The sequence below is a fragment of the Diuraphis noxia genome, unplaced genomic scaffold (genome assembly GCF_037042655.1).
Source record: "Diuraphis noxia isolate RWA-SAM2 unplaced genomic scaffold, SU_Dnox_SAM2 contig0003, whole genome shotgun sequence".
NCBI classification, from domain to species: Eukaryota; Metazoa; Arthropoda; class Insecta; order Hemiptera; family Aphididae; genus Diuraphis; species Diuraphis noxia.
The window spans coordinates 16617714-16761892 of NW_028301713.1; the positions used below are offsets into that span (position 1 = coordinate 16617714).

Below are 144179 nucleotides of genomic sequence, written 5' to 3' on the forward strand. Positions count from 1 at the left end.
CGTTCGGGATATACCGATTCCGTTCTCGTACCCCATTATATTTATCTCAATATTGTCAAGTTTCATTGCCATACGAATAAATAAATAATTGCCAAAAATATAATTTATTTTAATAAAATAATATAATATTAAATTATATGACTACAAAGAAATTATAATAAAATATGAATACCAATAAAGTATAATAAAACATCAATACAAAAAAAAATTATAATAAAGTATTAATACCAATATAATATGAATACCAAAATAATTATTGTAAATAAAAAATATTTTTGTGATGGAAGCATTGAGATAAATATAATGGGGTACGATGGTGGAATCGGTATCTCCCGACCGCCGCCGCAGTTGGCCGGTCGACCGTTGGGGGTACGATAACCGAAAAGTACCAATACAATTTAAAATATATTTAGAATCTGAGCGGAGCGATGAATGTATTGATTTTATTTTTAATTTTAACACATGATGTGTGTTTTTATTTTATTTTATTTTTTGTGTCTGTCATCACGTTTTGACCCACACTACAAAATTAGATTTTTAAAATATTGTGTAAATATTTTTTGCGAACATAAAAAATTTTATTTAGATTGTCAGAATGTTTTAAAATATTTTAAAAACATTTAAAAAATATTTTTGGCAGGACATAAAATGTTTCCACAATATTGAATACATATATATATTTTCAAAACATTATAATATTTACACAATATTGTAGATGTATATTAACACAATATTGTTGCTACCTATATACTGTCAGTCACAATACTGTTGTTATATTATGTATCTACAATGTTTGATTTGTGTATTTTTTTTTTAAATATTTGGTTATAACTTATAATATCTATGAAAAAAAATATAAAGAATCTGTTATTATAATATAATTTGATACATAAAAAAAGGCGGGTAAGTGGGTATCGCTCGGCATTTAGTGGTGGGGTGGACCTCTGACAAGGGTAGGTTAAATTTGTATGCAATGATAGGTACGAAAAACGATTCTGAACGGAGATGGTATATCTGTCTAGGGTATATTATAGATTATTAAAAATTTTCAAATCTTAGATTTAAAAAGAAAATTTTTTATGAATTTCTAGCTTAAAATAATTTGTGAATTTTCGTGATTTTTACGTATTTCGTCAAAATTCAAACTTTGAATGCTTTTAAAAAAAAATCATGCCTATAAATTTATTTTATTTTTCAACTGCTATTGTAAAAATATGATAGGAGCCTTGTATTCAATTTTCAAATCTTAGATCTAAAAACAAAAACTTTTATGAATTTCTATCAAAGATAATTTTAAAATTGCCGTAATTTTTACGTATTAAGTTAATATTTGAACTTTAAATGCTAATAAAAAAAAATTGTGCCTATGTATTCTTATAATTTTTTAATCACTATAAGAATAATTTATGAGGAACTTTGTATTAAATTTTCAAGTATTTGATAGGGCCAAAAAATTTTATCGACACTTCAAAAAAAATTTTCAGAAAAATTTAAAATTTCAGTTGTCTATAAATTCCTCAAAAAAAGTCAAAATATTTTGAAAATTAAATCATGTGAAGAAAATGCCAATCTCAATAACTGGTAAATTTTTCAAGTATCTACGACTTATACTTTTTGAATAATAACAAATGTTTAAAATCGTTTGAGGATAAATCGTTATCGTAACGTTAACTATTTCGTAAAAATTTAAAATTCAAATGCACTTAAATTTTTCCTATAATGATGCTTCGAATCTTCTCTGTAGCTACTTGAAGGAAAACTTAGTGTCGTATTTTTAATCCTTAGTTATAAACGCAAAAATTTTTATGATTTTTCAACTTCAAAATTACTTGCAAATTTTTGCGTTTTCGATAGATTTCGTAAAATTTTGAACTATAAACGCTTATTAAAAAAAATTGTGACTTACGATTTTTAATTTTTTTAAGCTACAATAAGAACAACTCATAAGAAACCTTGTATTAAATTTTCATGTTTTTTTGGTTGTCCAACATTTTTTTACCGACACTTAAAAAAATTTCAGTGGTCTATAAATAACTCAAAAAAAGTCAAAAATTTTTGAAAATTAAACTGTATATAGAGAACACTAACATAAACATTTGGTGAAAATTTCAAGTATTTAAAGTGATTATTTTTTGAATTACAACCATATAAAAAAATCGATTTGGTCGAAAACTGATTTTGCGTAAAAATTCCCGTTTTTCTATCATTTTTTTTTTGTTTTTCTCGATTTTTTTGAAAAATGTTGGAAAATGTTTACTTTTGACCTCTATAATGCGCCAAGGATCTTCAATTTTACATCGGAAACCACCCCCAAAGTTTGAAATCGAAGCATTATTTCGACTAGTTATGCTGTACACAGACACAAAAAAAAAAAAAAAACACACACATCATTGTAAAATCAATACATTCATCACTTCGTTCAGAATCTAATATAACAGACGATATTACCACAAATATTTTTTAATCAATAAAATATTATAAACTCGATGCATTTTATTTCATTTATCATTATTTGTTAAATTAATTTAATTTATATTTAATTTTAAATGTATTATTTTAGTATGTTTTACAAGAAGGGTTATTTAAATACATTATACCCTATTAACATAATATAGAAAGGAAAAATTAAGTAGTCAGGTTAAAAAAAAATATCATGATATTAATCATTAGAGTATTGATATATTTATGGTAGTAATAAATAACAATGACTGAATAATAATAATGTATTTATGATTATTCGGTTGAAATTTTGTTTTTTTGTCGTTTTGTGGCTTGGGCCATCCAATTTTTAATGGGTTTTTCTATTTCTGAATTGGCGACATAGCTGTATTTTTTTATTGAACGTAATGCTTCTAAAAATTATAAATTTTAAAAATTAAAAATCATAAAATGGCTTTTATCTATAATATATACAATAAAAAATGTATATAAAAATGTATGATTGTAAATTTGATTTTCATAACAGTATTTTCAAACTTAATAAATACATTTTTATAAAATATAAATTTAGGTAATATTAATTTTAACTTAACAAATAATATAACAGAGCAACATTGTAATGTAGAAAACTGATTTTTCCCTTTGAAACCAATGAAGGAATAATTCATTAAAAAGGAATCATTGAACATCATTTGCATCATTTTCCTGATGGTGTCTGCTAAAGTGTTACTTGAAAAACAAGACAATGTTCTGATCTTTAAAAATATACATACATAAATTCATAAATATTTCTCATTTGAATGGATATTGATTATCATTATTGTGACAAGGGCTCCAGTTATAGAATGGAATATTAATATAAAAAACAAAGTTTAATACATTTTCTTTAGACATAACCTCAATACTTAATACCTTAAGTATTATTAATACATAGCTATTGGGGCTATTATCTATCATAATAAATGTATTAAGGTTAGTCCATACATAAAATATTAGTCATCTTAAACGTCATTATCATTATTAATTGAGATAAGTGATACATTTATTATCTGTGTAATATCAAAAATGTTTTTTATTAATTAGAAATAGGAAAAATCTTTTACTTTCATTATGGTATTAATTATACTTAGAGATGTTAAAATAAGGTATTTATTTATTTTTGTTGTGTATAATACCATTAATACCGTATTATACCGGTATTATACCAGTATTATACCATATAGAACCTTGCAGTGCCTTAAATTATAGGAAATTTAACAAAGGTTATAACCCCATTGTAAATTATGAAATATGAACTATTTTAAAATGGATTAATTGAAAAAATGACTAGAAGGTCAGAAAACATTTACAAAAACACATAACACAAGAATTATTTTAGACCTAATTCACCAAATTAATATTTAGTCATGCTACCATGATGGTACCATATTACGAGATAATATCTCCATTATAATATTTGAGTTACTAAAAGTGGTTAAGATATGTTCAGAAAGATTACCCAACGGGTAAACATGTTACAATAATAAATGATAATAGTTTTTAATTTAAATCCACAGATTAATAATAATAAATCTTAAATATAATTGTGGTAATAACTAAAAATAACACCTTAATTTTTATTTATTTTTATACCGTATGTTAGAATAATTTTTTATACCTTGCGTATAATACCTTATAATATAATACAGTTTTATACCACTGCATAATAAAAACTTACATCTGTAATTATACTAGATTAAATGTTGTTAATATGATTTTAGAAAATTTCTCATAGATCTGATACTGTTCGATCTTTTCGTTCATTTAAACCAGCCACTGTTTGGCGGCAAGTGGTGACCACGCTCGCCCACTCGCAATGTTGGCATGCCTGATGCACTCGTCACCTTGGTTCGGGTAACGATGCGTCGGCCGACGCCGCCGTGCTGCGGTGTGTGTGTGCGTGCTCTGGGCTCTGGGGGATCTATCCCCCTAATCCTCCCTTGATTACACCCCTGTGATATACGCGTCTATACAGTACTACCCACACAGCAATTTGAAAATATAAATATTTTCACAATATTTGAATTAGGTTATACTTCAAATTTATATACAGAATTCTGCAGTATACACAATATACAATAATTATAATTTATTATCCATTGCAAAGGGTCTGGTGCACGAAACTAGTAAATAGGTACGAACAACATATTATAATATAATATGACACAATTTTGGTTTAACCTTACAATATTGTTACTAGTTATAGTATATTATTAATGCACTATTAAACCATCATATTATTATGAACCCTCTGCCCAAACCGCTTCGCCCTTGATGTTTAATGAAAATGCGTATTTTTAATTTTTGATACACTACGTTTTGAAAACGTTACAATTATATTTAATTTCAAATATATGGTCTTCAAATATTTTACTGATGTTTGATGAAAAATGTATTTCTAATGTTTGATAAGTAACGTTTTGTAAATATTTAAATTATATTTAATTTCAAATATAAGGTCTCCAAATATTTTGGAGATAATTCAACAATATTCTCAACCAAATATTTAACCAGGAAACCTTCTTCAAATATTTTGAAAATATTAATGTTTTCAATTTGCTGTATGTGGGGGGGGGGGGGGGGGCAGTGAAAGTGCTTTGATTTATGACTTCAGTACCTCGTTCGATCAGAAAGTGAATCTAGTTGGAACTTTGGGGGTCAAAAGTAAAAAATTCTTAATACTGTTCTAAATAATCGAGAAAAACAAACTAAAAATTAAGAGAAAAATGGGAAATTTTACGCACACTCATTTTTCGACAAAATCGATTTTGGTTTTTGATGTAATTTTAAAACAAATGACCATAGACACATGAAATTTTCACCGAATGTTTATATAAGTATATTCTATCCACCATGCAATTTTCGACTTAAGTTGAACTATTCATAGGTATATGCAATTTTCGATCATTATTAGTTTTTTTTTAAATTAATATTGATTAAAATTTATTTGTTAGGTAGAAAAGCTTGAAAATTTAATAAATGGCTTCTAACACATTGTAACAATAGTAGTTAAAAAATATTAAAAATACGTAGGCACGAATTTTTTTTATAAGCATTTAAAGTTCAAATTTTGACTAAATGCATACAAATTACGGCAATGTTCAAATTATCTTAGATAGAAATCCATAAAAGTTTTTCTTTTTAATTCTAAGATTTGAAAATTTAATACAAGGCTCCTGACATATTTTTGCAATAGCAGTTGAAAAATAAAAGAAATACATACTCACAATTTTTTGTTTATAAGCATTCAAAGTTTGAATTTTGACAACATATTATGTAAAAATCACGAAAATTCGTAAATTATTTTATGCTAGAAATTCATAAAAAATTTTCCTTTTATTTCTAAGATTTGAAAATTTAATACAATATTCTTTACAAGTTTTTAAATCTTTATCTTTATCTCTAAATTATAGATTGACAATGATGTTACTATAATTTATTTTAATGCATTTTTCTTGAAGATATCGAGAATATATAGATAGCGGTTTGAACCAAGTTCGATTTATATCAAGTGTCATATGCAATCCGCCAAAAACAAGTGGCAAGAAATCTTTTATAAATAACTAAACCATTATAGTTATGCCCGTAACTTGTATAAGAATAATTAAACTATCATCAATTTTCGTTTTAGTACTGTTTTATTTCTCATGTTTTCATTATCGTAGGCTATACTTTATATAAATATATCCACCTTGCTTAAACCCATTGATATTAAACATATAGATACGGCATTCCTTTATACATTCTCCTAATTGAAATAGAAAATATTTGTTTCAAAATAGAATTTGTGACAATATTTAAATATAATATATCCTAGACTGACAAATAATCTCCGTTCAGAATCGTTTTTTGTATACAATATTACCTATCATTGCATTCAAATTTAATCCCATCCATTACAGTAACCTAATGTACAGCAGAGCGACATCCACGACTTACCCGATTTTTTATCTTGTTAGCGTTAAGAACAATATTCAAAATTCATTTTATTATACTACTAATGACCTATACAATAATAAAATTGTAAAATGTATTCGCTGTGTCTATATCCCCGATAACTATGATTGCGTTCGGGAGAAATGCTCGTGATAACAATATAACAATGATAATGCGATAATTATTTTACATCATTCTTAATTATATTATATTAAAATCATAGAATCATAATATTACAAAATTCATTCAAATATATACGTTTTATTTAGAAATCATATCATAATTATTATTTATATTATATAAGTAGTATATATTTGTATGTTTACAGCCAGCTTTTCCACGGTAAAAATTTTTTTTCAAGGGGAAAATTCTTCCTTGGAGCACACTGATTTACCGCGTAACACAATACGGTGATTAAACAAGATTGTCCACCTCTACTATTTTTTCCCTTTTTTTTTAAATTTTTTCAATCAAATATCGGTAATTTTTATAAAAATTATATTTCAAGTAAAGAACACAAATTATTTAATAAACTTTTTTATTTTGTTCAATAAAATTACACAAGTTTTCTTACTTCTCTAGTAAAAGGTACATATTCTACAATACGATCATGAATTAATAAACAATAAGCAGTTACACCTGTAAGGGATTCCGATGCTTCAATTTCCTATTGAACATCCACTGCTGAGGCTGTTGCCGAATCACTCTGTTTTGAAGTATCAATAACTATGATGGGTGCGTTCGATATAAAAGTAGATGGACTCAATATAGGGTTCCGTATACTTTTTTCATAGTACGATTCTTGAAATGATGTATACATATCATATAATAATGTAAAATTATTTTTTGAAAAATCTAAATTCAAATTATCATACGGATATGCAATCGAGTTTAGAAACACTTTAACGTTCGTTAGATTACAATGGTCGAATATACTACAATCTTTTGTTATTGTATTTTTACGACCTTTTTGTAATCCAATTATAATAAATCGTGGTTTTTTTAATTTTGAAGCGGTTTTCAAGTTCCATACTACTTTTTTAGTAGTTCCGAGTTCAGGATATTCAAAAGTTTCGAAAGATCTAAAAGGAATAAACAAACTTTTTTCTTTTTCTACAAGTTTCAATAACTTTAACCTTTCTTCATCATCAACAGTAATATGCGGATCCTTCCAGACTATTTTATTTAATACAACTTTACCTAAAGCAGCAACTACATCACTTTTAAGGCTTAACGCATTTAAATCAGTATAAATTCGAGTTAATATTAATTCCAATCTTGAATTTACTAATATTTTTTTATAATCTTCAAACAGACCTAACCAATATTTCAATGGGATGCAATCACTGAATTCACCTTAATCGTTTGTTGATTGTGTTCCATTTTTTAAATTCTTATTTTTTTATTTTTCAACGTCAATTTTTTTACTTTATTTGATGTTACCGGTACCACTTTAGTCTTATGACTAGTTGAACTGATCCGAAGTAGCGGATTTATATTGAATTTTAATCCCATATCAAGATCCGTAATGTTTAATATGTAACACGATTGTCAATGCCTCACCAAAATTATCAATCGGATTATGATCTTGATCAACTAGCTGAACGGTTATCGAATAAATATTTGTTTTATTCAATTTGTAATTTACTAAATTTAGCGGTGACTGAATTACTTTAGATCCTGTCCTTCCACTCGGGAAAAACTCGTAAATCGAATGACTTTGAAGATGGTTGCTGAATGATCCTTGAGCTATATTACACAATACTTTTATAGAATTAATTGTGTTTAAATTTACTGCTTTTTCCGATCGATGAATTGCATACACTGGTTTATATTGTCTTTTTTCAAAATCGAATACAGGTGCCATACTATATGGAATCTCAAAGTGTAGTATCCCATTACATTTTATATACGATCTGAAATCATTAGGATCAACCGAAATGTTGAATGTTAATTTGGTTAAGTTTTCACTATTATAGGCATCTATTTGCTTCTTAATTCGTTGATTAATATCTTCAATTTCATAACATCCCTCTTCCAATTTAATATGACACATCATAGGCATCATATCATTATTGTTTTCATCGTCAACTATTTCTATAGAAAATGTATTATTATTTTCATTAATATTTGGAAATGAATTAAATAACTGTAAACATAACAAAGCTATTTCTGAGTCCTCGTAAAGGTTTATAGACGGAAAATAATTTACAGATAATATGGTAGCATTCCCAGTTAAACTTAAAGTAACTGACTCATACATTACAAAATCTAAGATATAAATTTAATAATGAGATCCGTGACGTTTAATATGTAGAACAACTATCAATGTCTCGTTAAAATCGTCAATTGGGTTATTGTTTTGGTCAACTAACTGAACAGTTATTGAATTAATATCTGTTTTGTTTAATCTGTAATATATAAGGTTTGGCGGAGATTGAACAACCTTTGTTCCTGTTCTCCCAATCGGGAAAAACTCATATATCGAATGACTTTGAAGTTGGTTATTGAATGACCCATGTGCTATATTACACAATACTTTTATAGAATTAATCGTGTTTAAATTGGCCGCTTTATCCGATCGACGATCTTCATGAAACGGTCCATATTGTATCTTTTTAAACCCAAAAACAGGTGCTATACTAAATGGAATATCGAACCTAAGTAGTCCATTGCATTTTATATACGTTCTAAAATCAACAGGATCAATACGTACACTGAATGTTATCTGTGTTCCATAGTCTTTATTAACTCGTAGTAACTCTTTTGCAATATAATTGTTAATATCTTCTATTTCATAGCATCCATCTTTGAAACTAAATTCAAAACTGCAATATTTTATGTTATGTTTCTTTGAAGGAATAACTTCTATTTTCGGTCGGTTATTAATTGGATTTATAATATTTGGAAACGAATTGAACGTTTGCAAAGATAACAAAGCTATTTCTGAATCCTCGTAAACGTTTTTATTTATTTATTTTTTTTTTGGGGGGTTTTTTCCGGCCTTCAAGACCATCCCGCAAAACAAATTTCCCTCCAATTTATTCTATCCTCCGCCATTTCTCACCAGTTTTCTCCTGGATCAACCTCTTTAAGATCTTTCCTCACGCAATCTTCCTATCTTAGGCGTGGTCTACCTAGTGGTCTCTTTCCTTTCGGTTCTTCCCTGATTACTGTGTTAATCATAGCGTCTTTTTTCCTCCAGGCGTGGCCTGCCCACAACAGTCTTCTTTTTTTGATTTCGTTTGAAATACATGGTCTCTAAAACAAGTTCTGTAGTTCTTCATTGGTTTGAATTCTCCACTCTTGAGTTCTTGAGTCGAAACAAGGTCCGTATATACGTCTTAAAATTTTTCTTTCAAATGTGTCTAGTTTCTTAATTCCTCTATTTTTCTTGGTGCCCATGTTTCTGACCCATATAGGACGACAGGGCGTATAATGTCATGTATATCTTTATTTTTAAGTTCAAAGATACTGATCTCGATTTTAACAGGGTTCCCACACCAAAATAGCAGTTATTGACCAGTTGCATTCTTTTGGAAATATCTACTTTTAACTCATTGTCCTGAGTTAAGAGGACACCTAAGTATTTAAATTGTGGAACTCTTTCGAATATATGTCAGTAGTATAGGGGGCACTTGAGCACACTTTTCCTAAAAATATCAGTAAAAGATCACAAGATTGATTTTAATCAGAAAATCATCACAAACAGTAAACTTTATCAGAAACGCTCGCTTAATCAGAAATAGAACACAAAATGAAATAAAACATAAAAAGATCAGTAAACTGTAATTAATCAGAAATAGAAACAAAAAATGAAATAAAACATAAAAAAGATCAGTAAACTGTAATTAAACATAAAAAGATCAGTAAACTGTAATTAAACATAAAAAGATCAGTAAACTGTAATTAAACATAAAAAGATCAGTAAAATTGATTAAATCACAAATAGATCACAAAATGAAATAAAATCCTCAAATGCAAAATCTTTCAAAAGAAAATTGAATATGTTATTTAAAAAAAAAAATAAAAATAAAAATTATAATAAACAATGGCAAACATAAATTCTATAAGAATATTAGAAAATATGAAAGTCTCTGAGCTTAAGTCAATAGCAAAAGAGAATAAACTTAAGGGATATAGTACCCTTAAAAAAATTGATCTTAAATCAAAAATTAGGATAGGTCATACAATTCGTGATTTAAAAATCTCTGAGCTTAAGTCATTAGCAAGAGATTATGATATAAGATCAATTTACAAACTTAATAAAGAAAATTTAATAACAAGTATCATAAATAAAAGAAAGCAACAACCTTTTCGTAAATTTAAAGGAGATATTTTCAAGACTGATAATAGTTCATTAAACAATAATCCGTTTCAGAAGTTAGAAAAAACATTTTTCACCGAAGAAAATTATTTTAATAGTTCATTAGAAAAAACACCAGAGGTTTTTGAGTTGATAGATGTAATTCAATTGAATAAACAAGTGCAAAAGAAATTTAAGATACATGAAGCTGAATAGAGAAACTTTAATAAAAGATCTTAAACTAAGTAATACAAAATACAAAATTGATTATACACATAAAGCTCTAGAGGAGATGTTAAACCTTGTCCAAAAAAATTCAAATTACGAAAAAGGTGATCAAATAAATATTATAGTAATGAATCCAAATTTAAATAACACTATATCTACTGGAATGAAATCTGACAATTTTTTATCAAACTTAAAAAAAAAAAATTGGTAACATATTAACTTCAGCTGAAACAATTGATATCACAGAAACTACTTTTCAAGTTCAATTAGTAAAAATACCAAGGGGTTCAAATCGAACTAAAATAATAAATTTATCAGAAAATATAAAAACGAAAAATAGTATTATTCAGATTAAGAACAATGATAATTCATGTTGTCCCAGAGCTATTGTTGTTGCATTATCTACTCAAACAAATAATATTTTAGGATATGAATTTGATTCCAATAAAATTAAACAATTAAATATGGATAGAAAAATTCAAAAAGATTTAGCATTAGAATTATGTAATATGTTAACAGAATATAACGAAGAAGGTTTTACATTGAATGATATTAAGAATGTGGAACTTGCACTAGATATACAAATAAATGTTATTTGTGCTGAAAATTTAAATACTTTAATTTATAAGGGCGATGATAAAGAAACTAAAATGTATTTCTATAAAAATGGTAATCATTTTGATGTTATTACATCAGCTAAAGGATTCTACGGATCGTCTTATTATTGTGAAAAGTGTGATAAACCATATAAAAATAAAGATAAACATAAATGTGTTAAAGAATACAATGTATGTAAATTATGTACAGATTTTGGTAAGAGATTTGAACATTTATGTAGTACGAAAAATAGAATATATTGTGAAAAATGTAATAGATATTGTTTTAATCAAGAATGTTTAGATAATCATAATTAAATATGTGAATATGTTTACAAATGTATTGAATGTAATAAAATAGAATTAAGAAATAAGGAACATTTATGTGGATATAGTGAATGTAGAAATTGTAAACAAGAAGTGAAAATAAATGAACACCAATGTTATATGCAACCTAGAATATCAAAAGGAGGTAAATGTATTGATCGTGATGATTGTTATAAATGTTATAAAGGTAGTAAAAAATATCAAGATTGTACTTACACAGAAAAATATATGTTTTTTGATTATGAAGCTCAACAAGAAACAGGAACTCATATCGCAAATAAAATTCAGTAGATATAAAAACAATAAGAAATAATTTGACTGTTATAATTGTTTTTAATCAGTCAAATTATTATATTGAAAAAATATGGTCCGATTTTATTAGCAAAATTATACCATTAGACAAATTTAAACACATTTTTAGAACTTATTGTAAAACATATGATAAAAAAAATAAAATAAAAACATATGGTTTCATAACAATAGACATAATAAAAAATTTTATTTATGACAATAAAGGTAATGATATTTTAAGTATTGATGAACCATGAAAATTATTTTTTATGTAATAAATGGATATCAAACAAATTCAAAATGAATTAAAAAATAAAATTAAAAAAAATATAACATTTGAAGACCAAAACAATTCCAAGGTCGGAAATAACTTAGAAAACGAAACAGAAAAAATGAAACAATTAATTCATCTTCGACAAAATTTACAAAAAACTTTTAAAAAATCAGATTTAGAACAATCCAAAAAAAATTTAAATTTTATAAAAAAAGATGAAGATGAAGGTGACAACAATAACGCGTCCCCTATTCGGGGACACGTTGAATATACACAAAAAGAAATCCAAAAAATAATTAATCTTAAAAAAAATTTACAAAATAACTATAGAAAAACAGTTTTAAACGATAAATATACATCAGAAGAAAAAGTAAAACATTATGAACCAATATTAAAAGCCTTATCAAATGTTGAATCATCTGTTAATGATGTTAAAGAGGTTGCTATTAAAACCGATAATGATATTCAAAAGATGATAATACCTACTCCTTATAAACCTCGTAATCCAGAATTATTACGACTAACAGAAGATCAAGATAATATGAAAACACCTAAAAGTTCTCCACGAATAACAACAAATAAATCTCCTATGCCTAAAAATATAATAATATTAGGTGAAAATGCGCAAAAATATTTACCAACTTTACTAAATGAAGCTAAAGGTGTTAATCCATTTGGAATATATCATATAAGTAAAATTGATGTATTCATGATCGGAAAATACCCTATAATATTTGACTTTGATGATATAATTTTCAATGGAAAAAAACATATACTAACCCCAGGTATGTGGAGATTGTTAACTCATACAGATGTTACAAAACCAGAATTTTATACAAAAGAAGATTTTGAAAATTATGAAAAAATATTAATTGAAACAGATTCAATATACCAAAATAATGATATTAACACAGGAAAACCTAAATCAAGTGGAAGTGCTAAATATAATGAAATGATTAAACCTATTTGGGAAAAAATTAAACTAACATCAATAAAAACTAAAGAAAGTAAACCAAAAACATCAAAAAAAGATAAATCACCAACACTGAAAGAATCACAAAGTTTACCCAAAGGTGAAGGTTTAATAAAATATACAAATAATCCTATTGAATTTATTTATATCGATAATATAATAAAAATAATTGACAGACTATATTTTATATTAGCTGAAGAAATAGCGGGAAATTATGGTTTTCATAATGAAAAACTTGGTATTGTTCATTTGTTTAAACGAAACATGGAAACACTGATTGATACTCCCAAAAAAGGTGTTGAATATTTACTACAATCTTTGTTAAATTTACCAAAAGAAACAACAAATAAGTTAGAATATAATATTAAACAATTAATTGACAGACTGCATGTTATATCATCTGCAGAAAGATCGGGAAAAAACACTTATCACGATGAAAAACTTGAAATTCTTAATTTTTGTATTAAAAAAATAGAAAAGATAATTGATATTCCCGTTAAAGGTGTAGAATACTTAATGTCGTATATTTCACATTTACCAAAGGATATTATAAAAGGTTCAGGGTTTTTTAATGATTTTTTAAATTGTTCAAAATTACCTCCGATACATTGGCCTGGATATAATTATCTAGAACCATTTACAAATTTAGATGAAAATATTCCCCCGATTAACAAGTTAGACGAATATGCAAGAGAACATGATTATTTTTATAAAGATCATAAAGATACTAAAACAAGACATATCGCTTAAAAAAATTTACAACAAAAAGCAATGGAAAGATTTTATGCTTCTGATAGTTCTTTGAATGAAAAAATTGCTGCTTTGACAACTGCAAATGTAATGAAAACAAAAAGATATTTAGGAATGAATTTAATATTTGAATAAAATTTAACATTTTTTTAAATAAATATTTTGTATAATAAAATGCATTTTAAATTAACTGAAAACCATAAAAAAAAGTTGGCTGAAGCTCATAAAAAAAATTCTAATGCAACAATTCATATTGCTAGTGATAAAATATATAAAGGAGAAAATAAATATTATTTAGATCAAAATCAAATAGATAAATTAAAAAATGCCAAGAAAAAAAATTCTGGAGTAAGGTTGGAGATTACACCGAAGCAAATTAAAGGTGGATTTTTACCATTAATTTTACCTTTTCTAGAAGCTGCAGCAGTAGCTACTCCAGCTTTAATTACAATGTATGATAGTTATAAAGATAGAAAACATAAGAAAAAAATAGAAAAGGAAATAATTCGACACAATAAAGAAATGGAAAAAAATAAAGGTTCTGGATTGAAGACAAATAAAAAAAAAAAATCGAAGAAATGATTAATTTCGATATATCAACATTTAGAAAAAACATTAAAAATTATCCAGATTGTTATACAACTTTTTGGAGTAAAGTTAAAAATATAAATATCGAACCGTTAATTAATTTTGATATAATAAAATTTGGAAATAATATAAAAAATTTTAGAGGTTGTTTCATGATAAATGAATTACCTAAAAAACCTTGGTTAAATGAATGTGGGATATTTAATTTAAATAATTCTACTCAAAATGGTTCTCATTGGGTTGCATGGAAAAAAAAAAATATATATATTTTGATTCATTTTCGAGTACTCCTCCTCCTGAAATTTTAAATTATTTAGGTGTTGATAATCTGTGGTATAACAAAGACCAGTTTCAAAACTATGATGATCCTCCTATATGTGGACATTTATGTTTAGAATTTATTGACAATTATAAAAAATTTATTTAAATATAATATATTAAGATATTTTTAATAGAAATATTTCTATTAAAAAAATGATGATTATTAAAATGTTACACATACTTAAAGTAATTGTATTTCACGTTCTTTGATTTGATTTTCTAACAGTTTAAAAAATGCACAATCGTTATATTTTCCATTTCTATTATTTATATCACATTTCAATATTTTCTAATATTGAAATGTTGCATTTAAATTTTCAATTATTAATATCATAAGTTCTATGAAAAATATTTTAATAATTATTGCATTTCAATTGTCTGATCTTTTTGCACATTGTTTTCTTTGTGATCTTTTTATTTTTAATTACAGTTTACTGATCTTTTTATGTTTAATTACAGTTTACTGATCTTTTTATGTTTAATTACATTTTACTTTTATTTTTATGTTTAATTACAGTTTACTGATCTTTTTATGTTTTATTTCATTTTTTGTTTCTATTTCTGATTAATTACAGTTTACTGATCTTTTTATGTTTTTTTTCATTTTGTGTTCTATTTCTGATTAAGCGAGCGTTTCTGATAAAGTTTACTGTTTGTGATGGTTTTCTGATTAAAATCAATCTTGTGATCTTTTACTGATATTTTTAGGAAAAGTGTGCTCAAGTGCCCCCTATACTACTTATGTCCATCTACATTCATACTCTCCCCGTGACGATACGTCCTGTCTTTTCTGTTTAGTTTCATATATTCTGTCTTTTTATCATTTATTCTGAGACCAACTTTATTCGCCGCATCCATAAGTTTTTTACAATGTATTTTTACTATTTCGATATTGTCTCCTAAGTTGGCAATATCGTCGGCATATGCTAGCAGAATTATCTTTGACTGTCCTAAAGTGTTACACCTTCTGATATGTTCATATCTCTGACAACCTTTTCCAGAACTAGGTTAAAAAGTATTGGAGATAATGCATCCCCTTGCCTTAAACCAGAAGTTACTTTGAACGGTTTAGATGTAGAGTTCGCTATTTTTATTTCAGAATTTTCCATTGTCGCTTTAATCAGGTTAATTAACTTTTTTGGCATATCGAACTCTTTTAATATCTTAAATAGTGTTGGTCTATGTATGGAATCGTATGCTTTCTCAAAGTCTACAAACAAAGTATATACCTCCTTAGCAAATTCCCACATTTTCTGAAATATCTGCCTTATAGTAAATATTTGGTCTGTGGTGGATCTATTTGGTCTAAAACCTCCTTTCTGTTCTCCCTCGTAAACGTTTAGAGATGGAAAATAATTTGCAGTCAATTCAGTCGATTTTCCAGTTAAAGTTAGTGTAATAGATTCATGCATTGTAAAAATTCAAGACATAAATGCCCACAGTTGAATGTATTGAAGTCTTGATAGTTAGAATAGTTATAAACTATTTTAAACTTTTTAAAATAACGTTGTAATTCAATTGGTGGAGGTAAATCACCAAAGCTATCAAAATATATGACTTTATCTTTATTTTTATGAAACGCTACCCAATGGCTCCCGTCGCCTGAAGATATGTCCAAGTTTAATATACCACATTCATTTACATACGATTTTTTAGGTAAGTTATCACGTGAAAACACTCCACGGAAATGATTGATTTTCAACTTAGTTATACATTTTATAATATCTTCTGACGAAAGTGGTCTGTCAGGTAGCGTATTTAACAGTTTTTTTCCATACCTTGTTTTTGTTTAAATTTAGACCACTACCTTTTTTTCTTTTTGAATTTTGAATTGCATTATACACACTAGCACCTCCAGACATTAAGCTACCAAGTGCTGACAATCCCGCAAATATAGGTATTAAGGGGATTACACCTCCTGTTTGTCTCGGTGGTAAAATCAGTCTTTTGCTACCATTTTTTTTCTTAGACATTCTTTTTTTCTTTACTGCTATCATGAGATTTTTTATTTTTGTAGCACGTTTCATTTTATAACCCATTCCTATTTTTCTTTTAGCTTTCATCACGTTTGTTACCGCGTACGCTACCAATTTCTCTTTTCTAGGAGTGTCTTTTGCTTTAAATCTTTCCCAGGCACGGTTTTCTAACACTTTATAAGCTTTATGTCCATCGTCTAAATTTTTACTCGCTGCATACACAATATCGTGATCACGACAATCAGCGTCTAATGGGTTTATTCCTATGTCACCACGATATAATCTTTTTTTTAATTTTGTACCTGGCCCACAAAACTGATAACCTGGAACATGGGATTCAAACGGAAGACTATTTGTAAGAGAGTTTACAATACCTTTACCAGTCTTTTTCGATTTACACTTCCGAGTTGAACGCATCATCAATAACTGAATATAAAATAAAAATCTTTGAGTATTTATAAGAAAATGGATTTAATTGAACAGAAAGATAAATTAGAAATAATAAACGTAGATGTACAAATATCGAAAAAACCATCAAGACATGGTTCGTTATTACCTGATACTATACGTGCTATATTAGTTGGTCCTAGTGGATCGGGTAAAACAAATATAATGTACAATCTAATCACACATGAAAACGGGTTAAGATTTGAAAATATTTATTTATACTCTAAAACCTCTAATCAAGAAAAATATGTTTTGTTAAAAAAAATAATGGATGATATACAAGGTGCTAATTTGTTCATATTTACAAACGCAGTTATAAAACCAAACTTAACCAAGAAAAATTCTATTATAATTTTTGATGATGTAATATGTGATTCACAGTCTGTTATTAGAGAACACTTTAGCATCTGTAGACATTCAGGTGCTAGCTCTGTATTTTATTTAGCACAAACATATTCTAAAATACCAAAACAGTTGGTAAGAGATAACTCAAACTTTTTAATAATTCTGAAACAAGATGATATGAATTTACGTCATATATTCAATGATCATTCGTCAACAGATATGGATTTCTCAGAATTTCGGAAAATTTCTCATTTATGTTGGAATCAAAGTGATTATGGGTTTATGGTTATTGATAAAACTCGAGAAATGAATGAAGGAAGATATAGATGTGGTTTTCATACGTTTATTAAAATAAAATAATTATATATAATATATATATATATAATGTAACATTGTTATTATCTACATAGTCTTGCCAGTGGTCATACGATACAGTAATATTGAGTTTATTATTTACTATGAACAAAGAAAAGTTTTTGCTAAAAAATTTAATAATATCAAAAAAAAATATTAAACAAAAAATAATGGAAATGAAACGTGGTATTATAGATTCAGATAACTATTTCCGTGAAGCATTTAAACCAATAACTGAACCACTCAGTACAAAAATAGAAAAAAATACATCGTGTAACTTACAACTAGCTGATTATAAAAATGCAGAAACCTCATACACTAGTGGAGAAAATGAAGATGATGAATTAAATTCGACATTTGTAAATTTTTTTGAACGTCCTAAATCACAACGTTATGATAAATCTTATGGTTTACATTATGATAGAACTAGTGATTCTTACAAAATAGGAGATGACTCTGTAACTTTTAGCCATGGTAACTTACAGCTGCTTAATAAATACTACCCATGGACATTAGGACTACAGTCTTTATTATGTGAGAAAGAACCAAAAAATACAACTATACAAGATATGGAATCTTATTACGATATTTTGAAAACTTCTCGAGTTCATTTAAAAGCGGATGGGAAACCAAAAACCTCAAAGTTTCATAAATGGGCGACCGTTGTAAAACCTCTCTACGAAAGAATGAAAAATGAAGAAAAACAGTTAAACGAAGAAATAGTTAAAATTAATAACTCTAGAGCTCCTCGGATAAGATTTAAATAATTAAACGAACATTTATCTAGTTCGAGTGCTAAACGTAGTAATGTTCATAATAATACAACCATAACAAATGAACCATTTGATTTTAATCCTACAGCAAACAGTTCTATGTCTGTAGATCCTCCAGTTGAAAAGATGTTTAATTTTACTGCATCACCACATGCTAAGAAAGGTTCTGGTTTATATAAAGATGTAATACCTCGAACACAGTTAGTTTATTATGATGATCCAAATGAATTAGTAACTAGATTAAATCTTTTAACATCATCACAAAGAGTTGGTAATACTGGCGTTAGTAATGAAATCATATCTATTTTAGAAGAATTACATGAGAGGAATATTATAGTATAATGGCAACCTTAGAGAATATAGCTAATGAGCTACATCGACCAGCGAGAAAAATATTTCCTAGACGTAGCGTAGTTACACGGTTTAAAGATGATCTCTGGCAAGCTGATTTAATAGACATGTAGTCACATTCTAGAAAAAATAAAGGTTTTAAATTCATTTTAATCATAATTGATACATTTACCAAGTATGTATGGGTAGAAGCACTGAAAAATAAAACAGCGGAGGAATGTACAAAAGCTATGTTTAATATATTGAAAAAAGCTAATCCAAAATTGTTACAGACAGATAATGGTACAGAATTTTATAATAATCAATTTCAAGATTTAATGAAAAAATATAAAATTAAACATTATAGTTCATTCAGTGTCATTAAGTGTTCAATTTGTGAACGTGTAATACAAACTCTTAAAAATAAAATATATAAACATTTTACTGCAACAGGTACATGGAATTGGTATAATACAATATCAAAAATTATACAAAACTATAATAATACAAAACATAGAACAATTAAATGTACACCAAGTGAAGTTCGAATGGATGCAAACAAAATTAAACTTAACACACATACAAATATCAAAACATTATACAAACCAAAATTTAAAATTAATGATAAAGTAAGAATATCTAAATATAAACATATATTTGATAAGGGATACACACCAAATTGGACGACAGAAATATTTACATTTTCAAAATTTTTACATACAAATCCAGTAACGTATCAATTAAAAGATGAATCGAACAATATAATCTTAGGTGGTTTTTATGAACAAGAAATTAAATTAACTGATTTTCCAAACACCTTTCTTGTTGAACGTGTTATAAAAAAAGTTGGGAATAAAATGTTTGTCAAGTGGTTAGGTTTTAATTCAAGTCATAATTCATGGATAACGTTGTCAGATATATTAAAATAAAATTTTATATTATATTATTTTTTATCTTATTATTATATTTTACCTTTTTCTTTGATAACACTAAAAAAAAATTTGTTTATTTACATGAAACGTTTAACAATTAAAACATTATATAATACTGATAGATAGCGCTTTTTGTTTATTTCGATTGCGGATATATAAAGTTTTTTAATTTGTGGCCATAAGCCAATGTATTAATCCCATCATCCATTATATAACGTTTATCATCGTTAGAAATGAGAACAAGCTTAGTCATAGTTTTCGAATGGACAATATGTTTATTCGATTGAATAAAATTCATTTTTCTATGAGTTTGTTTATCCTAAACAGTTACATGGTTTATAAATGCATATAATATATCCATGTAATTTTCAAATTTCATGTGATTTTTAATTATATACTTTTTTACACCTTTGCTTTTTTTTCCTCAACACTATGTACAGTTTTATACGCATATAATTTCGGTCTTAATGATACAAATTCTTTTAGAATTTTTCCTTTCATTTCATCCTTAAAATATCCGGGTTGATTTTTATGAGTCTCACTGAAACAATAATGGTCTTTAGGATAATTAGATGTATCAAAATATGGTAGTAAACTTTTTTTTAAATCATCGAAAAAATTTGTTGTTTGGATAGCGTATACCAACGAATCAGTATCTGAATACAAAGAACTAATTTTAGCACCATATTTTTATTTCATTACATTATAATGAAAGTCATACATAAATGTTTTTGAAACATCTAAAATTGCGAATCCTACATAAATTGCCTTGTCAAATTTAATGATTTCCTTACGCTGATGAATAGCCATAAGATTCTCAGTGTATATAGTTCTGTCTTTAAAATTAGTTTTAACCATTAATTTTCTAGCTTTTTTTGCTGATGAAACAAGTTTTATAGAAGTTCTTGCGCGAACATTTTCCATACATTAACCGAAAACACTATTGATTAACAACTTCCAAAAAATTTTTTCAAACTCGTTTTTAGCTTCAACTCTCATAGTTGTACACAATTCAATGTATGATGCCATCCATTTGCTTTGTGAAAAGCTAATAGCTCGATGAATTTTCGTCACTTTAATACCGTTTAAAATCGCCTGTTTTAAGTTTTTATAATGTACTATATAGTTTTTTTTTGATGATAATGTAGTAAGCAATTTCTTAGCTTTAGAATTAGGAGGACACTCATTAATAGGTAAAAATGGGAAATCATTATGACTTTTATGTAAATACTTAGGGTACTCGATATCGACTTCTAATATATACCCAACTTCTGAATCATCAGCAATTTTAGTGACATCAATATTGAGATCATTAACCCACTCAAAATCTTTGAAAGGCAATTCTGTTAACATAGATTTATCATACAAATTTACACAGTCAAGATATATAATCCATGTAATTGGTTCATTCGAATTGAAGTCCAGTCCTTCAATATTTGGTATATTTGCTTTAGCATATCTTTTAGTTGATTGACAAATGCCACCTCGGATTGAGTTTTCAAAAAAGAGGAGCATGTTGTAATCCTTTAACCTTTCCAATTTTACCTTAGTGTACTTAAGCATACAATCAAAAGCAAATCCAGGAGCAGTCATGTAATGAGCAGGATCTAATCTGAGAGTAGATAAACATAAGTCTCTAAAATTTTCAAACACGTCAGCCAGTATGGTAACGTCAGTCTTTAAATAAAGATCGCTATACTCACCTAAAGTCTTTATATCGAATGTTCGCCATATATTTTTAGCATGCATATAATCTTTATCGCTTATTTTTTCGTCTGTCAAAGAGTTATGAAATTCAGACTTTGATGGTAAAAAAGTATCATCTAATTTACTCCAACTATCGACATATTCATAAGGGAAGATACCTTTTTGAGTGACTAAATCTAATGATTTCATGGAAAAAATTTTAAGAGTTTCTCTAAACCTTAACTTATCTTTAGATAAATTTAATGCAAGTTTACTTAATGATTCGCTCATGAAACGGAATGTATCGACAAATTTAATACTAAATCTATGTGCGATTTCTTTACTAAAGGATATATATTTTTCTGACGAATTAGGAATAACGTGAATATCTTTATCATTACAACCAAGTTCCCGAATTATGAAATGACTATCGTATGATAAATTATGGAAGAAAATTGGTACAAATGAGGGGTTAGTTATTTCAAAATTACATTGAAGACAAAGACATTGTCTATATTTACCATTAAAATGACAGTGATCTCGGACTTTAATTAAATTATTATTTTTAAAATGTCTCCAACATTTTCCACAAAACTTAGTATTTTTAAAATTACTTTCTTCTTCTTTAGTTAATTTATTCATCGGTTTATTTGTTTGATAAATTTTATTAATATTATTTCCAATAACAATCATATTTTCCATACATTTTTTTTCAGCATTTTCACCTCTATAAATTACCACCTTTCTTGGAATTTTGAACTGTTTTACTAGTTCTTTTGATATAACATCATAGTTAACTTTGACATAAAACCCATAGCTCATAATTTCATGTAAATGTGTAGCATAAGTTTTAGATTTTTCAGATCTATTAAATTCACTAGACTTCTTTTTAGGAGTTAAAATACATTCAAAATCTGCATAAATAACAATTGGTATTCTCTGTGTATTTTTATAGTTTTTAAAATAAATAAAATCATCATCCCCTTTTTCAAACATTATTGGTCTCCCTAATTGGTTCTTTCTACAATTATGCTGGTGTTCACTCAACCCTTTCTTACCCCAAAGTTTGCTTTTACATGGATTTTCACTAAAAGTAGTAAAACATCTTTTACAGATAATTAATCTGGAACAGTTTTTAGTTTTTTGACTTCTACTAAATCTTGAAAATTTTTTTATATAACAATAATGTGATGTGTTATTATTATTAAACAAAAGTAGATCAAAATGTTTTTTTCTTTCTGTATTACAAATATATAGAGGGAAAATATGTTTCTCATCATTTAAACTATAAATATTAATTGATACATTATTTATACGTTCACATTTTTTTATCTGACTGATTGGTGTAGGAAAATCTATACATTTAAAATCTAAGCAACTTTTTTTTTCTAACATTTCAAAATATTTCTTATTAAAATAAGTTTTATTTGAACGATTATCAAACTTTGATAGTATTGAATATTTAAAACATTTAACATCATTATTTTTTACATTTATGACTGCTCTTTTATCTTAGATATATTCAGGAAGATCTAGATACGTTCTTCCTCTGAGAGGATTTACTATATTAATTCTCAATTGTAATGCATCTATTGTTTTAAGTGACCAGCCAGAAGCTTTTGCTAAAAAATCATCTTCTTCACTTAATAATTTATTGAACATCCCATTCAGTAATTTATTAAAATCAGAGGAATTACATGCAAGTGTATTAGAGGTTTTAAATGCTATATCCTGTACTTCTTGTGTGATAATTCGTTCATATACACTATCTACATATAAATTAAATTTTATAGATGATTGTAGACATGATTCCTTTAACTTTGGAATTATTTTATCTTAAGTATAGTTAAAAAAAAAGTGTATAGTCTAAAAATTTTAAATTATTCTTAACTATAAAAGTTTTTGAACATTTTTTAAATCTTTCAATTTCAAATATTCCTTCATCAGCATATGTTTCGCTGACGTTTTGTCACCATTTTTCTTTTCAAGCTGAAAATAAATTAAATGAAAAAAAAAATATAATAAACAATAATAATATTTTAATCACTTTATTAATATAAATCATACAATATTTAGCAAACCTAAGCAACTAGTTTAAAAAAAAAGAAATTAAAGAACTTAATTATTATTTAATAAATCATATAGGTATGATAAATGACAGTTTATACTTTTTTGACATCGATAACCTATATAATTTGATTCATCGTAATTAGCTTTAATTTCTTTTTTTTTTTTTAATAAATTTTCTCTGGTCGACTTAAGGTTTGCTTTTTTGATTTTAATATTAATATCGTAGATTAATTTTTTAAATTTTTTCTCTTCTCTTTCACCATATTTTTCATTTTCAGCCTGTTGTTTTAATACTCCATTAATTTCTTTTTCAATGTATGATGTCATGTTCTGTAAATTATATAGATTTTTGCAAACTATCTGCTAGTAATAAAATATTAAAATAGTAACACACATCATCATTAAATAATAATTGTTTTTTTATTTTTACAAGTAAAAAAACATAGCTATAAACATTAAATTAAAATCATAATTTCTTAGAAAAGAAAATGTCATGAAATGTTTGACAACGTATCATCATATCCATACTATATCTTTCTCCATAACAGATATCCATTTTTCTAACATAATCAATATATTTATTACCATATTTATAAAATATTTCTCTTTTTTCTTCTTTTAAAGAAAACAATTTATCTCTTAATTGATTGATTTCAAATTCATTTGATGATGAACATAATATCCTGATTAAATAAATGTTATGTTTTATTTCTTTAATTTTTTTATTAATTTCTTTCGTTTCTAATATATTATTTTTATTATCTTTAATATTCCCTAATCTTAATGATTCCATAGTTTGTAAATTATATTGATATTTATTCATAAGTTCATCTTTGTTTTTTGAATCCATTGTCTGTAATATTATTTCAAATTCATTAATGTTAATACACAGTATGCTAAATCATAGAAACATAGACGGAAAAAATCTAATTATCAAATATGTTAAACAACTGTATTGTATATAATTTAATTTTTATCTGAATTAAATGAACTTTATAAAAAATTAAAAATGAAGTTTAAAAATGTAGGTACACATATTATATATTACTTATAACTATGTATTTGTTGTGTACTAAATTTATTTTTCTCCTGTCTAATGTTAAATGAATACATACAATTTGTAATAGATATATATATATTTTTATATCTAATAGCAGCCAGTCTTATTGAATACTTATTAGAGTTAGAATATTATACTACCTATTTCAATTATAAAAACTTAGCTCAAATTGAGATATTTTTTATGTAAATATTGAATATTATAATATGATATTCATGAAGTTTAAAAATATAGGTACACACATCATATATTACTTATACCTGTGTATTTGTTGTATATCAAATTTATTTTTTTCCCTTAATTAATTTTAAATGAATACCTACAATTTAATATAGAAAAAATGTAATAAAATATATTAACCAACTGTATTGTAAATAATTTAATTTTTATCTAAATTAAATGAACTTTATAAAAAATAAAAAATGAAGATTAAAATATAGGAACACATATCATATATTACTATGTATTCTATTACTATATATTCAATGTTATATACTAAATTTATTTTTTCTCCTATCTAATGTTAAATGAATACATACAATTCGTTATAGATAGACATATTTTTTTATATCTAATAGCAGACAGTCTTATTGAATACTTATTAGAATAAGAATATTATACTACTTATTTCAATTATAAAAACTTAGCTCAAATTGAAATATTTTTATGTAAATATTGAATATTATACTATGATAATATAACATTTTTTTATATTATTGATATCAAATATTATAAAATAATAAATATCGCGTTCGGTGATAATATTAAGCGGTGATAGTACAACTGTTCTATGGTGATAGAGACCAAGATCTATAAAGAAGTGGTTAGCCAGTGGAAGGTGAGGAACTGATAACAACGGTGCGGGGTGGACTAGTGCGTAACGTAGGCAATAGACCTCAAATCACAATCAAATGGTCGTTGCGTTTTGTGTTTTGCGTTGTGCCTTGTGCGTTACTTCGTTTTGAGTGTTCCGTCTTCCGTTCAGACCGTTCGATAATCTTTATTTCTTTTCGTCAAATTGTTGTTTTATTTCACGAATTTACGAATAATCAAAAATATATCCGTAAGTTTAATAAAAGTACCAATACACTATCAATATTATTATAGTATATTATATGCCTGTCTATTTTACAGTATTCGCTGTACGGCTGTACCACTCAAAGACAAGATATATATTTTTATATACTTATTAATTGAATACCTAGTTAATTTATTATTGAATCTTTTAATACGCCAACAAATATTTTTAGTTGTTTCAATATGCCTGGAACAATGTGTGCAGTTGCATGTTGCAAAAATAATTTAAAAGCCACAAAAGCTTTATCAAGAGATGTTTCATTCCATACATTCCCAAAAGATAACGAACCTCAACGCTTGAAGACTTGGATTTCAAAAACAAAACGAGCAGATAGTTTTAATCCAAAAACAGCTCATATTTGTTCAGAACATTTTCTTCCAGATGACTTTGAACGAAATTTGCAAGCTGAACTGTTGAATATTAAAGTAAAAAGACAACTTAAAAAATCTGGTAAATTTAAAAAGCCAAAATATTTTATTTTATTTTATTTTTATTAAATACACGGGATAAACCCTTTGAACATATAGGCATACACATTATACATCTCTATTAAAATATATTGTTTATAAAGAACATCTTTTTTATAACAACTGATATTAGTACATTTTTTTTACCATTAAAGTTGTCTGAAGTATTAAATCTTAGTACTGATCCGTTAATTATTTTTATTTATTTAGCTGTACCATCTATAAAGCTATCAGTAATCGAGAAAGTTTCTGAAGGTTCTGAAAATCGTTTGAAAAGGATTCAAAAAATAAATTTTTGATCAATAAGCAATAAAATAATACTTGAAAATCAGAAGGTAATGATTGATTTTTAATCTGTGTTTGTGTGTACTACGAGTATAATAAATTAAATATACAAACCTATAGCCTTATCCAATTAGTTGTAATTGACCTATTAAACATAAACATTACCTATATTGATTTTCAATAGAAATATAATGCTAATTGTAGATGTATTTTTGTTCTAAGGAAGTAGAAAGTAATGATTGTTATGAACAACTGTCTACATCAAATGAATCGCTCTGTTATAATCATTCTGTAAATATGAATTCAGATAACCAGAGCAGAGAAAATGATTTAGCTCAAGAAAATTTAATAAGATCAACAGTACAAATAACAGCTCTAAAAGAAAAACTAGCATTCATTTCAGGTCAATTAAAAGAATCAAAATTACAATCAAAGAATTTGACAAAACAACTTGTTTCACTGAAAAAAACCAATTCTGAGGAAGTGGATAACAAAGTTCTTGAATGCCTTCAGAAATATAAATGAATAGAAAAAAGAAAATTATCTAAAAAAATGAAAAAAATTGTGAAAAAAATTTTAAATTATTTTTGTCCTCAATGCATTTTGTTGTAATTATATAGAAGAAAAAAATCTTTTTATACCTATTTTTTTTTTTTTTTTTAATGTGAAATTATATTGATTATTATTATATACCTACATTAGAATTAGTATCTTTTCCACTTAATAAATTGTTTTGTATTTTTGTAAATTGTATTACGTTTAATTTCATTTTAATGCCATAAATTACTATCAATAACAATTAAGTGTCCTAAATTATTTGCACAAAAATAGTGGTAAAAATGTAAACCAAAAGAGTCAAAATTTCAGTCAAAATGCACAAAAATATGTTCCAATATTCACCATAAACTTATAAGTAGGTATTAAAAATGTATGATGATAATCATTCATTTGTACTTATTTCTGTATTAATTATATTTAACTTGTCAAATTAAACGAGAAAATGAGTAGAGTAGTTTTCGTGTTTTAAAATATGTATTGCTGCTCCCTCTAAAACTTGAGCTTGGTGAATTTCACTATCTGGACATCCAGTTCATGAAATTGTCGATTTCACCACAGAATATAACTATTTCATTTAATGGATGCGACATTTACATAATAGATTGGTGATTTATTAAATAATTACATTATTAATAAATATATTCACATTCATGTTATAATTGAATTATAATTAAAAATGTTAATGCGCCTACAGCTACAGCATACAAACCACCTATAGACCGTGAAATGTGAATTAATATTATTAATAAGGTCTATTGACTACGTCACTCGTAACAGCCAATCACCGCGTTTTCTGCTTACTGGCTAACCTCTTCTTTATAGATCTTGGATAGAGACGGTATATATTTTAAGGTTATGTCGGTTAATAGTAGATTGCTGATGTGTAATAAAATGTAATTACTGACTAGTGATAGTGATACTATCTTATAAATATCATGTTAACATTTTATCATATATAATATACATAGATAATATTATCATACAAACTATATTATTATAATGATGATGTGTTTAAATCAATGTTATTCTGTTTCTAGTTTTTTTTTTTTAATATAGGAGTAAAGATTAAAAGTTTTAATAAAATAATAAAATAGGTACTTACATAGTTAGTATTGAAGTATTCTAAGTCTGACTGATGACTGTTTTCTGAGTCTGGCTGGTGGTTGCTCTTCACTGTTGTTGAAGATGTTTTTGTGTTTTTGATGGTAGGTAACTGTTTTGCTGGAGAGTCGAGGATGGTTGCTGTTCTGATAGCTTCTTGGTCTGTTAGAGCTGCTGGTGAACTGATGATTTTATGTTTAAAAATTCGGTGTTTTATACTAGAGTTTAACCCTCTCTTTGAACGTTGAATATTAGGTACCTCTCATAATCCTGAGGTGATTGTACATTATATTACTTAATACCATTATCTTTTGTCCATGTAAGAACATGTTTGTAGTCTTTTATGCAAATTCTTATTACATTATTATATGAGAAGTCTATTTGAATATATACATTCTAATTTATTGTAAATTATATTTGATATTTTAACCAGTTCATATAATTTCATGTTCATATATAATCATTTTTATTTGGAAATGTTTTTCAGGTCATTGCTATTAACCGTTAACGTTTTTATATCTTAAATCCGGTTCATAATAATTATTTTTTGATTCTAATAAATGTTAATATTATATACATATATTATACTATTATTGCTTATATTACATATTTGTTGAAAAGTCTTTTAAGGTCATTAACGTTTCTATATAAAATCTGATTTTCAAGGCGGGTGATTATTTTAGATCCTGTTTCTTTAATAATTCATATAATGCCACTTGTGTTCATGTAAAACAAGTTTGTAGAAAGGTTTTTCAAGTCATTGCTATTAACATTAGCATTTTACATATAAAATTATTGTGGTAGTGGCTAATATCTGTGTATAAAAAGCCAGTGTAAAACCATTAACGTTCATCGGTCTTCAAGATTTTAATTCAGTCCTCAAAACAGTCTACAACGCAGTTCAAAAATGTCTTATAGAACATCAATTATTTCTTCAGAATCAGAGGTAAGTAAAGTTTTTTTTAAAAACCAAATAACAAATTGGAGGTCAGTCGTAACACTACTCAACGTTATGGTTATAATTATTAAGAAACATACATAAAAATAAAATATATTTCTTTTAGATATCGGTTAAAAAACCACTTGCACATTTTTAAATAAAAAAAAAATATATTATTTTTTATGTTTCATAGAATGAACATTTCAGTGGATCCGTTGACTCTAAAGTTAAACCATGAGAATCAACATCTAAAACAAAAACCACTTTAAAACGTGGTGTTGAGAAGACGATTGAAAAAAAATCTATGAAAAAGAAGCAGATGAAAATGGTTGGTTAAATTATTTTTTTATAATGATCACATAAATTCTTTTTCGTTTTTTTTAGAATGCATCATACAGAGACAATGTTGGTGATCGTTTAAGATCAGAAGAATATGATGAGGAAGTTTTCAATTCGTTAACTTTTCGACAAGGTGACGGTTTAATTACGATAAAAACTACATTTGAGGAGAAGTCAACAGATTACTGGGTGATAACACATTATAAATGTTCAAATATTGAAAATGTTCCAGTTAAGGATATGTAAATAATTTATCATTAATTTACTTTTTTTAAACTATTGTTAATCTTTTTCAATAGGTATTTTTATTTTAACTTAATTTCATGATTAAAAAAAAAAAAATAATTATAGGTGGAAGTTTAGTGAAGCTGGTGTTAAGTTGTATACAAGCGAAAAGTCAAAAGACCAGACATTGAATGTTAGCTTGAATCAGACCATGCAGTCAATATTTGACATGATGCTACAAGACCCAGGACGTCGTACAATCAAAAGTAAAATAATAGGCTAATTATTATATGTTTTTTTTTTTTTAAAATGAGTTTTTTATTGAATAAACAATACAATATATTATATAAATATTTATTTATTTTATACTATTAAATCCTGAAGTATTAAGTCTGACATTGTATTAAAATGGTATTGTAATATTTCATATAGGAATGATGTGTCATTGTTTTGCAGATGAGTGTAATAACTAAAATCATAGTTTTGTATATACTGGTTTGTGAATTCATTTCTCTGACAACTGATAGCTAGACCACGGACGTCGTTTTTTATTAGATCGTAAGCTGTGTTAAATGTAGCTTGGTAGACGTTTCTGTTTTTCTGCAATGTAGAGGTCTACACAATGTTGAAGCTGTTTAAGTCTACATAAATCTATATGTGATAAAGTGATACAATCATCATTGATATAATGATATGTAAAGTAATTGAACTCTGCTTAACATTAGTTGAATATGTAAAGTTATCAGATATTTTTGTTCGTCTACATCTGGTGTGTAAATTATTAGTAATTGAAATGTAATTAGATTCAGACATGAGTGTAAACCATTGTTCTAAGTTTAAAGTAATTATCTTCTTTGATAATTTACATTCTAATAACACAATAATCGAAATTTGTTTATTAATTAATAAACCGACTGTAACGCTCTTCTTACTATACGGACGAATGTCGAAGGTTGATTTTGATACGATTAGAGGTAGAACCATGATGAATTAACGCACTAATCCACTGAACTACACGTCCACGAGATATTAGATTAAAAACTAACACATATAAGTTGTTTATAATATTTTTTTTATTTATTACAACATATAATGAAAGAACATGATTTAGCAAACGGTATCGTATGACCTAGTTTCACAATTACAAATATATTCATTGTTACAATATTTACTTAACATTCTTTGAACAAATTGATTTCCCTTCATTAATAATACATATATACACTTTGGATTATATCTGCAATGTTCAATCCAAACGTCATCTTCTCGTTTCCAATTATGAAGAATAAGTCCACAGCAAAAGCATTCGACGATATCTTCTACTCCTGTATATTTTAACCCACATTCAGCTAGAGCAGGGATCGGCAACTGGCGGACCGCGGTCCGGATCGGGACCGCGGAAGGCAAAACTATGGACCCTGTCGACACATTGTACTTCATTATGCTATTTTCTGTAATAGTATTATTATTAATACAGACATTTATTTAATTTAATTTATCAAACTCAGATTATAGTTATATCATAATTCATTGAAAAATATTTTATCGGGCAGGTAATAATCGGTTAAATAATTTACTGTAATAAATATATATTTTTTCATACTTTTAATATTGTAATTTTTAATATAAATTAATTGTAATAACTGAATAATTATTTTTATTTTTATACTGCTATTTTTAATATAATATAAAGATTTGAAAAAAATTTTTTTCACTGGACCTCATTGATTTATTATTTTAATCTTTAGGACTCCAATAGAAATTACTTTCCGACTCCTGAGCTAGAGCATATTTATTTTGAAAACAATTTAAAGGAAAATGTTCGAAAGATCTTAATCTTGAATAAATTGAAGTATATCCTGGATGGGTTGGAACTGAATTATTTCGTATACGATGAACTAATGATTGAAAATCGTTTGAAAGTTTTGGTAAATTAATTTCTTTAATTAATTGAAATAATAACTTGAAAAAACACAACTCGAATACACGACGGATCAGCAGTAACTAAATGTAAAATTATTAACTTGCAACTAAATAGTAGAAATTAAATATATAAATTTTTAAAAACTAGAACAGTGTAACCAACGTGATTAAAAACATAAAAACAATCACCCTGTAATTTTTATAAAAATTAGCGATATTTGATTGAAAAAATTTAAAAAAAAAAGGGAAAAAATAGTTGATACGGTAAATATTTTTGTGTAAGTGGCAAATAGGTGGACAATCTTGTGTAATCACCGTATTGTGTTACGCGGTAAATCAGTGTGCTCCAAGGGAGAATTTTCCCCTTGAAAAACCGTAGAAAAGCCGTGGAAAAGCTGGCTGTGAACATACAAAAATATACTACTTATATAGAGGTAAACAAATTACATATTACATGGTTGTTGCATAGATATATGAATTATCTTTCTATCTATTTATATATCGAACATCAACATGCTGTCAACTAAATATTATTTTTAACTTATAATGTTCATGTTGACGATTAATTGGTCCATAACTCTGAAGCTGGACCGAGATGAAAAATATGTAGTGAAATTACACCATGAATTTTTTTTTGCTGGTCTAAAGTATATTTCTAGCTTTGGCTCGGATTTTTTTGAATCTTATTAGATCGCCTATGTTATTATTATTTTTTTTAAATATGTTGATTTTAAGCAGGCGTATGACTGTATTAACAGGGATCAACTTTGGACGATACTTATGAATTTTGGAATCCCTTCAAAACTTGTAAGACTGGTCAAAAGCTGCAATGAAAACACGTTTTGCCAAGTGCGGTATATGGGAGAAATGTCCGAAAGTTTTGAAGTCAAAACAGGGTTAAGACAAGGTGACGCTCTGTCTCCAGTATTATTTAATTTGGCACTAGAACAAGTAGTAAGAGATATGAAGGATAACAGATCCATGGAACTAGTTGGGAACAGGACCTTACTAGCATATGCCGATGACATTGTTATCATGGGAGAATCGCAAGACCAGATAGCCTCAAGTACAGCTAAGTTAATAGAAGCTAGCCAAAGAATAGGACTGAAAATCAATGAAGATAAAACAAAATATATTATAATGTCTAGGCGTTTAATCAATAAACAAAACCTCAATATAGGCCAATACACTTTTGAGCAGGTGGATAACTTTAAATACCTCGGAGTTAATATAAATGCAAACAATAATATGCACAATGAAATAAATTTGAGATTAGCAACAGCAAATCGAAGTTATTTCGCCATGAATAACATGTTCAAATCAAGACTTCTGTCTAAAGAATCAAAGGTAAAACTTTACACTACTTACCTACGTCCAGTCATATTGTATGGATGTGAGACATGGTCAACAACAAAGGGTGACGAAGGAAAACTGTTGAGGTTTGAGAGAAAGATTCTGAGAAGAATATATGGTCCTATACGAAACCCGAATAATGGGGAATATGAGCGCAGGAAAAACACAGACATAGAAAGGCTTTTCAACAAAACAAACATTCAAAGTTTCCTAATATCCAAAAGATTAGAATGGGCTGGGCATGTTTGGAGAGCGAAGCAGGAGCTGATCCATAAAGTTTTAAGTAATAACCCGTCTGGGAAGAGACCGCGAGGAAGACCGCATCAGCGGTGGATGGATCGTGTAAAGAGTGATCTAAAAAGAATGGATCAATCCGCAGTAATGGAGGAGGCTGATAACAGGGGTCACTGGAGAGACTTGGTAGAAGCTGCGAAACGCCTTGAGGGCGTGTAAAGCAAAAAAAAAAAAAAAAAAATTAATATTATGAAAATATTATTAATAAATATTATAAAAATATGTAGTGAAATTACACCATGAATTTGTTTTGCTGGTCTAAAGTATATTTCTAGCTTTGGCTCGGATTTTTTTGAATCTTATTAGATCGCCTATGTTATTATTATTTTTTTTAAATATGTTAAATGTCTTCATATTTTATTTTGCTATATTGTCGCATTCTGCGTTCAACCAAGGAACGGGTGATCTTTTCCCTTTGTATTGTGTTTTACTTATTGATGAATGAGCGGAGAGAATTATAGCATTGGTAAATGTTGCGATATCGTCATTAATGTTAAGTAGAAATGATTGTTTATATTAATTAATTTGAAATTAAAAGTCCAGTAATGAAATTTTTGAATACAGTTTTCTATAGTAACTAGTTTATTATTATTATATGTATTTTTCTAGATAGTGGCAGTACGTATATTTTTGTTTTGATTATTAATATTTTATTCTGTTTGAGATCTATATATTTTAGGTAATTGTATTTATTATTTCATAAATTAGCTTCAATGTCAATTTAATTTATATGGATAAATATATACTAAATACCATAGGTTAGGTTAGGTTTTAACTGTGAATACCGTGCACCTAACCTAACCAAATGAACGTGTATCATCGCAGATGTTACTTCTTCGATTAATCATCGTTTGCGAGCAAGTATTTTTTGATCAATTGGCACGTAATAAAATCGAAGATCAGAAACATTAGAGTTCCTATAAGATTATGTTGTTCGTAAAGTATTTTTTATAACGCCAGCATCGAAAGTTAAGTTTTCCATAACGCTTAAAGCGTTGAAAAGTGACATTTTTCCGTCTACTGGGTGGTAAAGTGCATAGAACGTCAATGTGATCGGTGGTAAAGTGGAAATACCAAAAAGCACCTAGTGGTAATATGGAAATCCCAAAAAGTGCTAAGCGTCTTATGCTTGCTCAACCAGGCACTGAAATCTTTACAATGGTCCTAATTTAACATACATTTTTGCAGGTTACATTTTATATTTTTCACGACATCTCTAAAGATGCGTTCTGTGTTTCCAATAAAGCCCATCACTCTGACTTAAATTTACTCATCGTCACTGAATTAATTAAGCTTCACTATAAACGATTCAATAGCAACCTAATCCATAATCTAACTTCCCTTGTCATCCAATCGAAAGTTCCCATAAAAAACAAAAAAGACAATGGTGTCGTGAACTGCTAAACTAAAAAAATGCATCACTACTATTCTTGCATAAAGTGTTGAAAAATAAGTTTATTAACCTGATTGTAACTTAAGGTTGTTATACCAAAATAAAATAATATTTCTTTCATTAAATTGTTTTCGTAGAATAGTATGGTCGTTGAATTGTCTTTCTATCTATTTGCCCGATCGATGAACTTAGAGGCGGCGCGACAAAAAAATTAAAAAAATAGTAGGTACTTATGTATATGTGTGGTTCGAGCGGTTGGAAGGCAACTTATTTCAGTTGCGGGTTACGAGTGCTTCAACTATAGTGCTAAACCCTTCAAATGTGAATTTTATTAAAATAAATGTCAACATTATTTTTAACAATACTCGAAAATATGAACGTATAAATATAATAATTGTCATACTATATAATATTATAAATGTTCACATATCGTACGTAATTAATATTTTATACTGTTTCATCACTATCAGTATTCGTAGATAAAACCACAGAACAAACAGAAGGGAATCATATTTCATTTAACATATTATATAGACTCTTATGGGAGATGATAAAACTACGTCCGACATTTCTAGAATTTAAACGGTGCTGACACGTACCGGGAATTTCTCTTTTTTTCTTTATACCGTGCAGCACTGTTTATTCGTTCAAATTTCTAAATATGTATTATTATATTCCAACAAACAAACCGATTTTTTTTAAGAAATTGCATTTTTACCATTTTTCTAAGTACAGAATCTAAGAAAAACAAAAACTATACATATTTTATTTATCATTATTTACCTAGTTGATGAAAAAACAAAAATGAATAGGTACACAGAAGATTACAAAACAAATTATGTACGCTGATTTTAAATAATCTAAGCAGTACTAATTTTTTTTATATAATATAGTACTTGTGTAATTAGTACACGCAATTGCGTAGAAAAATTGAAGATTTATTCTAAATAAATATACTGGTAGAACGTAGAAGTATGTTGTATGTGACATTGTTACATAACCTGTGCCTATAGTCAGTAGTGATACCTCAAATTCATATTTACTACTCTCTAAGAGCTGTAAAATTTAAATTATTACACAGTATAAATTCAATTTTTTTTTTTATTTTTTTTTTTGTAAAGTATCAAAAACAAATTACATCATCGTATACAATAATTACAAATAATAAAACAAATATTACAATCAACACGCATAACAAGTTAACATTATAATTTATTTAATAGGAAAATTCAGACTTTGGTAGTTACCCAACGAGGAATATTAAGAGGATGCTATACACGTATGTGTTGTCTCCGTCTTACAAATGTAAAACATTGCAATAACTGTTTTACACGGAAAAGAAAGGAATGTTTTACATTTGTAAGACGGAGACAACACATGCATGTATAGCGTCCTCTTAATTATGAAAGCACATTAGTACTTTACTAAAAAATTACAAAATAATAAAGTTAAAATAACAATAATAATAATAATAATAAAATTAATACAAACAAAAATCATATTTTACAAATGTTTTAAAATCGTCAATTTTCTATTTTTCCTAACTTTTTCTATGATACTAAAGATTTATTTAAAAATTTAATGGATGAAAAAATTCTAAACCTTATAAATAAATTTAATAAAAATGTTTTGTTAAAATATTCACAAGGGTGTTTTAAACGTGTGTTTACTAATAAATCTTTTAACTTAGCCTTATATTGTCTTCAGTAGCTAAGAAAGGAAAATGTTCAATAAAAATACTTCGTATTTTAAAGATATAATTGTAAAAGTCATCGTGTGGCATTAATAACGTAATTTTCCATAAAGAGAATTATCATTAGAAGTAGATTTGAAAAAAACATATAAGAAAAGATTGTTCAAGGTTTTCCTGACAAACACGTTTTTCTAAACATTTTCTCATTAGATATCCGCATATATCTGTTAGAGCATTAGTTTCAGGAATATTTAATTTTCTGTAGTATACAGTACTGATAGAGATAGGATTGAATTAAAAAAGATTATCTTTTGATTGTTTGGGATTAACAATTTTTTGAAACGATGGTGAAACATTATTTAATTCATTTACTTTACAAAGAACACTATCAAGATCTTCAATGCAATTTGCATTTGGAGAATGCTTAAAATATTCAAGGCAAAATATTTTTTTAAAGGCCCAAATAAACTAAATGGGTGTAGGATTATAACTATTACCATGTTGTTGACGAAATATTCCGAACAAATGTTCTAAACAGTCTTGATTGATTCGGCCTGTCTGAAAGGAAAATCCTTTATTTTGTTCAGGGTTTAAGGTATCCCACAACATTATTAAACCCGATATGATAATCAACCTACCATTAATAAAATTTACTCTTTTAGTCACATCAGATCCATCATACTTAATAATTACTTTCATGTTTTTAAACATTTCAACCATTTTCTTTAAATGATCTAACTGATGTCCATCATTTGTGAAAGGATTATTATATATTTTGCTATTTGGTGTATCAGATGAATTAAAAATATCAAATAATCTATCCATAAAATTAATAAAATTGATTGTATATTTAGAGGTTTTTGGTAGAATACCCTGATTCAATGCTGCAGACATTCCTGCGGCTACACTATGACTAAATACATGAGCCGCTAATCTAACCTTCATTCTTTCAAAAGGACTTGGATGAATATGTGAATAAGTTAATTTAGGAGCCATTCGCACATTAAACTTTGAGTCATAGTTAAAAAAGTATTAACATGTTTTTTTTCTATTACATCAGTGATTACCAACGTGGGCGCTACCGCCCCCTTGTGGGCATTTTTTATTTTGAAGGGGGCGTTTTTATAAGGGGGGCGCTAAAGGGGACGCTTATCTATCATTTAAATTTTTTTTGTTTATAACTGATTGTAATGAAATGTATAACTGCGTAGAATAAAATACCAAATGTAATCCACAGAATTATTTAGGTATAATATTTATAGACACTTAAATAATATCAAAATAATTATCTTGACAGGTACTTGACGTTAGGTTAGGTTTTAGATTTAAATTTAAAATTAACTAAATTGTAGCGTTAAAATGTTAAATGATATTTTGTCTTAAATTAAATAGCTTATTAAAAAATAAAACGTTTATCATTTTAAAAAATTGATTGGGGGGGTGTGAGATTTTTAAAATCTAAAAGGGGCGTCGAGTAAAAAAAAGGTTGGGATACACTGTATTACATCATCATTAACAATCAAATTGAGTAATAAAAACATATTTCGAGTCGATTTCAACGAATAAGGTGGGTCAAAGATATATATAATTTTGTCATTGTCAACTTCAAAATATGGCTCTTCAGGAGTAACACCATTGATTTTGGAAAAAATTACGAAGTTAGAACCTTTATCGGTAACAAAAGCTTTAATATTAATATTATTATTCTTAAGTTTTCGAATAGTAGAAACAATTATAATATTTAAATCAGTACCTGTACAAATATTAGAAATTAAATAATATGCAAGTGGCTGTTTCCAATTATGATTAATACCTATAATCATAAGAACAAGGACATTTTTGGCAGGATCATATGTTTTACTTGACTTTGAATAATTAAAACCAATTATTTGATCTTTAGATAAGTTATAAAATAAGTTTGTTTTAAGTGACATTTCGTCGGCGCAGCGAATTCAGTTTAACGCATCAGAAGAAAAAGTTTTAGTTTTGAAAGATAGAAAATTAAACATAAAATCATTAAGTGCAGGTTGAAATTCATATTTAGAAGTAATTTTTCTCAGGGTTCTAATAGTAAGAAGACAAAAATTTCTTTGAAGCAAATGAAAGACACTAGGACCCAGAAAATAGATTGTAAGTGCAAATTGTTTAATTTCATTTGAAAAACGGCTTCCTTTTGGGTTTTTGTCTTTATTAAGGACATTATTTTTTACCAGAATAAATAATGAAGGTGAAATATACTTTTCAACTAATTTGAGTACATTTTCAATGGTGTCTGACTGCACCAAACATACTGAAAGACGAATAACATCATTTTCCAATTTCTTGATAGTGGTAGGAGCTTCGGCAAGTTTTTTTCTTAGAGCTTTCAATGACAAGTGTCCAGGAGTTTGCGAACCTGTTGTTGCTTCACATATCTCTGTAGAAGTGGATACAGATACACCTCCACCAATAATAGACCGTAAAGAAGACGAAACTAAACCAAGAATAACATAAATTGTATTAAAATATTGGATAAGTAATCAACAAGTACACCGTACATTTTTGGTAATACACCTAATCCGAAATTACCTAATATGCAAAAAACAAAGGCAATAAAATTATATAAATGTTTTATAAAACAATAAGTCACATACCAGGTGTTGAACATGATGGGTGGTTATCAACTGATAAAATGTTATCAGCCATTAAACTACCCTTGCTCGACAGATTTGAAATTTCAAAATTTTCGCAGCCGACAAAAGAAATATCTTGATATTCTGCTGGTTTTTTGGCAAATAATGTCGGGATAGCAGTCTTAGTGAGTCTATTTTTTAAAGTATTTTGAAACATGTTTGTTTCAAAATGCAAGGAGCACAACTTGTACGTTTTGTTAAGAACATCAAGATCTGCGTCGGTAAATATTGAGCTTCGCATTTTTCAACCCAAGAAACACACCTAAAGTAATAATAATCATATTTAACATCTAGTATCTTGGTTCAAAAATAAAATACAAATTATTTAGATCTCCAATGTGTTAAATTATTTTAAGAAATACTTAATACACATTAATTTACATGTGCTTATTATGTCATATTTGTAAATACTTATGTTGAATTTTATGGGTAAGTAAATAACATATTTAAAATTAAATTGGACATAACATTAGTAAATACCGTAAAATATAATTTGTTCTTACCTTGAATGGTCTATTGGTAAATAATGTATACAATACCAAAACAAATAACAGCAAATAACAAAAAAAACAAAAAACGTTTGGACTTAGGAGCGCAAAAAAATCGAGACGTAACCGTGATGGAGTACGAAAATCGTCAGAACGTTTGAACGTCTTAGCCATGTGTACTGTACCTTGTACTGTTGTTGTTGTTATAAGTGGAATTGCAGATTAACAGTGTAGCCACAAAACACAGAAAACTTAAAATAAAGGGAATTTCTCGGTACATGGTAGCACATTTAAAATATAGAAATGTCGGACGGTTTTTCGATAAGCCTTAGGATTCCCTTCTGTTTTTTCTGAGATAAAACCTGCAATGACGAAAATCACTAACATTTCAAATTTAATAAAATTTATTTATAAATGATTAATTGTATATTATGTATATTTTCTACAGCATTACCTTGTAAGTATATTTTATGTTTATTGTCTTATTTGTATTTTATAATAAATATTTATCTAGTCAATGTATTTAAATTAGATATCACTATCACGAATATATTAAACTTTTCTGATTTCACAATAAAATCAAACCAAATATACTTGTAGTTGTGAATCGTAAAAGGTTATCGAATATTGATTTGCTGTCAACTAAATATTATTTCTAACTTATAATGGTCATGTTGACGATTAATTGGTCCATAACTCTGAAGCTGGACCGAGATGAAAAATATGTAGTGAAATTACACCATGAATTTGTTTTACTGGTCTAAAGTATATTTCTAGCTTTGGCTCGGATTATTTTGAATCTTATTAGATCGCCTATGTTATTATTTTTTTTTTTTTAATATGCTAAATGTCTTCATATTTTCTTTTGCTATATTGTCGCATTCTGCGTTCAACCAAGGAACGGGTGATCTTTTCCCTTTGTATTGTGTTTTACTTATTGCTGAATGAGTAGAGAGAATTATAGCATTGGTAAATGTTGTGATATCGTCATTAATATTAAGTAGAAATGATTGTTTATATTAATTAATTTGAAATTAAAAGTCCAGTAATGAAATTTTTGAATACAGTTTTCTATAGTAACTAATTTATTATTATTATATGTATTTTTCTAGATAGTGGCAGTACGTATATTTTTGTTTTGATTATTAATATTTTATTCCCCCAGGGGAATCACCTTATGGTGATACGGGCAAGGCGAACCCGGGACCCCGAGCCCTGAAATGACTTTAACTAGTTGTTTCAGACTGCCCCTCACAGTTTTTGAGGGTTGAGCGTCGGGCTAACAACCCGGCCTCTTAAAATCTTTCTATGTTGTGAATCTTCTAACTAAGCCTCGGAACTATGATGATATAAATGGTAAAATTACTGGAAACTGGAAAGGAAACCACATGGAATTAAGGATAGGAACATGGAACATCAGAACCCTTTATAAACCCGGTGCACTCAAAATTATAACTGAAGAAGTGGAAAAGTACAAAATGCCTCTGGTAGCTATCCAAGAAATCCGCTGGACTGGCGAAGGAAATATAAGGTCTAACAATAGCACCATATTTTATAGCGGAACAAAGAATAACAGACATGAAAAAGGAGTAGGTTTTGTTGTAAATGAGGGGATTATGCCTAGCGTTAAGTCCTTTGTGGCAATTGATGAGCGTATCTGTTATATTCGTATAAGAGGACGCATATCTGATATAATTGTAATTAATTGTTATGCACCAACTGAGGAGAAAGAGGAAGAAGAGAAGGATCTATTTTACGAAGTTTTAGAAAGAACTTTTGACTCACTACCAAAGAACTGTATAAAAGTAATTGTAGGGGATTTTAATGCTCAAATAGGTAAAGAAGTTCCCTTTCGTCCAACTATCGGTCATGAAAGTTTACACAACACCTCAAATGACAATGGCATGAAACTAATAGACTTCTCGACGGCCAAAAATCTTATAATCAGTAGCACATACTTTCCCAAGAAAAATATTCATAAGCAGACTTGGACCTCACCAGATGGGAAAACGAAATCCCAAATTGACCACGTAGTAATTGATAAGAGATTCCAAACGTGTATTAAAAATGTCAGAACATACAGAGGTGCAGACGGGGACTCTGATCACTATTTAGTGATTGCGAGGTTTGTGTTGACCCTATCCGTAAAGTGGAGGAATAAAAAACAATTTAATAAGGCTGTTAAATTAGATGGAGACAAGCTAAAAAATCCCAACGAAATAATGGCGTACAGAGCTAGGGTAACACAGACAATTAACAATTATGAAAAGAATCAAGACAAAGAAAAAATATCTACATGGTCAAAAATAAAGAAATCGGTGACTAAAGCAGCAGAAAACCTAAGAATGAAAAATAAGGGGAAAAAGAAATCATGGTTTAACAAGGAATGCCAGGAAGCGGTTGACAAACGTCAAGCAACTAGACAAATAATGCTACAAGACCCCAGCAGCAGCAATATAGATAATTATACAAGAGCAAGAACTTTGGCCAATAAAATAATCAGACAACAAAAAAGACTCTCAGAAAAGAAAGCCCTAGAAGAGATGGAAACATACAGAATGAACCCAAGACTGTTTTTCGAAAGATGCAAATCAATTAAAGAAGGATTTAAGGCGCGTACTTCAATAATGAAGGACGATGATAATAATTTATTATCAGATCCGGAACAGATAGTCAATAATTTTAGAACTTTCTTCGAGAAACTACTGAATAACAATAATGATAATCAATACAATAACGACCTGTCTTATGAACAAGTAATAAGAGACACCGTAGAACCTGAATTGCCAGAACCAAACCAGGAAGAAATAGAACAAATTGTGAATACTTTAAAAAATAATAAAACACCAGGCGAAGACAACATTAATTCAGAACTCTTAAAGATAGGAGGAAAAGACCTCCTGAAAACTATAAAATGTATCATTGCAGAAGTATGGAGGAGTGAACAAATCGAGAATGATTGGAAAATGGCAATCATATACCCAATTTTCAAAAAAGGTGACCCTTCAAGAGTAGAAAACTATAGAGGAATCAGTCTTTTAGACTCGATCTACAAAATACTATCTATTGTCATTTTACATAGACTCGAAATCTATACGGTAGACATAATAGGTGACTATCAGTGTGGATTCGTAAAGGGGAAATCGACAAGTGACCACATTTTTACTCTACGACAGGTTATGGAAAAATTCTATGAGTTTAATAAAGATCTTCACTTAATATTTGTTGATTTTAAGCAGGCGTATGACTGTATTAACAGGGATCAACTTTGGACGATACTTATGAATTTTGGAATCCCTTCAAAACTTGTAAGACTGGTCAAAAGCTGCAATGAAAACACGTTTTGCCAAGTGCGGTATATGGGAGAAATGTCCGAAAGTTTTGAAGTCAAAACAGGGTTAAGACAAGGTGACGCTCTGTCTCCAGTATTATTTAATTTGGCACTAGAACAAGTAGTAAGAGATATGAAGGATAACAGATCCATGGAACTAGTTGGGAACAGGACCTTACTAGCATATGCCGATGACATTGTTATCATGGGAGAATCGCAAGACCAGATAGCCTCAAGTACAGCTAAGTTAATAGAAGCTAGCCAAAGAATAGGACTGAAAATCAATGAAGATAAAACAAAATATATTATAATGTCTAGGCGTTTAATCAATAAACAAAACCTCAATATAGGCCAATACACTTTTGAGCAGGTGGATAACTTTAAATACCTCGGAGTTAATATAAATGCAAACAATAATATGCACAATGAAATAAATTTGAGATTAGCAACAGCAAATCGAAGTTATTTCGCCATGAATAACATGTTCAAATCAAGACTTCTGTCTAAAGAATCAAAGGTAAAACTTTACACTACTTACCTACGTCCAGTCATATTGTATGGATGTGAGACATGGTCAACAACAAAGGGTGACGAAGGAAAACTGTTGAGGTTTGAGAGAAAGATTCTGAGAAGAATATATGGTCCTATACGAAACCCGAATAATGGGGAATATGAGCGCAGGAAAAACACAGACATAGAAAGGCTTTTCAACAAAACAAACATTCAAAGTTTCCTAATATCCAAAAGATTAGAATGGGCTGGGCATGTTTGGAGAGCGAAGCAGGAGCTGATCCATAAAGTTTTAAGTAATAACCCGTCTGGGAAGAGACCGCGAGGAAGACCGCATCAGCGGTGGATGGATCGTGTAAAGAGTGATCTAAAAAGAATGGATCAATCCGCAGTAATGGAGGAGGCTGATAACAGGGGTCACTGGAGAGACTTGGTAGAAGCTGCGAAACGCCTTGAGGGCGTGTAAAGCAAAAAAAAAAAAAAAAAAATTAATATTATGAAAATATTATTAATAAATATTATAAAAATATGTAGTGAAATTACACCATGAATTTGTTTTGCTGGTCTAAAGTATATTTCTAGCTTTGGCTCGGATTTTTTTGAATCTTATTAGATCGCCTATGTTATTATTATTTTTTTTAAATATGTTAAATGTCTTCATATTTTATTTTGCTATATTGTCGCATTCTGCGTTCAACCAAGGAACGGGTGATCTTTTCCCTTTGTATTGTGTTTTACTTATTGATGAATGAGCGGAGAGAATTATAGCATTGGTAAATGTTGCGATATCGTCATTAATGTTAAGTAGAAATGATTGTTTATATTAATTAATTTGAAATTAAAAGTCCAGTAATGAAATTTTTGAATACAGTTTTCTATAGTAACTAGTTTATTATTATTATATGTATTTTTCTAGATAGTGGCAGTACGTATATTTTTGTTTTGATTATTAATATTTTATTCTGTTTGAGATCTATATATTTTAGGTAATTGTATTTATTATTTCATAAATTAGCTTCAATGTCAATTTAATTTATATGGATAAATATATACTAAATACCATAGGTTAGGTTAGGTTTTAACTGTGAATACCGTGCACCTAACCTAACCAAATGAACGTGTATCATCGCAGATGTTACTTCTTCGATTAATCATCGTTTGCGAGCAAGTATTTTTTGATCAATTGGCACGTAATAAAATCGAAGATCAGAAACATTAGAGTTCCTATAAGATTATGTTGTTCGTAAAGTATTTTTTATAACGCCAGCATCGAAAGTTAAGTTTTCCATAACGCTTAAAGCGTTGAAAAGTGACATTTTTCCGTCTACTGGGTGGTAAAGTGCATAGAACGTCAATGTGATCGGTGGTAAAGTGGAAATACCAAAAAGCACCTAGTGGTAATATGGAAATCCCAAAAAGTGCTAAGCGTCTTATGCTTGCTCAACCAGGCACTGAAATCTTTACAATGGTCCTAATTTAACATACATTTTTGCAGGTTACATTTTATATTTTTCACGACATCTCTAAAGATGCGTTCTGTGTTTCCAATAAAGCCCATCACTCTGACTTAAATTTACTCATCGTCACTGAATTAATTAAGCTTCACTATAAACGATTCAATAGCAACCTAATCCATAATCTAACTTCCCTTGTCATCCAATCGAAAGTTCCCATAAAAAACAAAAAAGACAATGGTGTCGTGAACTGCTAAACTAAAAAAATGCATCACTACTATTCTTGCATAAAGTGTTGAAAAATAAGTTTATTAACCTGATTGTAACTTAAGGTTGTTATACCAAAATAAAATAATATTTCTTTCATTAAATTGTTTTCGTAGAATAGTATGGTCGTTGAATTGTCTTTCTATCTATTTGCCCGATCGATGAACTTAGAGGCGGCGCGACAAAAAAATTAAAAAAATAGTAGGTACTTATGTATATGTGTGGTTCGAGCGGTTGGAAGGCAACTTATTTCAGTTGCGGGTTACGAGTGCTTCAACTATAGTGCTAAACCCTTCAAATGTGAATTTTATTAAAATAAATGTCAACATTATTTTTAACAATACTCGAAAATATGAACGTATAAATATAATAATTGTCATACTATATAATATTATAAATGTTCACATATCGTACGTAATTAATATTTTATACTGTTTCATCACTATCAGTATTCGTAGATAAAACCACAGAACAAACAGAAGGGAATCATATTTCATTTAACATATTATATAGACTCTTATGGGAGATGATAAAACTACGTCCGACATTTCTAGAATTTAAACGGTGCTGACACGTACCGGGAATTTCTCTTTTTTTCTTTATACCGTGCAGCACTGTTTATTCGTTCAAATTTCTAAATATGTATTATTATATTCCAACAAACAAACCGATTTTTTTTAAGAAATTGCATTTTTACCATTTTTCTAAGTACAGAATCTAAGAAAAACAAAAACTATACATATTTTATTTATCATTATTTACCTAGTTGATGAAAAAACAAAAATGAATAGGTACACAGAAGATTACAAAACAAATTATGTACGCTGATTTTAAATAATCTAAGCAGTACTAATTTTTTTTATATAATATAGTACTTGTGTAATTAGTACACGCAATTGCGTAGAAAAATTGAAGATTTATTCTAAATAAATATACTGGTAGAACGTAGAAGTATGTTGTATGTGACATTGTTACATAACCTGTGCCTATAGTCAGTAGTGATACCTCAAATTCATATTTACTACTCTCTAAGAGCTGTAAAATTTAAATTATTACACAGTATAAATTCAATTTTTTTTTTTATTTTTTTTTTTGTAAAGTATCAAAAACAAATTACATCATCGTATACAATAATTACAAATAATAAAACAAATATTACAATCAACACGCATAACAAGTTAACATTATAATTTATTTAATAGGAAAATTCAGACTTTGGTAGTTACCCAACGAGGAATATTAAGAGGATGCTATACACGTATGTGTTGTCTCCGTCTTACAAATGTAAAACATTGCAATAACTGTTTTACACGGAAAAGAAAGGAATGTTTTACATTTGTAAGACGGAGACAACACATGCATGTATAGCGTCCTCTTAATTATGAAAGCACATTAGTACTTTACTAAAAAATTACAAAATAATAAAGTTAAAATAACAATAATAATAATAATAATAAAATTAATACAAACAAAAATCATATTTTACAAATGTTTTAAAATCGTCAATTTTCTATTTTTCCTAACTTTTTCTATGATACTAAAGATTTATTTAAAAATTTAATGGATGAAAAAATTCTAAACCTTATAAATAAATTTAATAAAAATGTTTTGTTAAAATATTCACAAGGGTGTTTTAAACGTGTGTTTACTAATAAATCTTTTAACTTAGCCTTATATTGTCTTCAGTAGCTAAGAAAGGAAAATGTTCAATAAAAATACTTCGTATTTTAAAGATATAATTGTAAAAGTCATCGTGTGGCATTAATAACGTAATTTTCCATAAAGAGAATTATCATTAGAAGTAGATTTGAAAAAAACATATAAGAAAAGATTGTTCAAGGTTTTCCTGACAAACACGTTTTTCTAAACATTTTCTCATTAGATATCCGCATATATCTGTTAGAGCATTAGTTTCAGGAATATTTAATTTTCTGTAGTATACAGTACTGATAGAGATAGGATTGAATTAAAAAAGATTATCTTTTGATTGTTTGGGATTAACAATTTTTTGAAACGATGGTGAAACATTATTTAATTCATTTACTTTACAAAGAACACTATCAAGATCTTCAATGCAATTTGCATTTGGAGAATGCTTAAAATATTCAAGGCAAAATATTTTTTTAAAGGCCCAAATAAACTAAATGGGTGTAGGATTATAACTATTACCATGTTGTTGACGAAATATTCCGAACAAATGTTCTAAACAGTCTTGATTGATTCGGCCTGTCTGAAAGGAAAATCCTTTATTTTGTTCAGGGTTTAAGGTATCCCACAACATTATTAAACCCGATATGATAATCAACCTACCATTAATAAAATTTACTCTTTTAGTCACATCAGATCCATCATACTTAATAATTACTTTCATGTTTTTAAACATTTCAACCATTTTCTTTAAATGATCTAACTGATGTCCATCATTTGTGAAAGGATTATTATATATTTTGCTATTTGGTGTATCAGATGAATTAAAAATATCAAATAATCTATCCATAAAATTAATAAAATTGATTGTATATTTAGAGGTTTTTGGTAGAATACCCTGATTCAATGCTGCAGACATTCCTGCGGCTACACTATGACTAAATACATGAGCCGCTAATCTAACCTTCATTCTTTCAAAAGGACTTGGATGAATATGTGAATAAGTTAATTTAGGAGCCATTCGCACATTAAACTTTGAGTCATAGTTAAAAAAGTATTAACATGTTTTTTTTCTATTACATCAGTGATTACCAACGTGGGCGCTACCGCCCCCTTGTGGGCATTTTTTATTTTGAAGGGGGCGTTTTTATAAGGGGGGCGCTAAAGGGGACGCTTATCTATCATTTAAATTTTTTTTGTTTATAACTGATTGTAATGAAATGTATAACTGCGTAGAATAAAATACCAAATGTAATCCACAGAATTATTTAGGTATAATATTTATAGACACTTAAATAATATCAAAATAATTATCTTGACAGGTACTTGACGTTAGGTTAGGTTTTAGATTTAAATTTAAAATTAACTAAATTGTAGCGTTAAAATGTTAAATGATATTTTGTCTTAAATTAAATAGCTTATTAAAAAATAAAACGTTTATCATTTTAAAAAATTGATTGGGGGGGTGTGAGATTTTTAAAATCTAAAAGGGGCGTCGAGTAAAAAAAAGGTTGGGATACACTGTATTACATCATCATTAACAATCAAATTGAGTAATAAAAACATATTTCGAGTCGATTTCAACGAATAAGGTGGGTCAAAGATATATATAATTTTGTCATTGTCAACTTCAAAATATGGCTCTTCAGGAGTAACACCATTGATTTTGGAAAAAATTACGAAGTTAGAACCTTTATCGGTAACAAAAGCTTTAATATTAATATTATTATTCTTAAGTTTTCGAATAGTAGAAACAATTATAATATTTAAATCAGTACCTGTACAAATATTAGAAATTAAATAATATGCAAGTGGCTGTTTCCAATTATGATTAATACCTATAATCATAAGAACAAGGACATTTTTGGCAGGATCATATGTTTTACTTGACTTTGAATAATTAAAACCAATTATTTGATCTTTAGATAAGTTATAAAATAAGTTTGTTTTAAGTGACATTTCGTCGGCGCAGCGAATTCAGTTTAACGCATCAGAAGAAAAAGTTTTAGTTTTGAAAGATAGAAAATTAAACATAAAATCATTAAGTGCAGGTTGAAATTCATATTTAGAAGTAATTTTTCTCAGGGTTCTAATAGTAAGAAGACAAAAATTTCTTTGAAGCAAATGAAAGACACTAGGACCCAGAAAATAGATTGTAAGTGCAAATTGTTTAATTTCATTTGAAAAACGGCTTCCTTTTGGGTTTTTGTCTTTATTAAGGACATTATTTTTTACCAGAATAAATAATGAAGGTGAAATATACTTTTCAACTAATTTGAGTACATTTTCAATGGTGTCTGACTGCACCAAACATACTGAAAGACGAATAACATCATTTTCCAATTTCTTGATAGTGGTAGGAGCTTCGGCAAGTTTTTTTCTTAGAGCTTTCAATGACAAGTGTCCAGGAGTTTGCGAACCTGTTGTTGCTTCACATATCTCTGTAGAAGTGGATACAGATACACCTCCACCAATAATAGACCGTAAAGAAGACGAAACTAAACCAAGAATAACATAAATTGTATTAAAATATTGGATAAGTAATCAACAAGTACACCGTACATTTTTGGTAATACACCTAATCCGAAATTACCTAATATGCAAAAAACAAAGGCAATAAAATTATATAAATGTTTTATAAAACAATAAGTCACATACCAGGTGTTGAACATGATGGGTGGTTATCAACTGATAAAATGTTATCAGCCATTAAACTACCCTTGCTCGACAGATTTGAAATTTCAAAATTTTCGCAGCCGACAAAAGAAATATCTTGATATTCTGCTGGTTTTTTGGCAAATAATGTCGGGATAGCAGTCTTAGTGAGTCTATTTTTTAAAGTATTTTGAAACATGTTTGTTTCAAAATGCAAGGAGCACAACTTGTACGTTTTGTTAAGAACATCAAGATCTGCGTCGGTAAATATTGAGCTTCGCATTTTTCAACCCAAGAAACACACCTAAAGTAATAATAATCATATTTAACATCTAGTATCTTGGTTCAAAAATAAAATACAAATTATTTAGATCTCCAATGTGTTAAATTATTTTAAGAAATACTTAATACACATTAATTTACATGTGCTTATTATGTCATATTTGTAAATACTTATGTTGAATTTTATGGGTAAGTAAATAACATATTTAAAATTAAATTGGACATAACATTAGTAAATACCGTAAAATATAATTTGTTCTTACCTTGAATGGTCTATTGGTAAATAATGTATACAATACCAAAACAAATAACAGCAAATAACAAAAAAAACAAAAAACGTTTGGACTTAGGAGCGCAAAAAAATCGAGACGTAACCGTGATGGAGTACGAAAATCGTCAGAACGTTTGAACGTCTTAGCCATGTGTACTGTACCTTGTACTGTTGTTGTTGTTATAAGTGGAATTGCAGATTAACAGTGTAGCCACAAAACACAGAAAACTTAAAATAAAGGGAATTTCTCGGTACATGGTAGCACATTTAAAATATAGAAATGTCGGACGGTTTTTCGATAAGCCTTAGGATTCCCTTCTGTTTTTTCTGAGATAAAACCTGCAATGACGAAAATCACTAACATTTCAAATTTAATAAAATTTATTTATAAATGATTAATTGTATATTATGTATATTTTCTACAGCATTACCTTGTAAGTATATTTTATGTTTATTGTCTTATTTGTATTTTATAATAAATATTTATCTAGTCAATGTATTTAAATTAGATATCACTATCACGAATATATTAAACTTTTCTGATTTCACAATAAAATCAAACCAAATATACTTGTAGTTGTGAATCGTAAAAGGTTATCGAATATTGATTTGCTGTCAACTAAATATTATTTCTAACTTATAATGGTCATGTTGACGATTAATTGGTCCATAACTCTGAAGCTGGACCGAGATGAAAAATATGTAGTGAAATTACACCATGAATTTGTTTTACTGGTCTAAAGTATATTTCTAGCTTTGGCTCGGATTATTTTGAATCTTATTAGATCGCCTATGTTATTATTTTTTTTTTTTTAATATGCTAAATGTCTTCATATTTTCTTTTGCTATATTGTCGCATTTTGCGTTCAACCAAGGAACGGGTGATCTTTTCCCTTTGTATTGTGTTTTACTTATTGCTGAATGAGTAGAGAGAATTATAGCATTGGTAAATGTTGTGATATCGTCATTAATATTAAGTAGAAATGATTGTTTATATTAATTAATTTGAAATTAAAAGTCCAGTAATGAAATTTTTGAATACAGTTTTCTATAGTAACTAATTTATTATTATTATATGTATTTTTCTAGATAGTGGCAGTACGTATATTTTTGTTTTGATTATTAATATTTTATTCCCCCAGGGGAATCACCTTATGGTGATACGGGCAAGGCGAACCCGGGACCCCAAGCCCTGAAATGACTTTAACTAGTTGTTTCAGACTGCCCCTCACAGTTTTTGAGGGTTGAGCGTCGGGCTAACAACCCGGCCTCTTAAAATCTTTCTATGTTGTGAATCTTCTAACTAAGCCTCGGAACTATGATGATATAAATGGTAAAATTACTGGAAACTGGAAAGGAAACCACATGGAATTAAGGATAGGAACATGGAACATCAGAACCCTTTATAAACCCGGTGCACTCAAAATTATAACTGAAGAAGTGGAAAAGTACAAAATGCCTCTGGTAGCTATCCAAGAAATCCGCTGGACTGGCGAAGGAAATATAAGGTCTAACAATAGCACCATATTTTATAGCGGAACAAAGAATAACAGACATGAAAAAGGAGTAGGTTTTGTTGTAAATGAGGGGATTATGCCTAGCGTTAAGTCCTTTGTGGCAATTGATGAGCGTATCTGTTATATTCGTATAAGAGGACGCATATCTGATATAATTGTAATTAATTGTTATGCACCAACTGAGGAGAAAGAGGAAGAAGAGAAGGATCTATTTTACGAAGTTTTAGAAAGAACTTTTGACTCACTACCAAAGAACTGTATAAAAGTAATTGTAGGGGATTTTAATGCTCAAATAGGTAAAGAAGTTCCCTTTCGTCCAACTATCGGTCATGAAAGTTTACACAACACCTCAAATGACAATGGCATGAAACTAATAGACTTCTCGACGGCCAAAAATCTTATAATCAGTAGCACATACTTTCCCAAGAAAAATATTCATAAGCAGACTTGGACCTCACCAGATGGGAAAACGAAATCCCAAATTGACCACGTAGTAATTGATAAGAGATTCCAAACGTGTATTAAAAATGTCAGAACATACAGAGGTGCAGACGGGGACTCTGATCACTATTTAGTGATTGCGAGGTTTGTGTTGACCCTATCCGTAAAGTGGAGGAATAAAAAACAATTTAATAAGGCTGTTAAATTAGATGGAGACAAGCTAAAAAATCCCAACGAAATAATGGCGTACAGAGCTAGGGTAACACAGACAATTAACAATTATGAAAAGAATCAAGACAAAGAAAAAATATCTACATGGTCAAAAATAAAGAAATCGGTGACTAAAGCAGCAGAAAACCTAAGAATGAAAAATAAGGGGAAAAAGAAATCATGGTTTAACAAGGAATGCCAGGAAGCGGTTGACAAACGTCAAGCAACTAGACAAATAATGCTACAAGACCCCAGCAGCAGCAATATAGATAATTATACAAGAGCAAGAACTTTGGCCAATAAAATAATCAGACAACAAAAAAGACTCTCAGAAAAGAAAGCCCTAGAAGAGATGGAAACATACAGAATGAACCCAAGACTGTTTTTCGAAAGATGCAAATCAATTAAAGAAGGATTTAAGGCGCGTACTTCAATAATGAAGGACGATGATAATAATTTATTATCAGATCCGGAACAGATAGTCAATAATTTTAGAACTTTCTTCGAGAAACTACTGAATAACAATAATGATAATCAATACAATAACGACCTGTCTTATGAACAAGTAATAAGAGACACCGTAGAACCTGAATTGCCAGAACCAAACCAGGAAGAAATAGAACAAATTGTGAATACTTTAAAAAATAATAAAACACCAGGCGAAGACAACATTAATTCAGAACTCTTAAAGATAGGAGGAAAAGACCTCCTGAAAACTATAAAATGTATCATTGCAGAAGTATGGAGGAGTGAACAAATCGAGAATGATTGGAAAATGGCAATCATATACCCAATTTTCAAAAAAGGTGACCCTTCAAGAGTAGAAAACTATAGAGGAATCAGTCTTTTAGACTCGATCTACAAAATACTATCTATTGTCATTTTACATAGACTCGAAATCTATACGGTAGACATAATAGGTGACTATCAGTGTGGATTCGTAAAGGGGAAATCGACAAGTGACCACATTTTTACTCTACGACAGGTTATGGAAAAATTCTATGAGTTTAATAAAGATCTTCACTTAATATTTGTTGATTTTAAGCAGGCGTATGACTGTATTAACAGGGATCAACTTTGGACGATACTTATGAATTTTGGAATCCCTTCAAAACTTGTAAGACTGGTCAAAAGCTGCAATGAAAACACGTTTTGCCAAGTGCGGTATATGGGAGAAATGTCCGAAAGTTTTGAAGTCAAAACAGGGTTAAGACAAGGTGACGCTCTGTCTCCAGTATTATTTAATTTGGCACTAGAACAAGTAGTAAGAGATATGAAGGATAACAGATCCATGGAACTAGTTGGGAACAGGACCTTACTAGCATATGCCGATGACATTGTTATCATGGGAGAATCGCAAGACCAGATAGCCTCAAGTACAGCTAAGTTAATAGAAGCTAGCCAAAGAATAGGACTGAAAATCAATGAAGATAAAACAAAATATATTATAATGTCTAGGCGTTTAATCAATAAACAAAACCTCAATATAGGCCAATACACTTTTGAGCAGGTGGATAACTTTAAATACCTCGGAGTTAATATAAATGCAAACAATAATATGCACAATGAAATAAATTTGAGATTAGCAACAGCAAATCGAAGTTATTTCGCCATGAATAACATGTTCAAATCAAGACTTCTGTCTAAAGAATCAAAGGTAAAACTTTACACTACTTACCTACGTCCAGTCATATTGTATGGATGTGAGACATGGTCAACAACAAAGGGTGACGAAGGAAAACTGTTGAGGTTTGAGAGAAAGATTCTGAGAAGAATATATGGTCCTATACGAAACCCGAATAATGGGGAATATGAGCGCAGGAAAAACACAGACATAGAAAGGCTTTTCAACAAAACAAACATTCAAAGTTTCCTAATATCCAAAAGATTAGAATGGGCTGGGCATGTTTGGAGAGCGAAGCAGGAGCTGATCCATAAAGTTTTAAGTAATAACCCGTCTGGGAAGAGACCGCGAGGAAGACCGCATCAGCGGTGGATGGATCGTGTAAAGAGTGATCTAAAAAGAATGGATCAATCCGCAGTAATGGAGGAGGCTGATAACAGGGGTCACTGGAGAGACTTGGTAGAAGCTGCGAAACGCCTTGAGGGCGTGTAAAGCAAAAAAAAAAAAAAAAAATTAATATTATGAAAATATTATTAATAAATATTATAAAAATATGTAGTGAAATTACACCATGAATTTGTTTTGCTGGTCTAAAGTATATTTCTAGCTTTGGCTCGGATTTTTTTGAATCTTATTAGATCGCCTATGTTATTATTATTTTTTTTAAATATGTTAAATGTCTTCATATTTTATTTTGCTATATTGTCGCATTCTGCGTTCAACCAAGGAACGGGTGATCTTTTCCCTTTGTATTGTGTTTTACTTATTGATGAATGAGCGGAGAGAATTATAGCATTGGTAAATGTTGCGAAATCGTCATTAATGTTAAGTAGAAATGATTGTTTATATTAATTAATTTGAAATTAAAAGTCCAGTAATGAAATTTTTGAATACAGTTTTCTATAGTAACTAGTTTATTATTATTATATGTATTTTTCTAGATAGTGGCAGTACGTATATTTTTGTTTTGATTATTAATATTTTATTCTGTTTGAGATCTATATATTTTAGGTAATTGTATTTATTATTTCATAAATTAGCTTCAATGTCAATTTAATTTATATGGATAAATATATACTAAATACCATAGGTTAGGTTAGGTTATAACTGTGAACTAAACTTAACTTGCAACTAAATAGTAGAAATTAAATATATAAATTTTTAAAAACTAGAACAGTGTAACCAACGTGATTAAAAACATAAAAACAATCACCCTGTAATTTTTATAAAAATTAGCGATATTTGATTGAAAAAATTTAAAAAAAAAGGGAAAAAATAGTTGATACGGTAAATATTTTTGTGTAAGTGGCAAATAGTCTTGTGTAATCACCGTATTGTGTTACGCGGTAAATCAGTGTGCTCCAAGGGAGAATTTTCCCCTTGAAAAACCGTAGAAAAGCCGTGGAAAAGCTGGCTGTGAACATACAAATATATACTACTTATATAGAGGTAAAAATATTACATATTACATGGTTGTTGCATAGATATATGAATTATCTTTCTATCTATTTATGTATCGAACATTAACATGTTGTCAACTAAATATTATTTTTAACTTATAATGTTCATGTTGACGATTAATTGGTCCATAACTCTGAAGCTGGACCGAGATGAAAAATATATAGTGAAATTACATCTTGAATTTGTTTTGCTGATCTTAAGTATATTTCTAGCTTTGGCTCGGATTTTTTTGAATCTTATTAGATCGGCCATGTTATACATTATTTTTAACAATACTCGAAAATATGAACGTAGAAATATAATAATTGTCATACAATATAAATATAATATTATGAATGTTCACATATCGTATGTAATTAATATTTTATAAGTAGATACATTATATTCATTCTGGGCCACTTGGCTTTTTTATACAATCAAAACATTTTTTCTTCCAAATTTCACTACTTTTTTTGTATACAATTACATCGATATTTCACATATTTTATATAAATTTCTCAATATACATACATATATATCATAAATAAATTGCAAACAAATAACACACATAAATATGTATAATATACATAAATTAAATAAAAAATGTATATAAATTGCTTTTGTTAAATTTTTGTAAAAGTATATAGCTTGTTTACAGCACGACTTTTAACTATTTCGTTTATAGAATAGTGTCATTATTTCGTAATATCAAGCTTATGACGTCAAATAGAATTTTCTAGAAGATACTATATACTAGATTCATCCACGATATTGCACAATATTGCGCAATATTTTTAGGTTGATAAATTAATATGACCCATCACTGAATTTTTACTCATTCGCGGGCATACTGTAGTTGTCTAAAGTGCTATGACAGTGAATTACTATAGACATGATTTCTACTACATCCAACGGATCAAAAACAATAACACCAAAAGCTGCTGAAATGTCAACACACGAAAACATCGATGAAGAATGTGGTAAATATATAGATAGTTTAAACACACTAGAAAAAAAAATTTTCCAGCAAGAAGTAGGAATCCCTGGATTACTCAAGGTATTATTGAGTCTATCAAAATTAGAAATAAACTATTAAAATGCTAATTTAAAAAAAAAAATAGCTAAAAAAAGAAATAGTACATTTAATCAAAGTTTCAAGAGAAAATTATTTTAAAAATCAAATAAACGTAATTCATAAAACTAATCCAATAAAACAATGGAAGTTGTTATATTATTACTTAAAAATCAATAAATATAAAAATAATGTCGAAATCGAATGTAATACATTAAATTATCATTTTGTAAATATTGGTAATGATTAGGCTTCAAAAATACCTTTTTCTGAAATCAAGTCTGAAACTAATATTAATCCCAATTCTATCTTCTTTGAACCAATTTGTGCTGAGGAAATAAAATTAAAAATCAATTCATTAAAAAATAGAAATCAGCAGGTTAGGATAAAATAGAAGTAAATAAAGTTAAAAGAGAAGAAAGATTCAATAGCCACATCGATGTCAGATTTATTTAATTTATTTATTAATACAAAATATTTTCCTCAAAAATTAAAACATGCAATCCTATAAACTCCTATATACTTTATAAAAAAAAAGTGGATTACCAAAAGATGACGTAAATAACTATCGTCTATTTTAATAAATTTCAATTATTTCTAAAATTTTCGAAAAATGTATTTATTCAAGAATAGCTAACTTCCTAGAAAAAAATAAATTACTTTCTAAATCACAATTTGGTTTCAGAGAAGATAAAAATACAGAAAAAGCAATTTCAAAATTAATATCACTAATTAATACAAAATAAAACGGGTAAGTCGTGGATGTCACTCTGCTGTACAGTAGGTTACAACTGTAATGGATGGGATTAAATTTGAATGCAATGATAGGTATCATTGTATACGAAAAACGATTCTGAACGGAGATGATTTGTCAGTCTAGGATATATTATATTTAAATATTGTCATATATTCTATTTTGAAACAAATATTTTATTTTTCAATTAAGACGCATTTTGCATAAGGCACGGTTAATTAATTAGTGTAGTTATCATAATTCATAATACCTTATATTATCATAAATATACGAATACCTGGTTTGAGGATAAATCGTTATCATTACGCGATTTCATAAAAATTTAAAACTCAAACGCTCAAAACATTTTTCCTATAATGACACTTCAAATTTTCTCTATAGCTATTTGAAGCAAAACTTATGGAAAATTTGGTGTTAAATTGTATAACCTTAGATATAAATACAAACAATATTATGAATTTTGAACTTCAAAATTACTTGCAAATTTTCGCGTTTTCGACAGATTTCGTAAAATTTTGAACTATAAAAGCTTATTAAAAAAAATTGCTACTTTTTAGCTACAATAAGAAAAACTCATAAGGAACCTTGTATTAAATTTCCAAGTTTTTTTGGTCGTCCAACATTTTTTTACCGACACTTCAAAAAAAAATTCTCAAAAAAAGTGTAAATTTCAGTGGTCTATAAATAACTCAAAAAAAGTCAAAAATTTTTGAAAATTAAACTGTATATACAGAACACTAACATAAACATTTGGTGAAAATTTCAAGTATTTAAAGTGATTATTTTTTGAATTACAATCATATAAAAAAATCGATTTGGTCGAAAACTGATTTTGCGTAAAAATTCCCGTTTTTCTGTCATTTTTTTTTTGTTTTTCTCGATTTTTTTGAAAACTGTTGGAAAATGTTTACTTTTGACCTCTATAATGCACCAAGGATCTTCAATTTTACATCGGAAACCACCCCCAAAGTTTGAAATCGAAGCATTATTTCGACTAGTTATGCTGTACACAGACACAAAAAAAAAAAAACAAAAAAAAACACACATCATTGTAAAATCAATACATTCATCACTTCGTTCAGAATCTAAAAATCATAAACTATAATAATATAGTGTTTATATGTATATTATAAAGTATTTCCAATAAGTTAGATTTGAATGATACACATGTTTAACTTTAAACAATTCACGGTAAATATTTTTTGACATGAAAACGAAATAGACTGAAATAGTTAAGTATAATAAAATTAAAAACAAAATTAATTTACTTAATTTACTTCTTAAAATGAAAAATTAATTCGTTGATTTCACGTTAATTAAAAGAGAAATTTAGTAAGTTAACAGTTAAGTTAATGAGATAATTTCAGTTAAAAAGTTAAAATAAAATTAACTTTAACTTTTTAACTCGTAAATGCCCAGCCTTGCTTCAAAGAATAATGATGTTAGGTTAGTAATTTTGTTATAATTCAAAAACATTTTGTGGGTAGGTTCCACCTATACTATTAGAAACTTATTTCTGTTTTTAGAAAATGCGTCATCTACACCTGAACACCTTAAAGTGTTAACGCCTAATTATACATACAATAATTTACATTCAAAAACATCTACTCCAAACATTTCAATTTTTAATCAAAGTCCTGAATTATTAGGAATATCTCCTTCAACGAAAAAATGGGTATCGCAATTAATTGACCTACCAAGTCCTCAAAAACCATCAGATAGATCTAATGATGAAATAATAAATAGTCCGAGAAAAATCGCTGCAAAGAATAAAATTTTACAAAAAAAGTTACAAATCATGAAAAAATTAATCAAGCATAAACGCGCTATTATTACTTCACTAAAAAAAACCAATGAAAAAAATAAACTTAAACAAAACAAACAAATTAATGTGCACCGTTTTTTTGAAGGGACCAAGTTTCGGTCAATTAATTCTAAGGCTCTAATATCAATGCAATTGTTACATAAAAGACGCAAACCGTGGTCTAAAACTGAAAAAAATATGGCTCTATCATTATATTACAAGTCACCGTCCACCTACAAATTTATGCGTAAAAATGGCATAATTCTACCAGGTGGTTTTGAAAATTAAATCATGTAAAAAAAATACCAATCTAAATCACTGATAAAATTTTCAAGTATCTACGACTTATGCTTTTTGAATAAGAACAAATATTTAAAATCGTTTTTAGAATAAATCGTTATCCTTACGCTATTTCGTAAATATTTAAAATTCAAATGCACTTAAAATTTTTCCTATAATGATGCTTCGAGTTTTCTCTATAGCTAATTGAAGGAAAACTTAGTGTTGTATTTTTAATCCTTAGTTATGAACGCAAACAATTTTATGATTTTTCAACTTCAAAATTACTTGCAAATTTTCGCATTGATTTTTCTGAAGCGAATTCTTATAATAAATTAGCCATTCATAACTTTGCATGTACAAATGTTAATAAATGTTGTTGTCGTGAATTAGAAAAGTGAATGAATATAAATATTTAGGATGTATAGTTGATCAAAAACTAACATTTGATACTCAAGTTAATGAAATAGTTAGTAAAATAAATAACAAAAAAAAAAATTATCAATATTCTATATTTTAAAAGAAAAAAGTTTTAAAACATCAGTATACTATGCCTTAATACATTCTCATATACAATATGCAATAAGTGTCTGGGGAGAAAAAGACAAATTAAATAGACTTCAAGAAATAGTAAATAATATCATTACAAAATTCCAAATTGAGGGTATAGAACCTGTATACGACTTGCTGATACATAGATTAAAAAAGGAATATCACAATTTACATTATCGGATCCTAGAATATTATGAAATATTTAAATACTCCTGATTTTAATTTTCATCTTGCAGACATCCTTTTCCTGTTATGATTAACATTTATAAATAAAATACTATCATAGAACATAATAGAAGCGACAGCTATCAAAATCCCATTGATCAACGAAAAATATTTCTGTTGACCTTGAGCTGGAGGCTCGGCATGATGTTGGCAGCGGATGACCGGTATGATGTTGTAACCGTATCGCAATGCTTAATGTATTTCCTAATTTTTAAAAATTTTAATTATCAATATCACAGAAAAAAGTGATAACAGTCGAAACATGCTACAAATTTTAAATTACAATACGGTTACAACATCATGCCGAGCCAACTTCATGTTGAACCTCCCGCAAAATAAAAACAAATCGGTCAACTGTTGGACTGTCGCTTCTATACTCTGTTCAAAATGAGATCGGACCTCGGCGGCCGAGTTGTGCGCATGGGCGTGGCTTATTTCTGCGGCTCGGCCTGACACGTGATCTATGGTGGTGGAGGTGCCTGGCCGTCCGCGAACGAAAACTGGTCGCCGCCGAGGTCCGATCTCATTTTGAAGAGTATATTATGTTCTATGATACTATCAATACTTGTTGCTGATAATATAATCATAAATAATTATAATAATGATAATTGTAATTCTTCTTCATAAATTGTACCTTCTATATCTTTAATTTTGTAATAATTAACATTTGACTTAAAAACTTTTTCAATTGTAAAAAATTCCTTAGACCAATTGGTTTTCAATTTATTTCTATATACATCAACCATTGATGATAATCTAATTCTATCATTTATCTAAAATTTAGGTATAGAATTACTAATATCACAATTATAAACACTATTAAGTAAAACATTCTCATTATTCTTATTAACTTCAACAGGTTTCATTTTTATTGTTATATGTCTTACCTAATAATCTTCGGCAATTCAGAGATCCATACATTATTTAGTACTTTCTTTAATTTATCACCTAATGTACGGTTAAAACGTTCGATCATAGAACTCTTTTTATCAGTACCAGTACTATACATTGTTATGTTATATTTGTTTAGTAATTGTTTTAAATCTTTATTATAAAATTCTTTTCCTTTATCAACATGTAATTTTTTTGGTACAATATATTTAAATATTTGTAAAAATGCTTCAGATACTTCCAATTCAGACTTTGTCTTCAAAGGTATTGAATAAACATATTTAGAAAATGTATCGATAACATTAAGAATATATTTAAAACCATTATTGGTCTTATACAATGTCGTATGATTATCATTAACTTTAATTTCATTATATTTATTTCTTAAATTATAATTGGGATCAATGTTTTTTGATTTTGGTTTATAAAAACAGTATAAATCAGCTTGCCAAGTATCATTTATACCTTTTTGTATAAAATGTCTTGTATCAAAATGTTTTCTAGCTAGTTTAAATAACTCATAAACTTCTATAAGTTCGGGTGGTTTTGATATATTGTTCTTTTTTGTATTACATTTTCTACATATTGATAATCTCCTATATTTTTTATTTTTTTCAATAAATTCAGGAATTCCATGATTTTTTGTTTTTGTTTTACATTTCTTACAATAATCCATTTAATTAAGATATTATCATTTATATATTTTTTCTAATTGTATTATTTGGATGATCATAAAAAAATTCTGAACCAGATACTAAACAAATATAACAAATGATATTAGCAGGAAAATTTTCATTTAAGTCTGCATGAAAGACAATACTTGTTTTAGATCCAGAAATCTGTGATGACTGCCTACTCATATTAATTACAAAAAATTGTCTGGTATCTTTAAATTGTTGTGGAGTTATGTACATTAAAGACAAATCTCGATGTAATCTATTATAATCATGGTTATAATCCATCAACATATCATAAGCAATATTAAATTTTTCTTTTTTTAAATCTAAATTCAATAGTTCTTCCGGATATCTAATATTATCAATATCAAGCCAAATATTTTTTAAATTACAATTATCAAACTGTATTGGATCTCTTAATTGATTATCTAGCTTATCTGTTTGGAAAGCTGTGATAGCAAACAAAGGATTATTAATATTTCTATACATATTTGTTATGTCTTTGGTTAGTGTTTTACCACTAATATTTTTTTCTTCAATACATTGCCATGATTTGAATATAAACATATATTCGTTTCTTTTTGACAGTAAAGTTAGTTCATTTATCAACTTAGTTTTATTCAAATCATCATAAGTCACAATTGGTATTCTAATAAGTAATTCATCAATAACAATTTTTCCAACATCAGCTAGATCACCTTTTTCATTTCGATCTCTAAATAAAGCATCATTGTCAGAATGTCTAAAAAAACTTATTTCAAAACCTCCTTTATATACTGGATATTCTATATCTTTAATAAATCCTAAACATAAATTAGACAATTTTCCAACAGCACTAAAATAACCACCTTTATTAAATTTTGATTGAAATCCACTATTTATTGTGGGACCACTAAGATCTGCAGAATAACTAACTGTACCTTTAATTAAACTACATCTTCCAACATTATAAATTCTATCTATTTCTTTACCATGTTTTTTAACACAAATCCATTCAAACAAAAATGGAACAAAATTATCAAATAACAATATTTTTAAACCTGCTGGATAATTACTACCATCTTCTAGTAAAACACGGCCAAAAATCTGATATTTTGCTTTTTTAATATTTAAAAAACAATTTTCTTTCTTTATATTAAAAGTTGTTATCTGATTTGCAGAATTCAGATTAGATATAGATATAGGCCAATACACCTTATCTTGTTCAGGGATAATAGCATGGTCATAATTAGCAAATATATTTTCCATTTATTAATGAAAAAATTTATTAAAGTTTATAATTCTGAATAAAATCTAAACATAATTGACCACATATAGGTGGATCATTATAATTTTGCATTGTTCAGTGGTGTAATATAAATCATCTTTTCCTAAATATTTTACAATTTCTTTAACCGCAGGGGAATCTCCAAAAGAGTCAAAATATACTTTTTTATTATCATTTTTTAACCATGCAACCCAATGTGACCCAGGTTGATTAGAATTATTTAAACATTGATTTTTCCAAGGCACTGCTGGTAACTCATCTTTCATAAAACATCCTCTAAATTTTTTTTTATTTTTTCCTGCATTAATAATATCATAATTAGTTAATGGTTTAATTTTTACTTTTTTTTTTAATCCTGAACTCCAATTTGTAATGTTCTAATATTTTTAATATTATTTTCCATCTCTTTATTATGTCTTTCGGTCTCGTCTCGTTTTAATTTCTTATCTTTTGCATCAATAACAGTATTTGCAATAGCACTAACACCTCCGGCTAATGCACTAAGAGCACATATACCTGCTATGATAAGAGGTAAAAAACCACCTACTCTATCTTTATTTCCAATTTGAGATTTTGTAATTCTTAATCTCACCCTTTTTTTATATTTTTTTAGCTTTATTTAGCTTATTTTTTTTGTTGATCAGTTAAATTAAATTTGTTTTTTCCATTACCAATCTGTGTATGTTTTAATTGAATAACTACATCAATCTTGTGTTCATAAGCTTTTACAAGCTTTTTACTTCAGAATCATTCAAATCTAAATTCATTTAATACAAATAAAATTAAATAAATCCCATGCCAAAATATCTCTTTGCTTTCATTGCATTTGTGGTAACAAAAGCAGCTGTTTCTTCACTTATAGATGTATCTGAATCTAAAAGTATATCCCATGCTTTATTTTCCAAAATTTTATCTCTAATACGTCTTGTTTTAATATCTTTATGTTTTTTATAAAAATAATCATGTTCCATTGCTGCCATAACTAGTTTATTTAATGGTTTTTTATTTTTTTTCTAATTCAGTAAAAGGACCAAGATAATTATAACCTGGCCAATGTATTTCTGGCATAAATTTACTGTTTAAAAGATTATTCATAAGACCTGATCCTTCTACAATTTTTTCAGGCAAACTTGTTACATAAGAAATTAAATACTCAATTCCTTGTGGGGTATTCTTTCTAATTCAGAAGTAAAAAAATGCACAATACTAATTTTTTCATTATGAAAATTATTATGGCCTGCTTTTTCTTCATTAGCAATAAAATATAATCTCTTTAATAATTCATTTAAATTATGTATATATTTATACTCAATACGAGCTTCTAAATACTTTTTTAAACCATCTCCTTCTTTTACTTCATCTTCTTTTGGTAATCTCTTTTTTCCCTTTTGGCTTTTTTTCAGATAAACTATGGGTTCAAATAAACAGGGTTAAAATATAAATATATTAAATTATCAGAATTGGAAATTAACAAAAAGTATGAAGTTACTGGTTTTGAAATTATTAACACTAATCAAAATGAAAAAATCTCTGTAATACTGGATAATAAATATAAACTCTTTTTACCAAATAGATATTTAAGAATTATCTCTAACAATCTATATGAAATGAATGATTTTCAGTGGAATACATATTACATTTATTACAAATATGAAAAAATGTGATAATGGAAATACATACCATCATTTAGAGTTTGAAGCTGATATTCCAGAAAATGTTGCAGATAATTTACTAAAATAATTAAATACAGAATATTTCACATACAAATATATACAATTATCTGATTTAAATATCAATGAAAAAAACAGAATAACATTCTTTAAAACAATAACTACACAATATGGAGAAAGAGTTTCTGTTTTATTAAATAATAAACATATACTTATATTACCTTACAGATTTGTTAAGTAATCTCTGAACAAGATATAGATAGGTATAATGGTGAAATGTGTATCATATATATTATATATCATATATAAAGGTTAAAAAGTCTTTAACAATGGAAAATCAATCAATCAAGAATTTGAATAACTTTTTAACATTTTTTTTGTTAATAAATGAAATTAATTAAAATCGTAAATGGTTCTATCTATCTAGAACATCATATACATAATGAAAAACTAAAAATGTCTATTGGACTTTAGGCTTTCTCATTTCCCAGTTCTGATAATTTAATTAAAATTGAAAAAGATTTCCAAATTACAATTAACAATAACATAATTAATATCAATAATGGTCAATATACTAAAGAGCAACTAAATAAATTAATCAGTCCTGTAGTTTTATCTCTTGTTGATAAAAAGGTTAAAATTGAATCCCCATGTTATTATAATCTAGATGATAACTTTTAGTTTTAAAGATCTAGAATTTATAAGAAAAAGTAACAAAAGAATGATTTACTATCCTACTTCAGATGGAAAATATATAAATATAGAGAAACAATGTGAATTTAGATAAGGTCGAAATGGTCAAATCCCGTTAGGTGCAATATTTATAGGTGTATATTCAAATTGAAAATGTATTTAATTCATTCCGAGCTAAATTTGTGGCTGATTTTCCTAAAATAAGTCTTGAATTATTTCAAGGTTTTATAAATATTACAGCCTCAATCGGTCTATGTTTTGAAGAATATTTAACAAATTGTTTAGGCTTTGATTACATTGGAGACTTTAAAAAACAGATGATTCCTATAAATAAAACATGACCTAAAGAGAAAGGAGCAGAATTTGGTATTGAGTATACAACACCAGACATTGCTTACACAGTAGTAGGATTAAAAACTCCAACATTTTACACACAAAGATTCTTAAAAGATATAAATGGGATTATTGAAACAAAAGATATCAAAACTGTAATAGAAAAGAAAAATTACAGCATTGATCAATTAAATAAATTACTACCATCTAATATAAAAATCCAACAAACAAATAACTATATAACAATTACATCTAAAGATTATTATTTATTGGATGAAAATCTAAGGCTTAGTTTAGGATTTGATGATAAATATGTCTATAATCATATTGGGTCGGATAGTATACATGGTCAATATTTTGTAAATAAACTTTTGGAAATACATTGTAATATAATTGAAAAATCCATTTCTAACCATAAAACTAAACAATATTTGCATGAAGACGGTGATATCTTGTCTGTAATCAAATGCGATGTTGAAGAACAATATATAGCTAATGATATTAAATACATTCCTCTAAATGTAAAAGATTTTAAATATATTAAATTATTTATCTCTGATCGAGATGGCAATGAAATAAAAATAGAGAATTTATTGCTTATTTAATTCTAAAAACACTTTGAAACTTCTATATATATTTTATTTTTAAACAGATATTTGCTGATTATTGAACGAAGAAAACCTGTATAATAAAGAATAAATTAACCTAATAAATAATAAACAATAAATACAAAAATAAATAATAAGTAATCAAATATCAATGAGATATATTAAGAATGAAGGTGAAAATATACACAATCCAAAATGGTTTAAATTTTTTCAAGAACATAATAAATTTTCAAATAAAAGTGATAACCAAATAGAATACTATTTAATAAATTACAAATAATGTATAAAGAATGGGGAAAATATTATAACTGATGAATTGAAATTGAAAGAATTATATAAAATTTTAAGCAAGAAAATAAAACAGTCTATATGTATATATTGAAAAAAGATTAGATTATTTTTGAACTAACTAGTGAGGAAATAAATTATTGGTTGACTGGTATTCCATTTAAATTCCATGATGACATAATAGTATTATCCGACACCGTTCACAAGTTCAAACCAACATTTTATGAAGAAAATTTTAAAAATAGATATACCCAATTCAAAATCGTAAACCTATATGGAGCTAAAGATAAATCAAGTTTTATGAATGATACAAAGAAACCTGTGCTTTCACTTATTAAAAAATGGTTGAAAAAAAATAATGCAATAAAAATAAACTTATGTGTTATTGGAACCTATGAAAAATATTGTATTATGAATAGTCCTGAAATAGAATCTAAATACTTACAAACAACAAACTATTGAATTTTTTCAGAATCAAATATGGATGAAATATATTTAAAAATGAAAGATAAAATATTATGTGAACATGAATGTGTATCTGATAACCTAAGAGGCTCTAATTGGGTATTACAATCAATAGACATCCTTAATATTGCTATTAATAAATATGATCCTATTAGAGGTAGTACATATATTAAAACCCCAGATAAGATAGCTTATAAGAAAGCAACTATAAATATTAAAAAGAAGACAATAAATGTCCAGAAAATATAATAGATAATAAAAAACTACCAAAATTATTTACTACATTATACGACAAAAATAATTATGCTATTCATTACTCAAATCTACAGCAAGCTTTGAGAGCAGGCTTAAAATTAAAAAAAAATACATAGAATTATTGAATTTGAGCAATCTGATTGAATGAAAGTTTATATAGATAAAAATACAAAGTTAAGACAGATGGCAACAAATGATTTCGATATAAACTTTTATAAAACAATGAATAATTCAGTATTTGGAAGAACAATGATGGATGTTAGAAAACATCTTCTTCTTCTTATCTTCTTAATATGCCGACAAATCCCACTTGGGGCGCTGCCTGTACTCCGCGTTTCTTCCATGACGACCAATCACAACGCTTCCCGTTCTTTTCCGTCGCCGCCCGCTCGATCACTCGCGCATCTATTCTCTCATTCTCTCTTTTCGTACTTCGTTGTCGACGGTCGTCGACGACGGTTGATGAGAATATTTTTTTAAATAATTTGTTCCGTATTATTATTATTATTATTATTATATATATATATATCTCTAGCGTATGCCATTTATATTAAGATTATTATATTATTATTATTATATATAATATAGAGCCATACGAAATTTCGCATTTTGAGTTCCTTCCTACTAGTCTGAGTTTTGTAGTTAGGAGTCTGTAACTTTGAATATATCATATTGACATATTGCCTAGAATACTGTCGTTGGCTGTTTCTTTGTTGAAGATTATTTTTAAAGGTTATTTGGGTTCAAACTTACCTCTTAGTGGTAAAATGGTTTTTCTTAAATATTTTTTTTAATAATCAAAATACGAAAAAAAAATCAACGTTGGTATATAGGTATTACTATTATGAATCAGTTTATTTTTTCAGATCAAAAATATTTTAACTATTGAGTAATTTGGAAAGGAACTAAGATTTGGTTTATTCAATTTTGTTGGCTCCTCCCCTAATACCCAACGCATGCACGCAATTTATCGTATTCCACTGTTAGCGCTGCGTAGCGGCGGCGGCAAAGCGCAACGGCGCGCTGGCTGCTAGTCGGTTGTTGGTTGTCGACGCCGATGCGACATATAGCCTATAGGCCTACGGTGACAGAAAAACACTCTTCATTCTGCGCTATGAGTGCCTGCAATCGAAAATTGGTCTCATCTCCCGTGTTAAGAAATTATGGTGTATTGTACTAACCCTTTTAGGAAAGTGATTATTAATTTTAGTTTTTTGATATGAATGTAGCCATGACTAAATAAATTAATGTAATCATCGGTAGAATTAACTATATAAATAAATATAAGGTATTATTAATAAAATGTATAATATTATTATAACAGTATAGTTATCAATGCAATTAAAAAAAAAATACAAAATATTAAAAATTAAAAATTATAAATAACACATTTAAAATTACATAATATGACATTTTTCAATTCTTACTTTAAATTTTTAAATTTCTTTTTTATTTGAAATTGTGCTTCCGTTATTTTCGCCGAATCTCGTATTCGTAAACCTCTTGGAACTCGAGGATCTACAATTTCAGGCAACATACAGTCCATGTAGAAATTGATTAATTTTGGAAGCATCTTAATTGTCCAAAGATATTCGTCCCTGTTGATATTCTGCACATAAAGATTATTTCCCATACTGAATAAAATAAAAATACATTCTATTTTTTTTGTAATGTTTAGTTGGCCTTGAATTTGCCAATAATATTTATGGTTTTCTTTGAGTTTAAGTTGACCTGTTTCTGTAAGCTCTAAACAAAACTGCAACTTTTTATCAAGAGCTGCATCTTATAAGGTTTTTTGTCCTATAGACGGCGTACACTTGACCTCTATTATTTTATCGTCATCAACTAAACCATCGGGACTTGCGCCCAAAAATGGATATTGTTCATCAACAAACAACCCACACGGTCTTACAGTTTTGTTATTCTGATTTTCGAATTGTCGGATAACCACTTTTTCATTTTGTCGTCCAAATTCAATATGTTTCGAAATAATATTTTTACTGTATAATAATGTTTTCACTAAATTATGACAAGATGTAGTTGATTTTCTACAAATAACTGTTCCGAAATTAGAAGCGGTGAGTCTATTTTTCTTTTCTTCGTGCCAGACTACATTATCATGTTCACCAATAGTGTTTTTTTGTAATTGTTCGATTGTTTCGGTTGAAAAAGAATCTTTTTTTAACTCTTCTAACTTTTTATTGACGTTAAATTTAAAATCCTTTTCAGTCATATCCAGCCCAGCAGCGTCTGGACCGTAATCAAAATCATGATTCACTGTACTTTTGTCACCTCCACTTACTTTAAATCTAATTTTTTTTTGTTTTTTATACTTTGAATTTAAAGTTGTCATTGCAATACGCCTCGTTAAATTTTTTTTAAAAAACTTGCCGGGACTTTTTCCTGATAATTTTTTCCATGGACTTAAATGCCAAGACTGGCCCCTAGAGTGAACTTGGGTTGCACCTAATACTCTTCTTTGATATGAGCCTGTTTTGGTATAATTTACTCTTTTACCGCCAGTAAATTTTGCAACTAAGCTCATAAAGTTTTCAGCTATATTAGTTGTAGTGTTGAAAACTAGATTGAAAACGAGCTTTTCTCGTTACTTTATCAACAATTGCTAAAATTTCTGACATTATTTTGCCACTTTCCATTAATGGCACATTGTCCTTTTCATTCATATTTGACCGTGTACAATATGTAGGACGACAATTTTATTAGAACCGAGAACATGATATGGTGCATTTTTTAAATCTTCTCGCAGTATGTTTACATTATGTGATTTTCCACACTCTTTAATTGCAGTCCGTACCCCTTTAACCAATCTTTCTAAGGGAGATGGAGAACCATAAGTTAAAACTTTGCGCACGTGTAATGGGAAATGTTTATTTGCCACCAATTTTCGTAGGCCATCGTGGAGATTACGAGTTATATGATTAGCACATTCTAATTTGATAACATCTCGACCATACGATACTTTTTCAACTATTCTGGCATATACACTTGAATCACCATCGCCAATATAATATTTATATAAAAAACCATGTTGTTCTAGGCTTTGGCGAAAGCCTTCTACAATAATATCTTGTTCCATACCTGTTGAAGAACCATCATAATTTCGGAAACACAAATGATCTATTTTTTTATTATTTTTGAATGCAGAAAAACATGTACTACAATATTTGTTTCTTACACCTACATAGACGGGCTTTTTTGTTTCTGCACCAATAATTATTCCCTATAAAATAAAAACTATTCTTAATAGTTCTTGCGTATAGTTAAATATATATCATACGTAAAGTTAAGATAAAATAAATCAGATTCGATACATATATGTATTTCGTGATATAAGGATTTTAAATTAAAAAAATTATTATTGCATATTTTAAATATTTTGTCAAAAAATCGATTTTGTCGAAAAGTGGTTTTTCGTAAAATTGCCGTTTTTCTGTCACTTTTTTTTTGTTTTTCTCGATTTTTTTGAAAACTGTTGGAAAATGTTTATTTTTACCCCAAAGTACCAACAAGATGAATTTTCCTATTCAAAAAGGGACTGAAGTCAAAAATCGGAGCATTATTACTACTCCAAAACGTGATGACAGACACAAAAATTAATTTAAAAAAAAACACATCTTTGTAAAATCAATACATTCATCACTCCGTTCAGAATCTAAAAATGATTACCTATCTAAAACTAGTAGAAAGCTGGTTTTTGGCAAAAACTACCGTTTTTTTCTATAATATTATTAAATACAAATATATTATAATATATTATATTATTATATAAATTTTATATCTATAGGGCTTATTTATATGCATATGCGAATACATATTTCCCCTTTGACATAAAATATCCGACTAATTATCTAGATACCTATATTTACATTAAAAAAAAAAAATAATAATTAAGTATTAGTAAAATACATATTTTGGTTTCATAAATATTAAATACATATAAATCCGATCCCTAGTTATAACTTATAAGATTTCTAAAATTACCACGCCTGATTGAGAATTGAAACCATGTCCGTAACTTCTTTTAGCCCAACCACCATCACCTATCACTGTGATGTAAGGGGTTCCTTTATATAAAGTTCCTTTTTGTATGGCAATTTTTTTTTCCTGCTCTCCATTTTTTTTCAACATTTCTGAAATTTGTTGTTCCCACACCTATAATTGAATAATGGTAAATTAAATTACCATAAATCACTATATTACCTTTAGCTTTGGAATAACAAGGTTTAATTATCTTTTATATGTTTATCTACCTTTCCTATAATAACTTCATGTCGTTTAAATTTTTTAAACGATGGTGATGGACAGTCCATAACTGTGAGTAAATCTTCAATCTGACGATGTCCAATACCGATTGATAATGCTCCCCAAACTAACACATTATTGACATTATCTACAGATGATTCTCTGTCTGATGTGACAATTTGATGACGGTCACAAACATGGCATTTGAAATAAAGTTTAAATCCTACACCATTTTGTGCTTCTTTGATTAGTACAAATCGTCCCATAGTACATTTACTACCATGTTTACCCAGTTCCATCATTTGTTTCATAAAATGTTCTATGTCTACTACTCGGCGCCCTGATAATGTAGGTTCATTAGATTTTACGTACTCAACATTCAAATTTGGTAATGTAGATTCATCTAATCCCGAATGGTCTGATAGTCGTAAGTAGTAACCAGTCGCTGTCACTGATCGTAGTTACTGCAATACTTCTTTAACGACGAATGCACAATGTCGGTGCAACTTCGTTGTTCAGGAAGAGAAGAGGTTTGAGTTTGAATAAAGATATTAATATATATAACTATAAGTATTTATTGAAAGTAATTTATTAAATATAAAATAACTTCTAATATTATATATTTGAAAGTGTTTCGACTTAGTAATGAAATACTAAACCGGAGAGACTATGTGTGTGGAACGTTTCCCTAGAGGCTCTTGGTAAGCATGGGTGAAACGTTTGTATATGAAATACTCTCTGGAGCTCTCTGCGAAGAGGGCTCCTATTTATATGAGACATGCCGTGATTAGGAGAGGATGATTGACGTCACGGTATGTGCAAAAAATGTGCTAATTTTATCCAAGTAATGAGAATTCCATGTTTGTGGCCTGTTGAGGTGGCGTGATGTTGTTTTCGCAAGTTGCACTTTGAACCTATGTTTATGCCGTAAACCGGTCGGTTTACTACACCTGGCACAAATTGAAAACTGTTCTATTCCAGCTATATCAGCAGTTTCATCTGCAAGAACACAAAAACCTTTCGAAGAATTTATTTTTTTAACAATCTTCTCAAGTATTAAATTATTACATATATCAACAATTTCATTCTATATTTTTGGACTAATATACTGTGCATTACGTTTACAACGTTCTCTTATTAGTTGAAGATCAGAATTTGCCATACAATTCATGCGAAGTCCATATCTTAAAACAGCTCTAAAGTTACCATCATTTTCGACAGGTTCATGTTCGATTACCAAAGGTCCAGAATCGTTATGACCTCTTAATGAAAGCCCTTGACGCCTACAAAAAATTACACACTCAATTACAGGCATAATCAATTTCCTATTTTCAATAAGTTCAGCAGCCATCACTTTATTTATCTGCATATTTATAGGAGTATAATTTTCTATACAAGTTTTATGATAACCAGTTTCTTCATGATTTTTAAATTTTTCAATAGCATGTTTCCAATTAGAAAATTCTTTAGTACACAACATGCCTAAACTTTGTTTTCCTATTCCTCCTTCTTTTTGAGAAAAAATTACACAATATTTGCAAAATGCCCCATTTTTTATTTTAGAATAGGAAAGCCATTTCCATGTTTGTAGCCAGCTTGCTTGAAATTTAAGATGCTTTTTCCCTATAGTTTTTATTGGAAAATTATAACTAAAATCAGGTGTCCAAATTGTATTCATAAATTCCAATCATTCTTGTAAATTTAATTTGACATTATCTAAAAGTAATGAAATGTCATTTTCACTTGATGTAATTTTAAGTTCATAATTAGAGGTCAAATTATGTATCGGGCTATCTTGACCATCTTTTAGGCTCTAGAAAATTAAATAAGCTTTGTATAATATTGAGTAAGAAAATGATTTTTCATGATGATATATTTTTTTGAATACTTTTGTATATAATTAACTAAATTGTGTTAACATGTTAAATAACTCAATAAAATTAACACAACATTTTATTTAACATTTATTTTCAACCACGCTTTCTAGTATTAAAATAAAATATATAAGTACTTACAATACTTACATCACAGTTTGTATTAGTAGACTGGTCAACTATAATTTGGTCTTGTGTACTTTTTATCTTGCTACTTTTTGTGCTCTGAAATAATCAAAAGTTAAATAACTTAAATAACTTATGTATTTGTGATAGTATTTGGATAGAATGTATTTGGATCTTATGACTTACATTTGCAAAAGAATTTTTGAAGTAACTATCTATTTTTAGCTTTTTGTTTAAACTATTTTGATTTTGTACATTACCAATTTTTATCATTATTGCCATTACCAATTTTTATCATATCTGAACTAAGTCCATCAACACTCTACAAATAGTAAAATGTATATTAACATTTATTAATAAAATAATTAGCATATTTATTTTTTACAAATGATTTTATTTAAATTGAAAACCGATTCATTATTATTACTATTATTTATAGTCAATCAATAGGTAAAATAGGTCAATAGGTATTTGAAATAAATTATAAAAAACTAGTTCATTTTCTTCTTACTTTTTCAGTTTCTCCTGTAGCTGTATCTTCTTCAAAAACATTATTCTTTAAATTTTTATCATTACTGTCATTACCAATATTTCTCATATCTGAACTAAGTTCATCAACACTCTACAAATAGTAAATTGTATATAAACATAAAATAATAAAATAATTCACATTTTATTTAGGTATTTATATTTATTTTTTTCTTCTGATCAGTTTTCAATTGCACCAGTAGGATACAATCAATTGGCCAAAAATATAATTTAAATTTGTATCATTAATGTCACTAACCATATTTCTAATTTCTGTACTGAATTTATTAATAGGTACTTTATAAATAATTAATTTGAAAAATAGACATTAAGTAGTACAATTTAAATTAAAAAATTATAACATAAGTTATTGCTTATTAACTAAATGTCTAAACAGCATAATAAATACATTTTATTTTACATACCTTTTTATTTAGAGATTGTTTTTGTGGTTTAAATAGTTCATTTAGTGTCAAACATTGTTTTGCTGAGGCCAACAACAGCTTTTTGTTTTTATCTCTTGCTTTTTCTGCACCACCTTTCCTTTTGTTAACTATAGCTTTTTGTTCTTCACTCATTATCAAAAATCGTAAAATATAAAATATCAATACTGAATAGTAAACAATTAAAACGTTAATAAATAATATTTAAAACAATGAATAAAATCTCATCAGTATTCACATTAGTACATTACTAACACTTTAAACAGTGAAAAACGAAAATAAAATAAAATATAAAATGTGAAATGTGTATGTGTCATTGCGACAGCACGACGATAACAATTATTATGTTATCCGTTATCGCCTATCCATCGCCTATAACGGCCCATGTAATAACTATTTTCGTTTCTATTTTTAAACTTGTAACAAAGTTGTCAACAAGCCCGGACCGTCCGAACGGCGAACACAAGTCAGTCCCGCAATAATCAGAAATCCGGGTTTTTGAGTTTAATATTATAACATACTTATTACTATTATTAGATAATATTTTAATCTATAATTTCACAATAATAATATTAATAAATAATATATATTTTATACGAGCAGCGGCCCACCGGCCCACTGGCATTTTAAATTCAGTTAATCAATGGGGGGGGTCTAGACCCGGACCCCCCCCCCATAGGTACGCCCCTGGTGGGTCATATTTATAAACCTAAAAATATTGCGCAATATTGTGCAATATCATGGATGAATCTAGTATCTAGTATCTTCTAGAAAATTCTATTTGACGTCATAAGCTTGATATTACGAAATAATGACACTATTCTATAAACGAAATAGTTAAAGTCGTGCTATAAACAAGCTATATACTTTTACAAAAACTTAACAAAAGCAATTTATATATATTTTTGCATATTTTTATATATAATTTACCTATGTATATTGTACATATTTATGTGTGTTATTTGTTTGCAATTTATTTATGATATATATATATATATATATATGTGTGTATTGTGTATGTATGTATATTGAGAAATTTATATAAAATATGTGAAATATCGATGTAATTGTATACAAAAAAAGTAGTGAAATTTGGAAGAAAAAATGTCAAAATAAGCTAATTTTAAGATGTTATTTGATTGTATAAAAAAGCCAAGTGGCCAGAATGAATATAATGTATCTACTTTTATACTGTTTCATTATCAGTATAGGCAGAGAAAACCAAAGACGAATACCACTAACATTTCAAATTAAATATAATTTATTTACTAATGATTAATTGTATATTATGTATATTTTCTACAGCATCAATAAGTAAGTATATTGTATGTTTATTGTCTTATATAGTTATATGTAATATCTCTTCTTCTGGAATGATTAGATAATTAATCCAAAATTAGCACATATACACATATAGGACATATACACTGTTGTTAGTTTTTTCAGACTAGTTTTATCTTTATCACTGCATTTTATATGATTTATATTACTATTGTTACGATCCAACTCCGTCAGATCGATTTTAGGTATGGGATATGAATGATAGATAGATGTTGAGTATAGTAACACATTATTATATTTATAAACCACAAGTGATGAAATTTCTCTGAGTCCAAATTAATAGAGTGGTAGCGAGATGTGACTGTTACTCCTAGCTCCTAGCTCCTAGCTGGTTGTTGGTGATGATCCGTCTGGTGATCGTGTCGTCGACGATCTCCTTTCGTAGAGAGAATCCCTAGTCCCTACTCCAGTAATCATATCTATTCTATGTAATTCCCACTGTCATTTACGGCGCGCGTGGCTGCACGCGTCACTCAACCGGATGTCCCTTACACAATTATTTATAGTGTGATATCGTTTACATGAAACACACAATTCCTGCGTGACCTACTTTAAGGAATATTCATATGAGTAGTGATATATATAATATCACATGCATTATTACTATTATTTGCACTACGCCGCTGCTCTCCAGCACTATTATTATGATATTAATACCAGGGGCTCATAAGTAAACATAGACAAAGTCACAGCTCGCAACACTATGCAACAACGTTTGCATAAGTATAATTAAACTCGACAATGATTAAAATACGATATCTCAAAGTTTAATTTTTTTCAAAAGTGATTAATAACTACAGAAAATCGATTCGTTATTTTTTATTACCTACATAAACAATTTGTAAATATTATTTTGAGAAAAAATTATATTCTAAAAAAATGTATCTAAGTCAAATGGATGATATTTAATAACTTTTTTAAATATCAATTTTCTTGTTAAGTAAATTACGATCTATAGTCCATTCCACGAGAGAATAACCACTTTTCGCGCATCACAAATGACGGCTTCAGCGACGCCAGATCACAATTTCTCCCTCCAAGCGTCGACGACGACGGCCGAGGCCGGCCTAGTGACAAACCGAAACCCCACTTTCAAAGTTTACGCGCGCAGCGCGCATACGACAATAAAACAATACACTGTTGGCAGCATAGTCATTAGTCGCTCGACGGCGCAAATACTGTGCGGTTGTACTGTACATCTTTATTTTGTATAAATTCTTTCGTAATCCTTACCAAATTACTCAATTATATCTTAAAAAATACTACTCAGGTTAAAACGTTTGTTAGATACATATATACACAACATAATGTATTATATACAACAATTATTACACACAGAACAACATAACATGTACAAAATGGCACAAAGTGGAACAACATAATACGTACAAAATACATATATACACAACACAACATAATGCATTATACACAACAATTATTACACAAAGTGGAACAACATAATATGTACAAATTTTATATACATATATACACAACACTATCTATTATATACAACAATTCAAATAAAAATAATGTATAATAATTAATTAATACAATTTAGTCTGTATCTGATAGATATCTGAAGTCTTCATCATCGTCGTCCGAGTCATCATCCGTGTCGCTTTGGCCAATAGTAAGAACACAAGGCTGATTTTCTGCTGACATGAGATCTTCGACCACATTATCCAAACTCCATGCTTTTTCTTCCTCCTTTATCACATGACCGACAAAATTTTTCCACATATCAGGGCTAACTTTATTCACTCCTTCAATTAACAAGTGTTTTATATCTTGTAATTTAAAAGTTTTGTTATTATCTTTGACATGTTTCTTAACTATAGCCCATGCGAGTTCAATTGCATTAAGCTCACAGTGATACGGAGGAAGTCTAAGGACAATTTTATTGTTAGCTTTTACCATTTCATCGATAACATAATTGTTATATAATGGTTTCAATTTTTTAACTTGGTCCAACAATTCTACGACAAGCATTGTGTTGTCGACTTACTCTCCTTTGCTCTGGAGCCATGCAATTATGTCAGCTTTTCTCCAATTCGTAGTTGGGCATTTTTCAATTTTCACCGAATGATAAGGAGCGTTGTCCATTACGATGACAGCGTTGTCTATGAGTTTCGGCAAAACACCTTCCAACCAATCACGAAAAGAGTCCCCGTTCATCTCATCGTGATAGTCTTGGGTGTTTTTCTTTGACTCAAAGCACAAAAGACCTCCGGGAACAAATCCATCTTCGGAACCGATGTGGCTAACAATTAAACGTTTCCCCTTGCCAGTAGGGTTTATTGCTCCAGTCGAAAGTCCCTCGGAAGATGCCACTCGAGCTGACGTTACAGTTTTGTCGACCCATACTTTACTATTAACATCTCCGGCGTTTACCCACGTTTCATCTAGATAGTAAATTGGCCTTCCTTCTTCTCTGTATCTTTTAATATCTTTTAAATATCTTCTCCGCCAAATTATGATTTCAGATTTTTCAATCAAACCACTATTACGACCTCGCTTCATATATACGAAATCCATAGATTTCAACAATCTGAATAATGATGTTCGAGAAAAATTTGGTAGACCATTATCTTCATTTACGGACACAAGAATCTTGTCTAACGTAGGCGTATCACGATCGTGCCAAAATTGATGCACTTTTCTTCTGATACCATACTTGTCAAAATCATCTACTTTTTCGGTCAGTTGTTTTCGGACTTTCGTTTTGTTTGGCGAAGAAACAGTTTTTGTCCGTTGATAGTCCAATATGGTGTTATAAATTGTTGATTGACCAATTCCAAGTTCGTAAGATAAAGTTTTTTTCAAGTGAACCATTTTATGTTCAGGGTTTTCGATCATTTTGGCTTTATATGCATTAATAATCATCGTTTTTTGACGGGAACAAACAAACTGAGAAAAGTAAATATATTTAGATTACAATATTATCCACATCAGATTTTGAAATATAAGTAATAGTTAATACCTAATACAAATACATATTTAAACGTTTTATGTACTGTATGTGATCTAATAAGGTTAAACGTAATACATTTTTTTAAACTATAAAACTTTAAAAATGCATTAAAAATATGCACTTGAAAGGCAAAAAAATGGCCAAAATAATTCAAAATATAAGTTTCATAAACCGATTCGTTGTTACATAACTCAAATTATGTACTTACAAAGCTACGTTTCACAATCACGAAAAACGAGAACTTTTATGAAAAATCTGTTTTGACAAAATCTATTTTTTTATGTAGTTGCAACTCAAAAACAAATCACTGGAAGTACTTGAAATTATAACCAAATGCTTACATTACCGTTATATATTCACTATTAAATTTTCAAAATAATTCTGCCTTTTTTTAAAAGCTATACAAAAATAACTGAAATTTTCGATTATTTTAAAACTTAGATTAAAAAAATTATGATTTCAAAAAACAAATTGAAAATTTATTACAAGATTTTCACTAAGTTTGACTTACAACAATTTAAAATATTCAAAACTTAGAAACAATGTCTGGTTCTATATAACAATTGAATATTGCAACAGTCACTACATAATTAATTTAATTTATGATATTATTATTTATTTATCTGTTAAGATATAAGAAGCACATTAATAAAGTTTTGTATTTATTTATTTAAATTTTACACTTGGGTATTTTTACCTTTAAAAAGTAGTTTATATAATTATACTTAAGTATAAATTCACTTCAAATTACGTTAAACTTCAAAGTATTTTCATCATAAAGACACACACTAAATGAGATGACATTATTAAAATTTTTATATAATTATTTTAAAGCAAATTATGGAAAATCTTGTATTAAATTTTTAACTTTTAGCTATTTCTGCAAATTTTTTTATAATTTTTTAACTACAAATTTATTTGCAAATATTCATGATTTCGACGAATTTTGTCAACATTTGCACTTCAACCGCTAATACAAAAAAAATTGTGTTTATATATTTTTATAATTTTTGAATCTCTATAAAAATTTTCAAGTATTATGATTAAACCAAGATATTTTTATCGGTATTTATAAAAAAAAACAAAACAATCGTTATCGTTACCCGTTTTCGTAAAAATTTAATATTCAGACGCTCATAAAATTTTTTCCTATAATGACGCTTCAAGTTTTTTCTATAGCTATTTGAAGAAAAACTTATAAAAAAAAATTATGAATTTTCAGCTGCAAATTGTAAATTGTAAATTTTCGCAATTATCACATATTTCGTAAAAATTTGAACTTGAAACGCTTATAACAAAAAATTGTGACACGATTTTTGATTTTTTTTTTAACTACAATAAGAAAAACTTATAAAAAACTTTGTATTCAATTATCAAGGTTTTTGGGAACACAATATTTTTTTAGTGAAAAAATAAAAAATACTTAGAAAAATCGAAAATTTCAGTTGTCTATAAACACAAAAATTTTTTAACTGTTTATAGATTACCCTAATACATATATTTTGTGAAAATTTAGTTACAACCACATAACAAAACCACTTTGTCTAAAACTGGTTTTGCTTAAAAATTCCTGTTTTTCCGTCACTTTTTTTTTTGTTTTCCTGATTTTTTTAAAAATTACTGGGAAATTATTTTTAAAAAAAACACATCATAGTAAAATACACATATTATACAATAAAAAAATAATATACGGTATTTTTATATCTTGTGTTTTAATTCAAAAACGAATAACCATTCATACTTGAAATTTTCAAAAAAAATTTTGTTGTTATAGCGCCTACGTTACATGACAATTATTTTCAATAACATTTTAATTAATATTTAAATAATGACTTACCTTTCCTCTCGGATTGTGTTTTGCAGGAGATCGTGTATTGCTAGGTATTTGATCCATAATTTAAAAAAAATTGAAACAAATTACAACAAATAACAACTGACAATATTAAAATTAATGAAAACGTGGATTATGGGCACGGCAAAGGACAAATAAAGTATCGTGGCATACGTCTAAATCAAAAATGACGACATGGCCATACACGATACGTATTAGGTGCGTAATACATTCCATATTATAGAAGGAGAAATAAAACATCTGCCAGCCAGACTAGCCAGTGGTCCTTAATATACATTACACAATAGACACCAAAGAGACTGACAAATACACCAGTTGGCATTTCTAGAATGCTGAATTATAAGCATTGTTATAAGGTATAGGTTAAGTTACATCTAACTGTTGTCGGTAATTTGTATCCCACCAAAAAAGGTCACATTCACACTGTTTAATGCGCCCCGACTAAATCTACGATAAATCGAGATTGTTAGTCGGAACTCGCATCGATGATAGGACGAACGGTTACCAAATTTCAAACGGTTTATGTTCCGTATAAGTATAAACAACTACAAGTATTATTTAATTGGTGCCCAAGCACCCAAACGATGTATAATATAATGAATGATAAAATTGATAATAATTATTAATTATAACAGAACAATTGTTCAGGGCGCCCCACTAAAATTATACACACATTATAATAATATAAGTATAAAATAAAACAACAAATGTACGAATAAAGAACAATATAATACAACCCCGTATCTAGCATACAATTTGATTAAGCAACTACACTGACCATTGCCGATGTTCCGAATTCATTCGTGGCTTCGTCTCGCGTAACACGGCAGCAATCTCTGTATAAACCACGTGCTGGATTCCGGGTACATCTTGAAAATTATATGCGGCCGCCGTCTGGACCAGTAACTCGTGAAGATGAAGATTCGAGTACAATCGACACAACAAGACGCATAATAGACGATATTATGGTTTTGCGGCGCAATAAAAAACACGTGCACAAAGCCGATCGCATAAAACACTGCACGTGGGACAACTTCTATGTGTCGAACGACGATCACGTCGGAAAAATAATACAAAGCACACTACCTACCGTACGTTCGTACTAATCACAGCGACGATACGATATGCGGCGGTCGGTAATGTCTGTTCTTGGTATTTGTATATTTTACAGCTTCAATTGTATTAGACTGATCACAGCATAAAAAAAGGAAGGTCCATCAACATGAGACGATCACGTCACACAGAGACGGGTACTTGGACGTACTGGGGTAAGAAAAAAGGTCCGGTCGACGCGCGATGGTGGGGTCGTCGTTCGTCACGAGTAAACGTTTCCAACGTACACGCACACAACTTCAAGTTGCGGCCTAGTGGCGCGAACTTCCGACGAGTTTGAACACACACAATATAACACTGTATATATTGCGGCCCGTGAATTTTGTAAAATGTGAATTGTGTCTCAGAATATACTTCTATTTATTTTCAGTCACAAAGTCTGTACGTATATCAGTTCGAAAAGTCTGATATAAAAAATCGTAATAACTGAAAAATTATGTTTGAAAATACATATGGTAGGTACAACAAAAAATACCGCACGTGTTCTTTTTACTAATTACGTTATTTATTTATTTAAATTTTTAACGAATCATAATTTATATATCGACATTGACGTTAGTTAATAATAACTTTCGATCGATAGATGAGACAATCGCATACTTATGATTTATATTTCATTATACATTGTTTAATGTATTAAACGTTTTTGTTCTTTTTAAATAACGAACGTATTAAAAATACTCTTTTAAATTTTGACTCTGCATAGTCAAAATTTTTAAAAAATGTATCCGCTAAATTCAGTCGTTCTTATATTAGTATAGAGATCATGAAGTGAGTTGTGCCGCCTGGCGCCCCAAGCGTAAATCGAAACACGCGGAGCGCCGACGTGAACCGAAACACTCCGAACACCGACGTCGCCGTTTGGACACGGTCACTTGAGTGGGGTGACATGCGCGAATACCGACGAAAACTGGTCGGCTGACTGATTATTCTCTCGTGGAATGGACTTTAGTTTATGTTAGAAACATTATAATTAAAAAAAAATATAAATTTTTGGTATTTATAAATGTTCTTTTTTTTTAAATATTGATTAGAAAAAAGTTATTTCATTTGTCAGATCTCCGTGGGGCACCCTGTAGATACATAAGATACATTATTAAAATAGGTATCTTAAAAACGTCAACCTTTGAATCAGTGGCGTATTTACGGGGGGGGATAAAGGGGATCAATCCCCCCCATAGACTGTATACACACAATTAATTATAGTCGTTACTCGTTATAATTTGACGATTATTATTTAAAATAATATGATTTTTTTTTTTTTTTATCAATAATTGATTACATTTGCAAGAATTAAAATATTATATTATTGTACAGTATTCTCATTGGTATCGCTGGTCACTGGTCTGTGGTCAGTGATTATACCGGGTGGCGGGTCATACTCTAGTATCATATGGTATTATGGTCTATGCGCTCTGTCGTTTCGATGCATGTAATCACAATTGTCTTATCATTATCATTATTTTATTTAATAAATTACAGTTTTGAGATTTTAATCTGAATTTTGATGACTATAACAATTTTTAAAAAAGTATTAGATTTAAAATATTAAAACCATGAAATCTTCAAAAATAACTAAATATTTCCATGACGATGAACCACTGCTTCAACATAGAAATTGTTGAAAATATGGTAGAAGCAATAACACATATAAGGGAGGATGCAGAAAATGAATTTAAATTAATTTTTGAAGAAGCACAGGTATTTTAAGTCTTTAAGATTATAGTAATAATAATAATAATATTTGTGAAATAATATTTATTTCTGTAGAGATCAGCTGATTTGGTTGGAAATACAATTACTCGTAAAAGAATTACAACTAAGCTAACAAATCGAGCGAACCCTCAAAATATGACATCTGATGAACAGTACTTTAGAGTGACTATATTTTTACCTTTCTTGGACAATCTTATATCTGAAGTTAATGATCGTTTTTTAAACCATAAAAATGTTTTAAGGGGTATGTTAAAGATACTTCAACATTCAGTTAATAATTAAACATCTAAGTAAACATCTAAATGTTATCTATTTTTCTTATTCATAATTTAAATTGTTTGTTACTAGGTTTCGAATGCTTATTTCATTCAAAATTTTCTGACGAAGACAGGAATGAAATTAAACATTTGGTTGATTTATATTCCCCCGCAATTGATAAAAACAATATTATTGCTGAACTCAAGATGTGGAAATTGAAATTGGCCTCTAGTGACTTAAACCTAACTAAAAATGGATTAGAAGCTTTAGACAATTGCGATGAAGAAGTATATCCAAATATCCATTTTTATTAAAAATATTTGTTAGTTTGCCTGTTTCAACGGCAACTCCGGAGAGAAGTTTCTCTAGTTTAAAACGCCTGAAGACCTATCTGCGTAATACAATGAAAGAGGTTTAATATAATAAAATTATAGAATAATAATTGTTTACATTTATAAATAAATAACATTATTTGTTTTAGACACGTTTAAATGGATTAACATTGTTGTCAATTCATGGAGACATAAACTTATCAGTGGAAGAAGTTATAGATGAATTATCAAAAAAAGCAAGAAAATTAGATTTTGTATTGTAATAACTAACAAGTATTTGATTTTGGTTTAATAAAACATTTAATCTCAAGTAATGTGTTGTGTATTATAATTTTGGCAAACATAGAAAGTATATTTAATATTAATAAGCTTTTATAATTCCTGGAAACTTGGGGGGGGTGAGGGGGGCGTACTGTTCATCAGATGTCATATTTTGAGGGTTCGCTCGATTTGTTAGCTTAGTTGTAATTCTTTTACGAGTAATTGTATTTCCAACCAAATCAGCTGATCTCTACAGAAATAAATATTATTTCACAAATATTATTATTATTATTACTATAATCTTAAAGACTTAAAATACCTGTGCTTCTTCAAAAATTAATTTAAATTCATTTTCTGCATCCTCCCTTATATGTGTTATTGCTTCTACCATATTTTCAACAATTTCTACAGTTTTTTTTAAATCGATTCTCTCTTTCTGTAATTGTTTACATACCGGTAAGCCATAAGAAAATAATACCTATGATGTGTAAGACATAAAAATGAATATTTTAATATGAATTTAAATTATTAATTCTATACTTAATACTAATGTATTACTTACCTTTGTAACATAAAGAGAAACCAAAAATTTTGGTCCAACATTGGAAATTCATAATTATTAGAAGGAACCCAAATGTTTTTCAAAACCTAATAAGTAATGAAAACAAATAAGCATATTGTGTATAGGTTCGATTCGATTGCTAACATATACAAATATTAGAAATCAAAATTCTTACCAATACTTTTTCCTCATTTGTTAATGGACGGTTTAAATAAAAAGCAATATCTAAAATGTCACTAATTTCAGAAATATTTTTTTTTTCATTATCAATACTAGCACAAGGATCAACAGCATAAGCATTCTCCATCTATTATAATAATTATGGAGATAAAATAAATTAAATAAGCAAAAATAAATAAATCATAACAATGTCATGTTCATGTAAATAGTAAATAAACTAATTTATTATAAAACTATACCCACCTCGATGTCATGTCCAATTAGAGTATTTTGTTCATTCGTTGTGTCCAGAGTTTTATCTTGATGTTGAAGCAGTGGTTCATCGTCATGGAAATATTTAGTTATTTTTGAAGATTTCATGGTTTTAATATTTTAAATCTAATACTTTTTTAAAAATTGTTATAGTCATCAAAATTCAGATTAAAATCTCAAAACTGTAATTTATTAAATAAAATAATGATAATGATAAGACAATTGTGATTACATGCATCGAAACGACAGAGCGCATAGACCATAATACCATATGATACTAGAGTATGACCCGCCACCCGGTATAATCACTGACCACAGACCAGTGACCAGCGATACCAATGAGAATACTGTACAATAATATAATATTTTAATTCTTGCAAATGTAATCAATTATTGATAAAAAAAAAAAAACAAAAATCATATTATTTTAAATAATAATCGTCAAATTATAACGAGTAACGACTATAATTAATTGTGTGTATACAGTCTATGGGGGGGGGATTGATCCCCTTGATCCCCCCCCGTAAATACGCCACTGGGCTACACGTCATATTATATGCATCTAACAACTATGTACTTAATTACCTATAAACAATAATAATGTTGTATTGTTGTGATACACCTAACCAGGTGTCTATATAAATAATGTATAGCATTTTTTATCAAGTTTATGGAACATTTCAATTACACTTACTACGCACACGTCGTTCGCAACCAGACACCTAAATACCTGGTTGCCTTAACCTTTTTATTCACTTGAGATTCGGCTTTAACATTTTCTCCTATAATAATACAATATCAGACTATCGACGTTAGGAGGTATACCCAGCACACGTATTAATTTTTACCGGTTGAGAACTGAAAGCTAGACACACAATTATACTTTACGTTATGCGTTTATTCATTTTGCACGCACAAAAGAACCGGGCATGCGACGTTACATGCATCCAATCCATACGCGGATGTTCTATCCCGCACAGATTTGCATACAGTGTTGATTGATAGCTAGACATTCGATTACAATTATTTGAATTATTCGTATTTCCTTATTGTATATACATTCAAAAAAGAACTGGGCATGCAGCAGGACAAGGTATTACACCAGAATACCAGATGAGGAAAGACCGTTAGACAGTAGACACTCAAAGTCACAATTTTCGGTTTGGCTTAATTTTTGAATTTCCGGTGAAACGATTTTCGCTTGACCACCACAAAGGCGCCGGATGCGGCTTCCACAATGCCCGGAATCCAGTTACACTTACACAAGCAGCTAGTACAATAAAAAAATTGTAAAATGTATTCGCTGTGTATATATCCCCTATAACTATGATAAGAAATGCGCGTGCGGAAGAAATGCTCGTGATAACAATATAACAATGATAATGCGATAATTATTTTACATCATTCTTAATTATATAATATTGGAAACATAAAATCATAATATTACATAAACATAATTCATTCAAATATATACGTTTTATTTAGAAATCATATCATAATTATTATTTATATATATTATATTATATAGAGGTAAACATATTACATATTACATGGTTGTTGCATAGATTTATGCATATCTTTCTATCTATTTATATATCGAACATTAACATGCTGTCAACTAAATATTATTTCTAACTTATAACGGTTATGTTAACGATTAATTGATCCATAACCCATTGAAGCTGGACTGAAATGAATTAGATTCAGTAAAATTACATCGAGAATTTATTATGATAAATATTATTTCTAATATTTTATAGGTATTTCAAAAAAACCACGGAGGACAAGTTGTACGTACATTTTGTGTTTTTTTTTACATTGACTAAAATACTTGTGTAAAATCCTGGATGAAAAGTCAGAGAACAAAAATTCCATTTGAAAAGTATTCCAAAACACATTTTATTGTCAGATTAAAAGTCCAAAAACACACATTTTTATATATAAAAATAAAAACATTTTTAAATAATTATTACCATCATACCTATCTCGTATTAATAAAAGTAATGTTGTTATATTATTCGAGGTCTTGTTTATAATTATTAATAGGTACCTATTGCACGTATCCAGATATCGTTGTGACTTTTTTAAAACACTAATATTTATTTATTAATTGTTTGTTTAAATTGCACAATACTATAAAATAAAAAAATTATAACTTTAACCAGTAAAAGTTTAGAAAACATCTGCAACAATCGAAATACTTTTCCCCAAATATCTAGAGTCATTACATTAATCATAGTATGCTTGTAATCTATTTATTAAAAATATTATGTATCTGCATGACTGCATAGTTAGAAATTAAAAGAACGTTATCATTTACAGCCTTAAGAAGTACGTAATTTTTTTTTTATGTACAGAAGGATGTTATAATTTAAAATAACAATAATTACCAGAGGTCTAAATAGATAATAAGCAGAGCTGTAAAGAATACTTTTAAAAAGTATTTGAGTAAGTAAAAAATATATTGTTGAAAAAAGTATTTAAAGTAATATTCAAATACTTATTTATCCAACGTATTTGAGTATTACTCAAATACTTTAAAAATGTATTTGAAATACTTTTCAAATACTTATAAAAAAAAAAATATGTACAATTTATTCATCATTTTATTATTATTTATTATTGCATTGATTATTACATTTTAAAAACATTATTTGTTCAAAATGCTTGTCACTAATTGATGTTCTCTTTTTTGTTAACATAGCTCCTCCTACACTAAATACCCTTTCAACCGAAGCACTGCTGGGGAGAGGTGTATTGTATTTAATAAATACCTGTCAACAGAAATAAAAAATTAATTAAATTTATCATATTTATCATAAGAACCAAAAAAAATGTATATGTACTTTTTTAAGTATAGGAAGTGATTGCAAACAATCCAAGTTTTTTGTTGGTGAAGTCCTAAAATATTGATTAATTTCAATATCTACCGAATCTATACCATTCATATTGTTTGAAGAAGACCACGTAAAAAAGTCCAATGATGGTTCATCATAACTTTCTACAATATTAGGTTCTTGAGTATTGGAAACACACTCTTTTTCATATATTTGTAAACAAGCATTTCTAAATGCATCCATAGCCATTTGCTTTCTTACATCATTTTTAATCCATGCCACTTTAAAATAAGGATTACTCACTTATGCAATAATTAAAAACTTATTTTGTAATAAATCCCCAAATCTTTTATTAATGCCTGAAAGATAAATTATTTTGGTATTAACTTAGTATAGAAACTAACTTAAACTAACTTTACTCTTAAAATTAAACATACCAGTAAGCAAAGCAGACACAAGAGGTTGTAACATACTTTTAGAAACGGTATCATCTCGAGACATAAGTGTAAATTTTGAAGAGAGTTCTTCAATGGTTGGCAGTAAAAATCCAAAGTTCATATGTTTGTCTCCTTGAAGCATGTCCAGACTTATGGAAATTGTATGATTGTAAGCAAAAATTATAAGTAGGTATTACAAAAATAATCGCAATACTAAAGATTTTTTAAAACAAATTGCAATTTGCAGTTTAGCATTCCCATGCTACCTATTTATACAATTTAGAAGCGATACCGATAAAATATTTAAATTACAATACATAGTTCGTAAATTCTTGGATTGAATAAATAATTAAATACTACTAAGTATTATTAAATAATTGGAAATGAATTATTTCGTTTAATGAAATACAATATTTATTATACTGTTTTGCGTTATGTTTTGTTTAATGATATATCATATATTTTGTTAAACGTTACGTTTTGTTTTGTGTTATTTATTTATGTTTTTCGTTTTCCGTTATAATTACGTTTACAAATTTCAATCGTTTTTTATCAAATATAACGTTTGTATGTGATAAGGTGGCCGGCGCATCGAGTAAAATATCATGATAATATATATTTAATTTTATTTAATTTTTTTAAATAAAATTGAAAATATCCCCCGATTTACTGTGATATTCGTGTGTACTATTTTCGTACTAAGTAGGCATACCTTGGCTAGTAGTTTTTTTGTTCGAAATAAAATCCAAAAGCATATTATCCGGTTTATTATTCTTTGCTTTGACCTCATCGACATTTCTTTTTTTGTCCAACTTATCAATATCTGCCAAAATGTTTGGATGCTGGTTCTATAAGTTAAAAAAAGCCAATTATGAATAATAATAGTAATAACTAATAATGATAGAATATAGGTAGGTATAACTAGTATTGAGTATTGTCCTGTACTTACTGATAAATGTTTACGAATGTTTGAATTTGAGCGTGTGTCAATTGTAAGTTCCTTTGTTCCCGGACAGTTCACACATTTTACTTTTAATTTTTTATAATAAATTTTGTCTTCAAGTACACATATAACTTTAAAATGTGCATTATACATCGGAAATGGAAATGGTACATTTTCAACAATATTGTTCATTTTAAACGTATAGCACAAAGTAGGTAGGTATAATAAACTAATAAACGAATACGGTCAATACGGAATATCAGTACAAACTACAAAGACGCTGATGTGCTAACTGCTTGTGTTTCGTGCGACGTGCAATAAAGCCGAGAACGAGTCGTAGGTAATAGGTTTATTTGTGAGTTGTGGGATTATCCGCTGTGGTTTTTACGTGGTGACGGACAAATTTAATATATTATTACTTATTAGGTAGGTCATAACTCATAGCCCACATAGGTACCTACCCAAAGGCTGCAATACAATACTTATATTTGTATAGTCTTATAGATAATATTATGCGATAACTAAGTACTATTGTACTATTGTACGGCGACACGCAGTCGTAAACATAATATTTTAGTTCTCAAAATTCATAATCACTTCATTTAAACTTTTATCTATGAAATAAATCATTTAATTTATCTAGTTTTATAATATATAGGTATATTTTTTTCGTTGACAATTTGCGAGATGTGACATTTTGATTTTTAATAAAATAATATATTCATAAGTATAAAAGTATTTCAAATACATTAGTATTCAATACCATAAAAAGGTATTTAAATACTATTTAAATACAAGAAATAAAAAAAGTATTTAAATAAAGTATTCAATACTTAAAAAAGTATTTGAATACCAATATTCAAATACTTTTACTCAAATACTTTACAGCTCTGATAATAAGTAATGATAAATAAATAAATAAAGATATAATGCTCACGTATATACGGCAGTGACAGGAACAACAATTCACACAAGACGGCCTTCTCCTCGAAATCGTTCACATTCTTCAATACAGTCCCAGAGAGTAGTGTCTTGTGTGTTACTCGCATGGTTATAAGTAGTGCATCGCTTTGACAATTATTCTGATCTATGTCTTTATAATTGACGAGTCACTACTTATTTTGTGCTAGTTGTGATGTCCCATTCACGGTTGTTTATTAAATATCGTATATTTATAGATGTAATATTAGGTATTTTTTTATCCAAGAGTTGTATCAACAACTTACTGTTTTTCTTATATGAGTTCCAAAGATTGAATAACTATCCGCATTGATTTTGAATTTATAGCAAGTGTTACTCTTTGAATCTGATGGGACCATTACAACCCTAATCATAAATATTACAATAATTACATTTTAATTTTGAAATTCCGTAAGATTAATATACCAAATAATATTCAGGATTAATAACAAGTGACACTTTTGTTAGAATATAAATCAAACGTTTTCAAACTTTTTATTTTAACACCATACACTGTGGTATTCACAATATATTTATGGCAAATGTCTATGCCATGAGCAGCGTTAAATCTATTTATTATTATTTTTATTTTTTTATTAAATTTAGTTATTTAAAAAAAAAATACATTCAAATGCCAGCGGCACATTTAGAAAATGCTTGAGGCATACCAGTGTACATTGGTTGACAACTAATGTTGTAAATGCATAATATTGTTATATATGTGTATATCTTTCTGAAGAAAATATATTTTCATTGTTATGTCTAACAATTTTAAATTCATAGTATATAAGATATCTACTTTTGAAAATTATTAGCATCATATCTCGTATTAATTTTCATTTCGTATGGAAAACCGCCGGCTGAGCCGAAGGAAACTTGAGAGAATCCCACGACCGCCGGAGGTTGTCCTAAGGTCTCGTATTAAACAAAATAATGTTGTTATATTATTCGATATCATCTTGTTTATAATTATTAGTAGGTATTGTACGTATCCAGATATCGTTGTGACTTTTTAAAACATTAGTATTTATTTATTTGTTTGTTTAAATTGCACAACACTATTCATTAAAATAAAAAGTTATAACTAATTTAACCACTAAAAGATTAGAAAACAATATCTGCAACAATCGAAATACTTTTCCCCCAAATATCTAGAGTCATTACATTAATCATAGTATGATTGTAATCTATTTATAAAAAATATTATGTATCTACATAGTAGAAATTAATGGAACGTTATCATTTACAGATATAAACAGTACGTATTTTTTTTTTTAATGTAAAGAAGGAACTTGGTTATGTTTTTTAAATGAAATGTATCATTAACAATGTTAGATTTTGACAGGTTCGTGGATGTGTTAACGATATAATCTGTTACTGTAGCTAATTGTATTTGTCACATTGTGATTTAATAAAAAATAAATAGAATATAGATAGTTAGGCAACGAAGAAAAGTAACAATCTGTCCTTGGGGAACCGTACCGTTTTATATCGTCCTAGCTCGCCGCCGGTTGCAGTCATTATCGTGACCACGGCCCGTAGCCCTGATCATGCGTCGTTTTTTTCCCAAATACATCGAGTTTTTTTTCACTCTTTCGACTCTTTTCGCCCTTTTTTCACGTCCTTTACGCCCCGTTCGCGCGCCCGACGGTCGGCGAGAGCCACGCGTACCTCCTTTTCGTACCCGTTCCGTTCTCCACGGTCCCAGTCTCGATCGATTCGACGGCAAACGGTGCCGCCTCGAATCGTTTCGTAGCTATTTTTTCTTCCTTTTTACCGTCGTCTACGATCAGTTTGTCTTTTTAAACACCATCCGTGTACTAATCGCTCGGCGGACGTCTTTTCGAAGCCGCCGGTATCCTGTTCGTACCCTGATTCGGTCCGCGGCCCGCGCGGTTGCGGCTACAGACCGAGGTCCCCGTAGCAGAAATGTATGCCTTAATTATAATATATTATATATACGTTTATTATACATATATTATATATAATATACAAATTAAATTGATGTAAGCCGCGTTGTAGTTGTAGTTGTTTTCGCATCAATCAGTATCTCGAATAGTAGGTAGGTCCCGTTAGGCGCCAGGTGTAGTAATTCGTAGGTGAGTAGAACGATCCCGTGATCGTCGGATTAGCGGCGGCTATGTTAACTGTGCGGTCCGCCTATTTTTTTATTTATTTATTTATTTTTTTTATTTACGTAATTTTGTTTTATTACGTCATATAATTGTATACTTTGCCTCACCCGATATAGGTGCGTGTAAGCTTATAATATCATCATGTCGGTAACGGTGACATGTCTTATATAATATTATATACGTATATTATTAAAGCGGTTGAATATGTTTATAGAATTACCTATGGCGTATTACCACGGTAGCATAAAGTTCTTGCATTTTTTTATGCATTTTATTTAAGTTTTAATAATAACTGTAATAATTTGTCCGGTTTGCAATAATTATTGTTCAGTAAATACATAAACGTATGCGTATACTATATTTGACAGTATCTTACAATATCTGTCAGTTTCATTTCATTTTTACTGGTACTTTTAACATTTATTCTCTTATTTGTGTTGTTTTACTGCTTTACAATTTCAAATTGACCGTTTATTACTCGTATATGACCAATGAACAAAACACTTATATACATGTTTTCTTACACAGTTATAAATATTTATTAAATTGATTATGTGCTACATATGTAGCCGAACTTTCTTTATTTAAGTCTCCACGAAAAAGTTATAAACGTGCCAAACTTATGACCAACTTAGACGATTTTGATAATGAAGTTCAGAAGATCATAGTTTTTATGATAATGGTCAGTACCCAACAAGTGCAAAAATAATGAGTGTATTGCATGAAAAAATTAATTATTCGGGTTCACAATGGTCTGTGCGACATATTTTGCGTAGTTTAAATTTCAAATACAAAAAATGTAATGATGGGCGTAAGTTTCTAATGGAAAGAAATAATATTGTTTGTTCTCGGGTTAAATTTTTGGGAAAAATGAACGAGTTCAGACGTAATAACGACACAAGGCCAATAGTTTACTTGGACGAAACATGGGTAAACCAAAACCATACGCGAAGGCACACATATGGCAAAACTCCGAAAACACCGAAGGATTAAAAGTACCCATTGGAAAGGGCGGTCGGCTTATTGTGTGTCACGCAGGGTCACCTTCATTTGGTTTCGTCAAAAACTCAAAACTGGTTTTTCATTGCAAGTCGGGATCACAGACAGACTATCATTCTCAAATGAACGCGACCATTTTTCATGAATGGTTTATAGATATGTTGGGCAATTTAGAAGAACCTTGTATAATCGTGATGGACAAACATACCATTCTACCTCAACAGAAGAGTACCCTAAGGTAAATACTCGAGGCAGATGTACAAAAATGGTTATAAAACAAGTCCATGGACTTTTCTCCAGTAGAGACATTAAGCGAACTACGGGAAAAAGTCAAAAAGTTGATGCCAAAGGAAAAAAAATATAAGCTGGACAAAATTGCACTGCAAATGTGTCATGAAGTGGTAAGACTTCCTCCTTACCGCTGTCAATATAACCTAATTGAATTAATCTGGGCGAGAGTTAAGGGTAAAGTCGCGGAAAAAAATAACACCTTCAGAATGTCAGATGTAGAAATGTTAGTATATATTGCTTTAAATGAAGTAACAACAGAAGATTGGGCAAAATGTGGTGAACACTGCAACAAAATTCAAGAAGACGATTTGATAAAGGAATGTTTAAGAGACGAAATTTTGGAGCCTATTATTATCACAATTAATCCTGACGATAGTTCTACTGACGAAGACGATGATGAAGATGATAATTTTTAATTAAAAATTGTATTTTATGTATTATTTGTATTTTTATTATATAAAAAAGTCTACATTACGTCGTTTGAAATTATTTTAGGCGGGAAACCAGTTGGAGTAGCCCTGATGAAAAACGGCCACTTGGCGCGCATCGATCGCGGCTCACTTTTTGCCTCGCGTAGTGCGTACTATAGGGTGTTTTGTATTTTAGATTCAAATGGATGAAAAGAAATAATATTAAGACATCAGCGTTACATGTTAATCATTAATAATTTATTATTTTTTATAATTTCACTTAAAGCTCATGCATCTGGAACTGTAAGCATGTCCGTCACAAACTACTGATAACCGTGACCAACTTCCAGTACATTAATAATATTTTACATATAATAATAATAATAATAATAATAATATTTGATAACATTATCAAACATCTCCCTTCTTTAAGCCTTAGCTCATTTAACAATATAATAATATAACAATATACTAAACAAAACAATATAATATCAAAATTTGCTTAATATTTAATTAATTATCCAAACTTAGTATAATAAACAATTTTAAACAATATTAATAATAATAATATAATAAAATTACAAAACAATTTTATAATGAAAAGTATACAAAATAATAATAATATAATAAAATTATAATTCATTTACATATTTTTTTGATTTGTTTATCAAACGACCAGATCTAGTTTTCTTTATATCACTATTAACTTTTCCTCTTCTCACAGTCTCTTTTTGTTTGATTATCTCATTTGTTTTGTTTATCTTTAAATGTAAAGAAGTTCTTCTGAATCTTTTTCCTTTCACATCCTGTACAATATAAGATCTAGGAGTATTTGCCTTCCCAATAATCACACCAACCTCACTGTACGGCCACTAGCCTCGACCCGTGAATGATGGAGGTGATAGTGAACCGGGATTTGAGGTAACCAATTGATAGTGTTTTAATAGGAATGGTCGGATGAGTATATATATATTATAGATATATTGAATGTATTAATTACACAAACGTGGATGGGGGACACACTTAATGTATAAACTTAATGTAGAACATAGCTATCTTAATATTAATAGTTAATACAAAATCCAGTAAGTACAACATTACGTGTCCGCGACGTCTTGAGATGGTGCATCAGTTGAAAGGTTCGTGGAAGCGAACAATACGCGCGTCACGAACAATCAAAGTGTATTATGTCGATTGTCGACAGTTAACACAGTGCGAACGATGTATTCGTACGACGGCGAAACTCGTGTTGGCGAACAGTACGCGCAATACGAGCGGTCGCACAATATACGTCGATGAACTAACACGATGGCGACGAGAAATGCGTGCGCAGTTAAGCTCCGGCCCGCTGATCAGTTGAAAAGTTCGTGGAAGCGAATAATACGCGCGTCACGAACAATCAATGTGTATCATGTCGATTGTCGACAGTTAATACAGTGCGAACGATGTATTCGTACGACGACGAAACTCGTGTTGGCGAACAGTACGCGCAATACGAGCGGTCGCACAATATACGTCGATGAACTAACACGACGGCGACGCGGGGTGATGACGGCAACGGAGGCGCACACGCGAACGCACATAAATCGGAAAAAATCGCTTAAGACTATTTTCGCAGATTATATTATGTGCAAAAAAAAGGGGGTGAACGGACGACGGACATTACGGTACAGAAAGAAACGATCTTTATTTTTCCAACGGCCATATAAACGACAACAACAACAACTTTCAGTGATAACAGGCCTCGTGATACGCCAAACCGGCAACCGTGTGTCATTTTGTGCAACGCTGGTAACTCGACGATGGCACCGTCCAGTGCGGAATATAGCGAACCAACTTTATCGCATGTTGTGCGGCGGCAACACTCACAAACATTATTCTTAAGCTACAGAAAAGAATCTCCTATATTAAATACTTTTTCTTTCAGCTGACTTCCTCTATTATAATACTTTTGTTGTTTAGGTTGATTTTCTTTCATTTGGTTATACAAATTAATAGGAATTTTGGTTAATAATGTTTTTTCATTTACTGGGAGTTTAGTTTTAAGTTTTCTATTCTTAAATATTTCAGCTGAGGAATACTTCAATCCAGCAACTGGTGATGACCTATAGTTCAACAAATACAGTTCAAGATCCTGACCTGTCTCTAAACATTTACGCATAAAATCTTTTGCTATGCCCACTCCTTTTTCTGCTAATCCATTACTTTGTGGATAATTCGGACTTGTAGCTATACTTTTAAAATTCCAGTCTTTAAAATTTTTTTTTTAAAATAGAGCTATTTAATGGATCATTATCCGATACACAGTAATTTGGAATGCCAAATTTGCTAAATTTAGGTTTAAGTGCTGAAATAATTGTATTAGCAGACTTATCTTGTATAGTTAGAATTTCTAACCATCGTGAATAATGATCAAAAATTATTAAGTAGTATTTAGCACCAAAATCAACAATATCAATACCAATTTTTTCAAAAGAGCGTTTAGGTAAATAATGATTCTTTAATGTTTCTTTACAATTTTTCCTTTGAAATTTAGCACATAAATAACAATTATTAATGTAGTTTTCAATGTCTTTTGCCATATTAGGCCACTGATAAAATTTTTTTGCTCTTTTAATTGTTTTGGTTATACCCAGATGAGTTTCATGTAAAAGATTTAATATTAACTTTCTGCATTTAAATGGGACTACTATTTTGTCATTTATGTGTACTAGTGCATTATGTAAAGTTATGTCATTTCTATGAGAGCAGAAATATCTAAGTTCATCTAAATTTGGAATTTTAGTTTTATCAACTGGTCATTGAGCTTTATAATATTCCATAATTTTATTTAGTACTGGGTCAGCTATAGTTTCATTTTTAAATTCTTCAAGCTTATTATTGCTAAATTCTACATTTAAAGTATTAATTATATGAACATAGTCATTTATAGATTCATCCTTTCCTTAAAATCATGAATATAATTCCTAGACAAATAATCTGCTATAAACATTATTTTGCCTGGTAGATATTTTACTTCAATATCATATACAGTCAATTTGGTTTTAATACTGTGGCGACGTAAACAACGCACCACGAGTCGTCCAAGTTGTTTACAATATTGTCAGTGAATAATGGAAAATCCCATGTTCTATACTCTATTCGCCATAAGTTGACCCACTTGCTCGACGAAAACCGGTCGTAGCTGCGCAGGCCACCGCGTCGTCGGAGCGCTAGTGTTTATCGTTACCACCGCACCTGGCGTATACGTAATGATTTGATTATTTTCACGACGTATCGACACTATCTCCGCGAACGCGCGCTATTATATTGCTATAATTCGTATCAATTATTTTGTATAACATTCTGTATGTACGGCGGCAGCTGACTACTACGACGAACACCGCCGATTGCCGAACACCACTGACCAATCACAAACCACCTGTCTCCGACATGGGGGGTCTGAACGTTTCGGCGGCTCAGTATGCATGCGCGCAAGTGGGTCAACTTACGGCGAATAGAGTATAGAATACACGATAATTATCTCGTGAGGGTAATTTCGAAAAAGTTCTAGAACAATCGACGCATATATATACCGACGGGTCAGACGCTCAGTCAGTCAGTCCGAGAGTACCCTCCGCAGCACAACGTGAGTACACTACGCGACACACCGTGAATTACACACCGCAATATTCTCCGCGTTTTCTCCGTCATACATTGATATTTGTTTTTCACATTTATTTTCACACATATTTATGTAATAAAGTGTTTATTTTTAATTAAATTAAATTGTGAGTGATTTTTATTGCCTAAATCCCACAAATTGGTGACCTCGACGTGATGGCGGAGACAGACGCAACGGTTGATCGAGTGGCAGTCAAGATACCGGACACTTCATTTCGTCAGATCCTGAACTTTGGTTTGCTATGGTAGAAGGAAGTTTCGCCAGCGCGGGAGTCACAATTGACAATACGAAATTCGGGTATGTTGGTGGAGCATTACCGCCAAAATATGCAGTTGAAGTCAATGACATAATTATGACGCCGCCCTCGGACAGTAAGTACACTAAAATTAAACAGGAATTAATAAGACGTCTTAGTGCCTCCCAAGCGGAAAAAACACGCCAACTTTTGGAACGCGTTGAGATTGGAGACCATAAACCGTCACAATTTTTACGCCTCCTCCAAAGCCTAGCTGACTCTTCCGTTCCGGAAACATTATTGAAGACACTCTGGATGGGTCGCTTACCGATAAGTATACAAGTAGCGTTAGCAATAGTTAAAGACAGCAAGCTTGAAGATCTCGCTGTCCATGCAGACAACATCGCTGATGCATCGGGTCCTTTTCTACCTCAAATAGCAGAGACTTCAAGAAGTGATACTTTTGAAGCCATGTTGAATCTTAAGATCTCTCAACTTAGCTTAAGTATCAATCAAGAAATCGCGACCTTGAGAAGTGAAGTAGCGGCGATAAATACTCGTCCCTCGCGTAATCCGAACTCAAAACAAAGTACTTACAGTTTGAGATCTCGATCTTTAAACCATACTTTTCAGGTCGTAGATGGATTATGCTGGTATCATTGGCGTTATGGATCATAATCATGAAAATGCAAGGAACCTTGTACCTATAAATCGGGAAACGGGACGGGACATCACTGATGACGGCCAGTGAGCCTGGTCCGTTTCCACGCCGTCTCTTCATCACAGATCGAACTTCTCAAAGCTCAAAGCAGTAAAAAAAGAGTTTGAAGCTATGATCCAATTAGGCATTATTCGACCGTCTCATGGACCCTGGTCATCTGGTATCAAAGAACACAACGGATGCCTGGCGTCCTTGTGGGGATTACCATGCTCTAAATGCTCGGACTATTCCAGATCGGTACCCGGTTCGTCATATTCAGGACTTTGCGCATTTTTTCCATGATAAAACAATTTTTTCAACAATCGACTTAGTCCGAGCTTATAATCAAATTCCTGTAGCTGAAGAAGATATCCCTAAAACCGAAATCGTGACACCATTTGGACTTTACGAATTTCTCTTTATGTCTTTTGGGCTTCGAAATGCAGCACAATCGTTTCAAAGATTTATTGACGAAGTACTTCGTGGACTTGATTTCTGTTTCAGCTACATTGACGACATTCTGGTGGCATCAGTTTCTGAGGAATAACACATTAAACATTTACAAACCATTTTTGAACGGCTACGCGAATACTCTGGTTCTTAATCCAAAGAAATGCTTTTTTGGACAATCAGAAGTAAAGTTTTTGGGTTACATGATTTCTAAGGAAGGAACACGTCCTCTACCTGATAGAGTCTCTGATATATTGAGCTTCAAGAGGCCATCGTCAGCTAAGGGTCTTTGACAGTTCTTAGGTATGTTAAACTTCTATCGTCGTTTTATAACTAGAGATTCAGATGCACAATCACCACTAAGTGATCTCTTAGTACCTAATCTAAAAGGTAAAGCACCTATTAACTGGTCACCAGAGGCTATTACGGCGTTTGAAAAATGCAAGGAGGAACTCGCCACAGCTACGCTTCTCGCACATCCTTGCGACAATGCTCGACTGGCTATTGTAAGCGATGCTTCAAACACCGCGGTTGGCACAACTCTTCAACAGTTCATCAATGAGGAATGGCAACCTCTCGCCTTCTTTTCTAAGAAGCTCACAGTGGCTGAGACAAAATACGGAACTTACGATCGAGAACTTCTTGCAATCTATCTTGCTATTAAACATTTTCGGCATATGGTGGAGGGACGCGAGTTTGTTATATATATACCGATCACAAACCCATCACTTTTGCATTTCAACAGAAACCAGATAAATGCACACCACGACAATTCAGACATTTGGACTTTATTTCACAATTCACCACGGATATTAGGTATGTACCAGGTAAGCAGAATATCGTGGCTGATACCCTATCTCGTGTTGACGTATTGTCAGACACATTAGATTACACTGCTCTGGCAATATCACAACAGGGAGACGACGAATTGAAAAAAAATGAACAAGAAAACTCTGGACTACAACTCAAGCAAGTTCAATTGCCAGGTACGAATGTTTTAGTGGTATGTGACACATCAACTTCAATCGCCAGACCTTTTGTCACAAAGCCTTTTCGACGTACAGTTTTCAATAGCCTACATCGTCTTGCACACCCAGGCGTTAAAGCCACGGCGAAGCTTGTTAAACGGAGACTTGTGTGGCCAGCAATTGACGCAGATTGCAAACATTTGGCGCGGTATGTGTCGAATGTCAACGAGCCAAAATCACGCGTCATGTCACAGCACCTCTTGGTTCATTTTCGCTACCGTCTCAAAGATTTGAGCATGTTCATTTAGACTTAATAATTATGCCTTATTCCGAAGGATTACGCTACTGTCTCACGTGTATCGATAGATTTACCACATGGCCTGAGGTAATTCCATTGGAAGATCAAGAAGCGGAAACTGTTGCACGAGCTTTCTACATGAATTGGATTGCAAGATTTGGTATTCCTCTTCGTATCACAACAGACCAAGGAAGACAATTTGAGTCATGCCTTTTCAAACAACTTAAGCACTTGACTGGTACGAACCATCTTAGAACTATGGCCTATCATCCCTCAGCAAATGGCATGGTGGAACGAAGCCATCGGCAGCTTAAAGCCGCTATTAAGGGTCATCAGAATAACCGATGGACAGAAACTCTTCCGACAGTCTTATTGGGAATCCGAGCAGCTTGGCGTGACGATCTTAAATCCACATCGGCAGAATTAGTCTATGGAGAGCCACTTAGACTTCCTGGTGAATTCCTCACGTCAGATAATAATGCCACCAAGTTCGATGATGCAGCTGAGTTTATCAAAGACCTTCGAAATCATATTCAGCAGATCCGACCAGTCAATGGTACGCGACATGGCGAGAAGAAAAACTTTGTTTTCAAGGATCTCGCAACTACTGAGTACGTATTCATTCGACATGATGGACCCAAAACCGGAATACAAATGCCCTATGATGGTCCCTATAGAGTCATAAGCAGAAATAAAAAGACTTTTGTCATCGACATGAAGAAGAAGGAAATTAGAGTAACTATTGATAGACTTAAACCAGCCTACATCATAGTAGACGACGATTCTAAGGAGGATATTTCGAGAAAGGTCCAGACACCTACACCCTTTACCATTTCAAAGGAGGATCAAAGGACACGTTCCGGAAGAAGAGTTCATTTTCCAGACCGTCTCCAAGTAGGATCTGTTTGACTCCGTCACTGGTAGGGGAGTGATGTGGCGACGTAAACAACGCACCACGAGTCGTCCAAGTTGTTTACAATATTGCCAGTGAATAATGGGAAATCCCATGCTCTAACTTCTAGATTCTAGAATATACGATAATTATCTCGTAAGAGTAATTTCGAAAAAGTTCTAAAACAATTGACGCATATATGTATATACCGACGGGTCAGACGCTCAGTCAGTCAGTCCGAGAGTACCCTCCGCAGCACACCATGAGTACACTACGCGTCACATGTGAATTACACACCGCCACATTCTCCGCGAGATATTCCGCGTTTTCTCCGTCATTGTAACATATATATTGATATTTGTTTTTCACATTTATATTCACACATATTTATGTAATATAGTGTTTATTTTTAATTAAATTAAATTGTGAGTAATTTTTATTGCCTAAAACCGACAATACTTGTTAAAGTCATCCGTATCGTACCTACGTCATTTAATGTCTTTTAATGTGTACATTACCGTACATTATATGATGTTATGTTACTTTTGGGTTATTGACGTTAATGTAATACTAATGCATAATAGTAATAATATACCATGTACAAATAATATTTAAAAATAACTATTTCTGTTTGCTTTTCAAAATGTTAAAATGTCACATGGTTCGAATTTGTGTGATCTGTGTAAGACTGACGGTGTCGATGGCGTTTCCATGCATGGGTATTTATCATGTATACTATACACTCTTGATGATATAGGTATTGTTAAACAATAGAAAAGCAACAAAAAATTATAAAGCTAAAAGCAAAAACAAAAAAAATGCATTTTGAAGCAATTTGAATAGGTAGATATTATAATTAAATTAATAATTTTTAAGCAAAATACAACCTGCGCAGTGTTGAAAAGCTACGTTCCGCTGAAGCAATACTTATTGGTAAAGTTCCCAATATAAACAAAAGCTTTTTAATTATGGGAAAAAAAACTAAATCACACTCTTCAATGGCACTAAATACATCTTTAGGAATTTCATTTTCTAAAATAAAGAAGTCAACTTTAAATTATAAATTTAGTTATTGTTTTTGACAAAAAGTGTAGCAATAATAATTATATTATTTACCGTCATCATTCTTTGAAATCCATTTTGTCTTCCAAAGATCCAACTCTCCATTGAATGCAATTTCATTAATATCCAAAAATTGATATTGTTCATTTATAGTTATTGTTAACTCATTACTTTTTTCTGTTGACATTTTAACAACATGTATTGGAAGAAGCTGCATCATTATATACATTGTTTTATTTTTATTATTGTAAAATCGAGAATGTATATCCTCCAAAACATTATCAAGAATGGGTATATATAAAATTCTTCTATAGTATTCTTCAGGGCAACTTGCTGGTGTATTCGAACGGTTAGATTGGTGTTTGGAAATGCGTGGTACTTTTACATCAATATCTAAAGTAGTCATAGTAGTTTTACACTTTTCAAAAATAATTTTAAATTCGTTTTCAAAATGTGAACGTTTGTTTTCCGAATTTTTCACAACTGTTTTTATACAATTATCAGCAGTAGCAATATCTTGTGCCACTCCTTGAAAACTCTACTTGCTGCTGCTGTAACGCTCAAAATATTTGATATTGTATATAAAGTTAACACAAATTCACATGTAGAAATTGCATGTAATAGTGTCTTTGCTTTTGACGATGAAGTTTGATTAGTCCATTCAGATATATAAGTCAAACTGTCAATAATTCCTGATAAGTACATTTGAAATTCAAAAATACACTCATGCCGTTCGACCCATCGTGTTTCGCATAATCCAGTAATAGAGCGTTTAAAGCCTTTAAGGCAATTTTTTAAAACAAAACTTCTTTTAGAAGATGTATTAAAAAAAGATAGAACTTCTTTTATGATGCCCATAGTGTTTCTAACTAACTGTACATTAGATGACTTTGAGATGCTCATGTTCAATGCATGGTTTGAACATGGACTGTAAACAGCATTGGGACAGCTTTTCTGAATTTCAGCAACTGCTCCACGTGCTACAGATGTCATGACTGAGCACCCGTCGGTTCCAATCCCTACACAGTTATTTAAGTCTAACGACACGTCTTTCATGATTGATACAACAGCATTTCCCAATACAATACCAGTTAATTTTGGTTCTACATTATCTTCTGTAAGTTTATCATAAACATAATCATGACAATTTATAAAACCAATAAACTGTTCATGAACATTATTAGTTTTATCAACAAATCTCAAAGACAAACTTAGTTGTGAAATATGGGAAATATCAGTTGTTTCGTCAAATATAATACTGTAGTAGCAAGATTCCTTAACATTATTTAAAATATGTGACAATATTTCTTCTTTACAACACTCAATTAACTGTTCCTGTGTAGTGTGAGAAATATAAGTAGCTTTAGCACTAGTTGTTTGTAAATGTTTTTCTAATACTTTATCCCAAGAAGCTATTTTGAATTTTAGTAATTGCCTAAAATTACCTTCATTGGTTGGCAATAAATCAATATTTGTATTTAATTTACCTTGATCACGGTGTCCTCTGAATGCTAAATTTTGGCGTCCCAAAAATATAATACACTCTATAATTGGTTTGAGCCTCTCACGATTTTCAGTTATTTGTTGCATTCGTTGTGTACTCATTAAGTTAATTATTTCTTTTTGAGGATTTTTGTAATGGTCTAAGAAATCAATAGCTACTTGCATTGCATTTTTGTGGTATAAATGCCTACTATGTGATTGAAAATCTCCATCTACACCCAATATTTTTGCATATTTATTTAATGGAAAGTTCACAAATTTGTTTAATGTTACATTCTTATCTTTACCGCCCTTGTCAGCAAATAAAACACAGTACTTACAAAATAAACCTCCTTTTGCAGTTGAATAATGAAGCCAATTAAATTGTTCAAAATGTGTTCGTTTAAGAAAACGTTTTTCTTCTTTGCTTTTTTTTTGTGTGAATGCTGTATGGATAAACAAAGTTATTTTGAGGGATATTAGACATTTCTAGTAATTTTGCTTTAATTATATCATACGGACATGTTCCCGGTAAGAAATTTCCGATATCGGAACTAAGTGTTGTGTCACTTATGTTACAAGAAGTAATAGTTGAGGTAACTTGTATATTAGCACATTTCAATATCGGTATATCACCGGCAGGGATCGATGTATTTTTTATTTCTGACGATTCATTAGAATCTGTTTTTGCACGTTTAACCCATGATACAAGAGTATTTATTTGTCCAACGCGTTTCTTATTGCTTTTATCCATGTTCACACTGTTAGTTGTTACTTGTAATCCGAAGGAAAATAAAACATAAAACTATGAAAATTATAATCGAAATATTAATTTATCGTTATTCGTTATTATAAACTAGTATCACAACAGCTGCTGAAAGCAGAAACTATAGATAATAATATTATCACGTCATAATAATATCACCGAATAATCATGGTTGAACTTCGAGTGAATAACCAGGTACCAGAAGAGCCACCTACCTCCCAGATAGCAGCTGCATTGTAATAACTGATAACATATTTTGTTTTTTTTTTCGTAGTGATAACAATATAACATTTTTTTTTTTTTTTTTGGTCTAATATGCGATATCACTATATCAGCGTACTTACATATTTTTTTTCCTAGTGTTATATTTTTATAAAAATTATTAACATTTTAAGAAAGAAAATAGAGGTCATGGAGGGGGTGACTGCCCCATTCGCCCCCCCCCCTTGAAGACGCCCCTGTATTGTTTAGGTATGTGTGTAATTCACTTTATGTCATTGACACGTTGGACATTTTTACGTTCATCCTTACCAACACAAGTAGTCTGTCGGTTTCATTTCAACGTTAATGGTACTTTTTAACATTTATCCTTTAATTTGTATTGTTTTACTGCACTTGATAAAAATGACAGTGTGGCTGATTAATTGATTAATTATGATATTATATTTTTACGGCATTAAACCTTACAGTTTTGAACGTTTCATGTGGGGCCCACTAGAGGGTGACTTTTGACTACCGACTCCCTAACGAATTGATAGACGCTCAAACACGGTTATCAAAATATTGCCACCTTCGATGGATTACCACCACACCGGTAGGCCTCATCAAAAACCCTTTATTTTTAATCCACATATCGCGACGTCAATTGTATTACCTACTCATATCGTCTACGATTATGATATTGCGTTATTACAGGCGCTATGTACATAATTCTAACCATATACTTTCTGAAATCGATATTCACTTGACGTGACTGACTTGATTGACATTTAAATACGGCTTTCGGATTTCGGCTTTTTGTATCGACATTCATAATAGCAACATAACTGGACCATATTGACTATTAAATTCGAATTTCGAATGTTTCCGCAACAGAAAATATACCTCCATGCCTTATCAGAAATCGTTATCACTTGCTACGACTTTATAGTGTTGACGGACGATTACGGCCGTGATTTTAATAATTCAAACGACTCTACGTCCACCATCGGTACCCACTTTTCACCGACCAAGGGGGTCTGGGGGTCTCCCCACTGTGAATACCGTGTACCTACCTAACCAATAAACGTGTATGTATGAAAATGTATTTATGAAAAATATTATGTATCTACATATAGTTAGAAATTAATTGAACGTTATCATTTACAGTCAAAACGCGTACGTATTTTTTAAATTTTTTTATGTAAAGAAGGAACTTATGTAATTGAAAAATAAAATAAATATATAGTCTCAATTTTTTTTATAAGCATTTAAAGTTCAAATATTCACTAAAGATGTAAAAATTATGGCAATGTTCAAATTATCTTAGATAGAAATTCATAAATGTTTTTCTTTTTAAATCTAAGATTAGAAAATTTAACACAAGGCTCCTTATATTATGTTTGTCTACCTTTATCAAAAAAAAAAAAAAAAAAATGTCCACTGAAAGTCAAATTAAATTAATCAGCTCTGAGCCAAGATTCACTAGCGCTCCAAATTTTTCAAATATATTACAATTATAATGAATTATAATAGAATATAATGTCATTTATACCAAAATATTTAACCAATTTAGCATATTTTAGAATATTTCTTAAATTATGAGAAAAAATATCTATTAATTTTTAATAGAGTATGGTAGTGTGACGTTACAGCTCATTATCATCAAATATAAATCAGCTTATATCTTAAACCCAAGGTGGATATAAATATATCCACCTTGCTTAAACCCATTGATATTAAACGTATGGATACGGCATTCCTTTATACATTCTCCTAATTGAAAAATAAAATATTTGTTTCAAAATAGAATTTATGATTATATTTAAATATAATATATCCTAGACTGACAAATCATCTCCGTTCAGAACCGTTTTTCGTATACAATAATACCTATCATTACATTCAAATTTAATCCCATCCATTACAGTAACCTAATGTACAGCAGAGCGACATCCACGACTTACACGCTTTTTTATCTTGTTAGCATTAAAAAAAATATTCAAAATTCATTTTATTATACTACTAATGACCTATACAATAATAAAATTGTAAAATGTATTCGCTGTGTCTATATCCCCGATAACTATGATTGCGTGCGGGAGAAATGTTCGTGATAACAATATAACAATGATAATGCGATAATTATTTTACATCATTCTTAATTATATTATATTAGAATCATAGAATCATAATATTACATAATTCATTCAAATATATACGTTTTATTTAGAAATCATATCATAATTATTATTTATATTATATTATAGAGGTAAACATATTACATATTACATGGTTGTTGCATAAATATATGCATTATCTTTCTATCTATTTATATACCGAACATTAACATGCTGTCAACTAAATATTATTTCTAACTTATAAATGGTTATGTTAACGATTAATTGGTCCATAACCCAGTGAAGCTGGACTAAGATGAATTAGATGTAGTAAAATTACATCAAAAATTTGTTATGATAAATATTATTTCTAATATTTTACAGAACTTTTTAAAAGAAAGCAGTTCCTTTGTACGTAATTTTTTTGTTTTTTTTTTCCATAAAAATAAATTACATACTTGCATTACATACTTGTGTAAAACCTCGAACGAAAAGACCGAGGAAAACAATTCCAAAAAACATTTATATTGTCAGATTAAAAGTCCAAAAACATAAATTATCATATATAAAAACTAGCTGAACCCGTGCACTTCGTAGCCCGTTAAAATATTACCACCTGCATATCTTTGCAGGTTACAAATTGTAAATTAAATTCGTTAACTGTGATTTTGCTAGCACTATATTTTAATGCATATATATAGATATAGTCGAACCATCACGACTTTGCCGGTGAAGTAATATAATATTTTATATTTTATCTTTAGATATTTTTTTTTATTGTAATGTTGTTATAAAGAGGAGATTTTGTGACTTTTTCGGGGATAATATCTAGCTTATTAATTCTCCATTTTTTGGCAGAACATTTATAGCATTCACTGATCGGATTCGGACGGAAGACTGTTGAGCATAATTGATCTGTGGATCGTATCTGAAAGCCGATCTGTTACTGTGAGCTAAAAGTCGATTGTGAACTCCAGCAGTCAACATCTGTTGTCTTTCTCTCTAATTTCGAAAGCTTTCGGAACGCTCATAGCTTGATTCCCTATTGCGATCTTGTACAGTTCTAATATTTTGTTCAGCAAGCCTTTGTGATTGGCTGTTTCTTTGCCTTTGGACCATGATATATTGATAAGTATAATTTTTTAGTCAAATATTATTGGTTAATGTGATCGGCGAGTAAATATAAAAAACTGATTGAAATTTTTCTAGCGTTATAAATGATAAATATATTTGTATTAAAAATAACTACAGATAAAAAATAAATAATTTCTGGGTGATAAAGAATTAATATAATAATTTTATAAGACTTCTGAATATATGACGTTTTTTGTTTTATCTCCTGTTGAAATTAAAATCATAAGATGATTCTGGTCCCCAGTTCGAGAAAATGCCACGTACAATTGTCCATGTGAAAAGGACTCTGTATGAAGATCTACGCTAACGTACTTGAATGTTTGACTTTGTGCTTTGTTTATCGTAATGGCAAAAGAAACTTTAACCGGGATTTGAAGCCGTTTGAAAGAAAACGTCAAGTCAGAGGGAATTATGTGAATTCTTGGAATAAAAGCAATTTCTCCTTTTGCTGGCCCTGTAAGAATTACTGCTTCTATAATGTTATTTTGCAACAATTTTATTTGTAATCTTGTACCGTTACATAAGTTCGGTCGTTGAATATTACGTAATAATGGAATTGGAGCACCAATTTTTAATTTTAGCTTATGAGGAGGAAATCCCGAAGGAGAAAGATAATTGAGAAATTTTTGTGGATAATGAATATCATTATCTGTTGATGTAACTGTATCAATAAATTCACGTGAGTGTCCATCGAATTTTAAAAGGATGATTTATTTTTTTTTCAAAGGACCTCGACTCTAGATTATATCTGAAGCTCTGCATGAGGTGATTATTTTCACGCAAAACTGTTTGCAATGATTCAATGAGACCTCTTTCTAAATTTGGAATCATATTTGTTCGAATAGATATTTGATCCTACTCTGACATAAAATATATTTGTAAAAATTTAGTATTATTTCCAATTCGGGTAATAAACTACCTATTAAATGATGCACTCGATCCTGAATTTTAAAAGTGGGCATGAAGTTCCCTTCAGCTATTTCGTTTAATCCAAACGATGTCATTTGAAACAGAGTATTATACCGTCTAGAATTATCAAGAAAATGTTTTGATAGCGGGTGAGAATTATCAATTGAACTTTTAATTAAGTCTAGAAGATCTTTAAATTGGTGTAAAACAACTTACCGTCAACGCAGCAAAGTCCATGAATTACATCTCTCAATTTTTTTGCATGGCACTTAGGACATAATATTGTCATTGGTCCTATTTGAATCGTTTTTATATTTAAATAATCAATCTCGGATTGATAATAAAATGCTGATTTCATACTCAAAGCGTTACATTGCTACTTTGCAAGTGTTTGAGAACGTACTGGTGTGATATCTTGTTGAATTCTGTTATACATTCGAGTTGCATTGGCAGTTCTTCTTCCAATATGTGCTATTGACGCTCTCGGCATGATAAGTAAAAATAAGTATATTTTATCAAACTAAGCACAAACTATTTAACAAAAAGATTTATGCACATTTATAATATTAATAATAGTATCAAAAAAAAAAATATATAGTATTCGGTTTCAATGAATCAGTAACCAATAGTAACTATATGTCATACTATAAGTTTACCATATTTTTCCATTTTATATGAGAACAACTCATCCTCTTTGGATCTGCAGCCTATAGAACCATAACAACTAAAAATATTTAGTATATTTTTGACCAAAAGAGGGCGCCACTACTGTGATTCTGTTTTTGATTTCTTATGAACTTCATACTTATTTATTATTGACAAAAGTGGTAGTAAAACCTTCAGCAGAGTGTCGGGTTTAAGCCAAAAAAATTTCAGCCAAATCGGTTCAGTAGTTTTCTTGGTTAGCATGGTCTAAGAAAAACCCTTACAATTTTATATAATAGTAAAGATAAAATATATAAAAATAAAAACATTTTAAATAATTATTTATTTCCTTATTAAATATTTATTTCATTTGATAATTCTATCTTATGCCTATAAAATTACAATTGCCAAGTCCAAAAATGTCAAAACATGTCATTATATTTTCTTATTATATTAATAGAAACATCGATTGATAATAATTTAAAATAGGTTTGTTTTTCATAAGAAATGACCTTCAAGATTTAAAAAATCTTCTATATTGTCAATTCATACTTAGTTTTTTTTTTTTCTATTATTAATTTTATTCGGCATCAACAAGGAGGTTATTAGCCATCATTTTAAATTTACATTAATTGCTTACATAAGTTACTTAATTTTTACTTAAAACTTATATTAACATATGTATATTTTTACCTTAAATTCTAATTATTTAAATCAGTTGACGCAGTTCTGTTGTGTTGACAATATTAAAAAGTCTATGGTCGTCTCGGGAGTGGGTGCTAGCATCTCGTATAGTGTCTCCGGAAGTTTCAGTTCGACGCGCCTTCAATGAATTGTCGACATTCTGTCAGTATATGCTTGACTGTAATGATTGTTCCGCACGTCGAGCATGAGGGTGGGTCTCCTTTACCCAAGAGGTATCCATGAGTATTGCGGGTGTGGCCTATTCATAGTTGGACGAGAATTACTTCGTCCCTTTTAGACATTACGAATGGTTTGTGCCATGGCAATATAGAATGTTTTATCTCTCTGAGCTTCTTGTTGTTACATTTAGCACAGAAGTTTTGCTATTCATACATGTATTTGAATTTGGTTGATTTTATAAAATCTTGGTCAGATAATATGTGGGGGCATATTTCGAAAGCGGAGGTACCTTTAGTTTCTTTTGCTTTTAGGTCAGCTTCTTCGTTACTTATTATGCTGGCGTGTCCTATGATCCATGCAAACGATATACTGTTTTTATATTCATTTTGTCCATTGCGACGTATTTAAATTGCATATGCAGATTACATTGCTTAAAGAATCGGACATTATTAGATATTTCTTATCATTCGTATAGAGAATGATTTGAATGACTGTGAGTATCGCTAGGGCTTCTACGGCAAAAATACTTCATACCTTATTTGTTTTTAATTCTATGTTTATATAATACGTATGATATCATGGCTAATCCTGCCTTTTGCTCGATTTTCGACACATCAGTATATATCTGTATGTGTTCTGGATAAGATTGCAGCAGTTCGAAATAAAGTCCTTTATAAATATTTTTATCTGTAGAATTTTTGTTGTATAATTATAGGCTTAGGTATTGAATTTTATTGTTGATTAAGGTTTCGTTTTTTATAATGAAATCTTGTTGTTTTTCATAATGGTGTGATATTGGCTTTGCCTGGTAGCTTTTTTTAATGATTTTGTACCTTTGAATTTTTTAATCTTGGTCCATAACTCATTGGAGCTAGACTGAGATTAAGTAGATGTAGTGAAATTACATCATGGATTTGTTTTGATGGTCTCAAGCATATTTCTAGCTTTGGCTCTAATTTTTTTGAATGTTATTAGATCGCCTATGTTATTATTGTTTTTTAAATATGCTAAATGCCTTCATATTTTCTTTCGCTATATTGTCGCATTCTGCATTCAACCAAGAAACAGGTGATCTGTTTCGTTTGTATTGTGTTTTAACTAAAAGCTGATTCAGCGGAGAGAATTATAACATTGGTAAATGTTGTGATTTCGTCATTAATATTAGAATTACGGGTTATTGAATTGGTTATATTTTCCATTTCATTATTTAATTTGTCAGAGTACATTTGCTAGTTGGCGTTTTTGAGTCTTCATCTGTTATTTATTTCAACTGGATTTTGGTTATTGTAAAATTTGATGTCTATGATTAATGATTATGGGCCAGTGGTCACTAAAGTGTATTTCATCGAGTACCTCCAATTCTAAATAATATGTAAACTATATTAGAGCTTGCGATGGACTTGCAATTGCAGAGGTTTTGCCATTATACTGGTTGAAATGTATGGGCTGACCATTATTCAGAAGAATTAATTCGTCGTTGTTTAATATGTTTTCGAAAAATTTACCTCTGTTGCAGGTTTTTTTCGGAGCCCTCACATAGTGTTGTGGGTATTAATGTCTGTGAGAAAATAAACGGTGTGGGTAATTGGTTTATTATCTGTATTATATCTTGTTTGTTGATATCCTGGCTGTTAAGTAAATATAAATTGCAGATGGTAATGTGTTTTTTAAATATGATTTTTGTGGCTGTAACTTCTAGTTTAGAATTTATAGATATGGACAGATGGGTATGATGTACGTCTAAAGATAGCGACACCCCCGCTAGCCCTATTGCCCTGTTCAAGATTTTTGTGAATTTGTGATAGTTATTGTAATTATTAGTTAAGGTTGCGACATAATCATTTTTAAAATTAGTTTCTTGCAAGCAAATGACTCCGGGCGTAATTGATTAGATTAGGATTTGAGGTTCATGAAATTTACTGTGATAACCATTAATGTTCCATAGTCAAACTTTGTAGTTATGTGACATCATCGAAGTAGGTATGAGTTGTTGGGTTATCCAAATAGTAAGGCAATTAAGTTAATTGAATGGATTTTCGATGTCGTAATTTTATTTTCGTAATTAGATAGTTCCTTAACAGACAGTGCATTGAAAAGAACCTTGTGAATTTTCGTCATCTGTTTTTACCACTGAGAGAAGTTATTTTAATTCTAATTAGATCGATTATTTCGAGCATATTTGTAGCGCTGATATTGAAAGGTACGCATTGTTCACGCGGATTATTACTGTATAAGTAATTTTCTACAAGTAATTTAAATTAGTCATAGTTAAATTGTAAGTATCTTTCTTACATTTAATACTGATTTTCACGGGCTGAGATGTTCGTCCATCGTATCTATGAAATGATTGACTGAAGATTTTTTTTTTTTGAAACGACATCATAGTATTTCTGTTCTGTTTTTTTATTGCCTATCGGGTAACCTTTTTTTTTATTTTAGTGGGTTAGTGTATAAAGGGGCAGATTGAGGAGGAGATTAGGTTGATGACAACGTTGACGAAGCTGGTATTTTGATGCCATCGGTCAGATAGATTTCTTCTGAGGCGCGTTGAAGGATAGTTAAATTCAGCGTGGTTTGATTGTCTTTTTCAAGTGAATTGTCAGTATAATTGTCTGATACCGCGATCTTTTCATTCGGGTCGGCTATAAGAGGTGATTGGTTAGTGGCAGAATCGTAGTTTATTAGCATAGAAGTCGGTAGCTTTCCGATGAGTCGTGTGATATAAACAATGTTCTTCGAAAACTTAGTACGTGGTCAAGACTATTGGCGGCGTTTGAACCGGTTCGTATGAACGAAATGGGACTTTTAGGTATTATATTTTATTTTAACAGACGTTCTAAAATAAGACTGTTTGGAATGTTGGGAAATACGTTTGATAGTATGATACGTTTGTCGAGATTATATTGCCTTCTTAATTAAATTAAATGGTTGTCGATAGTGATGTGTTGGTTATTATTTATGAGTTGATCAACCAATACTTTTTTTGATAGATAAATGCAATAACGGCCTTTGGAGATCATGGAATATGATATTTGTAGGTTGGATTATTTCGCTTAATTCGATTAAATACGTCTTTTGCGAAACTCCATCGATAGCATCGAAAATTTTAGCGTGACGTGTTTTAGGGAAAACGTTTTGAGATGTCATAGCTGCGAAGGTTTGTGAGAAGAAGATTGTGTGTTGGAGGAAAGGTTTGGTTGATTTGGCAGCTGGGGGTGATCCATTTGGATTGTTGGTGATACGAAAAAATCGATTTACATACCTTTTGAGTAAGATTGCAGTTGCAGTGGAAGACTCGCGGAAACCGGTTGTGTACTTCAATACTCGTTGAGCAATACTCGCGAACTGACTAAATCTTTTTTCAAAACACATAATATAATTTATTCAATAGCTAACAATTCGTACATTTAGCTTTTGCTCATCCTAAGTATGCATATATTTTTATTAAAGAAATGATTGTTATTATTACTTAACTTAAAAATGAATGTTCAATAATGAAATTGTTTTATACAGTTTTCTATAGTAACTAATTTATTATTATTGTATATGTTTTTCTAGACTTTTTCAGTACGTAATTTTTTTTTTTTTTTTTTGGGGGGGGGGTGGTTAAGCCTTTAAGACCATTCCGTCTCACAACCAAGCTTCCATCTTTCTCTATCCAAGGCCAGATATCTACATTGGAAGCACCACCTAAAACTTCAACATCCTTCTTTATACTATCTTCCCATCGCATTCTTGTTCTTCCCAGAGGTCTTTTACCTACAGGATTTTGTTTAATCACTCCATGTAATAGTGGATTTTGGCTCCTCCAAGCATGGCCAGCCCACTGTAGTCTTCTGCTTATGATGTCCTCCAATATACCTGAACTGTTGTATAATGTTTCGAGCTCTAACTTCTTTCTTCGTCTCTAATCCCCAGTTATTTCATATTTGACCGGGCCATATATTTTCCGCAACACTTTTCTTTCAAAGACCATGACTCTTTGCTCGTCCATTTTTCTGAGTGGCCATGTTTCCCATTCATACACTACAGCCGGTCGTATTAAGGATGTATAAAATTTTTTTATATTTTTCTTTTTTCTTTCTTATATTTTAGTTTTGATTATTCATATTTTATTCATAAATATTCATTCTTATCAATTTTACCCTTCAAATGTGAAGCATATTAAAATAAAGGACAACATTATTTTTATCAATACTCGAAAATATGAACGTAGAAATATAATAATTGTCATACTATATAATATTATAAATGTTCACATATCGTATGTAATTAATATTTTATACTGTTTCACTATTAGTACAGGTTGAGAAAACCAAAGACCAACCCCACAAACATTTCAAATTTAGTATAATTTATTTACTAATGATTAATTGTATATTATGTATATTTTCTACAGATTCAATTTGTAAGTATACTGTATGTTTATTGTCTTTTTTCTAATTTCCCTTCCTCTGGAATGATTAGATGATAAATCCAAAATTATCCAGGACATATACACTGTTGGTTGTTCTTTCAGACTTGTTTAATCTTTATCACTGCATTTTATATGATTAAAATTACTAATAATTTAACTCGATTTTGACTAAAATATATCATAGTTCAATTTTTTTCTAAAGTGATTAATAACTACAGAAATTCAATTGGTTATTATTTATTACCTACATAACCAATTTGTAAATCTTATTTTGAGAAAAATGTATATACTAAAAAAATGTATCTAAGTCAAATGGATGCTATAAAATAATTTTTTAAATATCAATTTTCTTGTGAAGTAAATTACGATCTAGTTTATGTTAGAAAAATAATAATTAAAAAAATATAATATGTAGGTATTTAAAAATGTTCTTTTTTTAAAAATATTGATTAGAAAAAAAGTTATTTCATTTGTCAGATATACGTGGGGCACCCTGTAGGTACAGTATTAGAATAGGTATCTTATTTCCATATCCTAATTCTCACTATTTACTTCAATAATTAAATGAAATTGTATACAAAATATATGTTGCTTGAAATGTTTATCTACGGACACTTTACAATCTTTACACAGTAATGACTTAACTCTCTGTTTTTCCATTAATGCGAACTAAAAATTTTAAAATCAAACATTTAGAAAATGAAAATTGTTTTATAATTACCTAGTATATCTTATAATCTTTTTTCATCCAAGAGTTGTATCAACAACTTACTGTTTCTCATATAAGATTTTCAAAGTTTGGAACACTATCATCATTGATTTTGAAGTCATAGCTAGTGTTCCTCTTGAAATCTGATGGGACCATTACAACGCTAATCTTAAATATTACAATATTCATATAATGAATTATAATTTAAAACAAATGGCATTTTTGTTAAAATATAAACCAAAAATTTCCAAACTTTTTACTTTAACACGGCTGTGGTATTCACAATATATTCATGGCAAATGTCTATGCCATGAACAGCGTTAAATTTATATTTTCTTATTATTATTATTTTTTTTATCAAATATTATTATTTAAAACAAAAAATACATTTAAATGCTAGCGGCACACTTAGAAAATAATTGAGGCACACCAGTGTGCAGTGGTACATTGGTTGGCAACTAATGTTAAAAATGCATTATATAATAATATGTGTATGTCTTTCTGAAGAAAATATGTTTTCATTTTTATGTCTAACAATTTTCTATAGTTTATAAGGTTCCACTTGAAAATTATTAGCATCATATCTCGTATTAAGAAAAGTAATTCTGTTATACTATTCGAGATCATGTTTATAATTATTACTAGGTATTGTACGTATCCAGATAACGTTGTGACTTTTTTGAAATACTAGTATTTATTTATTTGTTTAATTAAATTTCACAATACTATTTAATAAAATAAAAATTATAACTTTAATCAGTAAAAGTTTAGAAAACATCTGCAACAATTGAAATACTTTTACCCAAATATCTAGAGTCATTACATTAGTCATAGTATTCTTGTAATCTTTTTATGAAAAATATTATGTATCTACATAGTCAGAAATTAATGGAACGTTATCATTTACAGATAAATATAGTACGTATTTTTTTGTTTTTATGTAAAGAAGGAACTTAGTTCTGTCTTTAAATGGAATTTATCATTAAAAATGATAGATTTTGACAGGAGCGTGAACGTGTTAATGATATAATCTGTTTTGAGAATGAAAGATTAGCGAAATTTTGATTAGGTTCACTTTAAACACTAGTATATATATATGTTTTTTTAATTGCACTATACTATTATATTATGTAGGTTGGTTGTTTACAATGTCAGAATAGTTAAAAGCAGAAGTATAACAATTATTTTTCTTAAACGCTAGCGCATCCTTAAAAGATATATTTTCAGTTGTCATGATTTTTTCGATACTTTTTTGGGTAGACCATTCGTGGAAGGTTCGGATCCTAGCCAGGTGAGGTAGCTTGCAAAAAAGACATACCGGATCAGTGGCTTGGGTGGAAGGGTATGTATAGAACGTGTGCTTAGCTTCACAACAGTGGCTGCACTGTGCACCGCTACGGCAATATTTTTGTGTTTGTCCAAACCATAGACAACGGTTAAATTGAACAGAGGAACGAATACTGGGCTTAACATCGAACAACATGTTGAATAGTGAGATGACAGGCGGCATTTTGGTTAGGTTAGGTTAAAACAGTTGTGTTTATTCATTTGTTTAATTAAATTTCACAATACTATTACATAAAATAAAAAATTATAACTTTAATCAGTAAAAATTTAGAAAACATCTGCAACAATCGAAATACTTTTCCCCAAATATCTAGAGTCATTATAAGTATACTAATAATATGCTTGTAATCTATTTATGAAAAATATTATGTATCTATACATAATAGAAATTGATTTAACGTTATAATTTACAGCCTATAATCGTACGTATTGTTTTTATTTATGTAAACAAGGAACTAAGTTATGTTTTTTAATTGAAATGTATCATTAACAATGTTAGATTTTGACAGGAGCGTGGACGTGTTAACGATATAATCTGTTTTGAGACATTAAAACTCATTGTATTTGTCACATTGTGATTTAATAAAAATAAATAGATAGGCAGGTAACGAAAACAATTAACAATCTGTATAAAAAACTACGTACCTATTTTTGGCTGACGAGAAGTTACTGCACAGATGGAAGGTGAGCTGTAAGGCTCCTTACATTCCATTGCGATTTATTGAAATTAGAGATGGAATTTATTTTATTTTTGTGGGTGGATTGCATAATTATTTGTGTATAAGTTATTGAGATGATAGGTGTGTTAGTTAGACAATTGTAATTATTGAACAAGAGAATTATCAATAGATATAGCTAGGAGGGAAGATAAAGAAGATTCGATTTGGTTCTGAAGGGAGGAGGGAGAAAACGAAGAAAATATTGAAAGATAGTTAATAAGAGATTCGGATATTAGAGAGATAGGGTATGTACCTAAGAGAAATCGTTTTAAACAATATCTTGTAAGTGAGCTTGGTTAATGGTCGGATTATTTAAATAACTCCCATTAGGAGGAGAATACGATTGAGTAACAGGTAAATTAATATTTCCTTTAGATTGTGTAGGACTATGTTTATGTTTATTTTTTTTTGGAGTTGAAAAAGTGATGATTGTCATTTAAGCTGGGAAAATGATACTTGTTCAGAAGGGGTTACACTCAAAAATTTTAGAAGTTGGAGGTTTGTTATTTACAATGTCAGAATAGTAAAAATCAGAAGCATAACAATTATTTTTATTAAACGCTAGCGCATCCTTGTAAGATACATTTTCAGTTGTCATGATTTTTTCGATACTTTTTTGGGTAGACCATTCGTGGAAGGTTCGGATCCTAGCCAGGTGAGGTAGCTTGCAATAAAGACATACCGGATCAGTGGCTTGGGTGGAAGGGTATGTATAGAACGTGTGCTTAGCTTCACAAAAGTGGCTGCACTGTGCACCGCTACGGCAATATTTTTGTGTTTGTCCAAACCATAGACAACGGTTAAATTGAACAGAGGAACGAATACTGGGCTTAACATCGAACAACATGTTGAATAGTGAGATGACAGGTGGCATTTTGGTTAGGTTAGGTTGAAACAGTTGTGTTTATTCATTTGTTTAATTAAATTTCACAATACTATTACATAAAATAAAAAATTGTAACTTTAATCAGTAAAAATTTAGAAAACATCTGCAACAATCGAAATACTTTTCTCCAAATATCTAGAGTCATTATAAGTATACTAATAATATGCTTGTAATCTATTTATGAAAAATATTATGTATCTATACATAATAGAAATTGATTTAACGTTATAATTTACAGCCAATAATCGTACGTATGGTTTTTATTTATGTAAACAAGGAACTTAGTTATGTTTTTTAATTGAAATGTATCATTAACAATGTTAGATTTTGACAGGAGCGTGGACGTGTTAACGATATAATCTGTTTTGAGACATTAAAACTCATTGTATTTGTCACATTGTGATTTAATAAAAATAAATAGATAGGCAGGTAACGAAAACAATTAACAATCTGTATAAAAAACTACGTACCTATTTTTGGCTGGCGAGAAGGTACTGCACAGATAGAAGGTGAGCTGTAAGGCTCCTTACATTCCATTGCGATTTATTGAAATTAGAGATGGAATTTATTTAATTTTTGTGGGTGGATTGCATAATTATTTGTGTATAAGTTATTGAGATGATAGGTGTGTTAGTTAGACAATTGAAATTATTGAACAAGAGAATTATCAATAGATATAGCTAGGAGGGAAGATAAAGAAGATTCGATTTGGTTCTGAAGGGAGGAGGGAGAAAACGAAGAAAATATTGAAAGATAGTTATTAAGAGATTCGGATATTAGAGAGATAGGGTATGTACCTAAGAGAAATCGTTTTAAACAATATCTTGTAAGTGATCTTGGTTAATGGTCGGATTATTTAAATAACTCCCATTAGAAGGAGAATACGATTGAGTAACTGGTAAAGTAATATTTCCTTTAGATTGTGTAGGACTATGGATATGTTTATTTTTTTTTGGAGTTAAAAAAGTGATGATTGTCATTTAAGCTGGGAAAATGATACTTGTTCAGAAGGGGTTACACTCCAAAATTTTAGAAGTTGGAGGTTGGTTATTTACAATGTCAGAATAGTTAAAATCAGAAGCATAAAAATTATTTTTCTTAAACGCTAGCGCATCCTTGTAAGATATATTTTCAGTTTTCATGATTTTTTCGATACTTTTTTGGGTAGACCATTCTTGGAAGGTTCGGATCCTAGCCAGGTGAGGTAGCTTGCAAAAAAGACATACCGGATCAGTGGCTTGGGTGGAAGGGTATGTATAGAACGTGTGCTTAGCTTCACAACAGTGGCTGCACTGTGCACCGCTACGGCAATATTTTTGTGTTTGTCCAAACCATAGACAACGGTTAAATTGAACAGAGGAACGAATACTGGGCTTAACATCGAACAACATGTTGAATAGTGAGATGACAGGCGGCATTTTGGTTAGGTTAGGTTAAAACAGTTGTGTTTATTCATTTGTTTAATTAAATTTCACAATACTATTACATAAAATAAAAAATTATAACTTTAATCAGTAAAAATTTAGAAAACATCTGCAACAATCGAAATACTTTTCCCCAAATATCTAGAGTCATTATAAGTATACTAATAATATGCTTGTAATCTATTTATGAGAAATATTATGTATCTATACATAATAGAAATTGATTTAACGTTATAATTTACAGCCAATAATCGTACGTATTGTTTTTATTTATGTAAACAAGGAACTTAGTTATGTTTTTTAATTGAAATGTATCATTAACAATGTTAGATTTTGACAGGAGCGTGGACGTGTTAACGATATAATCTGTTTTGAGACTGTTTGACGCGTCCTGTAAGACAGAATCTGGCAACAGCTTGAACGACTTATTATTAAAAGGGCCAGTTTTGCAGGACGAATTACTATACATACTAGCGCGTTTCCGTACCTATAATTATGTATTATCAGCCGATATCACAAAAATGTACCGGCAAATTAAGGTAGCGAACGAAGATTGTAATTATCAGCGTATATTGTGGCGGGCCGATCCAAAAATGCCAATACAAGTTTATCGTCTTACCACATTAACTTACGGTACGGTACCTGCAGCTTTCATAGCAACAGCTTGCTTAGAAAAATTAGCTGATACAGGAAACGATTACCTACGGGCGCGTGAATCCATAAAAAGGGATTTTTATATGGATGACTATTTAAGTGGCGCTTCAACAAAAGAGGAAGCTATAATGTTAAAACATGAAATAATGTCAATATTAAAACAAGCGGGTTTCTAGCTACGTAAGTGGTCGTCCAATGACCCTAGTATTTTTGTTATCGCACAATCGAAAACACGCACATCGTTACCCGCACCGTTGTCACTGACCGACATATTACTATTTATAATACTAGGGTCATTGGACGACCACTTACGTAGCTCGAAACCCGCTTGTTTTAATATTGACATTATTTCATGTTTTAACATTATAGCTTCCTCTTTTGTTGAAGCGCCACTTAAATAGTCATCCATATAAAAATCCCTTTTTATGGATTCACGCGCCCGTAGGTAATCGTTTCCTGTATCAGCTAATTTTTCTAAGCAAGCTGTTGCTATGAAAGCTGCAGGTACCGTACCGTAAGTTAATGTGGTAAGACGATAAACTTGTATTGGCATTTTTGGATCGGCCCGCCACAATATACGCTGATAATTACAATCTTCGTTCGCTACCTTAATTTGCCGGTACATTTTTGTGATATCGGCTGATAATACATAATTATAGGTACGGAAACGCGCTAGTATGTATAGTAATTCGTCCTGCAAAACTGGCCCTTTTAATAATAAGTCGTTCAAGCTGTTGCCAGATTCTGTCTTACAGGACGCGTCAAACACCACCCGCACCTTAGTCGTCGTGCTATTTTCATTTATTACCGCGTGATGTGGCAAATAACACTTATTTTCCTCTTCCTCACCCTCTTCTTCAATTACCCGTTCCATATGCCCTAACGCTTCATATTCGTGCATAAATTGCGTGTATGCTTCGCGTAGTGGTCTATTATTTCGGAGTCTATTTTCGGTCGCCACCCACCGACGCCTTGCGATCTGATACGATTTTCCTAATGTAGACGCGTTATTAGTATTTTTAAACGGTAAACGGATAACAAAACGTCCGTTTTCGTCCCGTTGGACTGTTTCGTCAAAATGAATCCTACACATTTTCTCTTCTAATGTTAAAGGTGGGCCCGTCTCCATTTTTTCTATACGCCAAAACTTTGATATTAAATTTTCAAAATGTAAGTCATTTTCCACACACGCTGCGTGCGTTACGCTACTTGTTTCCTTACCGCTCTTTCTCAAGACCGGTCCAGCTACCACCCAGCCGAAACGTGTTTCTTGAAATATCGGTCCGGCAATGTGCTGTTTAATTTGGCCGGCACATATTATTTCAAAGAAATGTTTGTTACCCAATAACAAATCTATTTTCTGCGGGCGTCTAAATAACGGGTCCGCGAGATTTATATCATTGGGAGTTACGCAATTTTCCACCTCCTTATTAGGCATACAATGTGTGATCTTTTGTACGACTAGGCAGGTCAATATTAAATTGAAACTATTATATCGCGATGTGATTGAAACATTTACAGCGCGCGTAACCGGTTGTGTTATCCCACCGACTCCCATTACTGTGTGCTGCACTTGGTACCTTTTTAATCTTATATTTTGAACCATATTTTCGGTAATTAAATTGCACTGTGAGCCGGAATCTAACAATATACGGCATTCGACGTTTTCACCGCTGGCATTGTGTATATGCACTACCGCTGTTGATAATAATACCTGCTCGTCATTTTGTACCAGCGTATGAGCACTTATTGATGACGATGCCGTCGACGTGCTTTCTTCCGCGTTTTCAGTTGCTTTTTTAATACCCTGTTCTGCATTTTTATTTTGCACTAAATGCAACAATGTATTATGCGGTTTCGAACACTTGAAGCAATATTTCGCAAAGCACTTTTTATTTTCGTGCTGACGTAAACAAATCTTACATAATTTCAATTCAGTTACTTTATTTATTCTTTCTTTTATCGGTAAGGCAATTAACGTTGGACATTTATAGATAGTGTGTGGCAACTGACACACGTAACACTTTAAACCCGCACTTATCATTAAAGACGAAAATTGATTATTATATTTGTTCGATTTGCCTTGTCCTGTCGATCCGTTACTAATAGCCCCTCGCGTACTACTATGTACGTTTTTCGTTGATTCGATGGCTTCTAATATTTTAAATCGATTTTCCAGGAATTGCATTATCTCTGAAACATCGGCAATTCTGTCCTTAGGGCTTCCCGCCTCCCACTCTTGTAACGTTTTTTTTTCTAATTTGGTACTAATTAAATGCATTAATAACGGGCCCCAACTTTCCGGATCTTGATCTAACGCCTCTAGAGCTCGCATGTGACCTGACAACGCATCAAAAAAACATCTAAGTTTTATTGCCGAGTCACTCTGCAGCGCATCCAACTCAAATATTGCTCTCACGTGGGCTTGTATTCGAACCTTTTTGTTATTATATCTCGCACACAGAATGCTCCACGCTTTTTCATAATTACTTGCCGTTGTCTCCAAACATCTTATCGAGTTAGCCGCCTCTCCTGATAGCGCTTCGCGCAAATGAAAAAACTTTGATACGGGTAATAGGTCCGGGTGCGTATGTACTAGCGCCGTAAATGTATCATAAAACGACGCCCATTCTAAATAATCTCCATTAAAAACAGGTACCTTTAATGCCGCCAATTTCACTTGCGGTGCCATACTGATTTTCCCTATACTTCTTTCGCTCGCCATCGCCATATCTCCTCGTTCAGAGGTAGTCTCTTTTACCATTCCTGGAGACATAATTTTATTTGCTTCTACTATCGCTTTAAAGTATAGATCCTCGAACTCTTTACGATACTCCGTATTTTCGCTTAAAATGTTTATATCCTCCGACAATTCAAGTGCCGTTTGAACCTGGTCAAATTCATGCCAAACTTCTTCAATTTTTTCTTTTCTTAACGATACTTGATTTGGATCTAATTCTTCACTTTTTAGGTAAGTCAAGAATCTCGTAATTGTGCCTTTTAGTTGGCCGCGTCTTATCGTGAAATTTCTTTCTTCACCCATATCAATTATTACCGTTTATAATTTATATTACGGCTGAATATAATATTATCTCGCTTATTACGTTAAACCTGTTGGCTGCTATCTGCGTTTATTCGACCTGCTTTACGCACTACGTACAAGCTTTTTTTTTTTTTTTTTTTTTTTATATATACTCACTAGGTGAAACCCAAGGAAATTTTACACAGGAATTATTTTTAATCTGAGACTCTTACCTTTACGCCAGACGTTGATTGACAATTTTTCTCGAGAGGCCCAGCTATTGCTTGGGAAACTTGATCGTCGCTGAGGTTATTGATTTGCCCCTTTTTCGCCATCCACAATACATCATATAAGCCGTATTACTGTACTTGCCAGCTGCCTGCACGCCACTATGGATGTTATTTATATTGTTTTCACGATTTTCGAAATATACGAATATCCGATTTATTTAGCTCGTAAAAGCCACGTAACAATTTTACTACGCATATGCGACTCACAATTTTATTTTACCCGCAGTTAACTTTGTAACTTTAACTTTCACACTATACTCGATTAACGACTAAAACACGACATACGCTTTGCTAACCAACACTGAATATCCGGGTCGATGGACCAAATGTTGCGGAGTGGACTGTAAGTTTCCGATGCTGGTTACTTCGGATATTCAGTTTTAATTAGCAAACTATTTAATTTAATAAATTACACGAAATTGAGCTATAAAACTGTTAAATAAGTTTATTTTTATTATTACGATGGAGAGCCGACATGTCCCGTTCGCTATTTTTCGACGACTAACTAAACTATGTATTTCAAAACTTATCAAAGGCAAATCCGCGTCGGCCCCGCTAGCCGATAACAATATCATTACGGTTTAATCTTTCTTTATCGATAATATTTAAACCGATACGCGACAGAGACATTAAAACTCATTGTATTTGTTACATTGTGATTTAATAAAAATAAATAGATAGGCAGGTAACGAAAACAATTAACAATCTGTATAAAAAACTACGTACATATTTTTGGCTGGCGAGAAGGTACTGCACAGATGGAAGGTGAGCTGTAAGGCTCCTTACATTCCATTGCGATTTATTGAAATTAGAGATGGAATTTATTTTATTTTTGTGGGTGGATTGCATAATTATTTGTGTATAAGTTATTGAGATGATAGGTGTGTTAGTTAGACAATTGTAATTATTGAACAAGAAAATTATCAATAGATATAGCTAGGAGGGAAGATAAAGAAGATTCGATTTGGTTCTGAAGGGAGGAGGGAGAAAACGAAGAAAATATTGAAAGATAGTTAATAAGAGATTCGGATATTAGAGAGATAGGGTCTGTACCTATGAGAAATCGTTTTAAACAATATCTTGTAAGTGATCTTGGTTAATGGTCGGATTATTTAAATAACTCCCATTAGGAGGAGAATACGATTGAGTAACAGGTAAATTAATATTTCCTTTAGATTGTGTAGGACTATGTTTATGTTTATTTTTTTTTGGAGTTGAAAAAGTGATGATTGTCATTTAAGCTGGGAAAATGATACTTGTTCAGAAGGGGTTACACTCAAAAATTTTAGAAGTTGGAGGTTTGTTATTTACAATGTCAGAATAGTAAAAATCAGAAGCATAACAATTATTTTTATTAAACGCTAGCGCATCCTTGTAAGATACATTTTCAGTTGTCATGATTTTTTCGATACTTTTTTGGGTAGACCATTCGTGGAAGGTTCGGATCCTAGCCAGGTGAGGTAGCTTGCAATAAAGACATACCGGATCAGTGGCTTGGGTGGAAGGGTATGTATAGAACGTGTGCTTAGCTTCACAAAAGTGGCTGCACTGTGCACCGCTACGGCAATATTTTTGTGTTTGTCCAAACCATAGACAACGGTTAAATTGAACAGAGGAACGAATACTGGGCTTAACATCGAACAACATGTTGAATAGTGAGATGACAGGCGGCATTTTGGTTAGGTTAGGTTAAAACAGTTGTGTTTATTCATTTGTTTAATTAAATTTCACAATACTATTACATAAAATGAAAAATTATAACTTTAATCAGTAAAAATTTAGAAAACATCTGCAACAATCGAAATACTTTTCCCCAAATATCTAGAGTCATTATAAGTATACTAATAATATGCTTGTAATCTATTTATGAGAAATATTATGTATCTATACATAATAGAAATTGATTTAACGTTATAATTTACAGCCAATAATCGTACGTATTGTTTTTATTTATGTAAACAAGGAACTTAGTTATGTTTTTTAATTGAAATGTATCATTAACAATGTTAGATTTTGACAGGAGCGTGGACGTGTTAACGATATAATCTGTTTTGAGACATTAAAACTCATTGTATTTGTCACATTGTGATTTAATAAAAATAAATAGATAGGCAGGTAACGAAAACAATTAACAATCTGTATAAAAAACTACGTACCTATTTTTGGCTGACGAGAAGGTACTGCACAGATGGAAGGTGAGCTGTAAGGCTCCTTACATTCCATTGCGATTTATTGAAATTAGAGTTGGAATTTATTTTATTTTTGTGGGTGGATTGCATAATTATTTGTGTATAAGTTATTGAGATGATAGGTGTGTTAGTTAGACAATTGTAATTATTGAACAAGAGAATTATCAATAGATATAGCTAGGAGGGAAGATAAAGAAGATTCGATTTGGTTCTGAAGGGAGGAGGGAGAAAACGAAGAAAATATTGAAAGATAGTTAATAAGAGATTCGGATATTAGAGAGATAGGGTATGTACCTAAGAGAAATCGTTTTAAACAATATCTTGTAAGTGAGCTTGGTTAATGGTCGGATTATTTAAATAACTCCCATTAGGAGGAGAATACGATTGAGTAACAGGTAAATTAATATTTCCTTTAGATTGTGTAGGACTATGTTTATGTTTATTTTTTTTTGGAGTTGAAAAAGTGATGATTGTCATTTAAGCTGGGAAAATGATACTTGTTCAGAAGGGGTTACACTCAAAAATTTTAGAAGTTGGAGGTTTGTTATTTACAATGTCAGAATAGTTAAAATCAGAAGCATAACAATTATATTTCTTAAACGCTAGCGCATCCTTGTAAGATACATTTTCAGTTGCCATGATTTTATTGATACTTTTTTGGGTAGACCATTGCAAAATACTATTACATAAAATAAAAAATTATAACTTTAATCAGTAAAAGTTTAGAAATCATCTGTAACAATCGAAATACCTTTTCCCCAAATACCTAGAGTCATTATATTTATAATAGTATGCTTGTAATCTATTTATGAAAAATATTATGTATCTATACATAGTAAAAATTAATTGAACGTTATCATTTACAGTCACACAAGGTACGTATTGTTTTCATTTATGTAAAGAAGTAACTTAGTTATGTTTTTTTAAAAGAAATTTATCATTAACAATGTTAGATTTTGAAAGGAGCGTGGACATGTCAACGATATAATCTGTTTTGAGACATTTAAACTCATTGTATTTGTCACATTGTGATTTAATAAAAAATAAATATATAGACAGGTAACGAAAAAATGATACTTCAGTATTTTTGTGTATGCCCAAACCGTAGACAATGGTTAAATTGAACAGGGGAACGAATATTTGGCTTAACTTCGAATGACATGTTGTATAGCGAGCTGACATGCGGAATTTTGGTTAAGTTAGGTTAAAATAGTAATATTTATTTATTTGTTTGTTTAAGTTGTACGATAAATGTTAAATTCTGAGTGGAGCGATGAATGTGTTGATTTTAAATGATGTGTTTGTGTAAATGACAAGTTGTCGAAATAATACTTCGATTATAAACTTCAGTAGCTTTCCCAATTGAAATGTGTATTTATTGTTGGTGCATTGAGGAGGTAAATTTTAATTCCTCTAGTGGTTTTAAAAAGTACAGGGAAAAACAGAAAATATTAATTTATAATTTCGATCTTTTTAGTTTTTCTTTTATAAATAAAAAAAACTTAAAATGCCAACTTAAACTGAAAAAGCTGCAGAATGTAGTACGAAGGGGAGTTATGAAGAGATTCGGACAATTTGAGAGATAGGGTATGTACCCATGAGAAATCGTTTTAAACACTATCTTTTAAGTGAGATTGGTTAATGGTTAGATTATTCAAATAACTCCCATTATGAGGAGAATACGATTGTTTAACTGGAAATGTAATATCTCCTTTAGTTTTAGGAGGACTATGTTTATGTTTATGTTTTTGTAGTTGAAAAAGTGATGATTTCATTTAGGCTGGGAAAATGATCGTTAGGGGGATAACTCCATAATTTTAGAATTTGGGGGTTGGTAGTTTACAATGTCAGAATAGTTAAAAGCAGAAGTAAAACAACTATTTTTCTTAAACGCTATCACTAGTAACATATATTTTCAGTTGCCATAATTCTTTAAATTAGTTTCTTGTAATCAAATGACTCCGGGCGTAATTGATTAGATTAGGATTTGAGGTTCATGTAATTTACTGTGATAACCATTAATGTTCCATAGTCAAACTTTGTAGTTATGTGACATCATCGAAGTAGGTATGAGTTGTTGGGTTATCCAAATAGTAAGGCAATTAAGTTAATTGAATGGAATTACGATGTCGTAATTTTATTTTCGTAATTAGATAGTTCCTTAACAGACAGTGCATTGAAAAGAACCTTGTGAATTTTCGTCATCTGTTAGGTCAATTGATCTGTGGATCGTATCTGAAAGCCGATCTGTAACTGTGACTAAAAGTCGATTGTGAACTCCAGCAGTCAACATCTGTTGTCTTTCTCTCTAATTTCGAAAGCTTTCGGAACGCTCATAGCTTGATTCCCTATTGCGATCTTGTACAGTTCTAATATTTTGTTCAGCAAGCCTTTGTGATTGGCTGTTTCTTTGCCTTTGGACCATGATATATTGATAAGTATAATTTTTTAGTCAAATATTATTGGTTAATGTGATCGGCGAGTAAATATAAAAAACTGATTGAAATTTTTCTAGCGTTATAAATGATAAATATATTTGTATTAAAAATAACTACAGATAAAAAATAAATAATTTCTGGTTGATAAAGAATTAATATAATAATTTTATAAGACTTCTGAATATATGACGTTTTTTGTTTTATCTCCTGTTGAAATTAAAATCATAAGATGATTCTGGTCCCCAGTTCGAGAAAATGCCACGTACAATTGTCCATGTGAAAAGCACTCTGTATGAAGATCTACGCTAACGTACTTGAATGTTTGACTTTGTGCTTTGTTTATCGTAATGGCAAAAGAAACTTTAACCGGGATTTGAAGCCGTTTGAAAGAAAACGTCAAGTCAGAGGGAATTATGTGAATTCTTGGAATAAAAGCAATTTCTCCTTTTGCTGGCCCTGTAAGAATTACTGCTTCTATAATGTTATTTTGCAACAATTTTATTTGTAATCTTGTACCGTTACATAAGTTCGGTCGTTGAATATTACGTAATAATGGAATTGGAGCACCAATTTTTAATTTTAGCTTATGAGGAGGAAATCCCGAAGGAGAAAGATAATTGAGAAATTTTTGTGGATAATGAATATCATTATCTGTTGATGTAACTGTATCAATAAATTCACGTGAGTGTCCATCGAATTTTAAAAGGATGATTTTTTTTTTTTCAAAGGACCTCGACTCTAGATTATATCTGAAGCTCTGCATGAGGTGATTATTTTCACGCAAAACTGTTTGCAATGATTCAATGAGACCTCTTTCTAAATTTGGAATCATATTTGTTCGAATAGATATTTGATCCTACTCTGACATAAAATATATTTGTAAAAATTTAGTATTATTTCCAATTCGGGTAATAAACTACCTATTAAATGATGCACTCGATCCTGAATTTTAAAAGTGGGCATGAAGTTCCCTTCAGCTATTTCGTTTAATCCAAACGATGTCATTTGAAACAGAGTATTATACCGTCTAGAATTATCAAGAAAATGTTTTGATAGCGGGTGAGAATTATCAATTGAACTTTTAATTAAGTCTAGAAGATCTTTAAATTGGTGTAAAACAACTTACCGTCAACGCAGCAAAGTCCATGAATTACATCTCTCAATTTTTTTGCATGGCACTTAGGACATAATATTGTCATTGGTCCTATTTGAATCGTTTTTATATTTAAATAATCAATCTCGGATTGATAATAAAATGCTGATTTCATACTCAAAGCGTTACATTGCTACTTTGCAAGTGTTTGAGAACGTACTGGTGTGATATCTTGTTGAATTCTGTTATACATTCGAGTTGCATTGGCAGTTCTTCTTCCAATATGTGCTATTGACGCTCTCGGCATGATAAGTAAAAATAAGTATATTTTATCAAACTAAGCACAAACTATTTAACAAAAAGATTTATGCACATTTATAATATTAATAATAGTATCAAAAAAAAAAATATATAGTATTCGGTTTCAATGAATCAGTAACCAATAGTAACTATATGTCATACTATAAGTTTACCATATTTTTCCATTTTATATGAGAACAACTCATCCTCTTTGGATCTGCAGCCTATAGAACCATAACAACTAAAAATATTTAGTATATTTTTGACCAAAAGAGGGCGCCACTACTGTGATTCTGTTTTTGATTTCTTATGAACTTCATACTTATTTATTATTGACAAAAGTGGTAGTAAAACCTTCAGCAGAGTGTCGGGTTTAAGCCAAAAAAATTTCAGCCAAATCGGTTCAGTAGTTTTCTTGGTTAGCATGGTCTAAGAAAAACCCTTACAATTTTATATAATAGTAAAGATAAAATATATAAAAATAAAAACATTTTAAATAATTATTTATTTCCTTATTAAATATTTATTTCATTTGATAATTCTATCTTATGCCTATAAAATTACAATTGCCAAGTCCAAAAATGTCAAAACATGTCATTATATTTTCTTATTATATTAATAGAAACATCGATTGATAATAATTTAAAATAGGTTTGTTTTTCATAAGAAATGACCTTCAAGATTTAAAAAATCTTCTATATTGTCAATTCATACTTAGTTTTTTTTTTTTCTATTATTAATTTTATTCGGCATCAACAAGGAGGTTATTAGCCATCATTTTAAATTTACATTAATTGCTTACATAAGTTACTTAATTTTTACTTAAAACTTATATTAACATATGTATATTTTTACCTTAAATTCTAATTATTTAAATCAGTTGACGCAGTTCTGTTGTGTTGACAATATTAAAAAGTCTATGGTCGTCTCGGGAGTGGGTGCTAGCATCTCGTATAGTGTCTCCGAAAGTTTCAGTTCGACGCGCCTTCAATGAATTGTCGACATTCTGTCAGTATATGCTTGACTGTAATGATTGTTCCGCACGTCGAGCATGAGGGTGGGTCTCCTTTACCCAAGAGGTATCCATGAGTATTGCGGGTGTGGCCTATTCATAGTTGGACGAGAATTACTTCGTCCCTTTTAGACATTACGAATGGTTTGTGCCATGGCAATATAGAATGTTTTATCTCTCTGAGCTTCTTGTTGTTACATTTAGCACAGAAGTTTTGCTATTCATACATGTATTTGAATTTGGTTGATTTTATAAAATCTTGGTCAGATAATATGTGGGGGCATATTTCGAAAGCGGAGGTACCTTTAGTTTCTTTTGCTTTTAGGTCAGCTTCTTCGTTACTTATTATGCTGGCGTGTCCTATGATCCATGCAAACGATATACTGTTTTTATATTCATTTTGTCCATTGCGACGTATTTAAATTGCATATGCAGATTACATTGCTTAAAGAATCGGACATTATTAGATATTTCTTATCATTCGTATAGAGAATGATTTGAATGACTGTGAGTATCGCTAGGGCTTCTACGGCAAAAATACTTCATACCTTATTTGTTTTTAATTCTATGTTTATATAATACGTATGATATCATGGCTAATCCTGCCTTTTGCTCGATTTTCGACACATCAGTATATATCTGTATGTGTTCTGGATAAGATTGCAGCAGTTCGAAATAAAGTCCTTTATAAATATTTTTATCTGTAGAATTTTTGTTGTATAATTATAGGCTTAGGTATTGAATTTTATTGTTGATTAAGGTTTCGTTTTTTATAATGAAATCTTGTTGTTTTTCATAATGGTGTGATATTGGCTTTGCCTGGTAGCTTTTTTTAATGATTTTGTACCTTTGAATTTTTTAATCTTGGTCCATAACTCATTGGAGCTAGACTGAGATTAAGTAGATGTAGTGAAATTACATCATGGATTTGTTTTGATGGTCTCAAGCATATTTCTAGCTTTGGCTCTAATTTTTTTGAATGTTATTAGATCGCCTATGTTATTATTGTTTTTTAAATATGCTAAATGCCTTCATATTTTCTTTCGCTATATTGTCGCATTCTGCATTCAACCAAGAAACAGGTGATCTGTTTCGTTTGTATTGTGTTTTAACTAAAAGCTGATTCAGCGGAGAGAATTATAACATTGGTAAATGTTGTGATTTCGTCATTAATATTAGAATTACGGGTTATTGAATTGGTTATATTTTCCATTTCATTATTTAATTTGTCAGAGTACATTTGCTAGTTGGCGTTTTTGAGTCTTCATCTGTTATTTATTTCAACTGGATTTTGGTTATTGTAAAATTTGATGTCTATGATTAATGATTATGGGCCAGTGGTCACTAAAGTGTATTTCATCGAGTACCTCCAATTCTAAATAATATGTAAACTATATTAGAGCTTGCGATGGACTTGCAATTGCAGAGGTTTTGCCATTATACTGGTTGAAATGTATGGGCTGACCATTATTCAGAAGAATTAATTCGTCGTTGTTTAATATGTTTTCGAAAAATTTACCTCTGTTGCAGGTTTTTTTCGGAGCCCTCACATAGTGTTGTGGGTATTAATGTCTGTGAGAAAATAAACGGTGTGGGTAATTGGTTTATTATCTGTATTATATCTTGTTTGTTGATATCCTGGCTGTTAAGTAAATATAAATTGCAGATGGTAATGTGTTTTTTAAATATGATTTTTGTGGCTGTAACTTCTAGTTTAGAATTTATAGATATGGACAGATGGGTATGATGTACGTCTAAAGATAGCGACACCCCCGCTAGCCCTATTGCCCTGTTCAAGATTTTTGTGAATTTGTGATAGTTATTGTAATTATTAGTTAAGGTTGCGACATAATCATTTTTAAAATTAGTTTCTTGCAAGCAAATGACTCCGGGCGTAATTGATTAGATTAGGATTTGAGGTTCATGAAATTTACTGTGATAACCATTAATGTTCCATAGTCAAACTTTGTAGTTATGTGACATCATCGAAGTAGGTATGAGTTGTTGGGTTATCCAAATAGTAAGGCAATTAAGTTAATTGAATGGATTTTCGATGTCGTAATTTTATTTTCGTAATTAGATAGTTCCTTAACAGACAGTGCATTGAAAAGAACCTTGTGAATTTTCGTCATCTGTTTTTACCACTGAGAGAAGTTATTTTAATTCTAATTAGATCGATTATTTCGAGCATATTTGTAGCGCTGATATTGAAAGGTACGCATTGTTCACGCGGATTATTACTGTATAAGTAATTTTCTACAAGTAATTTAAATTAGTCATAGTTAAATTGTAAGTATCTTTCTTACATTTAATACTGATTTTCACGGGCTGAGATGTTCGTCCATCGTATCTATGAAATGATTGACTGAAGATTTTTTTTTTTTGAAACGACATCATAGTATTTCTGTTCTGTTTTTTTATTGCCTATCGGGTAACCTTTTTTTTTATTTTAGTGGGTTAGTGTATAAAGGGGCAGATTGAGGAGGAGATTAGGTTGATGACAACGTTGACGAAGCTGGTATTTTGATGCCATCGGTCAGATAGATTTCTTCTGAGGCGCGTTGAAGGATAGTTAAATTCAGCGTGGTTTGATTGTCTTTTTCAAGTGAATTGTCAGTATAATTGTCTGATACCGCGATCTTTTCATTCGGGTCGGCTATAAGAGGTGATTGGTTAGTGGCAGAATCGTAGTTTATTAGCATAGAAGTCGGTAGCTTTCCGATGAGTCGTGTGATATAAACAATGTTCTTCGAAAACTTAGTACGTGGTCAAGACTATTGGCGGCGTTTGAACCGGTTCGTATGAACGAAATGGGACTTTTAGGTATTATATTTTATTTTAACAGACGTTCTAAAATAAGACTGTTTGGAATGTTGGGAAATACGTTTGATAGTATGATACGTTTGTCGAGATTATATTGCCTTCTTAATTAAATTAAATGGTTGTCGATAGTGATGTGTTGGTTATTATTTATGAGTTGATCAACCAATACTTTTTTTGATAGATAAATGCAATAACGGCCTTTGGAGATCATGGAATATGATATTTGTAGGTTGGATTATTTCGCTTAATTCGATTAAATACGTCTTTTGCGAAACTCCATCGATAGCATCGAAAATTTTAGCGTGACGTGTTTTAGGGAAAACGTTTTGAGATGTCATAGCTGCGAAGGTTTGTGAGAAGAAGATTGTGTGTTGGAGGAAAGGTTTGGTTGATTTGGCAGCTGGGGGTGATCCATTTGGATTGTTGGTGATACGAAAAAATCGATTTACATACCTTTTGAGTAAGATTGCAGTTGCAGTGGAAGACTCGCGGAAACCGGTTGTGTACTTCAATACTCGTTGAGCAATACTCGCGAACTGACTAAATCTTTTTTCAAAACACATAATATAATTTATTCAATAGCTAACAATTCGTACATTTAGCTTTTGCTCATCCTAAGTATGCATATATTTTTATTAAAGAAATGATTGTTATTATTACTTAACTTAAAAATGAATGTTCAATAATGAAATTGTTTTATACAGTTTTCTATAGTAACTAATTTATTATTATTGTATATGTTTTTCTAGAAATGTTGAGTACGTATATTCTTTTTTTAATTTATCGTATTTTATTCATACTTATTCACTTTTATCAACTATATCCTTCAAATGTGCAGCATATTGTAACAACTCGCACGAGGACCTAACCTAACTTAACCCAGATTCGGCGTGGAATGTACATCGACGAGGCTGGTACAGGTCGCCAACCCACAGCCGAGATTCGAAAATCGGAGCATACGGGATTTTCTTTATATAAATAAATAACTAAATCAGAAAAGGGAAAACTAAAATTAAAACATAGTTATGGGGATTGGTTTTTTAATGTATATCAGAAAATAAAATTTTAATTTATGGCCAAGAAAAGTTATACGGCATAAAAACTTGGCCGCAACTGAAGGCTACCGAACAAACAAACATAACGGATAAATATAAAATAGGATATAATAATATGGAATTGGACGATATGCCAATTCCAAACACGGCTCCGAATATTGGTTATCAGTGTATGAATAAATAAATAATAATGGTATATGAATATAGTATATATATACGAACGATCATATTTTATAATATTAAAGAACACCAAAAGTGTCAAAACTTATTTTAACAATTAATAATATTAATTCACCGGTCAAGGTGTGGGTGTTTTATGTACAACATTAACAAAATCATAATACCATCTTCTTTGCTGCTGGATCGTTGAGCGTCGTCGGCAATTTTATTCTTCGCTACTCTGCCATGATGTTGCCCGTTGAAGCGAAGAAAAAGTAATGATCAAGAGATGGCCGTGGCCGTGCGTGTTATTCACCCAACAGCGTTATATAATTTATTGTTACATAAATATAGTTAAAAATATGTTTGGCCGGTGTACTTTACACTTTTATATTATTATATGCCGTTAATGAGGTGTTAATATCATACAGTGTCGACCGGTCGTCCGAACCACGGGTACTAGGCATACGTGACAGTGTGTGTGTGTGTTGAACTTGGTGTTGCCTATGAGTGGTGGCAGAGGGGACCGTGGGACGGAGAGCGCTATCGCATAATGGTTTATAATATTATTAATATTAATTACAATTTCGATCGTTACAATATTGTTATAAACCCATTTAATTTAGTAATTTAATGATATAAATATTTGTAACATAAGCATTTCTTTGACATATATATATATATATATATCCGCCATGGGAACGAGCATGGTCGGCTCTATATATGGCATTCCGCTGCATGGACAGTTTTGAGCCACAGTGGACCTGCCCGACCGCGCTCGGCCCCAAGGCGAGTGAGTTAGTTGTTGACAAGCCAACAGAGCCTCCAGAGCATCCACAAATCCGTGTATTTTTGTATTTAACATAGTGTTCAAATAAAGTATAGTGGTTAGGTAAACACCTCTGTTGCGCCATTACCGATCCTACAACGATCGGCAGTTGTCGTCAACGACTCGCGTGTTATGTTGCAAGCAGAAGCGGAGTTGGTTACCCAAAATATACCATAAATAAATGATATAGCAAGTGAAAATAAATGCCAGGTTGTAAGCAATTGCAACACTGCACATCGGTCTCGGTGTTGATATGAATATCATTAGTTAGTCTTAGTTAGTCAGTCTTGCGCCCGCGTTGTGCGCGTGTGCGCCGTTATTAGTTCTGCTCCGTGCGTTTATTAAAGTTTTGTAATCAATCACGTTTGTTTAATTGTGAAATAAATTGTTGCTGTCTGTAATTTGTCTATCGTTTATTATTCGCTTTCAAGGTGTATATGACACCGACCAAAATCTATATTAAATAATGTGTCCAAATAAACCAAATAATAATATTATTTATAATGGACCTTGTATATGGCTCCCCGTGAATAATAGACAATAAATAAATATAATAATAATAATACGTAATACAATATATAAAAGATACGAGAAGACGATTATACAAATAGCGAATGATATAAGGACGACCTGGTTGTGCGGTAGTTTCCGTTGATTGACGTCATTACGTGGGTCCTTCAATATTGACACGATGGCTAGTTGGTCCAGCACGAAGATGTAGGGCTTGTATTAAAGATGGCACAGCGACAGTATCACATATATACTGAGGTTGACGACCTTTACAACCAGTTTACGGTATTAATACACACTCACGGCGTGAACGCACACAAAAAAAAATGCCGTGGAATATACTCTGAACATAATGGCGGAACACAACAGTGAACACAAACACAATAACGGAGGGCGGATGGACACGTGCATCGAGCCCAACCGTTGGGAAAAGACAAAGGTGTCACTTGTCAGTCAACGGTCTGGCTAGCGGCATAGGTATCGACAGACGAACTGTCGCCGGACACTGGAGGGGGGAACTTGTTGGGCACTTTTTTCGATGTGTCCGAAGCGAGTATATATATATATATATATATCAGTGCCATGGCGAAACCGTTCCGCGCTCGAACAACCTCACTGCATGTTTCAATTATTTAGTTGTGTAGACGTACATAACATTTTGGTGGCAGCGGTAGGATCACCTGTTGACTCCAGTACCTTGAAGTAAATACGCGAGGTCGTCAATAATGTAAACCTATATCTTTAAACCCATAGTGTAAATAAAAAAAAATTTACGGAAAAATCAAGAACAACCAGAATTCAGGAGCGTCAAGAAAATCATAGGAGCATCAAGAAATCCTAAGAGTTATCAAAAAATCTATGGTGAGTAAATTTAATAAAATGAATTCAGAACATCAAAAGTGACATTTCCGTAGCAAGAAATTGTCATCATTGTGTAACGAGCGCCGCATACGAGGTGCCGCCCGAAATCACGCAAATCAGCATATTATTCCAATTACCGAGTATATAGACTGGTGTGGAATAGCACGATCATCATCGAGCGTCTGCGCCGCCGTGTACATAGTGCCGCCTAAACCAGTAAGTCATAGCTGCTGCTGCACGTACGCGTATGCGCGCGACGAAAAACGACATTAGCGACGCCGTGAACGTAGTGCCGTCCAAATTTGTAACAGCCGCTGCGCACGTACGCACACACACGCAACATATCGTCGTTAACGTCGCCCCACAATAACAACACCACTGTGTGATACAGCACCAACGAGATAAGGTCCTGCCGTCGTGTTGTAGACAAACACTGTCCGAAGTGTTATCAAGCCGTCACGAGTCGTGTTATATATATATCATATAAATATAATACATGAGTGCGCTGCCGTCGTCGCATTATATTATATACATATATAATACACGAGTATATCGTCGTCGCGCGTCGTCTTGTTATATATACGGATATAATAAGCAAGAGTACCGCCATCTTCGACGAAATACACAATAATTTTGATCATCATCACAGAAACCCACTAAAAGATAGTCGTCCCCGCGCCAGCAGTTTCGAGGCTAGTGAACGTCGATTCCTCAAGAACAGGTGAAGAGGAAAGTCGTCATCGATTTCTAGTGGATCCAGTGTCAAGACAAGCTAAAAGGAATGCAAAGCAATCCAAGCATCCGTACAGGGGAGGCTTTCATTTGGGCGAATGACCCAAAATAACATGTCGTTTGGGCGAATTTATACATATCATTTGGGCGAAATTTTCAAGGACCCCTAATTTATCTAATACATAGTTTGGGCGAGCTATAAATATATATTTATATAGACTAATAGGTTTTCCTTCCCATTTTTAGGACTCTTAGGGCCAGTTGTAACGTCTCTGATTAAAGTTAACCGGAGTTTAATCGGCCGAATTTGCATGGTTAAATATCTGTTATCAGCTGATTAAGCGTAATCGAAGTTTAACCGTAGACGGTACAACTGGCCCTCAGTTAACTCTAACTGGCATGGTTAAAAATCTATTATATTATCATATATATATATATATATATATATATATATATAATATTTATTATATTAATTAAATTTTAATTAATAAATGTCACACTTCAGTATGTGATTATAGATTTATAGACATGTGCAAAAAATGAAAACCCACACGTCTTAGTACAATCTAACAAATTATCATTCATTATCTATATTTGTAAATTGGCGTATAAATACCAATCAGCCGAAACGATATAATAATAATATTTAGCTGTAGTAAATATTATAAAAATTATTGTAGACGTAGGTATGTTACTTCCATATTATTCAATAATTTATAAATACGCCTATTTCTCGCCCAAATGATATATGCTTTACCCAGGTAAATTTTGGATTATTCGCCCAAATGAATGACACCCCCGTACAGAGCATCCAACGGAAAATCCAAAGAGAGAGAAAAAAAATTTAGGAATCATGCAAGCAATTTCAGTAGCAGTCGCGTGAGTAATATAAAAAAAAAAATATTTTTTTTGGGTTGTACTAATATATACGAATATTTGTAACGCTAGTATTTAATTAGTTTTAAAAGGTTTAGTACTAGTCAAAGTAGTTAATTACATTTAAGTGAGTTAAATTTCGTCCATGAGTGACCATAGTGACCTTTCGAAATCTCGAACCTCTTTACCTAAGTTAGGTGATAGTATAGAAAATCTGACTGAACACCCAAGCCCTGTTCCGCGCACTAGTTTGCCCGTGAGATTCGCTAACAGATATATCCGGGTCTGAAAAACCTTTGTTAGACCTTTCATCCAATATCTTTTGTGCTCAACTAAAGGAAACAGACAATCTTTGTAAGAACTGTGATCAGACTATCAGGGGGGTAGATAAGGTATTAACAAGCGCGAAAAACTCCCTTACAAATAACTTACTGGATCAGACTATCTTAGGAACAGACATGTCAGCAGCTAATGAAAATGCTCAATCATCAAACGGAACGCAAATTCTCCAAGGTAATTTGCTCACACAGGTGGAGAGTAAAGCAGAGCCAAATGATGATCACCAGGAACCAACGACCACAGAAACTCAAGGAATACATAATGTGGATACAGGGTATTCGACCAGTCGTGCAACAGCAGCAACCGATACCATAGGGTTAGAGGCAGCTCTACGGTTGTTACCAAGCTCGATCAATGGAGAAAAACAAGAAGACACAGAAGTTTTTTTTGGAGAAATGTGAATTCGCAATCTAGTGGGCGAGTGAAACAGCACGAACACGACTACTACAAGGTATCATCGTGAGACTGACAGGGAAAGCAGGCCAAGCAGTTAAATTTAGATCTTTCGTTTCATGGCATGAACTCAGAGAAACATTTAAAATGGCGTTAGAACCACAGAGAACAACAACACATTCGTTCTTATAATTATGTCATAGCCAACAAAAAAATGGAGAAGACGTAATGGCATATTCAACCCGCATCGAACAATTATACAATTTAATCTTGGAACAGGAAACAAGTGGAAAATTAGTGGAGGTGTCGAAAGCACTAGAAGCTAGTCTAAAGGCACAGACTGTCCAAGTGTTTATTGAAGGATTAGGGGCATTAAAAGATTTCATTAAGGCCCGGAATCCTCAGACTCTGGGAAAGGCTATACAAGCTGCTAGAGAAGAAGAAAGAGTCAGACGATCAAACAGTGAATCAAAGAAACTTTACACTGGAATCCCGAAAGCAAGCACATTCTCAAAAGTCAAGTTAACATGTTTAAATTGTGAAAAAATTGGACATTCAGCTAAGGACTGTCGTAGCTATAAAGACCAGAAATCTTCGAAAACACCTAACAGTCCATCTGAGAGTGGTAAAAGAACAATGATAATATGCAATTATTGTATGAAGCCCGGACACATGCTAATAGAATGTAGGAAGCGACAGTACCTAAATTCAAAGAAGACAGAGAATCAGGGAAACTAGCTACAACCGGCAGTCAGCGGTGGACGTCCGGTTGGCGATATCCGAATAGCCGTTCCAACCAGTCAGAATTAGAACAAGATTTTATAACATGCCAAATCTTTCAGACTATCAGTGGAACCTCAATATTACTTCTAGACTAAGGGAGTGAACTGAACCTCATAAAAATATCATCGTTAAAGGATCAGACCATCGTGTTCGAAGAGACAGTATTCCATCTCAAAGGAATAAATGACTCATTGGTATCCACAATTAGACTCGCCTATCTAGATGTTGAATTAGGAGGAAAAATTATCGTCACAGAATTCCAGGTGGTGCACTCCAATTTTCCAATACCACATGATGATATTCTTGTGGCCGTTCTTGGCATCAAATCGGATCATCATCAACTATGAAACAAACATGATAACTATTCCTGATAAATCAGACATAGTTCTTTAGCCCTCGTACAGAAACGTTTGTCCAAGTCAGAGCTAAATATCGGTTAGAAGGTGAATAAGTAGTAATAACAAACCATGAACTAACGGACTCAATCACCTGTAGTAACGTAGTCACTAAGATCCAGAACAAACCGTTAGATTACAAGTCCCAAGTCTCGAAAATCTCGAATTCGAACCATATAACGAAGCGTTGGTGCGCACAGTACAGCCCCAACAGACATTTCACACAATTCATATGCCTGCATGGGCAACCACAGTCACTAGTCACAGACTGTGGAACGGAATTCCTTAGCAAAGTTTTCAAAGAGATATGTAAACTTCTCAAAATCTTACAGACATCTACTACACCATACAATCCACAGAGTAACGGTAGTCTAGAACGTAATCACAGGACTCTAGGCGAATATTTAAGAAACTACTCTAATAAAAATCCAAAGAATTGGGACTAAATGTCCCTTATGCCATGTATTGCCACAACTCATCAGTTCATTCATCCACAGGATACCAGCCTCAAGAAGTAGTTTATGGATATCCTCTTGCTGTACCAAATTCTCTAACACCCTCCCCAAAACGTCAGTATAATTACCAAGATTATCAATTTGAGATGAAGAGACAGATGCAGGAGACTCATCAAATGGTAACCAAACAACAAATCGAATCGAAACTAACCTAACCTAACCATTGTGACCAGAAAATCCAACCACTAACGGTTAGCGTAAGAGATTAAGTTCTCGTACAAGAGAAAGCCAGTAAAGGCAAATTAGCATCTAAATGGCTAGGACTATATCCTGTGATAGAAGTCAATACGGATTCTCCCAATGTCACAATTCTCAAACGAAATAACCAGACGCGAATACACAGGAACTTGTTAAGATTATTCCGCGAGTAACTCCTAATATGTTTCAGGGTGTTAACCATAGTCATAGCCGGAAAATCAGATACAATGGACAAGCAGATACACGTATCGTTACTCAGAAATACTACTGGTCTTTACTTCGAATCAATAGTCCAATCCAAATTTCTTATTCAACCTGGGACTTCGTGACATATGTCAATATCACTATTTACGAAGATAAATTTCAGAACCTCAGGAATTATTTCCAATTCACAAGCGACATATGCACACGCCTAAAAAACCAAGAAAAAGAGACTCTAAATAATGCATGTATCATATTCTTACAAACCACCTGCCAGATTGTCCATGAAATTGAATTACATTTTAACTCAGTAATGAAAATCTTAGTGCCCAGTAAAAAAATCTTGGAACATCTGTCTATACGGACTCGGTGTCTAATTAACGCATTAGGTAGGCTAATAAACGTCCTATTTGGCGTTTGTTCTGATGAAGACGCTGAATTTTTCTATTCAAGAATCCAAAATCTTAAAGAATACAACTAAAAAGCATTACATCTAGCACAAGAACAATTATGAATTGTATCATCAGTTGTACAAGATGTGAACTTCACAATTCACGATTTAGTAACAAACTCTCTGAAAACGCAAGCAAATATCCAAAAGCTCTCCGAACAATCCACACGAATGTTAAACACAATCGATATTTTAAACGCTAAAAATCTATTTAATGAGCATACTACACTATTAGTCATCCTGTTAAACCAGTTTGCGTGGGAAACTCAAAACTTCCAAACAATAGTTAATTTCGCTCTAAATGGGTTGATGCACACTAGCGTTTATCCACCCTCAGAACTATATCACGAAATAAAGGAAATTCAACTCTCGTTACCCCCAATGTTAGAACTTCTGGTAGTAGAATCACATTTAGATCTTCCTGAACTTTTCAGAGCATCCACTTTAAGTGTAGTGTATCTAGAACAGACCATCATGTTTGTAGCAAGGATACCGTTATTGTTAAATATACCATTCAATCTCTATCATAACATCCCCTTGCCAATCACTATTCCGAATGGAAATATAGTGCTCCACTGAAGTCCAGATACACAATACTTAGCAGTAAGCTTAGATAATGAATACCATTTTAGTCTTACAGAACTTCAATATTATAAGTGTAAATCACTGTTTTCATTTAAACTATGTATAGAAATAGAATCTATTTTCAAACGCACTAAGAAAGAAAATTGTGAGGTATCTTTGTACAATAATCCAGACAGTCAGTTAGACACATGTAACTTTAGGTGTTTAAGTTTGCAAACCACTCTATAGCATAAGCTTCAATATCAAAATTCATGGCTGTACTCATGATAAAATAAACAGGTATGTCAGCAACTTTATGGTGCGCACAATATGGCGGCCGGCTTGCGCGTGTTATCAATTATACGTAATCAGTAATCACTTATCATCATATTTCCAATAAGCATGATCTTAAATTTAATTTCAATTTTATGATATTAATCTGAATCTCGCTCTCAGTTAATTATCTAATAAATATTACCTCAGAACAAAAATATTACATAGGGTTTAATATTATAATGATTTTATTTTAGCTCTTTAACAATCAACAATATATTTAATATAACATATGCAAAAATAATAGTAATCTATGATGTGGGGTATGTATAGTCTATATTCCAATATTACTTAAGTTTATTTCATTAAGTTATGAACTCATACTATAATTTATTCAATAACTGTTTAATATTAATACTTTAATAGTTTAATAAATTACAATTTACATTTTTATATTTTATTTTACCTTATCATGAATAATTTGAGAATTTTGAGAATCATATTACCATGATAAATGATAACACTTCAGCCAATGCAAACCGGATGCCATCTTTGCGCAAACTCGCATAATAACCGTAAGTTGCTGACATACCTGTTCATTTTATCATGGCTGTACTATTGTACCCATCAAGTGATAACAGTAGCAGACGTCAAGTGCCATATAAAATAACACTTACAGGAGTAGGTAAAAGAGACATTCCGGAGTATTGCTTGATCTATATAGATCATTCAATACTCACACTAATTAGGAATATCAAAACAAGAAATCATAAAGATTTCATACCCGAAAGTCCGAGTCTAAACTTACCATTATCCCTTAAGAAAATAACAGAACATCATGAACCACAGAAAATTAGTAATCATACACATTTCCATAAATTTTAACAAATTAGCACGGGAATCCCAAGAGTTAAATAAA

At 30.2% G+C, this 144179-nt stretch overlaps 15 protein-coding genes and 7 pseudogenes across 15 annotated transcripts; 7 read left to right on the forward strand and 15 right to left on the reverse strand.

Annotated features, from left to right (window-relative positions):
- Positions 1 to 7930: 7930 nt before the first annotated feature.
- LOC149056837 (uncharacterized) lies at positions 7931 to 8677 on the reverse strand. The gene has a single exon (XM_089223316.1). It carries the CDS (start codon positions 8675 to 8677, stop codon positions 7931 to 7933), a length of 747 nt encoding a protein of 248 aa, XP_089079442.1.
- Positions 8678 to 8698: 21 nt separating this feature from the next.
- Positions 8699 to 16480, reverse strand: LOC149056838 (uncharacterized). Its single transcript, XM_089223317.1, has 2 exons — positions 16410 to 16480; positions 8699 to 9380 (listed from the first exon to the last, which is right to left on the reverse strand). The coding sequence occupies exons 1-2, from the start codon at positions 16478 to 16480 to the stop codon at positions 8699 to 8701; spliced, it is 753 nt and encodes a 250-aa protein (XP_089079443.1).
- A 1021-nt stretch (positions 16481 to 17501) lies between these two features.
- LOC149056839 (uncharacterized) lies at positions 17502 to 18146 on the forward strand. Its single transcript, XM_089223324.1, has 3 exons — positions 17502 to 17642; positions 17775 to 17968; positions 18054 to 18146. Exons 1-3 carry the CDS (start codon positions 17510 to 17512, stop codon positions 18144 to 18146), a joined length of 420 nt encoding a protein of 139 aa, XP_089079450.1. The 5' UTR covers positions 17502 to 17509.
- A 7558-nt stretch (positions 18147 to 25704) lies between these two features.
- On the forward strand, positions 25705 to 28024 carry LOC149056840 (THAP domain-containing protein 1-like). Its single transcript, XM_089223326.1, has 3 exons — positions 25705 to 26569; positions 26797 to 26921; positions 27094 to 28024. The coding sequence occupies exons 1-2, from the start codon at positions 26302 to 26304 to the stop codon at positions 26883 to 26885; spliced, it is 357 nt and encodes a 118-aa protein (XP_089079452.1). The 5' UTR covers positions 25705 to 26301; the 3' UTR covers positions 26886 to 26921; positions 27094 to 28024.
- A 1124-nt stretch (positions 28025 to 29148) lies between these two features.
- LOC149056841 (uncharacterized) lies at positions 29149 to 30342 on the forward strand. Its single transcript, XM_089223325.1, has 4 exons — positions 29149 to 29476; positions 29664 to 29798; positions 29855 to 30051; positions 30161 to 30342. The coding sequence occupies exons 2-4, from the start codon at positions 29775 to 29777 to the stop codon at positions 30315 to 30317; spliced, it is 378 nt and encodes a 125-aa protein (XP_089079451.1). The 5' UTR covers positions 29149 to 29476; positions 29664 to 29774; the 3' UTR covers positions 30318 to 30342.
- Positions 30343 to 36984: 6642 nt separating this feature from the next.
- LOC149056842 (uncharacterized) lies at positions 36985 to 39519 on the reverse strand (annotated as a pseudogene).
- LOC149056843 (uncharacterized) lies at positions 39518 to 42952 on the forward strand. Its single transcript, XM_089223198.1, has 4 exons — positions 39518 to 39583; positions 41182 to 42090; positions 42163 to 42883; positions 42933 to 42952. Exons 1-4 carry the CDS (start codon positions 39518 to 39520, stop codon positions 42950 to 42952), a joined length of 1716 nt encoding a protein of 571 aa, XP_089079324.1.
- A 4426-nt stretch (positions 42953 to 47378) lies between these two features.
- On the reverse strand, positions 47379 to 49913 carry LOC149056844 (uncharacterized; annotated as a pseudogene).
- On the forward strand, positions 49912 to 53346 carry LOC149056845 (uncharacterized). Its single transcript, XM_089223199.1, has 4 exons — positions 49912 to 49977; positions 51576 to 52484; positions 52557 to 53277; positions 53327 to 53346. The coding sequence occupies exons 1-4, from the start codon at positions 49912 to 49914 to the stop codon at positions 53344 to 53346; spliced, it is 1716 nt and encodes a 571-aa protein (XP_089079325.1).
- Positions 53347 to 68755: 15409 nt separating this feature from the next.
- On the reverse strand, positions 68756 to 74701 carry LOC149056846 (uncharacterized; annotated as a pseudogene).
- A 3207-nt stretch (positions 74702 to 77908) lies between these two features.
- On the reverse strand, positions 77909 to 80772 carry LOC107172206 (uncharacterized). Its single transcript, XM_089223200.1, has 2 exons — positions 80716 to 80772; positions 77909 to 78814 (listed from the first exon to the last, which is right to left on the reverse strand). The coding sequence occupies exons 1-2, from the start codon at positions 80770 to 80772 to the stop codon at positions 77909 to 77911; spliced, it is 963 nt and encodes a 320-aa protein (XP_089079326.1).
- Positions 80773 to 83388: 2616 nt separating this feature from the next.
- LOC149056847 (uncharacterized) lies at positions 83389 to 84221 on the forward strand. Its single transcript, XM_089223323.1, has 3 exons — positions 83389 to 83544; positions 83614 to 83803; positions 83908 to 84221. Exons 1-3 carry the CDS (start codon positions 83431 to 83433, stop codon positions 84129 to 84131), a joined length of 528 nt encoding a protein of 175 aa, XP_089079449.1. The 5' UTR covers positions 83389 to 83430; the 3' UTR covers positions 84132 to 84221.
- A 3795-nt stretch (positions 84222 to 88016) lies between these two features.
- Positions 88017 to 88562, reverse strand: LOC149056848 (uncharacterized). The gene is made up of 2 exons (XM_089223319.1): positions 88251 to 88562; positions 88017 to 88178 (listed from the first exon to the last, which is right to left on the reverse strand). Exons 1-2 carry the CDS (start codon positions 88488 to 88490, stop codon positions 88017 to 88019), a joined length of 402 nt encoding a protein of 133 aa, XP_089079445.1. The 5' UTR covers positions 88491 to 88562.
- A 233-nt stretch (positions 88563 to 88795) lies between these two features.
- On the reverse strand, positions 88796 to 90361 carry LOC149056849 (uncharacterized). The gene is made up of 3 exons (XM_089223201.1): positions 89628 to 90361; positions 89391 to 89526; positions 88796 to 88827 (listed from the first exon to the last, which is right to left on the reverse strand). The coding sequence occupies exons 1-3, from the start codon at positions 89811 to 89813 to the stop codon at positions 88796 to 88798; spliced, it is 354 nt and encodes a 117-aa protein (XP_089079327.1). The 5' UTR covers positions 89814 to 90361.
- Positions 90362 to 96301: 5940 nt separating this feature from the next.
- LOC149056850 (uncharacterized) lies at positions 96302 to 96998 on the reverse strand. The gene is made up of 2 exons (XM_089223202.1): positions 96746 to 96998; positions 96302 to 96666 (listed from the first exon to the last, which is right to left on the reverse strand). Exons 1-2 carry the CDS (start codon positions 96996 to 96998, stop codon positions 96302 to 96304), a joined length of 618 nt encoding a protein of 205 aa, XP_089079328.1.
- Positions 96999 to 98235: 1237 nt separating this feature from the next.
- On the forward strand, positions 98236 to 99053 carry LOC107172099 (uncharacterized; annotated as a pseudogene).
- A 4121-nt stretch (positions 99054 to 103174) lies between these two features.
- On the reverse strand, positions 103175 to 104353 carry LOC107172097 (52 kDa repressor of the inhibitor of the protein kinase-like). Its single transcript, XM_015522371.2, has one exon. It carries the CDS (start codon positions 104351 to 104353, stop codon positions 103175 to 103177), a length of 1179 nt encoding a protein of 392 aa, XP_015377857.2.
- A 4196-nt stretch (positions 104354 to 108549) lies between these two features.
- LOC149056851 (ATP-dependent DNA helicase PIF6-like) lies at positions 108550 to 109583 on the reverse strand. The gene is made up of 2 exons (XM_089223203.1): positions 109511 to 109583; positions 108550 to 109046 (listed from the first exon to the last, which is right to left on the reverse strand). Exons 1-2 carry the CDS (start codon positions 109581 to 109583, stop codon positions 108550 to 108552), a joined length of 570 nt encoding a protein of 189 aa, XP_089079329.1.
- An 8516-nt stretch (positions 109584 to 118099) lies between these two features.
- On the reverse strand, positions 118100 to 118842 carry LOC149056852 (uncharacterized; annotated as a pseudogene).
- Positions 118843 to 119529: 687 nt separating this feature from the next.
- LOC149056853 (uncharacterized) lies at positions 119530 to 120272 on the reverse strand (annotated as a pseudogene).
- An 859-nt stretch (positions 120273 to 121131) lies between these two features.
- LOC149056854 (uncharacterized) lies at positions 121132 to 124002 on the reverse strand. Its single transcript, XM_089223204.1, has one exon. The coding sequence runs from the start codon at positions 124000 to 124002 to the stop codon at positions 121132 to 121134; it is 2871 nt and encodes a 956-aa protein (XP_089079330.1).
- Positions 124003 to 125175: 1173 nt separating this feature from the next.
- Positions 125176 to 125918, reverse strand: LOC149056855 (uncharacterized; annotated as a pseudogene).
- Between the last annotated feature and the right edge of the window lie 18261 nt (positions 125919 to 144179).

What these genes read in the sequence shown, in the direction of transcription:
- LOC149056837 (XM_089223316.1), bottom strand. Translation starts at nt 8,677, where the DNA reads ATGTATGAGTCAGTTACTTTAAGTTTAACTGGGAATGCTACCATATTA.
- LOC149056838 (XM_089223317.1), bottom strand. Translation starts at nt 16,480, where the DNA reads ATGCATGAATCTATTACACTAACTTTAACTGGAAAATCGACTGAATTG. An exon ending in GCAAATTATTTTCCATCTCT is followed by an intron (nt 9,381 to 16,409) that starts AAACGTTTACGA and finishes ATAAATAAATAA; the next exon opens with AAACGTTTACGAGGATTCAG.
- LOC149056839 (XM_089223324.1), top strand. Translation starts at nt 17,510, where the DNA reads ATGGATTTAATTGAACAGAAAGATAAATTAGAAATAATAAACGTAGAT. An exon ending in AGTTGGTCCTAGTGGATCGG is followed by an intron (nt 17,643 to 17,774) that starts GTAAAACAAATA and finishes ATGATATACAAG; the next exon opens with GTGCTAATTTGTTCATATTT. An exon ending in CTAAAATACCAAAACAGTTG is followed by an intron (nt 17,969 to 18,053) that starts GTAAGAGATAAC and finishes ATTCGTCAACAG; the next exon opens with ATATGGATTTCTCAGAATTT.
- LOC149056840 (XM_089223326.1), top strand. Translation starts at nt 26,302, where the DNA reads ATGCCTGGAACAATGTGTGCAGTTGCATGTTGCAAAAATAATTTAAAA. An exon ending in AAGACAACTTAAAAAATCTG is followed by an intron (nt 26,570 to 26,796) that starts GTAAATTTAAAA and finishes TTATTTATTTAG; the next exon opens with CTGTACCATCTATAAAGCTA.
- LOC149056841 (XM_089223325.1), top strand. Translation starts at nt 29,775, where the DNA reads ATGAAAAAGAAGCAGATGAAAATG. An exon ending in AAAAGAAGCAGATGAAAATG is followed by an intron (nt 29,799 to 29,854) that starts GTTGGTTAAATT and finishes CGTTTTTTTTAG; the next exon opens with AATGCATCATACAGAGACAA. An exon ending in AATGTTCCAGTTAAGGATAT is followed by an intron (nt 30,052 to 30,160) that starts GTAAATAATTTA and finishes AAATAATTATAG; the next exon opens with GTGGAAGTTTAGTGAAGCTG.
- LOC149056843 (XM_089223198.1), top strand. Translation starts at nt 39,518, where the DNA reads ATGTTTGTTTCAAAATGCAAGGAGCACAACTTGTACGTTTTGTTAAGA. An exon ending in GAACATCAAGATCTGCGTCG is followed by an intron (nt 39,584 to 41,181) that starts GTAAATATTGAG and finishes CTTCTAACTAAG; the next exon opens with CCTCGGAACTATGATGATAT. An exon ending in AGAAAACTATAGAGGAATCA is followed by an intron (nt 42,884 to 42,932) that starts GTCTTTTAGACT and finishes CATTTTACATAG; the next exon opens with ACTCGAAATCTATACGGTAG.
- LOC149056845 (XM_089223199.1), top strand. Translation starts at nt 49,912, where the DNA reads ATGTTTGTTTCAAAATGCAAGGAGCACAACTTGTACGTTTTGTTAAGA. An exon ending in TAATGGCGTACAGAGCTAGG is followed by an intron (nt 52,485 to 52,556) that starts GTAACACAGACA and finishes TCAAAAATAAAG; the next exon opens with AAATCGGTGACTAAAGCAGC. An exon ending in AGAAAACTATAGAGGAATCA is followed by an intron (nt 53,278 to 53,326) that starts GTCTTTTAGACT and finishes CATTTTACATAG; the next exon opens with ACTCGAAATCTATACGGTAG.
- LOC107172206 (XM_089223200.1), bottom strand. Translation starts at nt 80,772, where the DNA reads ATGGATCAAATACCTAGCAATACACGATCTCCTGCAAAACACAATCCG. An exon ending in AACACAATCCGAGAGGAAAG is followed by an intron (nt 78,815 to 80,715) that starts GTAAGTCATTAT and finishes TACTTTTCTCAG; the next exon opens with TTTGTTTGTTCCCGTCAAAA.
- LOC149056847 (XM_089223323.1), top strand. Translation starts at nt 83,431, where the DNA reads ATGACGATGAACCACTGCTTCAACATAGAAATTGTTGAAAATATGGTA. An exon ending in TAATTTTTGAAGAAGCACAG is followed by an intron (nt 83,545 to 83,613) that starts GTATTTTAAGTC and finishes TTATTTCTGTAG; the next exon opens with AGATCAGCTGATTTGGTTGG. An exon ending in CCATAAAAATGTTTTAAGGG is followed by an intron (nt 83,804 to 83,907) that starts GTATGTTAAAGA and finishes GTTTGTTACTAG; the next exon opens with GTTTCGAATGCTTATTTCAT.
- LOC149056848 (XM_089223319.1), bottom strand. Translation starts at nt 88,490, where the DNA reads ATGGCTATGGATGCATTTAGAAATGCTTGTTTACAAATATATGAAAAA. An exon ending in CACTTCCTATACTTAAAAAA is followed by an intron (nt 88,179 to 88,250) that starts GTACATATACAT and finishes TTCTGTTGACAG; the next exon opens with GTATTTATTAAATACAATAC.
- LOC149056849 (XM_089223201.1), bottom strand. Translation starts at nt 89,813, where the DNA reads ATGAACAATATTGTTGAAAATGTACCATTTCCATTTCCGATGTATAAT. An exon ending in ACATTCGTAAACATTTATCA is followed by an intron (nt 89,527 to 89,627) that starts GTAAGTACAGGA and finishes TTTAACTTATAG; the next exon opens with AACCAGCATCCAAACATTTT. An exon ending in CAAAAAAACTACTAGCCAAG is followed by an intron (nt 88,828 to 89,390) that starts GTATGCCTACTT and finishes AATTTCCATAAG; the next exon opens with TCTGGACATGCTTCAAGGAG.
- LOC149056850 (XM_089223202.1), bottom strand. Translation starts at nt 96,998, where the DNA reads ATGGCAAAAGACATTGAAAACTACATTAATAATTGTTATTTATGTGCT. An exon ending in AGCACTTAAACCTAAATTTA is followed by an intron (nt 96,667 to 96,745) that starts GCAAATTTGGCA and finishes AAAATTTTAAAG; the next exon opens with ACTGGAATTTTAAAAGTATA.
- LOC107172097 (XM_015522371.2), bottom strand. Translation starts at nt 104,353, where the DNA reads ATGCAAGTAGCTATTGATTTCTTAGACCATTACAAAAATCCTCAAAAA.
- LOC149056851 (XM_089223203.1), bottom strand. Translation starts at nt 109,583, where the DNA reads ATGACAATATTATGTCCTAAGTGCCATGCAAAAAAATTGAGAGATGTA. An exon ending in TGGACTTTGCTGCGTTGACG is followed by an intron (nt 109,047 to 109,510) that starts GTAAGTTGTTTT and finishes TTATTGATACAG; the next exon opens with TTACATCAACAGATAATGAT.
- LOC149056854 (XM_089223204.1), bottom strand. Translation starts at nt 124,002, where the DNA reads ATGGGTGAAGAAAGAAATTTCACGATAAGACGCGGCCAACTAAAAGGC.